Source organism: Nelumbo nucifera, chromosome 1 (genome assembly GCF_055504915.1).
Source record: "Nelumbo nucifera cultivar China Antique chromosome 1, China Antique-T2T, whole genome shotgun sequence".
Taxonomy (NCBI): Eukaryota; Viridiplantae; Streptophyta; class Magnoliopsida; order Proteales; family Nelumbonaceae; genus Nelumbo; species Nelumbo nucifera.
The window spans coordinates 137216037-137360215 of NC_142649.1; the positions used below are offsets into that span (position 1 = coordinate 137216037).

The 144179-nt window shown below is 37.4% G+C and overlaps 4 protein-coding genes, 1 long non-coding RNA gene, 6 other non-coding genes and 1 pseudogene across 19 annotated transcripts; 11 read left to right on the plus strand and 1 right to left on the minus strand.

Moving 5' to 3' along the window:
• The first annotated feature begins 4399 nt into the window (after positions 1 to 4399).
• On the plus strand, positions 4400 to 5851 carry LOC104612272 (uncharacterized). Its single transcript, XM_010279633.3, has one exon. The coding sequence runs from the start codon at positions 4872 to 4874 to the stop codon at positions 5682 to 5684; it is 813 nt and encodes a 270-aa protein (XP_010277935.1). The 5' UTR covers positions 4400 to 4871; the 3' UTR covers positions 5685 to 5851.
• Positions 5852 to 29165: 23314 nt separating this feature from the next.
• MRE11 (DNA repair and meiosis protein (Mre11)) lies at positions 29166 to 59627 on the minus strand. 9 transcript variants are annotated; one of them, XM_088894443.1, is made up of 23 exons: positions 59499 to 59627; positions 59154 to 59211; positions 57985 to 58120; positions 57004 to 57161; positions 55583 to 55673; positions 50278 to 50397; positions 50070 to 50138; positions 49872 to 49963; positions 49627 to 49729; positions 49438 to 49545; positions 49259 to 49321; positions 49113 to 49184; positions 48909 to 48986; positions 38644 to 38706; positions 38444 to 38507; positions 37085 to 37167; positions 36188 to 36301; positions 35984 to 36061; positions 35821 to 35892; positions 35448 to 35692; positions 32539 to 32656; positions 32066 to 32269; positions 29166 to 29486 (listed from the first exon to the last, which is right to left on the minus strand). In XM_088894443.1, the coding sequence occupies exons 3-23, from the start codon at positions 58060 to 58062 to the stop codon at positions 29454 to 29456; spliced, it is 2106 nt and encodes a 701-aa protein (XP_088750569.1). In that variant the 5' UTR covers positions 58063 to 58120; positions 59154 to 59211; positions 59499 to 59627; the 3' UTR covers positions 29166 to 29453. The 9 variants fall into 9 exon arrangements, with proteins under 9 accessions (XP_088750569.1, XP_088750566.1, XP_010277931.1 ...); XM_088894440.1 differs by having other exon boundaries at positions 59056 to 59211; positions 59520 to 59621; XM_010279629.3 differs by having other exon boundaries at positions 49872 to 49945; positions 59056 to 59211; positions 59499 to 59617.
• Positions 59628 to 59802: 175 nt separating this feature from the next.
• Positions 59803 to 64767, plus strand: EMB1923 (embryo defective 1923). Its single transcript, XM_010279626.3, has 2 exons — positions 59803 to 60238; positions 63900 to 64767. The coding sequence occupies exons 1-2, from the start codon at positions 59860 to 59862 to the stop codon at positions 64592 to 64594; spliced, it is 1074 nt and encodes a 357-aa protein (XP_010277928.1). The 5' UTR covers positions 59803 to 59859; the 3' UTR covers positions 64595 to 64767.
• Positions 64768 to 75352: 10585 nt separating this feature from the next.
• Positions 75353 to 77905, plus strand: LOC148803875 (uncharacterized). The gene is made up of 2 exons (XR_016080238.1): positions 75353 to 76031; positions 77556 to 77905. It is a non-coding gene; the product is annotated as an uncharacterized LOC148803875 (long non-coding RNA).
• LOC148803876 (small nucleolar RNA snoR134) lies at positions 75736 to 75877 on the plus strand. Its single transcript, XR_016081780.1, has one exon. It is a non-coding gene; the product is annotated as a small nucleolar RNA snoR134 (small nucleolar RNA).
• Positions 76114 to 76199, plus strand: LOC148803877 (small nucleolar RNA U36a). The gene has a single exon (XR_016081800.1). It is a non-coding gene; the product is annotated as a small nucleolar RNA U36a (small nucleolar RNA).
• LOC148803878 (small nucleolar RNA Z223) lies at positions 76280 to 76372 on the plus strand. The gene has a single exon (XR_016081520.1). It is a non-coding gene; the product is annotated as a small nucleolar RNA Z223 (small nucleolar RNA).
• LOC148803879 (small nucleolar RNA Z278) lies at positions 76484 to 76600 on the plus strand. The gene has a single exon (XR_016081752.1). It is a non-coding gene; the product is annotated as a small nucleolar RNA Z278 (small nucleolar RNA).
• Positions 76714 to 76830, plus strand: LOC148803880 (small nucleolar RNA Z278). Its single transcript, XR_016081753.1, has one exon. It is a non-coding gene; the product is annotated as a small nucleolar RNA Z278 (small nucleolar RNA).
• LOC148803881 (small nucleolar RNA snoR97) lies at positions 77383 to 77488 on the plus strand. Its single transcript, XR_016081686.1, has one exon. It is a non-coding gene; the product is annotated as a small nucleolar RNA snoR97 (small nucleolar RNA).
• A 44225-nt stretch (positions 77906 to 122130) lies between the features above and the next one.
• Positions 122131 to 139812, plus strand: LOC104612268 (cyclic nucleotide-gated ion channel 4). The gene is made up of 7 exons (XM_019200241.2): positions 122131 to 122840; positions 123968 to 124183; positions 135375 to 135685; positions 135951 to 136059; positions 136696 to 136932; positions 138909 to 138995; positions 139152 to 139812. Exons 1-7 carry the CDS (start codon positions 122283 to 122285, stop codon positions 139692 to 139694), a joined length of 2061 nt encoding a protein of 686 aa, XP_019055786.2. The 5' UTR covers positions 122131 to 122282; the 3' UTR covers positions 139695 to 139812.
• On the plus strand, positions 132480 to 133279 carry LOC148803882 (putative N-acetyltransferase HLS1-like pseudogene; annotated as a pseudogene).
• Positions 139813 to 144179: the final 4367 nt, after the last annotated feature.

Consider the following 144179-nt stretch of genomic DNA (forward strand, 5'->3'; position numbering starts at 1 on the left):
TGTAAACTTACACATAGGCATCTAAATAATCAACACGATACAATACAACAAATGACATGGGACGGCTACAGACAACCGCATCTATGTCCAAAGGCCCTTTTCCTTTTATTTCATTTCCTGGTAGTGATACTAGTACCAAGTTCTTTTTACGTTAATTTACACTTTAAAACTTTACTTCTTTCATTATCGTTGAATGAGAGCAGGTACTTTCTTGCTTCAAAGCTAGTGGGAGAGGACCTTTGCAACAAATGCAGGAGAGAGAGAGAAACTGAGTTTACTTGTTTATTTCTATACTTTTATTAGTCCAATTATAGCATACCTGCATTCCCCATGCCATGCATAGGACTACTAATAGCTATGATTATAACCCTAGCAAGTGCACTAATTATCAAGTAGTATAAAAATATCGTTCCCACGAGAATTTAACAAAATAAGTATTAGAACTACAGCCTTCCTTAATTATTTGGACAACCGAAATTCAGATCCAATAATAAGAACTACTGAAAATTAAAAATAGAAAAAGAAAATAAAAGCAAGGGCAATCAATACTGAATATGCAACGATTAATTGAAATCACTAGGACCATTGGTCCACCTAACCATTCCAACGAATACTGATGGATGAGATTAACCAAGATAATTTGTCATTCCCATAAGCTAAAGTTTTTCCAAATTTATTTAATATTCTTTCCCAATACATATTAACCTACTTCTATCAAGTCACCCCTCGATCACTCGACTAGAGTTCTCAAGATAGAAATGCATTAAATACAAGAAAAACTTATACATTCAGATGAATCATGTGTATATATCCTTATATACCATTCAATTCACACCATGAATTATGTGGTCTAATATATGAATTCATCTCCCGATTCATTCATATAAACCTAATCAATTAAGATATGGCCACTCCTAATCGCATTAAGCAAATAACTCATAAACTATATGACAATCACGATCTTGGAAGAATTATATTAATAAAAATATATTCATTGCCATAGTTAAGCTTTCCACAGCCCTAGCTATAAATAAATCAGTTCATAATAAAAGAAATAAAGAAAACAAGAGGAAAGAAAGAACTCATGATTTTGCCCTTGGAGCTGAAATCTCCTCTTTTTCTTGCCGCCACTTCCTTCTTGTTGATCTCCTTCTTAAAGTTTTCTTGATGATCTTCTTGATTGCTTCAGGGAGAGCTTCAGTAATTGATTGATAGATGCCAAAAGCTAGTCCCCCCCCCCCCCCCACCCCTTTATATAGCTTTAGGAGGAGGGGCTGTCTCCAACTCCTCTTAGGAGATTATCCTCAAAATTATAAAGTCCTAATTGGTTTTGATCTAATCCTATCCTATCTCTTATCTAGTAATCTCAATCCTCTAATCCTTCTAGAATTACATTGAAATTTAAAACTGATAAGACTCTTCAATCTTGAATTCGAGTTGGGCTTCTTTAATAATTTGGGCTGCTACAAGGCGTTTCTGCGAATTGGGCTTCAGCTGTGAGTTGGGCTTTACTACAGATCCGTATCGTCTTTGGGCCCAATTTTGACTTTGGTGCAGGCCGAATCTGTCAAAACCCAAAATATGAAAGTTTTAGATTTCGCTCTTATCTTTCCAGTGCATCTTGAATCAGCCTAATCGGAGCCCGGATATGAGAGTTAGGCCCAGATTACTGAACAGTGCCGAAACTGTAAAAAACCATCTGATTAGCCTTGTTTTACTTCTTGCGACTTATTTCCTTGCCCTGAATCAAAATACAAGAGTAATGAGTCCAATTAAATATTAATTAAGTGTAAAAAGACTGAATATTTAGGGATACAAATATGATAATTTTTATTCTCATCAACTACATACCTAGGTTGAAATTTAATTAATTGTAATGGAGGCAATGAGGATGGAATGCTACACCAATATGTTAAATAGACTCTAATACCATCTCAATGAACCATTAAACCTAACCTTAAGCTGTTAGGTGCCTCCAACATAATTTGTCAAAAATACACTTATTAGAGGATAAAAACTTATTTAGGTATCTCACATAATAGTTTAAGCTTTTAGGTTGAATGATATGTTGAGAGGGTATCAGCCCATTTAATCAAATGGTCCAGTGTCCAAACCTCAATTGTTGCTTCATTATAATAATGGGTTTTTATAGATTATTCCACCTTATAAATTTTTACAAGTTTGTTCAACCAAAAACAATGACAAGGGAAAATTAATTCTATCATAATACAAGGGGATACTATAGCATGGATGGAGGTTTAGGACAATATATTCAAAAAACCAATAAAAATTTGAGTGAAAACAAACCATAAATTTTTCAATAATTTAATTAAAATTCAGCATAAGGTATGACATACTTATATTTGTTTTAGCTTCAAGCCCAATAAGATTTTACGTAAGAGAATGTATTAAAGAATAAAAACTTCTTCAAAAACCTCACCTGTTGAACTGTTCCTTGGGAATGCCTCTTTTATTGTTCTAGAGAGAGAGAAATATCTGTTCCACCCCATCAACCATACCAAGCCAAATCAGGCAAGGAATTGCAACCAGATACGAATCTGGTTGTAGAAAATCTTCTTAACTAATTAAAATTTCATGAAGGGTTTTACAAGGGCCATTACCTTTATGTAGGGCACATGCATGAGGATGGGCGATAATGGCAGCTCCGGCGACAACCATGGCCAATTGGTCATTCTTCTGGTTACAGCAACTCCACATGTCCACACAGATGAAGATGTTTGGTATCATAAGTCTCTTTCATGTGGGGTCACATGTATGCATCCCATCGATGGATAAGTAGGCCTCAAGCACATTTGATGGTTGGGGGACATCATGTCGACTATTTTGAGTCATGGGCTGGGCCTCCATTCATGACTTGTTTCGTTTTGTGTGGCTGCTGAGCTCTTTCGTCTTTTATTAATGATAATTTGTTTGATGATCAAACAGGTTGCCAACCCAAAACCTTGTCGATATATAATCATCATCCACATCATCTAAGCCCTTGTCCCAACTATATATCCTTAAACTATATATGAGATTGACTACACAAATCTTATTGTTTTGCTTGACGTTACAAAATGGTATTCAGGTTTGACGCAGCGTAGAAGTAATGGTCATCGGAGTTGGCTATGCAAGCACCGGGCGTTCGCTGATTCCTAGAGAATAACACCGATTTCTCTAGGAGAGAGAAAAGGTGGTGAAAATTCAAAGAAGAGAACTTGAAGAAATTCTGAAAATATGAAGTATGTATTAACTGGAAATAATCAATATTTATAGTACATCTTGGAAGTTGTAAAGTAACTAGGAAAGAAAACTGTAGTTGATCTAAACATCTCAATCTCATAGCTGGATCGACTCTTCTTGATCTTGGTCTTGATAGGATAGAACTCTTCTGGCTGGATCTTCACCGTTGGATCTTCTTGGATCTAATCCATGAATCTTGGGAGTCTTGGATTATCTTGAATTCTTGAATTCTTGCTTATCTTGAATTCTTGATGGATCTTGAATTCTAGATTATCTTGAATTCTTGAATTATCTCTAGCCCTTATCCTATGAGCTGCCGCCCCTAAGGTGATGTGGGCCTTGGGATGGGCCTCCATCAAGGTTCCATAATATCTTAATTCTAAAACTTAGTTTCTATTCATGAAAAAAATGAGAGAGAATGTTGAAGAAAGATCAGGATATGGTATTGAACAGAACGGAATAGAACGAAATTGTAAAATGAGATTCATGTAGACGATCATATAGTTGGAAGGGAAAGTTCTATCCAGAGTGAAAGTGAGCAAGCGAATCATGTCTGCTAATACATAAATTTGGATTTCTTGAATTTCAAAGTGGGAAAGTTGAAATTTAGGGTTGGAATATTAAATATGTTTCTAGAACCCAAAGAAACAAATTAGCTTCTTCAGTAGCTTTGAATCGGGATTGTTGATGCTTGGCAATCCCTTAATATTTACCCTTAAATTGCAGAAAAAAAAAGTGAGAAAGGAGAATAGGAGATGCACCAAAAAGTTTGGGGAAGAATGGTTGGATGAGAGAATTCGCCCGCAATTTGTTGTTTTGGCTCAATTTGGAAAGAATACAAATACAAATTTGTATAGTGCAAAACCTTATATTTAATATTATTTTGTATGTATTTGTATTGTATATTTGTATTTGTATTCCTTCCAAACTGAGCCTCTATAAAGTCAAAAAACCAAAATTTTTGGTAAAGCTCAATATGCCATTTTTCCCAATTCACTCCACAACAGTCATGTTATTTTACAAGTGTCCATTCTTTCACCACTCACCAGTGGAGTCATTGTAGTGGTTGACTGTCTCAGTCTCTCTCGTCCCTGAAGCTCGAGGGACTCGAAAGGAACAGACCGCAAACAGAGCCCATGGTCGGAGTCGGCCCACTTCATGGAATGGACCATTCAATTAGAATGTGGGACATCTAAGATGGGCCCAATCAAGATGTAGCCCAGTCCCTTCCAACACGTCGGGCAGGCTTCATCCTCCCAGCATAAAATTGTGATTTGTGAGATTATAATCGTTTGTGTTTTGTTCCGGATGGCATTTCCGTAGTTTGGAGTAAGATCATGGGCATTTACTGTAACCCTATTGGAAAGAGGGAAAGTGCATACACCCACCTAGATTGCTTTCCTCCATGCTTATTCGCCGATTCCCTGCCTTGCTCTTACGCACTCCTGGCGACCAAAATCCACAAGCGATTCTTCAAACTTCAAAACAATCCCCTCTCTCTCTCTCTCTCTCTCTCTGCTTTTAAAAATACATCTCTCTGCCTCTTTTTACCTTCACCTTCTCTGTTTGCAACCCGAAATTTGTCTAAAAAACTCCCCACTTGGTAGCTTTCTCGTCATCCCTTCTTCATGCAGAAGAAACGATTTGAAATGAGCTCCTTTGCCACAAAGGTTTTCTTTGAATCCATTGGGTTCTTCCAAGAAACATTGTCTTTGCTTTCTTTTCTCGATTCGGATCCTCTGTTCTCTATCTTAATAGCACTTTACGGTCTTATACTCCTTTATTTCCCGCGGATTTTCCTAGACCTTGTTTTCTCTCCTGTCTTGATCTCATCTGGGATTCTGATATCAACCCTGCTCCGATTAGGAGCAATTCAAAGTACTGAAGAAAGGAACGGTATTCCGACAGTTGAGAAAGAGAGTTCTACTTCCACAGGACCTGAAGAAATCGATTCAACAGCTGAAGATGACAAATGGGTCTCATGCAATACGAACACAGAGCCCAAAATTAAGTTTGATTTCGTTCCTAATCCGTTTTTCTTCACCTCGTTCTTGGAAACCAACCTGAAGGCGCCATTAGAAGTCATATACGAAGACTGCGAAGGAGAAGATGAGGAATCGAATGAAAAGGAAGAGACCCGTCAAGTGCGTATCAACAGATTGTTGTCACTTTACCACTCGGAATCCGACACAGACAGCTCGTCGGACGGAGAATTTCCGGAGATCGCAGGGTGGGATTCTCCCCAAAATATGTGCTTTACATGGGGCGAAGATGATAAAGAGGGATTAATCGAAATACCTCTGGATGGTAAGCGCAGTCCAATTTTTCACGTCGAAGAGGACAATCTGATCGAGATTGACATTTCTCTTATCGGAGCTCCGAAGCGAAATACTGATTTTTTATCCGGCCAGTGTCAATTTCAGTTAATGCAGGTTAATTAATTATAGAAAAAACATGTCTGTCCGTGATTGAAGACGGTGAGTCCGTGAGAGAGAAACAGAGATTTTCGGTTTCGGCCTTTGGGTTTTCAGTTATATTGCTCGTTGTATTATTATATCCATCTTTATCAGTTCATGTATACTAATCTAATCACTGTGGCCGGCTCCAATTAGAAAATGACTAATATACTCCTATTTACCATACAACACAAGGTTCAAAGTATCGACACGTATGGCCCATATGTAAAAGGTTAATATATTTCTAGTACGGGCTGATATGTATCATTCTGAGACCCCTCCAATATGCCCCTATAATGAATGTATCAGAGGTTTGACTGGTTCAGGAGGTGAAGGAGTTCTAAACCGATTTTCCTAAACCGATTTCAGAAAAAAAAATAAAAAACAGTATCGATTCGTCCAATACGCCTCTACCGACGTATCGAACATATCAATATTTTAAACCTTGATACAGGGATCAATTGAACTAAATCGCTATTTGAAAGGCTCTCAACATGTGAGGGGCATGTTTGTCTAGGGGAGGGCAAAGAAGGGTCACTTCTCCATCTCCAATTCATAGCATATTGTAGTAAGTGATACAGTGATGCTTGTTTGGTATTTCACTATAAACTAGCAAGTAAGCAAAACCCAGGTTCTAAAACTTTATGTTGTATTCCCAGAACTCTAGTAATCGATCTGAGATAACAATCATTGATGGAGATGAATTCAATTTCCACCTCAAAACCAAAGAAAGTACATACATACTCAAGGTTAATTGAATGGCTGGTGAACCTTTTGCTGTTCAGATGAAAAAAGTTTGGCTACAGCCGAGCCTTAGCACTGTTTACTGATGGATGAAGTTCATATAGGACATAATGTGGACAGCACAGGCTGTCGAACACGTAAACAGCCAAATATTTTTCCGAATTATGGTATATCTAAGATAGAAAGATTGCCATTGTTGATACTTGCATGATAGCATCGATATCATGGCAAACACCTGGGTTTATCTTTATCCTTCATCTGCTTTCTAATCACTCATCCACTCGCCCACCAGGCCCAAACATAAACAAAAGGTAGGAGAAGAAGATAAAAGTCATGGGATTTTAGGAAGGTACCATAATACCAGTAATTGAAAGAAAAGAAAGTAGCAAGTTGCTTAAGGCCGACCATTCTAGAGCTGCAATTGGAAACCATGCTACATAAAGTGGAACACACTGGAACTATCAGTTCAATTTTGCTACGACATAAGGCTAAAATAGAAAATCATGTCCTTGATCTACTACAGTGAATCAAAGGCTTTGATTTATTTGTTCCAGTGTAGGGCTACGACACTCTCGTAGCAAATGTGGGTAAATGGGTTGACTACAAAAAAAGGTTTGATACGCTTGTATTTTCGGAAAGTAGTTGAGGAGGAAGCATTTAAATATTAGAAATAGAAGTTCAAGACTTTTCTATATGGGATGTCTGTAATTTTTTGAAGAGTATAGACTATAGAGCTTGAAGCAAGAGTGGGGCGTTATGTGGGACACCTATTTCGTTTACAGAGTCAAGCTTTGATTTTGTGTAGCAATTTTCAATTTTACATGTACAATAAACATTCCATAACCAGATAAAATAATTTACTCTTTTTCCTGTTTTTTTCTTTTATTTTTCGGCTATTCTCATTACTAATATTAGAGATATATCAATTTTTTTTCTAATTTTTATTTATTTTATATTTTTATTGAATTTATGATATCATGAATCTACCATTTGACCTGTATAATTGAACTACTGAGTCACTATCCCACCACTTGGCCTGGACCGCACCAAGCCTGCACATAATGTCGGCTAGGCTTGGGCCAAGCAAACACTATGCCCAGCCTAGCAATGCATAAACTCGAATGCCTGGCCAAGGTTCAAAATATTGATATGCCCGATACATCGGTAGGGGGGGGTGTATTGGGTGAATCAATACTATTTTTTTTTTACTTTTTATTTTATTTTATTTTATTTTGAAACCGATTCAGAGGCGTTGGTTTAGGGTTCCTCCACCCCTGAACCAGTCAAACCCCCGATACACCCACTATATCGGCCGATACGTGTCTATACTTTGAACCTTGTGCCTGTCCCATCCATATATTATCAGGCAAGGGATGTAGGCCAAGTTGGGCTTGGGCAGCCCTCAACAGTGTCAATGCATTGTCAAAACCCATCTTGGGCCCAGCTCATGATCATCCTTATTTCCAAATCTATCTACATCTATAGTATATATAAAAGTGTAGATGCAGAGTAAAAGTTTTTTTTTTAAATTAAAATTACCTTCTATTTCTTTGGTTGAGAAAAGGTATAAAAGTCATTTTATTATAGTTTTAGTGCCAACTTTAATGGTTACTAAAATGCTCATATTTGTGTATTTAGCCGATCTCTAATTATGAGGGTTAAAAATTAAAAATGTAACTCCAATTATTACTTTTCACATCATTTAATCCCCTCTCACTAAGTCTTATACTTAAGGTATTAAATCTTATATTTAAGTTATTTTCACTAATAAATACTATTAGTTAGATTTATTGAAGGGATGAGAGATCCATCATATGGATAGCCAAACCCTGTAGGTAGGTTGGGCGAAATTTCAAAAATTTCTCTCTCCCATATGGAAATCACATTCCCTGTTTTAGAAAACTACATTTTCAATGATCATTCTTGAACCTAAACCGGACTAGATCTGAAACCAAAAGGTAGGAGAGGATTGTACCTCATACGGAGTAACAGTAACTCCCAACAAAGGTATTCACGCCCAAGGAAAACGCCAAAGACTGCTCCCATTGAAGATGACACAGCGTAGGGTGGAGCAGAATCAACAGGTGGTTCTTCAGCAAGAACCGAACTCTTCGGCAAGAATTCGATGGAGGGTGTGTGAGCATGACTTCAGATGGAGATTGAACTGGCAATGGCGGCAACAATAGGAGGAGGCAAGAGCAGAAGATGGCGTCAGTCCAACTGGAGTTGTCTTCTCTCTTGAATCTGTAATCTGATTGGGTGTAGTAGGGTTCTCCCTCCTCCTCTATTTATAGCCTTAAAGAGAGCTTTTCCTAATCCCATTAGGAGTTACCTAATCCAAATCTCATTTGAATCTGGACTCTCTTTAAGAGGTAAGGATAAACCCTTATCTTATCTACAGATAAAGATCAGCCCTCCTAATCTTATTAGGAGTTTTCTAATCCAAATCTTTGTGTCCAGTTTAAGGGTCTTACACAAAAACACACCATAATAACATGAATCAAATATGTACTTTATTCATTTACATTAAATGTCATAAGGTACATCATTCTGATTGGAGTTAAGGGCATACACTGTCTAACAGCTCCCACTTGCACTTAGGTCCAATCTGGTATAAGCCAGAGTCCCATACTTTTCACGTGTTTCTCAAGCATTTTCTGTGTCAGTGGCTTAGTCAATGGGTCTGCTACATTCTCCGTTGATGCTACCTTTTGAATCAGGACATCCCCTCTTCCAACTATCTCCCGCAGTACATGGTACTTCCTCTCGATGTGCTTCGATTACGAGTGGGCTCGTGGCTCCTTAGCCTAAACGATAGCTCCAGTGTTGTCATACAACAGTGGAATGGGTGATGTGCTGGATGGAACTACTCCCAATTCATAAATGAACGTCTTCATCCATACGGCTTCTTTGGCAGCTTCACTTGTGGCAATGTATTCGGCATCAGTCGTGGAATCGCCGTGGACCCCTGTTTGCTGCTTTTCCAGCAAACAACACACGATCCTATCGTGAAAATATACCCAAATGTAGACTTTCTATCGTTTGGATCTAACTGGAAGTCGGCATCAATATACCCTTGGATATGTAGTGAGCTACCATCGAATACCAGACAAAACTCTTTTGTCCTTCGAAGGTACTTAAGTATGTTTTTCACAGCATTCCAATGTTCCTGCCCTGCGTTGGCCTGGAATTTGCTTACCACACTCACTACCTGAGCGATGTCAGGATGAGTGCACAGCATGGCATACATGATGCTCCCTACGGCTAAGGCATAGGGAACGTCTTTCATGCCCTCAATCTCCTCGGGAGTCTTGGGAGACATACCCTTGGAGAGAGCGACTCCACGCTTGAAAGAAACATTTTCTTTCTTGGTCCATGCTGTATCTTTTGACTATCTTGTCAATATAAGCAGATTGGGATAATCCTATTATTCTCTTTGATCTATCTCTATAGAGTCGAAGACCCAGTATATAGGAGGCTTCTCCAAGATCTTTCATGGAGAATTGCTGTGAAAGCCACACTTTCACCGTAGTCAACATTCCTACATTATTCCCAATGAGTAGAATGTCATCTATATACAGAACTAGAAGCGTAATCTTATCACCACTAGATTTCCTATAAACACAGGACTCATCCGGGTTCTGCTCAAAGTCAAACTTTTTGACGGTAGAGTCAAATCGGATGTTCCAACTCCTAGAAGCTTGCTTAAGTCCATATATGGATCTATTTAATTTACATACCATGTGTTCCTGACATGCAGCTATGAAACCTTGCGGTTGCTGCATGTAGATATCTTCACTAAGATCTCTATTCAGGAACGCAGTTTTGACATCCATTTTCCAAATCTCATAATCATGGTATGTTGCAACAGCTAGCAGGATCCTAATGGATTTAATCATGGCCACCGGTGAAAAGGTTTCCTCATAATCGATTCCCTCTTTCTTAGTGTACCTTTTCGCCACAAGACAAGCCGTGTAGGTCTCAACCTTACCATCGGGGCCCTTCTTTCTCTTATAGATCCATTTGCAACCAATTGCTTTTACCCCAGGGGGCGGATCTACTAGAATCTAGACTCCATTGGTCTTCATCGAGTCCATCTTAGCTCTCATGGCATCTACCCACTTCAAGGAATCTATGTCCAATATAGCTTTCGTATAAGTCACGGGATCCTCCTCACTAGTCGTAGTTTCCACCAGGTAACTATCCTAGTCATAGCCGAAACGAACTGGAGGCTTGAAAACCCGGGTAGATCTTCTAGGTTGGTCATTACCTGGAACTAGTGGGACATCTCCCACTGACCTTGAGCTATCCTCATCAAGAACAAATTCTTGACGATGATTGTTCAGGATATAATTGTCCTCCAAGAAATGGGCATTTCGGCTATAGAACACCTTCTGTTCTCTTGGGTCATAGAATAGGTAACCCACATAGCCCTTGGGGGTATCCTACGAATAGGCAACAGCTGGTCTTGGATTCCAATTTGTTCGCACTCGTTCTTTTAACATGTGCCGAACAACCCCAAATCTTCAAGTGTCTCACCTTGGTTTCTTTCTGGTCCAAAGCTCATAAGGAGTCTTCGGAACTGATTTGGTTGGAACCCGGTTCAACACGTATATTGTAGTCTCCAATGCGTAACCCAAAAGGATGTAGGCAACTCTGAGTGTACGAGAAGTGATCGGACCATATCCAATAAAGTCCAGTTCCTCCTCTCTGACACACCATTCAGTTGTGGTGTAGCAGGAGGAGCTAGCTGTGATACTATCACATTGACCTTTAAGTAGTCCCTGAATTTTTCAAAGAGATACTCGCCACCTCGATCCGATCGAAGGGCCTTAATTTCTCTCCCTAACTGTTTCTCGACATCTTATCTGAACTCTTTGAACTTTCCAAATGATTCAGACTTGTGTCTCATTAGGTACACACAACCATACCGAGAGTAATCATCGATAAATGTTATAAAATAAACGTGCTGGTTACATGTCCTAACACTCATGGGACCACATACATCGGTATGTATAAGGTCAAGCGTGCCTGTACATCTTTCAGGCTTACCGTTAAATGGCCGTTTCTTCATCTTACCCTGAAGGCAAGGTTCACAAATTAGAAAATCTTCTACAGTTAGAAAATCCAAAGGACCATCGTTTACCAACCTTGTGATACGATTTGTGTTAATATGGCCAAGTCGGTAATGCCACAAGCACGTGGGATTAACTGTATCACGCATTCTTTTCTTGGGAATGCCATTTGACATAGTTTCGGCTATGTTAGTTTCTAGAGAAGGATGAAGAACATAGAGACCATTCTCAAGTTCTCCGTATGCGAGGAATTAATTATTTCTTTTAATAGTAATCGTATTACTAAAAATAATAGAATATCCATCCACACACAATTTTGAAACATAAATCAAATTTCTTCTCAAATTCTGTACATAAAGACAATCTTTCAGTACAATAGTTCATTCTCTAAAAATTAACTCTACAGTTCCTATAGTTATAGCTGCAACACTTGCAGAAGTCCCCAAGTAAAGAGTCACTTCTTCGTCACTCAGTCTTCTGCTTATCCTGAACCCCTACAGTGAGTTACACGCATGAGTCGAAGCCCTGGAATCAATAACCAGGAAACATAAGTTACCAACAAATTGGTTTCTATGACACAGGATTCAAAATTACCTTGTTTCTTGGATTCCATGTACTAAGGACAGTTCATCTTCCAATGGTCGGTCTGCTTGCAGAAGTGACAAGCATCTGATGCCCTGTCTTTCTTCTGCTTCTTAGACTTAGTAGTTTTCTTCTGAGGCTTTCTCTTTAACGTCCTCTTCTTCTTGCCCGATTTGCTGGCTTCAACAAGCATAGCAATGGGCTCATCCTTCTTTATCAGTTCTTTGGCCCTCTACAACATATTGCTGAGTTCCTGAATGCTAACATTTAGCTTATTCATGTTGTAGTTCAATATGAACTGATTGAAGGAAGGAGGCAAAGAGTTTAGGATGGCGTCCACCTTGGTGACATGGTTAAGCCCGTATCCAAGAGCCTCAAGTTCATTGATGTAACCCATCATCCGAAGACAATGGTCATGAACCTGTTGGTTCTTGGACATCTACGCGATCATAAACTGTTTCAAGACCTTCTGCCGAGTAGAACGATTCAGCTCTTCGTACATTGTCCTCAGGCTATCCAAGATATCCTTGGACAATTCAATCTGATCGAACTGTCGCTGTATCGGATTATCCAATGAAGCAATGATATAGCAGCGGGCCATGGAATTTTTCTCTTCCCATTCCAGGTATTCCCTCCTATGGGCCTCAGAAGCCCTATCACCCGGACGTTCCGAGGCAGGATTCTTAGCTACTTTGTCTAGTTTTTCAAAGGTTAGGACCAACATAAGATTACGGTATCAGTCAGCATAGTTTGGGCCCTTAAGTTTGTTGTCGTCCAACAGCTTAGCGAATTGTCTGTTTGCCATTTCTGATAAAAAGAAAACAGTAGTCCACAACCTAATTTGATTCATGTTATCCACATAGATATGGTTTTTAATCTATATTCCATTTCCATTTATTCATCTCCGAGATTTCCCTCCTATCTCAGTGACGAAGACTACGAATTATGTCTCTGGAAATGTGGGAAATCACATAGGGTGCATGGAACCAACTGTTTCAGCTGCATAACCCTACTACATTTTTGTGAAGGATCATATCCACTCATCGTATGAGCTTTCCCTTTGGTCTCTGTCAGACAAGGTTCATTGCCATTTTAGGTTAAACCTTTCTATCTAGTGAGTGCTCACCCATCATATTCGTGAACGCCAAGGTACCGTGAGAGAGTCTTCCATTTTAGGATAGGCCCCTCCCACATCGTCTATGACGCCCCTATCATCTTATGAAACATTCCAATAGATCCAACAGCAAATGGATAGCCCAATTTTATGGTGTGTTTCCTCATTACTGAATGACCCATCTTCATGCTAATGATGGAAGGCCTTTAGAGAGTTCATCATATGAATCTCCCTATCACATGCACTCATATTTCAGGAGGGAACAAAAATTATGCCCTAGTTTAATTTAGGTCAAACCAAAGTGGTTCCCACTAACTTTCATAAAGCCAGATTTCGGTGGGCCTTAAATGGCTAGGGTTCCGCACGGTTCCTCTTAGGGGAGGTGTGGGGCCCACCATGAAGGGAGGAACATCCAATGATCTTAAGGACACCATGGCAATGATGTGCATTCAGCCATGGTGTGCGTAAGAGCCACTATCGTATCAGCATGGGCCAAGTACTTATGGCCCAGGAACGTTGCACATCACACATCCATACATCACATGCAGGGATAAAATTGATCCAATCAATTAATATCTGAAAAACCTATTATTAAAGCCCATGATAATTCATAATATTATTGATTAATATTATCTAGGTATATGGGCTGAATAGCAAAGAGCAGTTCGGCCCATATAGCTTTTGTGCAGTTAATGGGCTTAAGCAGTTTTAACACATTAAAACGGGGCTTTACAGGTGTGGGCCGAATTAGGTCTTGCAATTAACTATCAATCCCTTGACCCAGGAGTAAAATTAGGGCTGAGAACAGCCCCCATCGAACCACAGATTCGGTCCAACTAGTTTGGTCTAATCTGGTTCGAATGGGTCTAGGGTTTAATTTTTAATTCAAGAATTAATTCAAGATTTGATCTAAAATCAAATTACTGATTAAAGACAATCAAGAATCAGTACTAGGGCTGTTCGCAGATCTGCTACTTGCAAAATAGGTGTTAGATTATAGTTTGCAGTTTCACAAACTGCAAATCACAGATAGCGAAACCCTAATCTGCAAAATCTCCTCCTTCTGCGCGATCAGCTTCGAACTTGATTGAAATAAAATAGAAAACCCTAATTTTCTATTACATCAAATCGAATTCCTATACATTCAGTCTAGAAAATTAAAAAAAAATTAATTACAAACCATAATGTAAAGAACTGCAAATCGCAGTTTTCCTACGCCATTAAAGAATGCGATCTCCATCGTACAAACAACCCATAAATCAAGATAAATACAAAGAAAAATTCTAAATATATATCATATTTTAAAAGATTTAATTTCATATCAATCGCTCTTAATCTGGGAACCAATTTCCCAGAAAATCCATTATCTATGCAAATTGGGTAGAACGCCTTCTACCCATTTGTGCAATTTCAGATCTGATCAATTTCCTAGCTCTGATACCACTGAAGGGATGAGAGATCCATCATATGGATAGCTGAACCCTGCAGGTAAGTTGGGCGAAATTTCAAAATTTTCTCTCTCTCCCATATGGGAATCACATTCACTGTTTTAGAAAACTACATTTTCAATGGGGTATCGACCTACTTGGGCCATTCCCGCCAGCAACAGGAGGAAGGAAGTTCCTAGTAGTGGCAGTAGACTACTTAACCAAGTGGGTTGAAGCTGAAACTCTCGTAACCACCACAGCTCGAAACGTCCAGAACTTCTTCTGGAAGAACATAGTGTGCCGCTTCGGGCTACCTCGGGTGCTGATCTCCGACAATGGCAAGCAGTTCGAGGACATCAAATTCCAAGGGTGGTGCCAAGACATGGGGATCTGGCAAAACTTCACGTTGGTTGCGCACCCACAAGCAAACGGTCAGGCAAAAGTCACGAACAGAGCTATCCTCCGCGGACTAAAAGCCAGGCTAAACCGGGCTAAAGGATTATGGGCAGACGAGCTGCCCAGCATCCTATGGGCGTACCGAACTACAGAGAAGACCGCCACCGGAGAAACTCCCTTCAACCTTACCTATGGCACGGAGGCAGTCATCCCAGCTGAAATCAAAATCCCCTCACTTCGGTTGGAAGCATACAACGACAATACTAATAGCAACAAGCTACATACCAACCTCGACCTACTTGACGAGGTGAGGGACCTCGCATACATCAGGACTGCAGCGTACCAGCAAAGGGTAGCTCGGTACTACAATGCCAGAGTTAAGAAACGAAACTTCCACGTCGGCGACCTGGTTCTCCGCAAGGTTATGGTACCTGAACCCGGCGTTGGAAAACTCGGGCCGAACTGGGAAGGACCCTACCGAGTAAAGAGAGCACTCGGGGGAGCATACAAGCTCGAGACCCTAGAGGGTAAACAGATACCTCGGGCATGGAACATCGTCAACAAGACGATATTACCTATAAATTATCAAACTAAGCAGGCCATGAGCCACTACCAGAGCCTAAGGGCCAGAATGCCGAGCTAACAAGGACCTCGACACCCTAAGGGCCAGAATGCCCAGCTAACAAGGACTTCGGCACCCTAAGGGCCAAAATGCTGAGCTAACAAGGACCTCGGCACCCTAAGGGCCAGAATGTCGAGCTAAAGATGACCTCGACACCTTATCAACGAAGCAAGCTGCACGAGTATGGATCCCGAGGTGCATAGCCCAGGGCCCAATTCTAAGCCTATGTTAACTAACCCGGGCAGAGAACAGATCGGGCATATAGCCTTACTATGTTAACTCGCCTCGGGGCCTAAGTCTAGCAGTTCGGCAACATAGTCAGCTCGGCAAAAAGAGAAAATGACTGCCCAACACTTAACCAAAAAAGGGGGACTATTCATTGCAAATAAATCTTGCTTACACTTCATTCCAAAAAAAAAAAACAAAAAACACAACAACAACGAGGTCGGAGGCTCGGAGGTACATCTTCCTTGCCTTCAGAAGGAACTTCGATAATACCCGAAGGTCCCGCTTCGTCTTCGGAATCCGTGTCATCATCAGCTGCGTCAGCCATTTCCTGAGTGATGCGCGAAGTGGTTATGGCACTAATGTTGAGCTCGGGGTACGTATTCCTTATCATCCATCGACTCAACTTGAAACCCCTTCTATACGAGCCTACCATCATGTCGTCAAAGCGCGACGAAGCGATGTAATCATTAACGACCTTCACCTTCGCCTCCTCGATGGCCTGAGAGAAGATCTCAGTCTTCTCCCTGATATCATTCTGAAGGTACTCGACTTGATGCTCCAGGTCCAGCTTCAGGTCCGCCATGTGTTTCACCACCAATCCCAAGGCCTCTTTATACCTCCGAGACCTCGTTAGCTCGACTCGCGCAGCACGGGAAGCCGCTTCGGCAGCTTGCGCTCGCTTCAAACCCCTCTCCACCTGGATTGTTAAGAGCATGGATAGAGGAGTTCACCTACCAAAACAAGAACAAATCAGCCCACCAAAAAAAAAAAAAACTACTTCGACTTACCACCATGGCGTGAGAAGCAGCACGTGCGCCTATGAGATTCGAAGGAAGATCGGCCCACGCCGCAACCTCCTCAGGGCAAGTAGCCTTCTTACTTTTTCGGAGAGCATAGCTCAGTGTCAGCACGCTCCCAATCTCATTCTGACTTCCCGAGCCTGAAGGCACAGCCCGGGTATAAGCAGTATCGGCATAGGGGACCCCTACCACTTCCTGAATTGGAGGGGCCACCTCGGGCTCCCCAGGAGACTCCATTCTCGGTGCCTCGGGCTCCGCAACCTGGGAAGGATCGGCACGGACCCGCTTAGCAGCTCACTTCCTCCTTTTCATACCATCGAACAAATTCGCACCTCGACTCTTCTCTGCCTCCATAACACCTGCAAAAAGGAGCTCGGCGTTAAAAGACGAGAATAAAAACAAAGCAAAAGCAAGCCTCTAAGCAAGAAACCTACCCGAACTCAGATCGGCCTGAATAAGCTTGGCCTCCGTCAGGTAGACTTGGCATTCGAGCCCAAGCCAGGCCCAGTCCTGGAGACCCTTCATCGTATCTTCATCTAACGTGGCACCGGGGTCAGGAACATCCAATCCCCACTCGGTAAGAAACGACCATCCCATAGCACTTCGAACCACAAAATAGTCCCGCTTCCATGACGGGACCTTATTCGGAAGATCGTGCAAAAGCTTGAACCTCAGACGAGGAGACAAGTAGTAGGCCCGCCTACGCCCGGGCAAGGGATCCACTTGCTTCTTGAGCATAAGAATGGCGGAAAAGATTTTCAGGTCCAATGGAAGGCAGTGTTCGCAACAAAGGGAGATGGTCCCAACAAGGTTACGAATGGAGTTCGGGTGGAGCTGACCGACAGTAACGCCGAAGTGATTCATGACCTCGATGATAAGGAGATGGAAAGGAAGGCGCAGCCCGGCAACGAGTTGCTCCCGGAATATCACGATCTCGTCCGGACCGTGCTCCCAAGGGAAGTCGCCCGAAGGTAAAATGTAAGTATACTCCCCGGGCAGGTTATACTGGGCAATAAGGGACCGAAGTCTCTCGGGCGTCATAGTGGAAGGCCCGAACTTATCTGGCATCCGACCTCGACGGGAGGTGGACGCCAAGCTATCCGAGGTGACTCAGCCTACGGGCTCAAACTCGAGCTCTTCCTCGAGCTCTACCTCGGGCCCCGCCTCAGACTCGCTAAGGCTGTCAGGGGCAGCAGCTCGATTCATGGACCCAGCATCTGACCCCCCTAGAAGACTATCTAAACTACCCGACCCCTTGGCTGCGCGACACGTGGAAGCAATCGAGAGTGACCTGGCAGGGGCGCCAGCTCGGCACGGCAGCGTACCTACGGCCCGAGCCCCGAGAAAAGGAGCCCGCGACTCGAGCTCCCCAAGGAGGAGCCCGAGCTCTCCCTTAGAGGCCCTGGGCCTCACAAGGAGCACAAAGGGCAAAAAACCCGAGCTGACCCACCTCGGGGCAGTTCGGGCCACACTTCTATCCGAACTCAAGACCACCTCGCACACCACTCCGGCACTTCGGCTCCAAGTCGCCTGACTGAACAACCGTACTTGACGCCAAGGAAGCTCGTACGCAGAGGCGACGCACCTGACTGATTAGGGGACCGACACCTGACAGTCGTCTTCCAACAGCCACCTGCCACCGCCATCTCAGACGTGGCAGAGACGGCCCTGACAAGGGAGACAGTGGAGGTTATGACACCCGATCTGGCATCTGGTAGAGGAAATGACACCCAATCTGGCATCTAGCAGAGGAAATGACACCCGATCTGACATCTGGCAGAGGAAATGACACCCGATTTGGCGGAGGTGATGATACCCGAACTGGCAGAGGTATGGGAGTGAGTGTACAGGGTGATTATAAAAGGCCCCCATCTCCCAAAGAAGGAGGTATGTGATTCTTGTGCTTTCTGGTCTTGAAGTTCCTCATTCCCCTTGCCTTCTCAAGAGCACTAACTTGAGCTTCGGAGTGTTCCAACCGGGTTCCTCCCCGGAAGTCTCCAATTTCTTCCTTGTTTCAGGCACCTCCAATTCCATCAGAGGCGAGGTAACCGACAGCTAGGACCGACCGGATTGCGCATCATCAGGTATTAAATCTCATTTTCTCTTATTAAATACTATATTTAAGTTATTTTTCACTAATAAATGCTACTAATTATATCTATGTCAATATTTTTAACAATATAACAAAAACAAAACCATTCTTTATTCAATTGGGTGGCTAAGCAATTCAACCATCCGAATTAAATTTATCGACCTATGAAGTCATAGTTAGTAAATAAAAATCTTAAAATAGAAAATAAATATAGAAAATAACAAAAATTTAGAAAAATTAGACATGTATGATATATTTATTAATAAATTAAAAAATAAGTATAATAAACAAGAATTGTTTTTATTGATAATGAAAATGAAATACATAATTTAAAACTGACCAAAAGTGAAATATAAAAATTAATAGTAAATAGTTCAACTTTTGGGTTAAATGTGTTAACTTTAATGCCATAAATAAATAATAAAATATAAAAAACAAAAATAAAAAAATACATAGATATTGCAAAAAAAAACATTCGGGCACATTTATAATATCATATATTTATCATAGTAAACAAAAAGTGAATGTGACATATTAAAATTATTTTGCACAAAAAAATACAAAATAAAATTATAGAAAAAAATCAAACACATTTATAATTCTATATTTACACTATTATTAAAAATATGAATAAAATTGTTGAACTTTCTTTTGACTAAATTACTCCTTTTTGAATATATACCTTTTTTAATTGTAATGTTTAAATTGTAAAATGAACTATTACTTTTCACGTCTTTCAATTCTCTCTATTTAAATCTTACATTGTTTTGATAAATGGACAAAAGAAAAAAGATATATTAGAGAGATAAAACATTACAAAAAGATGTGTAGCCAAAAAGGTAGGCCTATCAATGATACTTGAAACTTCACAACTCCATTGGATTATCACAATTTTTTGACAAGTGAGCAAAAGAAAAAAGATACACCAAAAAGATAAACTTTGTAAAAAGAAGAGTCTAGCCAAGCAGGTAGGCTTTTCAATGATACTCGAAGCCTTATAACTCGATCCAATTATCACATATTTGGATGAGTTATTTATGTAATCAAATTCAGATTTTGCAATTTACATCTGATTAATAATAAAAAAATAGAAAAATAGAAAAAATACATAAAGTTTATAAAAATTTTGAATATATTATTACTATCATTACCATCATCTAGAATTTTCACGTACAAAGCATATATACACTTACTTGTCATTCTAAAAATATTAAAGATATAGATCATAGATCAAATTATTTTTAAAGCCTAAACCCTTTGCTAGTGATACACATACTTGTTAGTCCATTTATTTTCTCCTTTCAAGCCCCCACCTCTCTCTCTCTCTCTCACACACACACACACATGCATTTGCATATGCCATAGAACTTGTAAGGATATATGGTTGCAGCACTACAAATCTTAGTTGGGCGCAAAATCTATACCTGGTTCAGTTTTGTATTCTTTATTTGTACATAATTATGATTTGCATTCCTACATGATACAAAATTTCTACCCTTTTGTCTCTTTTGCACTCACTGGCAATATAAATTTTGCATCCAAAAAATTGATATAAAATTTGAACCATTTTCCTCTTACCTCAATTCTTTCTCATAGTGGAGATGTTATGGTCACACCATCCGGCAGCGCACTGCGGCGCAGTCATAGGCAGCAGCATGCACAGCAGGCCGCACAGCAGCAGGCACCGCCTGGCAGCGCCGCACAGCAGTAGGCACCGCCTGGCAGCGCTGCACAGCAGCACGCACCGCCTGGCAGCGCTGCACAGCAGCACGCACCGCCAGGCAGCACGCACCACGCACACGCCCGGCACCGCACGGCAGCGGCACCATGGTGCGCAGCATGCACCGCCAGGCAGCAGCGCGCACCGCACGCACTGCACGGCAGCACACACCGCGCACACGCCTGGCACCGCACGGCAACGGCACCATGAGGCGCGCACACGCACGGCAGCGGCACCATGAGGCGCGCGCACGCACCCGGCAGCAGCAGCAGAGCGGGGCCCACACGACAGCTCATAGGGGTGGGCCCATCCTTATCAGGACACATCAAGCCAACTCGCCGCCAGCTTACCTTATCCCTTATCTTTATCTAATCTCATCTTTATCTTATCTTAAGTAAGAGTGAGTTACCATTAGGAGTTGGTAATTAGGAGTTTGAGTTCAAGTTGGAGTTTAAGTTTAATTAGGAATTTGCTTCTGTAATCTCCTATTTAAGGAGCTACGAATTGAAATAAAGCATTCAGTTTTCCAACCAAGAAAAGAGTGAGGAGAGTTCGGGTGGTCTCTTGGACAAATCACCCATTCAGTTCCGCAATAGGGACTGCACGCAAGGGAAGACGCAAGGGAAGCAGGGCTTTCGCACCGTGGACTGACCCGTGACGGGATCCTACGCGCGGGACCATAGAATTGGTATCAGAGCCAAACGTCATGGGCGATATGGAGCAGCTATCTTCCAAAGTCCACGAACTGGAACACCAACTTGCAGAAACCAGCATGGAGGTTCGTGAAGTCAGTGAAGACGTCCGGGAGATGCGACGCCTGCTGGAAGCATTCCTCTCCAACAAAGAAATGAGTTCGGAGGGAATCGCCAACACCAGCAGACGCCGTCTGGACTGGGCAAAGGCATGCAGCAAACAACAGATCGCTGCCCCTACAGCCGCAGTTATTTCCAAGGATCAGCGCACGGAGGATGAAACTGTAAAGTCCCCTCCTTTGGCCGGGGACGAGGTCACAAACATAATAGTAGAACCTGCAGAATGCGCTCCTTTGACGAAGACAGGTGGGCTTGGCGATGTTGCTGGGGCTTTACCGAAGGCCTTGGCTCGGCATGGACATAAAGTTATGGTTGCGGCACCAAAGTATGGTAACTATACAGAAATCCAAGAAACAGGAGTGCGCAAGAAATGTAAGGTGGAGGGGAGGGATATAGAGGTAACTTTCTTCCAAGCTTATATTGATGGCATAGATTTTGTGTTCATGGACAGCCCTATGTTTCGTAATATTGAGGAAAATATATATGGGGAAGGCTGAGAGGATATTTTAAAACGCATGGTCCTCTTCGGTAAGGCAGCTCTTGAGGTCCTCTACTGTAAGCATACCCGGTGCATTCTTATGATCCACAACATAGCACACCGGGGTCGTGGTCCAGTACGTGATTTCTGTTATGTGGACCTTCCACAAAACTACTTCAAACTATATGACCCCGGAGGTAGGGAACACTTCAATGTCCTTGCGGCTGGCCTGAGTGCAGCAGAAAGTGTAGTCACTGTAAGCCATGGCTACGCTTGGGAGCGGGAAACAAAAGAAGGTGGCTGGGGTCTGCATCAAATAATCCAGCGTTATGCACTGAGAGACGGGGCAATCCCTGTTGTTCATACTATTGGTGGACTGAGAAATTGTGTGCAGCCGTTTGATCCATTCGCAGAATCCCAAGCCATGTATCCGGAACATGAGCTTGAGGACAAGCTCGTAGTCCGGGAGGGGTGTAATGTTATGGTCACACCATCCGGCAGCGCACTACGGCGCAGTCATAGGCAGTAGGCACCGCCTGGCAGCGCTGCATAGCAGCACGCACCGCCGATAGTGCAGCACGCACCGCCAGGCAGCAGCGCGCACCGCACGGCAGCACGCACCGCGCACACGCCCGGCACCGCACGGCAGCGGCACCATGGCGCGCAGCACGCACTGCACGGCAGCACGCACCGCGCACATGCCCGGCATCGCACGGCAACGGCACCATGAGGCGCGCACACGCACAGCAGCGGCACCATGAGGCACGCGCACGCACTGCGCGCACGCACCGCGCGACAACGGCACCATGAGCAGCGCGCACGCACCCGGCAGCAGCAGTAGAGCGGGGCCCACACAACAGCTCATAGGGGTGGGCCCATCCTTATCTGGACACATCAAGCCAACTCGCCGCCAGCTTACCTTATCCTTATCTTATCCCTTATCCCTTATCTTTATCTAATCTCATCTTTATCTTATCTTAAGTAAGAGTGAGTTACCATTAGGAGTTTGAGTTCAAGTTGGAGTTTGAGTTTAATTAGGAATTTCCTTATGCAATCTCCTATTTAAGGAACTACGAATTGAAATAAAACATTCAATTTTCCAGCCAAGAAAAGAGTGAGGAGAGTTCGGGTGGTCTCTTGGACAAATCACCCATTCAGTTCTGCAATAAGGACTGCACGCAAGGAAAGACGCAAGGGAAGCAGGGCTTTCACACCGTGGACCGACCCGTAACGGAATCCTACACGCGGGACCATAACAGGAGACCACATCATCTTACATCCTACCATACTCTTAAACAAATAACCCTCTTCTTACCTCCGTTCTCTTTCATTTAAAGTGGAGGTCACTTCATTTTACTATGGTCAAGGCTATGATGCAAGCTATGCCTATTTATACTATGGTTACAACACAATGTTGTTACCTAAGAAAACTAAGAATGAAATGGATAGAATCCAAAGGTTGTTTTAGTGGTCAGAGAGTAAAGCTGATAATCCCAGACACCCCATATCTGGGACAAGTTCTGTAAACCCAAGAATGCGGGTGGATTGGGTCTGATGAAGATGGAAGATATGAACAAGGCTGTTTTTGCTAAACAAGCATGGCGATTGCTAACTGAGCCAAATGCTTTGTGGGTTAGATTAATTTCTGACAAGTATTTAAATAACAAGTCAATCTTTTCTGCAAAAGCCACAACAACTTCCTCACTATGGTGGAAAAAAAGTTCTCCAGGCAGTGAAGGATTTGAAACCAAGCCTTGTTATTCTGTAGCCACAACAACTCCTGGCTGTTGCTGCTTCCAAAGAACCAAAGAATAAACAAAAATAAATAAATAAATATTAATTTGGGAGGATAATAAAATGTTGAGGCTTGGTTGTAAGAGATTTCTAAGGTTTTCGAGCCAGAGGAACCAGACACAGCCACAAACTCTGCTGCGTCTCTACCATGACAGGGTCGCCGATCACTGCAATAATCCCCATAACATCGGATCCTTGGATAAGGACGACCCTGCAGTCAGGATGAGACTTGTTGGTGCTCCTGCTTGCGGTGATGTCATGAAACTTCAATAAAGGTCGATGAAGAAACTGGGAAGATTGTTGATGCTTGAATGTGCATTTATTTATTTTGGCACTAAATGGTGGGGATGGAGTAGGTTGCACTGTGAAAATGCTTTCAGATTATATTACTAAATGGGTAATGGCGAAACAAAGGGAGGAAGTTCAGTTCCGCCATCGCTTCTTCTTCCGTAGCTACTGAGGGAAACAAATGAAATCTTAGCCATAAAAAAACACAGATTGCAAAGCATCTCTCACTTCCCCGATGAAATTACATTGCAGCATGCTTGCGGAGGATGCAATCAAGGCAGCTGTAAAAGCTAAGGAGCTAAGTTGGGGACAAATGTTGAGGCTGCAGCAGTTGAGAAGGTAGCTGATGCTTGATGAACGAAGAGAGAGAGAGGAAACTGAAGCAGAATCAGTGGAATATAACAAACGGTAAAAAATGGTAATTTATGAAAAGTGATGGTGAATTTTAGACAATTTCTTTTTTTAATATTATTTAATATTTAATGTTATTCATTTTTTCTCTAATAATTTCTATAAGGTCATCACTTCGAAAACTCACCATACCGTTAAAGTTCAATGACTAAACTGCCCCTGAACGGTGTCGAGCTAAATGCATGTTTCATGACTAAGCTGCCCCTGAATGGTGTCGAGCTCGTTTCTGACTTCGCTAAAATCATGTCTGCGCCATCGGCTTGTTTCACTATGAAGCCCTTTTGAACTCTAGCATTAATCCCTCGATCACACAATACGATCTTTCCGGTGACCTTCTCCGGTATTAAAGTACCAACCATGCAAAGATTCTCGTTTGTAATATTGGTCGCGTTACCAACGTAGACGAACTCCGTTAAGGAATCTGGAAACGGTTTTCCACTATAAAGCGTCACGCCGGAGAAGTTTTTCCCGTTTCCAAGGCTAACGTAAGCCGGGAAGTCATGGTCCAATGTGCCCACACCTACGGTAGTTATCCAAGGAGCTACATTCGACAAGCTGTAAGAATTCGGACCGGTGTTTCCGGCAGAGCAAGAGACAAGTACTCCTTGCTCCATAGCCGCAAATGCTCCGACAGCACACTCGCCTTTCCAACTACTGGGGACGATTAGTTTCCGGTTGCAATTGGACGTGTTAAAATTCTTACCAACCTCACACTCGCCTTTCCAACTATTGGGGACGGGTCTGAGTCCCTTGTCGTCGAAGTTGGGCTTCTACAATTATTCACTCTAAGAGATAAATCTGCCCGACTGAATGGTTGGTAGTGAGATTTCACCCTCATTGGAAACCTGAAGAATTTGCAAAGTATGTACGCCTCTTTTTGCAGACCTCATCGTGAAGCCCATACTTTAGGACCATCGAATCAGCTACTACACAAGTACGTAGCCTCGAGCTACATCATGCAATAACATGCAGTCACATCATATAACAGGATTTGCTGATTCGACCCACACTAATGGGATTGAGAGAGTACCGTCACCGTCACCGTCACCGGCGAGTTTGTGGGGAAGGGTTGAAATATTGGATCGTTGCAGAGTGAGAGGAGCTGCTTCGTGACGTGATAGTACGTTAGTGAGCAGGCCTTTCGTGATATATGCAGAAAGATGAGCAGAGTAAGAAGGAGGGTAGTTGACAATTGAGCGCATTCAATTAATGTATTGTTCTGGTTGATTTTCTTCTCTCTCGGGATGGAAGCAAGAGCAAATCCATTAGAAGAAAGATTTTAATCTGTTTCCTTCTTTTTATAGAGTTAAAAATTGGAGAAAAGGGACGAGAGAAATGATATCGGAGAAAAGGTTTTCTGTTTGTAACTCAAAAATTTTTGCCAGAATTCTTCTACTGATTTGCTTTAGATCCGAACTGTAACGTCCATACGTTTCTCTGGACCATTGGTATGAGTTAAATGAACAAGTTGATGGGTCACGGTGTATACAAAGAGATGTTTACCCTTTCTTTTTTTCTGGGTTTCACTTTGCGGTGACTGCAACTGCATTGGTTGGTTTACTAGGTTTCACTTTACTGGGTTGAGGTGACTGCAACTGCAACTACAACTGTAGTTAAATGAACATATAAGTTTCTATTTTTAGTAGTTTTTAAAAGCTAGAACCGTACCAGAAATTGGAATTTTGATGGCGTCGTGAGCCTTCTCGTCCTCGTTCTCTGCATCCCTCTCACTGCCTTCTCCCCCTTCCAACTGCCCAGAGAGTTTCCAGTAGGAACAAGCAAGGATCAGTATAGCAAAAGAGGTACGACATCCCTCTGCATCCCTTTCACCGCCTTCTCGTCCCTCTTCATCCCTCTCATCGCCAAAGAGGTACAGCATCCATTCCTCTCACCGCCAAGCCCCCAAAGAGGTATGGCACCAGAGAGTGCCATGGCGAGTGCTGGCCCAGTCCGGCCGCCGCCAACTTTGGTACTCACGCTGTCGTGGCTATGAATCCAGTGGCCACTCTGGTTGTGCCGAAGGTATCACCTGTGTCTAAAACTCCGACGATCACCTCACTGGCCGAGTCAGATTGGGGTAAAATGGACCGAATATAATGAAAGGTAAAATAGTAAATTAAAGATATCCATTAGTCAAGTTATCATTATCTCACTGATAATGATGATGGTGGGTTTTAAACAATTACCCTTTTTATAATTATTCCTAATAACTCCAATAATTACTGTCACTCTTTCAATAATTCTTATATTTAATGCTACATGTATTTTAATCAATATTCAAATTTGAATTTGAATTTAAAGAATGTCATTAAATACACTTTAAAGTCTTAAACTATATATTGAAACTACAAATAAAAAAATTCAAACCATGGTTAATAGCATGTGACAACCACAAATCCATCATTAAGTCACATTATACTTGCTTGTTATAAACATATGTATTTTTATTCTTAAGTAATTTTTTATTCTTAAGGGACTTTTGGCAATAAATATTAAAATTTATATACTAATTAATATTAACACAAATTATATCTATATATATACTCTTCAATGGTTACCAAATGTGTCCCGATATCTCACAATCTATATAAACCCTTGAATTACAGTTCTTTTGTTTAAATAATTCATTTGTAATTATATAAAATTTATATCTATTATTAATGATATATATATATATAAGATTCATTTGAGTTTACTGGTGTATTCATGTGTATTTTGATTTTTCGTCCATATCCATGCATATCTAAAGTGTACCATGTATATCTCTTAAAATTGCCTTATCATGTCTTGTGTTTCTGATAATTTGAACCTTGTACATATGCATAATTTTATTATATATGTACATAAAATGATAATTTTTAGGGTAAATTACAAAAGCCCCCCCGTACTATGACCATGAGATAAAGACCCCCTTCCGTTAAACAGCAGCGGTGGTAGCTGTTGCAGTGGTGGCGAACTTCCCTTAAAGTCCTCCCTCTCTCTCTCCCTCTCTTTCTCTCTCCCCCGATCTCTCTGTTTTCCGTTCCTTGCAGATGGAGAACAGACAGTAGAAGGATGGAGAACACAGTAATTTGGTGTTTGCTTACATCATTCCTCCATTTCTCTCTCTATCTCCCTCTTTCTCATCCTTACCAAAAGTACAGCTACTGCTACTCACTCTCTTCTCTTTGTCTTTCTCACCGCATTGGCTTGTTTTCTAATTAAAAGAGCTAAAAAATGTAAAGCCTTTCTCTGAAAATTGGTGCTGTAAACATCTACCATGAACAGCGGTTTGAACAGGGAGATTCCAGATACTTGGGTTGTGATGATTACAGAGAAGCAGATAATGAGAGTTGGGGGAAGGTAAGGGATACCAGGAAGAGAGAGGAGAGAGAAGGAGATGGGCCCTCCAAAGCCTGCAACAGAAATGAGTGGCGCTGCACCTAGAGTACTGTTTTTCCTTATCTGCTTGTTTTTACACTCTTTTATGGCTCTTCTCTCTATCTTAAGTAATAAATTCATGGATCTCTACTTTGCTCAAGACTCTTGGCTTTTTTAACTCTTTCGCTTTAATGGTTCTTCTGAGTTGGAATTCTTTTGTCCGCAAGACCCATTGATGCATCGAGCTTTAGCTTTGTTGGTTGTCTCAGAGAGAGATGATCATATGTGGTTTTGGGTTCCGGGGGCATAATCCATTTTCTATTTAATCAATCGTCAATAGCCAAGTATGGCAATAGGCAAGTAAGTAAAATGGCATAATCCATTTTCGATTTCTAGTTAGATTTCACGCTTCTCCTTCTCCTTCATCCATCCGCCACCCCATTTACATCCTGTTTGACCCAACCAAACTGAGAGTTGATCCTCCTTGCAAACGTGTCAACAAGTTGTGCTCCATTTTGTTGATTGATTTTGGGTTGAGTTGGGGCATTGAAGATGACTGAGAGACCTCTGCAAAATACTCCAACTGATTTATCAAATAGCTTGTGTTGCAAAGGAGATGCAAATGACATGCTTGAAGATTTTCCTTAGAGAAATCAGGGATGTGGTTTATAGAGCCACTTATACCATGGACGAGTTCATTTATGAATCTCACTGACAGTGCCTCAAGATAAGAGCACTCTAAACATTTCTAGGACCAGGTCGGGGAGAAAGGTATGCAAATATATCAACTTTTCTTTCAACAAGCAACAAATATTGCATAAATATGACCCAGAAAGTGAGTCAATTGTGTATAAACGATTAGAACTAGAAGATCTCATGAAACGCTGGCAAGTAAATCCTGTCTGTTCTCCATCCTTCTGTTGTCTATTCTCCATCTGCAAGAAACGGAAAACAGAGGAAATTGGAAAGAAGGGAAAGGCGAGAAAAGGGAAAGGGAAGAGAGATCAGGAAAGAGAGAGAGAGGGACTTCAACGGAAGTCCACTGCTGCTGCAACAACTACCACCACTGCTGTTCGTGTATCATGAGGTCAGAGAAGATGAACAGTGTTTTTCTCCCAATTAATAGTTATTATAAGGGTGGTATGGAAATTAAAAAATATTGCAACGGCAGATTTCAATGGAAAGCTAACGAAAGGGGGTTTTTGTCTCATGGACAGGGGGGAGAGGGTCTTTGTAATTTACCCTAGTTTTTAATTGCACTGGGATTTTAATCAGATTGGATGGCATTAAACCCACATCCAATCCAATTGTTAATCATATGCAAGATCTAACATCCAAATTCAGGAAAATCAGATTTACTGCTGAATCGTTACATATATGCATATATTAATTTTACGTAGATTTGAACTTATAACTTGGTAAACATATATTAATTTTACGTAGATATAAACATATATTACCCAGTCAGATCATATTGAATTGAATTGGGATAGATGCATATTTGATCCAATTAACAGATCGAATTTGGACAAAGGGATACCATTTATAGTGCTATAATTTGGAATGGCAAAGGCAAATACTGTACACACGGCATCCCTGCCAGGTGAACATTCAAATGAAGCTCTAAACTTAAAATGCAGATCAGTGTATTCTGTGAATTTTCTACCAACTGCAAAAAGAGTTTGGCTGCTTGATATATCGTTTGCCATGTTCTTAGGAATCTAGGAAACCTAAACAGATGGCTTCTTATAAGGTGATTCAGCCGTGACCAACCAGCATTCCAGGATGAACAAGAGAACTCTTTGATGTGATCATCTCCTTAGAGCACCATAATTCCGAGTTACCTGTAAATACAGGGACAATAGCAGTCTGTTTAATTCTAAAGTTCGGTGCCAAAAAAACACTTAATTTAAAACCAGTGAACGGTTCTAAACCATGAAGAACATGCAAACCTTGTGGGGTTCACTACAGTGGATCTTGGTGTAAGCATCAGTTCAATGATTCTTCTATTTATTTCTTTCCACCATCTCCCAAGAAATAGCAAATAAGGAAGACTTCCAACCAACAAACATGACCTTGCTTTCCAAAGGGGCCCCAATCCATTGAGCCCTCCCCCCCCCCCCCCCACACACACACACGCACCAAAAAAAACCGTAAAGAAACTTTAAATTTCCTAGCCACCTGACAATGGATGAAAAGGCATCCATCTATTTTCCATTATCCTTAAACATAATGACAATAGTTGGAGAAGCTGCTTAACCATGTGGAATTAATAAGAATGGAATATACAGCAAATCCTGATTGTCGTAAGAAGCTTGTACAGTAAACAGCTTGCATAGCTTTGCAATGGCTCATGCTTGCTTCTAATGTAGGGTTGCAAGGCAATCAGATTGAATTGGATATTTTATATCATGAACAAAATCACTTAAAAATAATTTTTATGAGACTTGAATTTACGACTCCTTGGTAAACGTACAACATTCAATAAATATTAATTTTTATGCAAATTTTAAACATTATCAGATTGGATTGAGGTAGATCCATATTCAATCTAATTATAAGAGAATCAGATTCAGATTAAATACAAATTCAGACAAATGAATACCATTTTTCAGTCCTAATCCAATGTCCAACTTGTACATCATTTTTTCTCAATACTCTTATCATTAATGTGCTATGTTGTCAGACACAAACCATACCTGACATTTGGACCACCAGAACCGACAACAAGAAAAGGCTGTTACCCAATGTTGGTTCCAGCTATATGGGGCCTTGGGACTTGGGAGGGATAGACTGGATATAATCCTAACCTTCAGCCTTTTTATTTTCACGTGAAGTGGCCACTATCAAACTCGAACCTGAGTTCTCATGCTTGCCGGAACTGAGAACAGCAGTTTTTTTTGGTTGCTTGGTTCTTAGAAATGTTGACTTGCTCAGGCTTACCCTATTTATATGTATAAATATGTTTTATACTTTCAAATCTTTACTATTTTAAGTTTATTTTGATGTAAAACAACTTTAAAAGATACTCTAGAACCATTTTCATTTCTTTTAAATTCTTTCACATTTTTTAGTTTTTGGTGGAGTTCAATTCTTTTCATATTTTTAAGGGAAATTTCCCGATTAGTACCCTGTACTTTGGGCCTAGTGACACTTTGGTCCCTGAACTTTAAAATGTGACAATTCAGTACCCGAACTTTCATAATGTGCCAATCCAGTACCTATTGTTAATCAATTTGTTAACCAGCCGTTAAGTGGCATTTTAAAAGACACGGATGCCCTTCGAGTGTCATCTAATTCTCTTTATCAACCATCCAAACATTGATAAAAAAATGAACAGTCATAAATCCTTGCCTCTTCTATTCAAGAAAGTTGGGATCACGTCTCAGTGGGCATTCTGGTGACCCCAACTTTCTTGAATAGAAGAGGAAAGGATTTGGGACTGTTCATTTTTTATTAACGTTTGGATGGTTGATAAAGAGAATTAGATGACACTTGAAGGGCATTTGTGTCTTTTCAATTTCCACTTAATGGCTTATTAATGGCAGGTACTGGATTGGCACATTATGAAAGTTTGGATACTGAATTGTCGCATTTTAAAGTTCGGGGACCAAAGTGTCACTAGGCCCAAAGTATAGGGTACTAATCAGGAATTTTCCCTATTTTTAACTTGAACAAGTCAAACATTTGAAAAATTCAACCAGTGACATTGTCACCAAAACAGTTCTTTGTCCAGTTGAGTCTAACAACATTGCAACTAACCATTAATTCTCTTTGAAACTATTTAGAGAATAGTGTTTTTGGAGCAGGCCATTACTATTTATCTTTTGTAAAAGGATCTTGTTTCAAATAAGAGCTTTGTTCTCTGATAGAGCAATAGGTCCCCACACATCTGTTACCAGAAGGCCAGAGTGCATGGTGAAAAACACTGTAATGAAAGATTTGGAGGACAAGGAGTCACCAGTGTTATATGAATAGTCATATCAAGATGATGCACACCTGCCCTACAAATGACATGTTAAATACAAGTACCATAAATAATACCAAAACCAATACTACCAACAATTGGGAAGAAACTCCTTGTAATATTTTGATGATGTTCCAAGTCAAGTTGGCACTTGGCACCCTTAAGGTGACTTGGGAAAAGACACACCCAACAGGGTGCCAATACTTCTGACTTTCCAATTTTGTTTATTTTAATTATTTTATTTACAATCATTAAGAAAAATATACTCAAAGTTGTTTCCTATGTCTTGATTTCTAGAGATTAACATGATAGATACTTGTGGAAACCTAAATACTTGATACCCACACCCATGCCATGTACAAAAGTTAGTAATACTGGCCTTAAACTTAAGGAAAGTTCATGCAATATACCATCAAGAGGATGTTAATGCCAAACCAATAAAGGAACACCACTCACCCGAGGTTGAGTCTTCTTCATCCTGTTTGCAATGTCATCATCATCATCATCATCATCATCGTCATCATCTTGGTTCATGAACATTTTGTGAATTGAAGAATTATCTGATTTCCTTCCCCGTTTCAATGATGAAGTAGAACCCCTAGCCCTTCCCCTTGAAGCAGCTCTTTTGCGACCTTTTCCTTGGACATTTTCTTCATTTTCCTTGAAAGAAAAAAATGGGCAAAAAGACAAGTTGAGAGAGCGATGACTTGCAAAAAGGAAATAGATTCATAAAAGACATTGAAAAGCAGAATTGAGAAACAACAAAAAGGGCCAAAAGTAACATGATTTACGAGCATAATGTTGATCAATCTCAACATATTGGTTAGCAGGGAATTTAACCTACAAACTTGGGACAAAGAAAGCCCACACCTGCTATGATCTACTTTTAGGAACCATCAAATGAAGCAGTTTAAGAAGAGAATACATACCGAACTCTTATCAACCTCATCTGCTTCATACTTCTCTTCAGCACTTGAAGAGGAATCCACATCATCTTCTTCAACAGCAATACTGTGAACTGCAACAGATGCAGCAACTGCTGAAGATCTGCAAAAGCAAGCTGCCTAAGTTTGAGAAGCTTCACAGAGAAGAATGCCAACACGAATAGAGAAAACATTGGACCTAACCATTTTCCATAAAAAAAAATGCGTTGCATACAACCTTTTCTATAGGTTATTTCATTAAAAAGACAAAAGAGAACAATCAGGTAAAAGAGAACAAATGAATAAATTAAATCATTAATGTTACTAATGTTAGTCATATGCCCTAAAACCAATCTGGTGATACTTTAAAAGGGCAATCTTGTACAATTCATACTTCAATACAAATTGGGCAGTTTTTATTCATGGATTTTGTATTTATAATTACATGAATAGTCCATAAAATCTTTGTCAAGTTGATATATTCTTAAGTGTATTAAGAATTTGAGATACATCCGTCATTGGTACAAGATCCTAAAATGGTTCTTAGTCATAGGATTATCAAAAGGCTTTGATAATCCAGATGGATTGACACATACTTTTTTTATCAGTATGGACTAACACATTATGCTTGTCTTATGGAGTGATGAATCTCAAGTCACTTGGATGGAGACACTAAAGCAAATATGTAGGTGCTTGCTAGAGAACAAGTTCACTGAACTTGATCCATTAGTAGAACAATTACATGGAATCCATTGTCAATAACTATTTCTATCATCACAGTCATGTATATGACCCTTACACCTGAAGCATCATTAATATCTTGTGTATGAGATGCTATGGTTTGATGGTGCAAACACTTATGCCCTAACCAAAGGATTTAAGCATGCACTTGTTGGATATAATGTCTTATGCATGGAGGTATATGAATGCACAAAATGGAATCTATCACTCTCCATGAGGGAGAATGCCCTACGCAGTTGAGATTGATGTAACTCAAGTAATCCTTGGCCAAGGCAGTATGGTTTATGGAAAGAGTTCCAAGTGTCACCCATACGAGTCATCATCAATTCAGTGGGACATATGGTTGAGCCAATAGGGTTTGGAATATTCACCACGGCCCTTTACTCTTTCGGGAAATTGTATGATAGAAGGATCTGACTGCATGATAATTGTAGATGGAAAGGTTCAATCTACCAAATTCAAACTATAGGGTGGTCATGACATGCTACTAGGTGTCGCTCATGATTTGTGGAACCCCTACGAGTAATGGTCAATTATCACATTCAAGGGAGAATTAGATGAGTTTTGTTTCAATTCAGATGGAAAGAGTTCAATCTGGGATGCCGAAGGAGTTTGGCATCATTTGCCACTGCCTATAGGAACCTAAAAGGTCAAACACATTAAAGGGGCAAAATGCAAACAAAATATGAAGGGTGTAATCACTAAGAGGGGCCTTAATGGGGGGACCTAATTGCAATTATGAAAAACTTGTGAGATAAGCTCTCCTAATTGAAATAGGAGCCTACCTCTATAAAAGGATTGCATGGAGAAGCCCTAGGGTTTTATGAGACACTTTTTCTGCCTAACTAGAACCCTAATCACTGATAGGATTGCTACTAGCACAGTTCCTGGAGCCACCCAACCCTTTCTCCCTCTTCCTTTTCTCTTGGATAGAATTCTACTAGGATAACTAAAGCTTTGATCTGTTGGCTTCATGTGGACAATCTCGGAGGCCAAACAATTGTGAGGCTGTCAGAGGGGGTTACTTCTTGGGTTCAAGCTCTTTTGGTTGGACTTCGAGCTGCTAGAGCTCTTCAGGGTGAGTCATTACAGGTGGAAGGAGATTCTAGAATCACCATTGGATGGGCCAAAAGAAAAGTGAAGGCCCCTGGAGGATTGCCCATTTCTTGCAAGAAATTTTTTATCTTTCTGAGTACCTCCGCTGTTGTTTCAGATGGATTCCTAGGAATCTCAATGTAATGGAAGATGCTTTAGTTAAAAGTGGGCTGGGAAGGAATTTGATGTATAGTGCAAATACGTTTCCTATTTCTTGAGTGGGCTTTAGGTGTGTTTCATTTTGTTTGTAGCCCTGATTTCTTGTCTACATCTCATGTACATCCTTCCCCTCTTTTTTGAATGAAAGCTACCTTTCCAAAAAAAAATGCGAGGCTGTATGAGAGAACCAAAGCAGATTTCTTGACAGTATACTGTGCAAATCGATTTTCACAAGGTATGCAGTTAATTTTTTTTAATAAGCTAGGGTTTTGTACACCACCATGGGTGTAATCTTTTTTTTTTTTTGTCAAGATTCTACATAGTTTTATTTTTCAATGCAAAATAATTAAAGAAACCACTAGAATCTTTCAACTAATGCCATAAATGCATATGGGCAAAGTGATTGCCATAGTGGATGAAACAGCCCTAGGAACAAGCCACCTGGAAAGGAGGAATATGAAATTATGAATTCAAAACAATACTCGTTAGGTGTTGGCAAAACCAGTTCTGTTTTACAATTCCCCTCTATCCAGAATGCACTGAGGGCAAAACAGTAATTCCTCTGTCCTAAAAAGAATGAAGCATAGATCTCATCCTTAAGATCAAACACTACTAATCCATGAAATTTATCTTTAAGAGTTAAAAAAGGAATAAGCAAGGGAAATTCTTTGAAGGTCTTAAATTTTATTATTTTTCCTGACATGTTTGAAGAAAATTCTTAGAAAATCTCTCTATAAGGTTGATTAACAAAAGTACTTTAATCCATAAAAACATCAAAATATCATGAAATGATAACTTTACAAGACTTTATTTATTCTACAGAAGAACAAGGTTGAGATTCTTAAGAATACCCACTTTATCTAAACAAATTAACTGTCTCAAATTACTTTGCAAGGGAAATTATCAGACCACAGGCTGACCTCACAGATGAGCGGATTCCCATAGTTGCATCAAGAGTTGTTTGTTTTAAGCTACCAGAACCTCTGCCTCTGCCCCTGCCCCTGCCTCTTGTAGAAGCTTTGCCCCTACCAGTTTCAGAAACTGCAGATGATTGTTTTTTACCTCTGACAGCAGAGTGAGAGATTGAGGGCATCTGTGTAGCATCTTCATCATCACTAAATGCAACTTGACTTCCAAATCCTGCTTTACTTTTACCCCTGAAACCCTATATGGAAAATGAATATAGAAGATAAGAGTGCATATGTTGCATATACATTGGACAACCAAAAAAAGAATAAAAGATACTTCATACAAACTTCTGTAAAAAACTCAAACCAAAATTAGTAAGATAACCTCTAATGACTGCGAAATTGATGTGGACCGTGTGCCTTCTTGAGAGCGAGCTGACCTTTCCTTTACACGTTCCTGCACCCAAAAAATTGCTTGGTGACCATTAAGGGAGCTGTATCTTATCTAAAACATGAAATAACAAGATGTGATAAGATAAACTCCCTGCCTGCATGTACTCTCCAACTTTAACAATCAAATCTTCATCCTCAGACTTCAGAGTATCTGACTCCCGAGAGATTTTGTTCTATAAAAGCAAGAAAAAGAAACCATAGTCAGAATTTGAGAAAACAAGAGAGAACTTGTTTATCTCCAAACAAGCCAAGACTATCTTTAATGCTTCTAGAGAAATTTGAGCACAAAAGAATGTTACACGAGTTTCTTCAAGATTGTATTGCACGCAAGTGTAAAAAGCCATTTTGTCATCCTTGTTAACAAAATCATGCAATGCCACATCCAAATCGTTAACTGGAAGGATCTCCATTTTCTGCAAAAAAGTCGGACATAATGGGTCCCATTATAAAATAGGAAAGAAACAGGGCCATAACTACAAAACAAGAAAAAAGCACTTCAAACTCTGAAAAGTAAGGTTTTTCACTGTATCAAATCAGCTTATAACTACAATCTATAAGAAACTGTTTGGACATTCTCCATTAAATCCAGTAATTGAAAAGGGAAATCACAATAGTAAATTCAAATGCATGCAGAGATTTCCTTCATCTGATTTAATCATCTCTAGAGAACACAAATAAAAAATGAGACAAGTAATCAACAATTGCATGTGGTAAAAAAAATTAACAACATGCAGCAATATAAAACCAACATTACTTCTATGCTAAGAGAAACAAGGTTTTAAGTTAGAAGTTATATCCGGCTTGTATACAGAATAGGCTTTAATATACTTTGTCCAGATTGTAGTTGTACCACAGAGAGATAGGAAAGGGTTCTCTGCTTTAGTAGCTACTAATTTGAAGGCCAATCAAACAATTGCATTCTCAACTTGAAAGCCCCCACCAAAGAACCAAATATAGTTATGTTCATTAGTTCATAGCACAAGTAACATAAGGCCTTGTTGAAGATTATTTTGGTATGAAAATTCCACGTATTCTTGAATAACTTACCAGTAGAAACCATTTAACTCAAAAATATATCAAACAAAAGTTTGTTGCAAGATAAAAGCTTCACTGTATAAGTGTATAGGCATACAAAAAGTGAAAAACATAACAGCACTACACTTATAACAGGAAGGTTAAAATTGAACATAAAGTACCAAATTACTTTCAGCAACTAAGGCCTCTATATTTTGTTGGTTCAGTTCTTCTGGGCGAAGCCTTTCAGAATCGTCGATCTTCTCTACAGTCCAACAAAGAAACTAAGGTTATCGGTTATCCCATCATATCAAAGTCAAACATGCAACAAATGCACATACACCAAATGAGAAATTGAGGAGGATGCTGCCCATAGAATTAGAACAAGATGGGAAATTTGGAGAGGTGCATCCAAAGTCTTATGTGATAAGTGAATACCACTTTGGCTAAAGGAAAACTCTATAAAACAGTCAAGGCCAGCTCTGTTTTATAGAGCAGAGTGTTGGGCAGTTAAGAAACAGCATGTCCAAAAAAATGTAGCAGAAATGTAATATGCTTAGATGGATGAGTGATAAAACTAGAAAGGGCAGAGTTAGAAATGAAGTCATACGAAGGAACCTAGGAGTATCTCCAATAAATGATAAAACGAAAGAAAGTAGATTGAGATGGTTTGGTTAGGGGTGCTGCAAATGGATTGGATCATGATCCAAAGTCTGATCCTATAATGTCGGATTTGGATATCCCTATTTCAGAATTTCAGGTTGGATCGAATCGCCATATTTGGGTTGCCCCTTTCCGATCCAAAAAAAGGATCCAATCCAATATATGTTATTTATTTATTTATTTATTTATTTATAATATATATGCACGTGTTATTTATATTGCATTTTTGTAATTTTTTTGTAATTCTTTATTTAAACTGTTATATTTTCTTTTCGTTTTAATAATTTATTATTTAAAAATAAATAAATTGGATGGATCAGATTCAGATATCTGACATCCTGACCGAATTCGAATTCAAATCGGTATTTATGATATCCAATCGGATCGGATTGGATCTACAATGTATCGGATCGGATTCGAATCCAACCTCCGTTTGCATCCTAGGTTTGGTCAAAGCATAGAAGACCTTTCACAGCACTTAGAAAAAGGTGATGTTTTACAAGTTGAAGGGGATAGAAGAGTTAGGTACAGACCAAAAAGGATTTGCGTGAAAGTATTAAGAAATGATTTAGGTGCCCAGAATTTAACAATGGATATGGCACTAAACAGAACAAATTGGTGAAACAGGGATCATGTAGCTGACCCCAAATAGTTAGGAAAAGGCTTAGGCAATGATAATGATTAAAAAAAAGGAATGTTAAGGATCATGCAATCACTTCAGATTATTTTGTTAGTTAATGAAAGTTAAATATTCACAATATAAAAGCAAAGTTCTGTTTATGAACATAGTCATACAAGATATAGCATTTAATACAATCATAGTCAAGGATTCAAACAGTAGACTGAATGACTGATCACCAGCAGCTACTGGACTCTACCTCCAAGAGGTTGATTCTTTTTGGTGGTCTTTGAGAAGATAAGAATGTCTTGTGGATTTGCAACCTGCATAATCCAAGAACAATCAAAAAACATATGGTGAAAGATATTCCAGAAACAACAATGGATTTAATAGAAATATGGTGATACTCAAGAAACAGATGTATGAATTCCCATTTGGTGAAAGATGAAATGGAGGTACCTTCCCCACATATTTTTGCCCAAACCTTTGAGGGTTTATTGTCATAAATCCCGAGTAATCCACCTGCCAAGTTACACAGAGAAGCTATGTGAGGGACCTCTGGAGAGGGTTCCAAAATCTGCCAGACTTTGGGTTGCCTCCTGGTGGAGACCCAAATACCTGATTGGCCATTACTTCACAGAATAATTCATGATTAAGGTATGGCTTTCTACCTCTGTTCTCATGTTGATACCAACAATACAGCACTTGTCAGACTGATTTTCAGATTAGATATATTTCCAAAGCATTTTTTTAAGATCTCTAAGTTCTTTACTCTTCCCTCCCCTCTATCTTCATAAAAGGAATCATGTCATCCCTAGATTGTAAATGTGTAACTACTGTCTAGTATCTACTTTCTTAACCTATCTATAGAGAATCATTCCTACACCACCCAAGAAAATTGCATTCTTGAATATGTTTTCTTCTTAACTATATATAACTACGTGCAGCTCACCATTTTGAGTGAGACTAGAAAAGGTTTTTGCATCAAGAGCTCAAAGTACATGCACATGCGCAAGCATGGACAAGAGAAACATTATCTAGACATTGCCTACGACAAAGTGCTCTATTAACACCTAGCTGTGCCATGCCTAGGTGTTTGGAGCCCAAGATACACACTTTTGTTTCTTGGTGGTAACCTAGGTGTTAAGTGAGAATATAGAGTATCAGTTTATATGCAAAAGACAATACCACATATAAAACAAAAGAAAGGAGAACTTTTATTATTAGGGATCGAAAAGAAGAACAAAACGGTCAGTGGCATTTGAAGAATGAAGAAGAAAATGCAATAGCAGTCTAAAAGGTCTGTATTAATTTATACCTGACCTGATCTTTTTCTTCATCCTCATTCTTTGTCTTTCAGACAAAGACCCCCACTCCACCCCAAGTATCTGTGCATATGCTTGTGTACAGAAAACATATTCCTCATTTCCCATTGTTCTCTTAATAGAACCCCCAATTCTGATGGGAGAAGTTTGGAGAAGAAGAAAGAATGTTCTTTTTTATTCTAATGCTGGTTTATATGTTTTCAAGTTAGAAGTTTGAACAGCAACATATTTCCACATAATATCAATGTGACAAGGTGATGACTAGTCATTTTGGCCACCTTGGTTGATGTCCTGACAAGTGATGCCTGGGCAATAATGGCACAACAACAAAAAAGAGAGATGTTCTAAATATAAGATATTGATGCAATCTCATTTTTAAGTTGATATAAACTGCAACTATTCAATAAAAGGAGGATTTTATTTCAAATGTTCACAAGTGGTGGGCTGAAGTTCAGTTTCAGTAGTCTGCAAATTTTGTGTCGAGAAAGAAGCTACAATGGCACCTATCAAAAAAAAAGAAGCTACAATGGCTGAAGGCTAAGATAAAGATGTCGCAAGTAGAGCAAGCTAAAAAGGCCAATGGTCACAAGTCAGAATGTCCAAAAGAAAAGCAGGGATTGATAATCAGGAGGAAAAGAGAGAGTAGGATGAGTCTTGTAGGAAGAGGAGAATTTTGGCCAAGAATGATTACGATTTCTTAGCCTACCAAGATGAACTAAAATGGAGGCAGAAAGCCAAGATGAAGTGGTTAAAGGCTGGGGACAGTGACACTTCTTTCTTCCACAAGGGTGACAATGCAAGAAGAACCAATATAATTCAGAAGTTAGAAATCAATGGTAGATTTGTGCAGAGCAAGAGAGAAGAGGTAAGGAAGGCATTGGTTGGGTAATAAGGGATGAAAATGGAAATATGTTAGCCATGTTCTCAGGTCCTATTCAGCATGGGGATGTGGTGAGTTCAGAAATGAAGGCAGCAGTATATGGTGTTGAAAAAGCTAAAGAAATGGAGGGTTGATTATTGAAGGGGACTCAAAAATTGTGGTAAACTGGCTGAAGAAAGGGGAAGGAATAATTTGGCAGTTAAGAAATGAACTCAGGCGTTTCAAGCAAGCTTCTAAAGACATGGTGATTCAAATAAGGTGGATTAGAAGGTCAGCTAATAGCATGGCTGATGGTCTAGCTAAGCAAGGATTTCAAAGACCATCTATGTTTTGGGCTTTGTTGTAGTTAGTGGATTTCTTTTGGGTTACCTTTGGGGCTGTGATGTAATTAGTGGGATATTTTGGACTTATTGTCCGCCCACAGATTCTTGTTGTACATCAATTTTTAATTAATGAATCTTTTCTGTGTTTCTGATAAAAAAAGGGCATTGGAAGAGATGGATAGTGAGAAATCCCTGGGGCCAGATGGCTTTACCATACTTTTTCTTCAAGAGGTTCTGAGATATTTTAAAATTGAATATGATGAAGTTTCTAGAGGAATTCCATGAGAAAGCAACCTTGGATCGGAGTCTAAATGCCACACTCATTTCTTTGAGTCCAAAGAAAGGAACACCAGAATTGAAGGACTTCCAGCCTATTAGTTTGATTGGTATGTGTACAAAATTTTAGCCAAGTTGCTTGCTTCAAGGTTGGAGAAGGTAATAGACACCACCATTCCATACACCAAGGAGATTTTGTGCACAAGAAACGGTAGGAAAGTCTTGGCATGCAAAGTTGACTTGGAAAAGGCATACAACCATATTAATCGGGGGCCTTCTTGGGTATTGGGCAGAATACATAAATGGTCCAGAGAGGTAACTTTAACGGTTCAAGGGGATTGAGGCAAGGTCATCCCTTGTCTCCACTCTTGTTCCTCGTAGTGTTGGAAGGCCTACGCAGATCGACAACAAGAGCCACTGAGGAAGGTTGCCTTGAAGGCTTTGAAGTAACAATGGTACTGCGATTACTTCAATTTGCTGATGATACACTGTTCTTTTCTGATGCTAAAATGGAGCAGGCAATGAACCTTTGCTGGATTAAATCAGGTCTGTTTTCAGTTAAATCCTTTATCTCGCATTGATGGGTGGGTCATATCAATCTTTTCCAGCTCAGGCCATTTGGAGCACAGAAGCACCATCAAAGGTGAAATTTTTTGTGTGCATAGCAGCTTGGAAGAAATGTCCAAGGAGATGCTTGTAAGAAAAGGAGTAGGCCTATCTGATCATTATGCCCACTGTGCAACTGGGAGACTGAACTCTAAATCACCTTTTCTGTTTTGCAAGTTCTCTTATAGGATTTGGCTCCACTTTTTCAAAGCAGTTCCAGTGTATTGGTGCTGCCCAGATTCAGTGAAGAGTCTCTTGGCAGGGTGGAAAATACAAGGTGTGACAAAGACAGGAAGGAAATGTTGGGCAACAGTGCCTCTTGCAGTCTTATGGGCTATTTGGCAGGAGAGGAATGACAGGACTTTTTATGACAAAGTAAACCCTGAAAGGTGATCATCAATATGTCAGTAGAAATGCTGAAATGCTGGATTTCCGACCTAAATGGCTTCAAAGGGGAGGAATTTTCTTCATCTTTTATGAATCCATTGAAATCGGATTTCATATATATGCACAAAAATCGGGAAATTTCCTGTTTTGATATAGTTCCCATATTTTGAGCATAACTTTCTGCCTACAACTCGGATTGAGGTGATTCAAACGGCTAATTAAAGCTAAGAGATAAGGATACAATTCTTGTGTTTATCACTTAACCTAACTCCGCCGCCAACCAAGTGCAATTCGAGCTACAAGTTTCGGGTCTGGCAGTTGGCAGTGCAGAAGAGATAGGAATTCAACTGAAATAAAGACTAAGAGACCTAATTTGTGTTGAATTAGGAGTCTGCATTGAGAAGCAATTGAAGGGAGGCTGCACTATAAAAATGACCATAGACTCAAGGCAAGGGAGCACATCCTTAAAGAGAATTCAGCAGAGAAGAGAAGAGGAAGCAGTCTCAGCACATTAGAAGAGAAGAGGAAGCAATTTCAGCACGCTAGAGAAGGAGAGGAAGAATCTGAATTCAAGAGGGAGAAAGGCTTAGTTGCTTCACTTGTCTTCTACCTTCAAAGGCTAAAGTTTTCTTGTTACTCTATTCATTCTTTAATGTGTTCTTGCTGTGTTTCCCCTTTAGATTTCTTGAGTATGTTGAATTTAATGATATCTAGCTAAATTCTCTTAGCTAGGGTTTAGATGGATTTTGATCTTAAGATTATATAGTTATTTGTTTAATTCAATTCAAGACCTTTATTATTTGCACGAGGAATTTTTATTGCTATGCTTAATGCTTTAAAATAATTGGCCAATCATTTAATGATTTGATGATTCATGCATGACTGACCAAAGGATTGTTATGAATTAGATCCCTAGGCAATAAAAATCGCATTATAGACTATGATATCGAAAGATGATTAGCACATGTGTGGGAATCAATGAAGGTTAGTGAGTCAAATCCCCTTCTACGATTAGAGGTTTCCAAAGAAATTAATGCTTATTTTTTCCTTTTGACACAACAACTTAGAAATTTGATGGTAGAATTGGATTAATAAAGGATTAATATGACTTGAGAAAGCTTATTAATTAATTTAGGGAAATCCACCATCACATGCAAATAACTTTAATATACCTTAGGGTAATTCCGGTCTTGAGTTCGATTAAATAGGTAATTATGTGACATTGATTTAATGAAATCTAAACCCCAGTTGCATTCATCCATCAATTCAGTTTTTATTAAGTTCTGGCCGAGTCATACAAATATATAAATTGACTAATAACGCTTACTGCATAGGAAATATCTGGCCGAGTCATGCAAAGATATAACAACTTCCCAAGCAGTCTCTGAAACACCCCCTTATCAAATAAAAGCTCACCATCTTTAACAGAAAGCTTATGATTAGGATCAATAGGAGTGGAGATTGGTTTAGCTCAAAGTTTACCAGTCTCGGCAAGGAGGTCAATGACATATTTACGCTGAGAAATGAAGATACCATCCTTAGATCTAGCAACTTCAATATGCCCAAAAAATACCGAAGATCTCCCGAATCCTTGATCTCAAATTCAGAGTTGAGAAATCTTTTTAGTTTACTAGCCTCTTGAGTGTCATTACCCGTGACCACAATATCATCAACATAAACTATCAAGGTCACCAAAGAGCCATTTCTCTTCAAGAACAGGGTATGATCAGATTGAGTTTGTGTGTAACCAAAGGAGACAAGAGCAGCCCTGAACCTCTCAAACCAAGCCTGAGGAGACTGTTTGAGACCATAAATAGATTTCTGCAGTTTACACACCGTGCCTTGCATTTCCTTCCCATACACCCCTAGAGGCAAAGACATATAGACCTCGTCATGTAGGTCTTCATTCAAGAAGGCATTTTTAACATCAAATTGGTGTAGGGGCCAATCAAAAGTAGCGGCTAGAGATAACAAAACCCTGACTGAGATCATCTTAGCTACAAGAGCAAATGTCTCAAAATAGTCAATACCATACATCTGAGTGTAGCCCTTAGCAACCAGCCTAGCCTTAAACCTCTCAATAGATCCATCAAAGTGATATTTAATGGTAAACACCCATTTACAACCCATTGGTTCCTTCCCTTCAAGCAAGTCAACAATATCCCAGGTATGGTTCTTATGCAAAACATCCAGTTCAGCCATCATAGCATCCCTCCATTCAGGTTTAGATAAGGCTTCCAGTACGGACCTGGGTATCACATAGGAAGAAACAGAACCAAGAAAAGAGTAGTAGGAAGGAGAGAGAAGGTTGTAAGACAGGTGTTTGGAGATACAATGGGTTGTACACTTCTGCTTGCCCTTGCGGAGAGCAATAGGAAGGTCAAGGTCTGGGAAAGATGTAGATGGGTCGGAAGAAGGCTGACTTGTTACCTCAGTAATGATGGGAGGAGCAAGAGGCTCTTCTGTAGGAGTGGAAACAACCTGCCCATGTCTGAATCTGTGCCTTTGGTACCACCTTTGGAGAACAGGATGAGGAGGAATTATAGGAGAATGAGGTGGAGGAGGAGGAATAGGAATATCAGAGGTAGGTCCAGTGGGAGAAGTAGACACCTCATGATAGGACTCGAGAGGAATGGGAAGAGGAACAGCTGGAGACATAGCAAAGGGCTCTTCAAATTTCTCTCCCTCAGGAGAAATGCTAAAGAAAAGAGTCAACTCAGCAAATGTGACATCCCGATATACAAAGCAGGTGCCACTAACTGGATCAAAACAACAATATCCCTTTTGTGTGGAAGCATATCCCAAAAAAACACATTTACGAGCCTTAGGTTCAAACTTGTGCCTTTGATGACTGTGAATATGCACATAGCAAGTGCACCCAAAAACACGAAGAGGAAGAGAAAAAAATATCCTCATCCGGGAAGAGAAGGCTAAAGGGGGTTTTGAAGTTAAGGACCCAGGAGGGCATACGGTTGATCAAAAAAGTAGCAATAAGAACAGCATCTCCCCAAAATTTTATAGGAACATGCAATGCAAACAAGAGGGATCTGGCAACTTCAACCACATGTCTGTTCTTCCTTTCTGCCACCCCGTTCTGTTGTGAAGTGTAGGAACAAGAACTTTGATGAATAACCCCAAAAGTTTCAAGATAAGCGGAGAGGGTTTTCTCAAAATACTCCTTAGCATTATCAGAACGGAATATTTTGACCCGAGTGTTAAACTGGGTGAGGATGAGTTCATGAAATTTTTGCACAATAGCTGGTACTTCATCCCTAGATTTCATGAGATAAATCCAAGTGTAACGAGAGTAGTCATCAATAAAAAGGATAAAGTACCTGTAACCCCCCATAGTTGGCAAATGATATGTCCCCCACACGTCAGAGTGAACAATATGAAAAGGAGAAAAAGATCTTTTATTGCTTACTAAATAAGAATGTCTACAATGCTTTGCCAGTTCACACGACTCACAATGAAGACTCGATAAAGACACTCCCTTAAACATATCTGGAAACAAATGACTCAAAGTAGAAAAAGACAAATGACCAAACCGAAAGTGACATAACAAGACTTTATTAACAGACTCTGACAAAACTGACTCTAAGGCAACTCCATGAGGTGATCCAAAAGCTCTATCCGGTGTGTCCAGCAAGTATATTCCGTTTGCCTCATGGCCACTCCCAATCATCCTCTAAGATTGTAGGTCCTAAAAAACACAATGAGTGGGAAAAAAGGTTATGCTACAATTCATGGATTTAGTTAAGCTGCTAACAGATAAAAGGTTTGTGTTAAGTTTAAGGACATGAAGGACAGAGGATAAATAAAGGGTGTCGGAGGTCTTTATATCTCCTTTATCAGAGATGGGAGCAAGAGACCCATCAGCAAGGGATATTTTCTCTTTGCCAGAGAGAAGGTGGTATAAGCAGAAGAGATTAGACAAGCTGGTCATATGGTCTGATGCACCGGAATCAATAATCCAAGGGATTTTATGATTACCTGAAACTGAAGCATGATTTGAAGAAGCACGAATACCTGAGTGAGCAAATGCGGATGAAGATGATGTGTTGTTGTTGGAAGAGTGAGATGAAGAAACAGTAGCTTCCAAGTGATTTAGTAGCCTCCCATACTTTTCAAAATCCGCCTTCATTGCTGCCAACTGCTCAATGGTTGATTTTTCTTCACTCTCCTTATTTCCTCCTTCAGGTACTGTAGCAACATTAGTTATCTTAGGCTTTCCTACCTGACTGCCCTTCTTAGAGTTGTTGTTATTCTTAAACCTATCAAGAAGAAGCTCAAGATGAAGCTTCCAGCAAGTGTCCTTTGTATGCCTCGGTTTCTTGCAATATTCACATATCTGCTCCTTTTTCTCAGTAGGACCCTTTGGCTTTATTCCAGCATGTGCAAAGTGTTCTGTAGGTGGACTCTGCAACTGAACCTACCGCCTACTCTCCTCACTGCTTATCATAGCGTATGCCTAGGAAAGAGTAACCTCATCTCTGGCCAGGATATTTTTCCTAATGATGTCAAACTCAGGGTCGAATCCAGTGAGAAATTCAAACACCCTATTTCTCTCCACCAACTTCCTATACATTTCAGCATCATTCTTACTCTCCCATACAACTATCTCCATAACATCAATTTCTTGCCATAGGGATTTCAATATAGAGTAGTAGATTGCTACACTCTTCTCCCCTTGTCTTAGGTTCTTCACATCACTTTTCAACTTATAGACTATGGCTACATTTAACTTCTGTGAATAGGTCTCAGTAACACTATCCCATATCTCCTTAGCCGAAGACATCCAGAGATAATGCTGACTTATATGAGGTTGCATAGAATTGACCAACCATTCTATGATAGTATAGTTCTCTTGCATCCATCTCTCAAATTCAGGGTCTGTCTCTTCGGGTTTCACTTTACTACCTGTGAGATACCCGAGTTTTCCTCTACTACAGACATAAATTCTTATAGACTGTGCCCAAGCAAAATAATTTGTCCCATCTAGTTTGATTGTGGTCACACCAGTCAAAACGGAATCTACCAAGCCAAGACTGGAAACCGGCACTTGCTTGAACTCACTTTCTTATGGCTCCATTAATCAAACGAAAATCAAAGAACCAGAAATTTTGTCTATATAAACTTACTTGAAGTCAAACCAGAACCCAGATGCTTGAAAACTAGGGTTTTACTCCGTCCAGCTATTGAGAAGGAAGAGAGAAGATGCAACCACTCCTACCAGAGCTTCCCAATCTCTTCCAAACCCAAACCGCCCTCCTTTAGGAGTCAAAAGACACCTCTCAAGCACAGAGCGCCACACCCAAAGCTTCACCTTTACCTGTACCTTCGAAAATCTCTAATCGGCTAGGATTTTGGGCAGCAACAGAACAGCACCACTTCTTGGCAATATCCAGCCAGATTTAAACTCTCCAAACCCTCTACCAACTAGGCCAGAGATCCTCTGAACTATAGAGAACCTATCTCTCCGTACACTCTCTTAATCTAAGGGTGTATGGGAAAAGAGGAAGAAGAAAAAAGGAAGAAATAGACCTGATCTGATACCAATATGTAAATCAGTCCTCAAATATTAGGTGTAAATTTGAAGATTAGTGGGAAAAAAAGGAAGAAGAGAAGTAAGAGCAATAGTACAAGAGAAGAAGATGGCGAAAAGAGAAGGAAGAAGAAGAAGAAGATTTGAATTATCTTCCCTTTCTCCTCTAATCCTTTTTTATTAAGAATTAATGTTAGAATAATGACAAATATGCCCTTAAGTGGGCGGCCAGCTAGGCAGTAACATAAAGAGATTAAACAAAAAGAAATAACAGGCCCATTAAGAGAGGCCCATTAACCAACAAGAAAAGAAAAGATATTACAACAGAAGATACTAGGACCCATTCGGCCCAGTCTCTTTACACTGTTCAGTCCGAGCAACCTTTTTGAAGATTGCAACCCAGAAGTAATAAAAGGAAAGAAACGAAAGTCACCAACCTCTAGAAGAAGCTTCAATCAACCATCCACAGATTTCTGGAATTGCCTTCTTTTAGATTTTAGTCGAGTTCTGAGAGGAGAGGGGCCGAAGTGCTCTCAGAGCTGGGACGAGTTTGTTCCTGGTACTGTTCCTTCTCAGGGCTGGGTCGAAGTGTTCTCAGATGTGCTACGACCAGAGAATGGATTTAGAGAGTATCATCCCGCTCTGATACCATGTTTTTGGCTAGGAGAAGAAGAGAAGAAGAAGATGAAGGAGAAGAAGAGACGAAGGATATGAGAATCCGAGAAGATGAGCCTACGGCTCCAGCTCTATTATATTAAATAGTAGGGCGACTAAACAAAATAAAACAAAAGAAACAGATAAAAATGCCCCTCTACGGCGTATAATACAAATTACATCAATACTAAATCTAAAGACCTTGATAATTTAGAAATTTTATTAGTACAACTAGCTTCCCAAAGCTTCCTCTATAAAGAAGAGCCATAAATGAGTTTGTTTTCAGGAAGAAAAAAGAATTTGAAGGGTAGAATAACCAAAAATCCAATCAAATAACTAATTTTCATCCAAAAGAAAATGCAGTTGATCAAAACTCTATCATTGAGGATGCGACATATTGCATGCTCAAATGAGGAGATTTTCATTTTGCTTATATTTATCGATTTGGCAATTCACATAAGAACTTCTTCCATCTATCTCAATACAGTGATTTCCACAGAATTGGTTCCATCCAAGATTTGGATAGAACAATTGAACTGTAAGATTGCTCCACCTATTTTCGATAATTGTAAGTTAGAATCATATGGATTTTTCACTTTTAAGTACTACCAAGTTGAACAAAAGAGAGTCGTTTCAAAAGTTAGTTTTGAAAATAAGAATAAGATTAGCATATTATGGAATATCCAACAACATGGTCAACTTAAAACTCCAAAAAGAAATCATATTACCTTTATTCGGATTAATGGTAGCTTGATCTCTGGTCTGCTGGCAGCCTTTTCATTAGACTTGTCTATTAGGTTTCTAACCTAAAAGGATTTAACCTTATAAATATAACAATAATATGTTTTCACCAAGAAAAAATGTCAAAGAAGAGCTAAAAACAGAGTCCACAATCTCTTCTAAATGTATGAAATTAGGTATTTAGCGCTTACCACTTTGTCCAAATGTTCAAGAATGGATGTTTGGTCATTGGGATCAATGTCACTTACATCCTTTAATACAACCTATGTCATGGATATCCAACAGTTAAGAGATTTTCCTTACACAACTAAACAAAGTAGACTATTAAGTTACTTACTTCAGTATATTCAAAAGGTCTAACTGACTTTAGTGGTATCTTAGTGGGGCGATATTGATTTCCCTATGTAAGAAAAACTTCATTGAGTGTAAAAGACAACATGGTAAGAGGAACTAAGAAAAGAGGAACTCATACTTGTAAATAGGAATATATGAAGTAGAAACTTCCAACAAAACAACCTTAATTTCCAAAAGAAGTGCATGCTTAGGCTTTGCTTCCCCATCAATTAGTGAAGTTGCAACAGAGGAACCTGGTTGAGTAATGTGGAAGCCCATCCCTGAAACTTCCTGTTGAAATCAGAATCAGAAACTACCTTCAATAAAATACTATAACAGAGGTTAAATCATGAAAGCTAAATTTGGTGGCACCTTGGGATCAATAAGGCATTCATGTTCATGACCCCACACTATGAAGTCCAGGAATCGTGGCAGGAAATGCTCATTTATCGCATTTTTGGGATTTGCCTTTACCCTACAGACCACATGAGTATATAATGAAATACGGACATGATTGAATAAGACCACAGATCAGGTAGTTAAGAAATGGATGGACCTAGCGCATTCCAGTCCGGCATACGATCTAAGGTAGTCTAAACAATGAATAACCTAATAACCTGTTTTGATGAAGTACTAGGATGTTGAACCAATCTGAATCTTGGCACCCTTCTTGAGTTTCAGGTCGCATCCACTGTACAGCATGTGGTGTCTGAGGCATTAAATAACAGCAACAACAACAATAAAAACTCCAACAAATGCTCATTAGCTACAAACATATAAAGAGAAAGTGGTCCAGATGTCAAAATGGAAAATACCTGAAACATTCTATTAAGTCGTTCATCTCTAATGTTTCCTAGTCCATACAAAGCCACAGCTGTTGAACCCTGATCAGAGAGGAAAAATCCTATTATTTTCTATAAAGAAGTAAAAAGATAATCACACCATTAAAAACTATGACAAGTTTACATCATTCTGTAAAGAAGTAAATATTGCTCCTAGCAGTCAAGTCTTAGTGTGACAAACCTTCTTGATAAGTATAGGATAGATAGTGATCTGACCAACACCAGAGCCTCCGAGGACCATTTTCCCAAAATAGTTCACAAGATTGCATGCAGAAAGGATATCAATTGCAGAAAGGTTGTCCTGTTGCCCACATAAGAAAACGAGGTCATTGTAGTAGAAAATGAACAAGAATGTCAACTTTTAAAGATCAACAAATACCATTAATGGATTAACTGCATTCAAGTAGCCCAAAGAGAAGCTCAACAAATAGGTTAAAAAAGTTAACATATATTGATCATTAAATCCCCTCCCCTCAATAAAAAATGTATGAACATCAGATTTATTCTTCTAAGGTGGTAAAACATGTACAAGTATTTCCTGCACTTGGCTCATTACTAGCAGCTTAACAATGTGGATGCCTAGACAACTGCTATTTACATACTGCTTGCCTGGAACCTAACTAAGCAAAATGGTTGTCTAAACAATGTTTTGCTATCAAGCAGACTAAAAAGCCAGAAAATCCCCTATGCTAAAAAATGCATTTGACAAGGTAGGCATTTACTCTATTACAATATTATAATCCTCCATAAAGAAAGATACTCTATTGCAAAACTAGCCAAAAGGAAAACTAAAAAAAACATAAGACCAATCAATCTCTCACATAGTTGTCAAGGCTCCTGATTTCAGCAAGGAAGAAAGATCTCGATCAAGAGAAGAGAGGAGGAGAGAAGAAGAGAGGAGAGAATGAAGAGGCGAGAAGATTGAGACCAAAAACACAAGCTGGCGGTGCCAGAATTTGTATTTATATGTTAGGGCGACTAAATAAAATATAAAAGGTAAAAATGACAAAAGTGCCCCTGTGGCACATAACTAAAATTACATCAGTCCCCCTCAAGTTGGGGGGTAGATATCAATCATCCCCAACTTGTCACAAAGATTATAGTGCCACATGGAATTTACTCCTTTAGTAAGGTTGTTTGCAAGTTATTCCTCAGAGCTGATGTAGGGAGTGCAAACTTATCCTTTTTCCAATTTTTCCCTAATGAAGTGTTTGTCAACCTCTATATGTTTAGTTCTATCATGAAGAACAGGGTTGGTTGCAATGTTAATAGCAGCCTTATTGTCACAGTATAATGACATAGGATCACTGAGAGGAAAGCCCAATTCACCCAAGAGATTCTTTATCCATTGAAGTTCTGCCACACCATAAGACATGGCTCTATATTCAGCTTTTGCATGCATAAACTGACTAAGGACTCCCACTGCATACCCAATGTGGTCTTGTCATAGATAGGTAGAGAAGTCTGCCCACCAATCTTTGATACTACTTTATGTTTGTTATGGGCTCATCACAACAATCCCCGAGCCTGTGGTTTACATCTATAGGAGTGTCTGCAGGTTTTGCCCAAAGATTTCCCGTATCTTTCAGGATATCAAGAACATATTTCCTCTGGGAGATGAAGATACCCTGATTAGAGTGAACCACTTCAATTCCAAGGAAATAGCGTAAAGGCCCCAAATCCTCTACTTCAAATTGAGTGGCCAAGAATCTCTTCAATCTCTGTATCTCTGAGTCCCAATCACCGATGATAATAATGTCATCGACATACACAATTAAAGTTGCCATTCTTCCTTGCTCTCTCTTCACAAAAGCTCTGTTTGGTTTGTGGGATGGGAAAGATAAAAAGGGAATATTCCAAAAATATTCCTTTTTCTTTCATTTGTTTTGAGGGAAATAAAGGGATGGGATGAGAAAAATGTGGGATGTCAGATCCCAAAATCATGGATTTGGGGTTGCACCAAAACCGTGCGATCCTGGTGGAAAATTTTGAGAAATCACTGTTACCATCAACGACGAACAAAGAAGGGAGAGAACCAATGCCTTCCTCGTTACCATCGGCAATCTGCTACCTCCCCTTCGCCGTTCGAACCTAGAAACAGAGCAACGGTAGCGGCTTCTCTTTCTTCTTCTTCTGCTATCTCCCCTTTCGAACCCAGATCTGCTACCTTCCCCATTCAAAGCCAAAAGCAGAGCAGCGGCTTCTCTTTCTTCTTCTCCTACCTCCCCTTTCAAACCCAAATCTGCTACCTTCCCCATTCGAATCCAGAAGCAGAGCAGCGGCGGCAGCTTCTCTTTCTTCTTCTTCTGCTACATCCCCTTTCGAACCCAGATCTACTACTACCTTCCTCGTTCGAACCCAGAAGCAGAGCAGCGGCGGTGGCTTCTCTTTCTTCTTCTTCTACTACCTCCCCTTTCGAACCCAGATCTGCTACCTTCCCCATTCGAACCTAGAAGCAAAGCAACGGCGACGGCTTCTCTTTCTTCTTTTGCTACCTCCCCTTTCGAACCCAGATCTGCTACCTCCCCTTCCTCCCTCTCTTCTTCTCTTTCTTCTTCCATCTTTTGTTTTTCACCCAAAAAAAGCACTATTCATCGTCTTCTCGACAATGAACACAGGAAATACCAGCGGCACCGTTCATCATCTTCGCTTTCAGCCGGCGAACTACTATTCGTCTTCCTCTTGGTGAAATAGAGCACCCCACAGCGGCTTCCTCTTCGCCACAGTGCTTTTCCCATTATTTTCCCATATCTAAAACCAAACAACGGAAGTGTAAATAATAATATCATCTGCAAACTAGATCCTTAAGATTTCCCACTCTTCTTGGCTTGCTTCCCTCACAAAAAATAATAATATCATCTGCAAACTAGAGATGAGTTATAGAGACATTATTCCTTCCGATCTTCCAACCACCTATTACCCCCTCCCTATCTGCTTTTGATATTAATCTACCCAACACATCTGCCACCAAAGTAAAAAGAAAAGGAGAAAGAGGATCACCCTGTCTCAACCCTTTGCAAGCTGGAAATAAGTCCTTTACCACTCCATTCACTAGCATAGAGTAATGAACCGAAGTGAGGCAACCAATCATCCATAAACGCCATCTCTCCCCAAACCCACAAGTCCTAAGTATCTCCAAGAGGAAACTCCAGCCCACCATATCATATGCTTTCTCAAGGTCCAACTTGCAAGCAAAGCCTAAACCCCCCTGATTTCCTCATATCCTCTACACACTCATTTGCTATTAGGATTTGATTGGTTATCTGCCTATCTTGTATGAAGGCTCCTTGAGCATGGTAAGACCACTTTGATCCTTAAGAATAGCACATTTTCCAAGATTTTATAGATGCTCGTCACCAAGCTAATGGGCCTGTAGTCTTTTGGGTGTTTAGCATCAATCTTTTTCGGAATGAAGGCTAAAAAAGTGGCATTTATTCCAAGGCTAATCACATGTCTCTCTTCAAACTCCTTGAAAACCTCAACCAGATCCTCCTTAATTATTCTCTAACAATCTTGGTAAAAGGCCATGGTGAAACCATCTAGGCCTGGTGCCTTTGATCTATCCATAGAGAACACCGCTTGTTTGATTTCTTCTTCTTCAAAGTTCCTTTCTAGCCAACCTGAAATGCTCTCGTCTAGCCTTGGCCACTCTAATCCTTCCAGCCTCTCTCTAATGTTTAGAGGTCCTCTCATCCTTGATTTGAAGTGATCCACAAAAATCCTTTCTATCTCTTCTTGAGAGGAGAAGATTTCTCCATCAATTTCTAATTTGGTCATAGAATTTCTTCTCCGTCTCCCATTGGCCAAAGCATGAAAATATTTGGTATTCCCATCACCTTCCTTGATCCATTTGTGCCTTGCTTTTGCCTTCATGAGATTTCCTCTCCATAGAACACTTCTTCCAATTCTTTTTTTAGTTTCCATCTTAACTCTCCTGTTCATTCATTGTTCTTTGGGCTTCTTTCTCATCCAAAACCTCAATGCTTGAAAGTAAATTAGATTTGTGCTCCTCTATTCTCCCAAACTGATCTCCACTCCACTCTTTTATTTTGGCCCTCAACATTTTCAGTTTTTTGTGGAACCACACTCCTTTCCATTTTACACCCCTCAATTCCTCACTCCATTATTCCCCAACCTTCTTTACAAAATCTGGGTGTGTCAACCACATGTTCTCAAATCTAAAAAGCCTAAGCCCACCACCTAACCGCTCCTATCCTAACATAATAGGGCAGTGATCAAAAGTGACTCTAGGTAAGGCTTTTGTCACCAAACCCCTCCAAAGATTTTCCCACGCCGCATTAAAAAGAAAACGGTCCAGCTTTAAGCAGGTTGGGTTTTCCTGGAAGCTAGTCCAAGTAAAGATGGCTTGAAGTAATGGGAATTCCTTTAGCTCACAAAATTAATAGCTTGGAAATGCTACAGAATTGAAAACCCAATTTATGTCTCTCATTTACTAATTTCCTGTTTTTTTGTTGCAGATACATGGAATTGGTTTTTTTCTTTGTTTGGGTGCAGGTAGTCCATAGTCCTTACAGCGGAGGCTAATTTGTTGTTTGATCCTTCTAGGTTTACTTGGCCAAAAAAGAGGGGAAGGACAATGTGGAGGTGTGTCAAAGCAGCCTTAGTTTGGACTATTTGGGAAGAGAGGAATATGAGAATCTTCTCTGAGAAGGAGAGAAGCAAGGAACAAATAAGGGACTATGTGATGATTAGAGTGATTCATTGGATCAAATCTATGGATCTGTTTTCTCAAGTTTCTCCTAATGACCTGTGGAGAAATTGGGAAGGAGTGGCAAGAAGTTCTTCCAGAAGGGAAAGGATAAATGCTGTATGGCTACCCCCACCTGAAAACTATGTGAAGCTGAATTTTGACGGGAGAAGCAGGGGGAATCCAAGACCTGCTGGTATAGGAGGGGTTGTGAGAGACATGGATGGCAAACTGTTAGCCTTGTTCTTTGGCCCAGTGGGGATTGGGGGCTCTCTCAAGGAAGAATTACCTGCTGCCTTACAAGGAGCACAAATTGTTAAATGCTAATGAATTGAATATAACCAATTTGGTGATAGAAGGGAACTCAAAACTGGTGGTGGATTGGTTAAACGATCCAGATTCTATAATATGGTGTTATAGGGATGAGATAAAAAAGTTTTCATGGATCACCAAGGATATAAGCTTGAGGATAGAATGGGTGAGGAGATCGGTGAATGGGTTAGCTGATACCCTTGCCAAACAAGGGGTGAATAGACAATCTTTGTTTTGGGCTCACCTGTAATAGTTTATGTTCTGTTTTTGTTTATAGAGAGGTAGCATCTCGTGCCTCTCTAAGGGATGCTTGTAATGCCTATACCTTCAGAATTAATAAAATCTATTCTCATTTATCAAAAAAAAGATATGAAAACATTCTACAAACATGACATAAAGAGCATGTGTGCATGAAATCAATTATATTAAGTATATGAAATAATATCAATATTGTAATTTTACCTACCACTCCAGCAGGATCATCATGATTTCCATGAATGCTAAACACTGGTAAACCAACATTGAAGTTGGGATCTTCATAATTGACATGCCCAAATCTGGATGAACAAATCAATGTTATTACAGTTGAAAGACTGCTCATAAAAAAGTTGCTACATGAATTATTTAAAAAGATAAGAACTTATTTACATTTCAGGCATTATAAGTTTAGTTTCCCTGGTTGCTATATGCCATAATCCATAGCAACAGGAATATGAATATCCATGCACATCTATCTAAATAGTATGAAGAGAAGAGGAGAAAAAAGCAAGTCTAACGCTTATGAAGAAAGCCAATTCACCAAAGGCAATGACACATTGCCACTTAACTGGAAACTTGAGTAAGCTTAGGACGGAGAATCTATAGCATTATCCCATGCTAGTCTGACAAGAAAATCCTATCTTTCTTTGATTTCAAGTACTTTGAAGAACAGAATGCAAAAAATCACCTACAAAAATTGGAAAGTTCCCAATCTTTTTTTTTTTTTTGATAAATGAATGGCAATTTTATTAATAAGAGAAGAAAGTGTACAATCACCCTAAGAGGAAGCACGAGATGTTACCCACCCACCCCTAGAAATGAGAACATAACCACACCCTTAACAGAATACAATCATTATGCAGCCCATAACAGTTCAACCCTAGGAGCCCCTTGTTTAGCCAAAGAATCAGACATGGCATTTGCTTATCTGCTAACCCATGAAATCTGACTGACATATTCCTTATAAGCCAATTAGCTTTCTTGAGAAGATCCCTGTAGCCCCAAAAAACTGTTTCTGGATCTGACAACCAACCCACTACCACCTTAGAGTCTCCCTCAACTATCAAGTTCTCCACTCCAAGTTGGTTGAAAACAAGGATAGAGCGTTGCTATTCTTATCTCTCAAAATCCCTCCTATACCCGAAGGTCCTGGATTACCTTGACTACTCTTGTCAAAATTCAGCTTTACAACACCCTAAGGATGGTGTCTCCATTCTGCTTGTAATCTATTCTTTTTGGAGGCTGTGGAGGCCACTCTACCCAACTTTTCAAAAAATCACCATAAGAATAACTCATAAAGAGGTCCGAGGTTTTCAGCCAAAGAATTGACCTTGTCAATATGCACATAATTAAATAGGAGCTGGCTTCTTTGGGAGGAAAGGAAAGAAGCCAGTTCCTAATCATTATTGAAATTTCAATGAACATAATTAAATAAAAGTAGAATTGGGGGCTCTGCAACAGAGAAAAAGGTTTCACAAAAAGATGTGTTTAAGAACCCAACTAGTCCTTGGTAAATGAACTCTTAATGAACCCCATGCCATGACATGGACTGTTAGCAGAGCACTAGGTCCAATATCTGACCCATGACATACACAAGATCTACAAGAACAGATGCATGTAAAATAGTACATGTTTGCAAAATTAACTGTCTGATCGCTGACAACTTGGAATTGCACTGGTCGATCATTGAGGCAATAACGGCGAAGGATCTCTATGGTCTTCACCAAAGTCGACCTTGAGGGCTTGTTCTCATGGAAGAGATCACCACCAAGAAGTAAGAAATCTACCTGAAACCAACATTGAGGTGTTTATAATACTAGCAACAATTTTCCAAGATTAATTACATGCCCATGCCCATGTATCATGTATGACGACATGTATGCATACTGCATGTGCAATTTCTGTTTATATATATATATATATATATATATATATATCTTTCTGATTGGGAGTTTCAATTACCATGCTTGTAATCTTATTTCTAATACGATGAATGTTATATATCATGTGAGGCAAATATACTTAATAAATACACATATGTATGTATTTGTGTATGCATTTATGTATATTTTATATATATATATATATAATTTGTATGCACAAATACAATATGCATATTTATGTTTGATAAATGTTTCTATATAAGTAAACTGATAGCCAGTATTAGCAACAACAAGAATAGCAGAATTGTTCAGTCTCCAGTTGGCTAAATCTATGAATTTTAAGAACATCTTGATTAAAGGGGATTCACTTGTGGTTGTAGGTTGGCTAAAGAAGAACAATGCAGGATGACATGGAGATATAGATACACAATGAGAGAAATCATGGTTTTGGCAGCACAGCTAGGAACAAATTACAGATGGGATCCTAGATCAGAAAACTCTGACTGATGAGCTAGATAAACAAAGGGCAAATCAGAGAGACTTGTCTTGTGAAATGATAGATCAGGGGTGAAGATTGTTCGCGTATAGTGAATGTAAGAAGGCTAGCCATCATAGTGGATGTAAAGAAAATCATGTTGTAAATGTTTACTTCATTATTAAATTAGTTGTTACTCATCAAAAGAATAAGTATTAGCAACAAACAAGTTGAAAGTGGAGTAACTGTTACCTGCTTTTGCTCTGCAATTGAGCATATCTCCTCAAATGCCTGAAAAGAATCATGCCGGCGGATTTCATCCTTCTCCATATAGCCCAGATGGCAATCAGTTGCAACAAGCACTCGAAGTGTGTTGCTTGTATCCTCCCTAAAATTGCCAGCATTATGTAAGCACATAAAATAACTAGTTGAAAGGAGAAATATCTAATCCCCTGTAGATAATAGAATAGCTCAAATCATAAAAAATAAAAAAAAGCATGCTTAGCCCAAAAAAAAATATATATCTACACTTTCAGCAAGTTAAAACATGCAAGCATACAAGCAAAAAGGAACACAGAAATGTGAAGTAGAATTATGTGATGCAATTGCATCACACTTTAGTGTCTTTTTTTCTTTTTTCCTTTCTTGAGGCTCTTTGTGGCTCTTGGAAGATAAGTGTGTTTGTCTTCCACTTGTAAATTTTCTACTGATGATTTAATGAAAGTGTTATTGATCAAAAAAAAAAATTTATGTGATGCAATTGTAGAATTACATGAGTAGGAAAAACATAGGGTAGAGACCCTTGAATCTAAATACCCGCCTGAAAGATATCTAAACCCAACATACTAGACAAAAAGTAAGCCTAAACCATACCAGAAAAAAGGGAGAAACTTATAAACCACTGCATGCTTTTCATGACTGCCCATTAAGGTACAAAACATCAGATATTCAGGACTATATGATATAAATAATCTAGAGACAACAAAAATCTCATAATGTCCCCCAGATTGAAGGTACTAAAGAAGAATCGGCAGAGCAAAAATAGTAAAGACTTCATGGTTAATTTTTTTATTTCAACATATTCCACGTATTATAATGGTAGTATCGTATCACTACAGCATTCTCGTATTAATAATTTCGAATATTTTCTAGAGCCTCCAATATTTGGGGACAAAGGCACTTTATTAGCATCTTTATATATTTCATTAGGTCAGAGAATATTTTAATAAGGCATGCCACAAAAAAGCAGAACTGTTGGAAGAAGTGCATCATATTAGTCACTAGAAACAACCATTCTAGAAAATTGAGAAAACAGGTTCTTACATTGAAGAGTCACCCATGTTGTAGCAGCTATACTTCACACCCTACAAAGGGAGAAATACTGTTATCATAAAATCATAGGTGAGTAGAACAGACCAAACCTGAACTGGGCTACTTCATGTTTCTTATCCAGAAAAAGTAAAATGAGCCTCCAGAGTCCTGTTTCAAGCACCAAAATTTTAGCATTAAGTTAATATTCTAAATTAAAGTTGGAATCAAAATAAACTGCTTAACAAATACGTAAAGTTTTAATGGAAGTTAAACAATACTAAACAGAAAACCATAGAAAAGCAAAAATCAGATAACAACAAAGAAGATGAATTTGTGAACTTTCGGATTTAGGATAAATGAAGTACTCTTGACACGCAGAACACGAGAAGTGCAAAAAAGAAAACCCTAATTGCTGTACAAAAGAGTCCTACAGAAACAGAAACGGAGAACGTGACCTAATAGAAAGTGTAGCTTGCCTGCTGCTTGTTCAATAAGCTTCTCTGCAACTGCACGACAAGGAGAAAGAAAGGAGAGGATCCAAATGGTGGCGGGGAATTTTAAAATGAAAGTAGATGAAAAATATGTGAAGCCATATATCTATAACGCGAAATTGGCCCATGTGTTTCCTATATTGACAGTGATGTCCTTCATACTCTAGTCTTAACAGAAGGACACAACTCGTAATTATTGAAAAGGAAATGGCCATTTTTTAAGCTAAACCCTCTCCACCTCGGTGTCGTCTGTCGATATAAACCCCAATTTCTTCTCCGCGGAGCTTCAGGAAAATGGTGGAAGCTCTTGAATAATCTATATGCCATGTCAATGGCGACTTCTATTATCTGCTCTCCGAATTTAACTCTGAAATTCCCACTCCTTCCTCATAGAAACACTCCACAGACTCGTTTCTTCTCTCAGCATTCTGACCACATATTTAAGCTTCGTAGTTCTCTGAGTAGAACTCAGCCGATAAAGCCCAACTCAACTTTTAAGTTTTTAAGGTTTCCTTTGAAGCCTTCTGGTTTTCCGTCACGTGGAAATTTAGGGTTCTCTGCTGCTGCAAAAGATGGGGAACGAGAGGCTGTGCCCGTTGTCGACGAAGCTGAAGAGGCTCGAGGACAGAGTACAATGCCTTCGCGGTTCAGGTATTTGACCAAGGAAGCTCCAGATCGTCCTGTAAGGTGGCCATGGTTGATAGGTAAAGAATCTAATCGAATTTTGATCTTTTTATTGGTTAGGGTTTATCTCTTCGTTAAGCTTGGTGTTGTTTTAGATGGTACTTGGTATTAAACAATGCAAACCACTCTAATAAAAGAGCATTTATGGTACAAACCAATGATTGTAAACATATCTGGTATTTGAAATATGTATAAGAGTAGGATTAACAGATTCAGAGTTCGTGACCTAAAATTTCCTTGTATAAATTGATTTTCCATTCATTGCTTGGAGGTGGAAGAATGGACAGATTACAATTTTGTAAGGAATATGACAACGTTAATAATGTGACAGTCTCAACATCGTGTCTAAGGAAGATGTCAGAAATACTGAAGTAAATTAACTCATATACCTAGCCCACATGATCAGGTTCTTCTATATACCCAGCATTGTCACACAGAGTCACAGACCTATTTTTCTGCTATCACTTTCCTCCACGAGACCATGAATCATCAGGTTCTGCTACAAATCTCCAAAACCATCTTCCCAGAAGGGCTGTATTAAATTCTCTTGAAGCTCAAGAGAATTTAGATGAACTGATTATTGAGGCATCCACACATTTTAGTATTAAGAGTGAACTAAACAATATAGGCATTATCAATGTAACTTCTAAGTAATATAGTCCCCTAGCACAGTTATCAAGGTGAAACGCCAACACTTAGGCCACAAGGTATTTTCTCACCTTTATTATCACATCTTTTATGCATGCGTTCTTGGGACCTTCGTAGACAGAGGGAAAGGCAAGGCAAGCACAGAATCACAGACAGAAACCATATCATATGTGACATACTATGTTTTATTGTATTTCTGATATATGATACATATGGTCATATAGTATATTTATTAGTATGTTGTTCATTATTTATTTGCTTGAATTCTTTTTGCAATACGCCCTTGCTCAAAGTCAATGTGTTGTGATATTTATATGCTTGGATTCGTTGTGCCATTTAGTTGTGTCTTTCCTTATTTGGATTCTTGTTATATGAAAATTCATAATTATAGACATGCCTTTCCACTTTGCTAAATGGGATTGATGATATTTTATATGTAACATTGAAATTATTATCAAAAATGATATTGCCTGGTGAAATTGATGATGTAATGTGCCGTTATATGCAAATTACAAAATTAATTTTTATTAGCATTTTTTAACAACAAAATAATAAGAAGTTGAAATGTCGAAGATGTTGACATAGATTATGTCCAACAAATTATAGGTCTTCTTCCTTGATACCTAAGTTCTTTAGGTGAAAAGGAGGTACCCTGTTACCTATGCCTTGCTTCCTTGATACCTATCATGACACCGCTAAGATTCAGAAATACTTCTTTGCACTATCAAAGTAGCCCATTGGTTATGGAAGAGGAATTTAGAGACAAGTCTATTCACATTGTGGTTAGAGGATGGTGTATTATTGTAAACTCGTCAATCCACGAGCATGTTGGATAGATACTCCCTATTGGTTGCATTCAGATGTTAGATACTCCCTATTGGGTCGTGGAGACTGAGTCATTTTCTGACAGAGGCAAGGGATTTATTGGCTGCTTTAAATGCACATCTGTTCTGAATTCCAAGAGAACTTAATGCTCTTGCAGATGGGTTAGCAAAATTAGGTGCTCTTTTAGAAGATTTGTACTGTGAATTTGTGATAAGATCCCTCCTGTGTAAGTTGTAGGGGTCTGATCCCTGTTCTGTATTTGCTTTGTACACCTAGTGTACCCCTCTCTTATCTTATTGAACTCAGTTAACTTTTCTCAAAAAAAAAAAAAAAAAATGTTAGAGCGAGTTCATCATGCTACGCTCTGGTCTGGATCCATTGGATCTAAGGATTCAACTGTGACAGAGATCCTGTTAATACTTCAGACACTCAAGTTGATACTTGATACACCTAGGGATTTGACCAATTTGAGGTGAAGGAAGATTAGCAGGTGGTTATTGGTTAGATCATTTTTTTCTTTCAATCAATGTGGTTATTAATTGGATTAATAAGGGTACTGTGGGCACCTGGCTCCTATATCATCTCATCATAGAGGCTAGGGGGTTGTTTGATAACAGCCAAAATGGCTGATTGAATGACTTAATGTTTTTATTTTTTTTATAATTCTTACTGTTGTTTTTCTTTTGTGGCTAATTAGTCATGTAGGATATAGAAATTAGAGGTGCTCATGATTCGGTTAACTGAAACATGGGCCTAAATTCCAAACCGAACCAGTAATACCAGTTTTTGGAAAACCGGTAACCAAAACCGAACCGAAGCCGATCGGTTTGTTTAACCGCCAGTCCTATCACGTGAGCGATTTCAAATCTCCGTGTGAGTTTTTTTTTCTTTGTTTTTTCTCCCCGGTAAATTCATGAATCGTGATCCTGAATTAATAAATCCCGTGCATCGCACGAGTCCCCGCTAAAAATTAGAAATACATAAAAGATATACATATAAATATATATACCGGTCAGTTCGGTTAGCCACCAATTTTTTATATTGGTTAACCAAAACTGAACTGATACCTTTGGTTTTTCGAAAATACTGAACTGACCGGTTCGATTAACTGGAATTTTCAGTTCGGTCTCATCGGTTCAGTTCAGTTTGTTGGTTTTTCAGTTTTTCTTGCTCACCCCTAATAGAAATCAACTCAACATGCTACCCATCCAGCCCTTTCTTTCTGTTTTTTTTTTTTTTTTGATAAATGGTGATTTTATTAAAGGATGGAATCAAAGAAGTTACTCATTTCAGCCATGTCAGCTGTTACCAAATAGCCCCTATGTCTTTGGCATCCAAATTGAAAATCACATTTAGATGGATTCATCCAGTTCATTGGCAGACAGCTTGCTTAGGGGAGAGGTTGTGAGGGGTAAGTTTTACTGGGTATCTGTCCTTTGAAATGGTTTCCACATGATTCTTCTGCTACAATTACATGGATGTATTTCTTTGGTGTGGAAGGAATGCAAGTAACAAGGGATTGGGTTAGGTGGCTGAAGCCAGCCTAAACTTCTTGTGGTGTTTGACATACTTGTAATATTCTAAAACAATACTAATTTAACTATTTTCAACTATCTTGTTTTTTTCTAATACTGTGTCAATGTTGTCAAACGCATACTGGACACAAAATTGTTTTGGTCACTTGTTCTAGGTTCAATAGTCTGAACATCCAGTTCTACCATTTGACTCAAATAAAAAAATGCAAAAAAGAAAAATTTTAAAAATTGCAAATTCTTTTGTATCAAAATAGGTTTATAGCAATAAAAATTATACATTATAATAGATGTTGACACATGTATTTGAGGTACACTTCACCAAGTCAACATTTCTTAAAATTGAGCAGCCTAAACACTGTTTTGCTTATGAGTTCCTATTTCAAATGGTCCAACCATCTAGCCTGGTCCAAGTCTGGCAACACTGCTGTCTATACTAAATTCAAGTAACTTTTCTTTCCGTACTTGCTTTGCCAAAGTTTTCTGATAGTGTTTACTTGCATATCCTAGTACTGCCAGAGACCAGTATAAATATTTCATTTTTTTCCCTACATTTGTTTCAGATGTGATTCGTTCTTCTGGGAGATTTGATAGGGAAAGTAACACTAAAATGAAAAATTGAAAATTATATGGCTTGCTGAAATCTTTTGTTTTTTTATCTGTAAACATTTTGCAGCTCTGCCTTTTCTCGTTTATGCATGGAGAGCAGTTTTGTGGGAACTATCTAACTGGAAAAAGGTTGTTCTGGTTATTGTCCAGTTTGTGAGTTACCTCTTGAAATTTGTCATGGCCTTTATTTTCCATTTTATTGGTGATCCAATCACTGGGATGATCAGATGTATTGAGACTGTGCTCTATACCATTCGGTCCATCTATTCGGGTATAGTGGCAGCCACTCCTGTTCCGGAATTGACAGTGGTCATCATGCTGACTTCAGTAGTACTTGCCATTGCAGAAGCCACAATCCCAGACTCTATAAACAACCAGATGCATTTTCTCACAATGGCTGGCATAATTGGTTTTGCAGCTGTTAGGGGAATCATACCTGAGCTGCCCTTTTGGTTACTTCTCTTGGGGTTATTCAGTTTCTCAAAGTTTATTAAGAAAAGAAATGATGTTTCATCTGCATTACCTGTTGCTGCTGTGCTGGCTGCTGTTGGGGAGCCTTGGGTGAGAGTGCTGGCAATATTTTCATATCTAGGTCTTGCCATCTATCATCATTCAAAGATCTCCAAAGGGCACATGGAGACTGAAGAGGCAGTGATAGTTAGGAGGCTCCCTTTGCCACTGTTGAGTGCAGCCTTGGCCATTGGAATTCATCTTGCTGCAAAATGGCTCCGGTACAGGCATTTGACATGGATGATAGCATGACTTTTGATGCATTCTTTATGTAAAAAAGGACCCACTGCCCTTTAGATTGTAAATATGTCGTTGCTCTAAGAACTGGTAACTGATACCTTGCATTAAGGTGGCAATGCCTTCTTTTCTTTCTTATGTTGTTTGTTATGAAGTGTGATCTTTAATCAAACTGTTTTTTAAGATAAGGTGGTCTGATTGCAATTCAGTAATACTTTTTCTAACAGTGAAAAGGTCCTTCAGATATACTTGGAAATATATAGAATAGACAAATCACATGTACAACTGTGACCAAGTACAATGAGAGACTATATACACCATTAAAATTGGAACAGCATAACTATCTGGAATATCACAGCTCATAAGTGACCAAGATAGTATGGAAGTCAACAAATCATTCTCTCCTTAAATAGGCTTTCTATGCTGTATTTCGGCTCTTATTTGGGGCTGTGTCAGTGGACCAGATATTGGTCCAATCCAATCCCATAAATATTTTGGACTGGACTGGTCCAATTCAATGTCTTATTTGACTGTCCAACATGTTTAAATTGGCTTTAAGTCAGATTGCATCCAACCCAAACCTGGTCCATTGACACCCCTACTATCTTCTGTCACTGGACTGGATATTACTTCAATCTCACCCAGTCCAATATAAATCCATTACAGATGGACCAGGTGCAATTCAATTCAATAAATATTCTGGACCATTAAGTCTGAATTGGTCCAATTTAATGTCATATTGGACCGTCCAACCCATTCAAATTGGTTTTGATTCGAATTAGGGGTGAGCATTCGGTTTATTTGGTTAAAAACTGAATTGAACAAACTGAAATTTTTAAAACTGAAATTTTTAAAACTGAAATAAAATAAAAACCAAAACTAAAATCGAATTATAATAAAATCGAAATAATCGAACTGAAATTTTCAGTTCTGTTTTTGGTTATTTTGGTTAAAAAACGAATTTAATTAATATATATAATATTATATATTATATAATGAATTTTAATTAATTCGGTTTTTTTGGTTAATCGAATTTCTAAATTTGAAAACTGAAACCAAAAACCGAAATTGCTAAAAACTGAATTAACCAAACCAAATTACCCAAAAACTGAAAAAAAAAAATCAAAACTGAAAATTTTGGTTCGGTAATTTGATTTTAACCGAATAATGATCACCGCTAATTGGAATAGGATCCAACCCAAACTAAGTCCATTCACACCCCTATTATTATTGTAATTGTAGAGTATTTGACACAACCCAAACAGTTGTGCATCCAAAAGGTGTTTTTTTTCTAGCTAACTTGCACTAGGATCTAATAAATGACACCATTGTAACTTGCACTAGGATCTAATAAATGACACTATTCTAACTTGCACTAGGTCCATTCTATGACACTATTTCTCAAAGCTCACATCTAGAGTGTGCACAATTTTAGATGATGATAATAGTAATAATAATGTATCTAAAATTATTTTATAGAATGTATGTTTTTTTGTTTATATATATATATATATACTAGCAGGGACCCATGCAGTGCACAGGATTTATTAAGAGAAAGTTAAATAATAAAAGGGTCATACACTGATACCCCTTATACTTTCATGGATTTACTAAAATCTACCTTATAGTTAGCATTTTACTAAAACACCACTTATAATTTGCAATGGATTTAATCAATCTTCCATTAGGTGACAATGGAAAATGACAGTGTTGACTTAATGTTCATTTAAACAAATTTAATCAAAAGAAAATAAAAATAAAGTTACCATTTTGCCCTTAATAAGACATGGGCAACCACTCTATTGGCTACATTTGTTCAATTTTATTTTTTATACAAACACTCCTTAATGAAATCATGGGCCTAAGGCCTTGACCTCGATTCTAAAATCAACCCCCATCCCCGATCCCTGATGGAGTGACGAGAATGGGTTCCCCGTGGGGACCCGAATCCCCAAAATATTTTCCGATAATAGTATTTTTTAAAATAAATAAAAATTATAAATTATAAATAATGTTTTAAATATATTTTGATATATATAATATAAATAATATAATAGTATATTTAATATAAATAACATTTAATACACACACACACACACACACACACACACACATATATATATATAATCGAGGTCTGGGTGGGGCATGGACCTCAATCCCCATCCCCGACCCCGATCTCGATTGGGGATTCCTATTAATCCTCATCCCGGCAAAACATTCCCCATCCCCAACCCCATTGGGTCGGGGAAGTTAGGTCCCCATCGGGGATGGGGAAAATTGCCATCCCCAAACGTGTGTTCTAATAAATGACCCTAATAGAAACACATAAGAGTATATAATTGTTTTATATTTTCAACTTTTTAAATAATTAATAACTATTCATATTTTATATACTACTTTTAATAAAATTTTAATAATACAAAAATAACAATAATTAATTTTAGTTAGATTTATTTATCAAACTGATGAAACCAACCAACCCAATTAACTCGACCTGAGTTGGTCGGTTTTCTAGTATTTTAGGTTGGCTTTGGTTCAAAAATTTTCCAATTCGATCAAGTTGGATTAGTTCCACTTTGGCCATTTGTAAACCGACCAAAATCAAACGACCAAACCATGAATATATATTAATATTTTATATTTTAAATATAATTTTTAATATGAAAAAGTGGAAATTTTTCCATATTTCTATCTAAAATGTTTTATATCATAAATCTAATTTTTAAATTTATTATTTAATAATCACACTATAATTTTTAAAATTAAATTAAAATTTTAAGTTTAAATCTTTTGAATAGACTGACCAAACCAAAAAATCGACCCAAAACAATACAACTTGAGTGGGTCAGTTTTCACAAAAGTTTAGTTGGTTTCAGCTGACTAACTCCCTAACCTGACTAGGTCAATTTGGTTGGCCAAATAGCCTACAACTGCACCAAACCAACTCATGAACACTTATAATTTTAGCTAAATTAATAGTCTTATCTCTAATAAATAACAATAGTTTAATCTCCCATAATTATTGAAAATTTATAGAAAAATACACACTTATTGAAAATATATTGATAATGAAAACTACAATAATTATAGAAAATTACAAAAATACAATAAGTACTAAAAACATATTAATTTAGTCAATAAATAGTATAATCTCAAATAATAGTTGAATTTATACTAAATATTAATCAATAACTTATAACAAAAACACAATAAATACAATAAGTACAATAAATTAATTTTAAATTTTCAATAATAGTAATGTAATCTCCAATAATTATTGAAAGTTTTCTATTAAATAACTTAACAAAATAAATTTATACATACTTATTGAAAATACATTTATCACAAAAGACAATAAATATTAATTTTAGTATATATAATTATATAATAAATATAGATTAAGAGTTTAAAATTATTATTAATAAGTATTATTTTTTTGAAAGTAATTTTCTCGAATTATTACTTGACATAAGTGAAATTAATTATTTATAATATTATGTAAAAATATTAAATTATTATTAATTTCAATATTATGTTATAACTATTTTTCTACTTTTTAGATTTTTTTTAATTTATTACATAACTTATTTATTTTAACTATTTAAAATCTAGTTATGTTAAATATTTAGTTATTTAAATATTTAAATAATCTATAAAATATTTAATTTTTTTTATTTTAATTTTATTTATTTAAATCTATTACATATTATTAAATGTTTAAAAAACATTTAAATTGATAATCCATAAAAAAAACATAATTTAAATTGTTAGTACATAATTTCATGATATATTTTGTAAAAATATAAAATTATTTTTTGTGTTTTTAATAAATATTTTAGTTATTTTATAATTTTCTTAGAATATTTAAATAATTCTTAAATTTTTTAATCCATGGTTTCTTTAGATGGATATAGATAAAATGTATGTGAGAGGATAAATAGGAATTAGAGATAATTTTGGAGAAGTGGGGGAGGTAGTTTATGAGTAATTTTAGGAGAAGAGATAATTAAGTTATTGGGAAAGTGCATCTCATTGGTTCTCTCAAAGGAGATACATGCTGACATGGCAGTTTTAATATATATATATATATATATATATATATATTATTTAATTATGGCATCATGGGTTGATCCATTTGGTTTGTATGGTTGAATTTCTTGCTTGGCATATGGGCAAGAGAAGGTTTTGTTTTTGGGTCCTTTTTTAAAATATGAGTTTTATATTATTGAAAGTATTGGATATAGATCTAATTAATATAATTTATTTATGAGAAAATTACCTTAAATAGAGAGAGAAAGAGAGTAAGGTTTAATATCTACACCATTTTTAAAATATTAAAAGAAATGCCCATTGAATATTTCGAAAAATTAATGGATAATGAATATATAGAATCATGATATTAATGCCAATAGTGACATAGTTGTATATAACATGTTAAACTTTCCATCTTTGTCACATCACACTGTTTTTATATTATACTTGATTGGGGGGGGGGGGTGGATTATGAATTTCAAGAATGGTACTTTTGGATTTTGTATTTATAGTAGCTTTTTAAATTTGTTGTAGATGCAATTGATAAAGTAAGTTTGGTTAAAGAGCCAATTGAGGCAGAGCTTATAATAGATTATAAAGCTTTGTCATTTTCTAATGAAGAAGTGATGGTGGAGGCATTGAATGGCAATGAACCATCGATATATTCGTGTTTAAGTAGTTACATAAATAAAATTAGGAAGATTACCAAAAAGCTTTCTTTTGTTAATTTTGTTTACAACTCTCGACCTTTTGCTAAACTTTCTCATTTTATACCCTAGAAGGTTAAACTTTTGAATGAATGTTGTATATGAGAGAGCCCCTACTATGACTACAAATGAATTAGACTCGGATCGTATTAAACAAAATCCGAATTCGGTCTAATTATTGAAAACTTGCATTCAAATTTGATCCGACTATTGAAAACTTGCATTTGAAATCGAAATCCAATTGAATTTGGTTTTAATCTAACCTTGCATTCATTTATAAAATAAAAAATAAATAGTTCATTACTTTTCAACTTTTATATATAATAAATTAATATAAATATAACATATTAAATTTATTATATGTAAATTTATATATAATATATATTATAAAAATATATTTTTTATAATTTTAAATATAGTTATATATTAAAACTAATAAATATTACAATATAATGAAATTTAGATTTTAATTTGGGATTGGACAGAGTAAAATCTGAATTCGATTCAATTATTAATCACCTGTAGATTGCAAAAATCTTAATTAAAAATGTGTTCATTTTTTTATATAATTTTTTATATTTTTTGTGTGTAAAAATAATTTTGATATGTTACATTTATTTACTTTTTTGTTTAATATGATAAATATATGATATTATACAAGTGCCCACATTTTTTTTGCACAATATATGTATTTTTTGTGTTTTTATTATTTAATTGTGACAAGATCAACACATTTGATCCAAAAGTATAACTATTAATCTCCACCAAACAAGAAAATAATTTCATTTTTGGTTAGTTTTAGATTAGGTATTTCATTTTTATTGTTGATAAAAATATTTTTTGTTTGTTACCCTTATTTTTAATTTGATTAATAAAAATATCATAAATATGTTACAATTTTTTACATTTTTTTGTAATTTTTTTATATTCATCTCTATTTTAAAAAATTATTATTTAACTATGGTTTCGTGGGTTAACCAATTTGATTATTATGGTTGAATTGTTCACTACTTGGAGGAAGGAATGATTTTGTTTATGAGTCTCTTATAAAATATATGGATTTATATTGTTAAAAGTATTAAAAAAATATATAATTAATAGTATATATTAGTGAAAAAATAACTTAAATATAGGATTAAATAAGAGAAGATGAGAGTTAATACCTTAATATAAGACTTAGTTAGAGGGGATTAAGTAAAGTGAAAAGTAATAGTTGAAATTATGTTTTCAACCTCACAATTAGTGATGGACTAAATTCACAAAAATGGGTATTTTAGTCAAGAAAAGTTTCACACCCTCATTCATACTTTTAAAAATAGTACAAATGATTAGTGCAATTTCAACCATCTTAGTTAAAGTTTTATCAAAACATAAATTTACCCCTTAGATAACTCAAGTTGAAGGGGCAAATTTTGTCAAATAAAATTTTCAAAAAATGACACCAATTTTACACTTTTACAATTAGTATAGATGTAAGTTCCAATAATGTGCCATGCCCTTGCCCATGATGTCTTCGGAGCATTCATAGGGTTTTCTATTTCAAGAAATCCCATCTTATACTGGACCATTGGAGTTAGGGGAGGGACTATCCCTCCATTGAGAACATGCAATTCGCTTTGTGGGTGTTCTATAGTGTATTTGTTGATCATGTTATGTAATAATTTTGCACTTGAAAATGCATGATTTCATGTTATGGATTCACTAATAATGTCAATATTGCATCAACAAATACTTGTTCTCGATAAAAAACACGAGATAGTTCATCATTCAAAATTATGGAGAAATTTGTGTTTTTATTTTTATATTATTTTTGTTGGTAAAAAGAACTTGCTATTAAGAATGGTGGTATATAAAACTTACGTCCAACAACAATACCATAATGCAGTCCCTTAGCCACTACCAAATGGTTTATTTGTGCTCTTCGGGTTTGTCTCCAAACATGGTTAAGGTGCATCTTTTTGCGTGAAAATGAGTTGAAAAAAAAGGCAAAAAGTTCCATTTAGAGCTTCCAAAAATAGTTTGAAATGGACTTCCCACATCTTTTCGAGGCTGCGGGCTTTCGATGACTAGATCTTTTCCCAACCAAATGGGAAAAGGCCAAAACGCGAGCTATCAGGCTTCTAAAAAACTTACAGCCCAATGAATAAAAAAAAAAGAACTTACAGCCTACACAAAAAATATACGTCAAGCAGGGTCCTAGTAAAGCTAGAAGACATTGTGCTTCATAGTTCATGGCTTCAACTTTGATGGAGCTGCATCCATTTCAAAAAATCAATTTACTCCCTTAATTAAGTGCCCATTTGGGAGGGCTGAAATTGTAGTGGCTTGGGGCTTTTGGAGGTAAGAGGTGGATTTGAGCCAAGCTGAACTAAATATTTTGTCATTGGAGTTTAGCTTGGAAAAAAAATAAAGAGGCTCAAGTTCAAGTTCAAGCTCAATTTTTGCCTATAAACATGAGCTCGATTGGCTCGATTCTGAACTTTATATGTTTGAACTAGTTCAACAATGAGCCAAGCTTCCTAAAAATAAAATAAAAAAGCATATTATATTATATTATATATATATATATGTATGTATGTATGTATGTATGTATGTATGTATAATTTAAAAATAGCATATAAAATATAAGCTCGATTATGCTCACAAGTTTCATGAGTCAATCTTCATTGGCTCAAAGCTTGGTTTAGACTGAACCAAATCGAGCTTTTCTATAAGTCAAGCTCATATAACTCGTGAAAAAAAAAAAACTCGATGCATGCCCACCCTATCATAAGCTATGTTTGGTGAAAAAATCTAAAGATCCAAGGGAATGGGGCATATGGTGAAAATTTTGACGATCCCAAATCGAATGTTAGTAAGTCATTTTTGGGTTGTTCATCCATAGGAATGGCAACAGGGTAGGGTGGGAATGGGGAGCCACTCCTTGTTCCTGTCCTTGTCCCTGTTGGTGGGGACAAGGTCATCCCCATCCCCACGGAGATCCACACTACCCGTGTTTTTTATTGTGCCAATCATTTTGTTTTTATTTTTATTTTATTTAAAAAACTAAAATAAAATAGTTAAATTTTACAAATCCAATTAAAAAATATAGAAATATATTCAAACGTATTATTAAAAAATATTAATATACATAGATACATGCATATGTACGTCCATATATAAGTGGGGATCCCTATGAGGGTGGGGCGGGGAATACTCTCCCTGTCGCCATTGGGGATGACAATTTTCCCATCCTTGTCCCCATTGGGGGGAAAATCATCCCATCATTGAAAGGGGGGGGGGGTATGTGGGGATCGAAGAAATGGGGAAAATTGCCATCTCTATTTGTCCACTTCAACCTCTAGAATAGCTGGTTCAAAATACCTCAAAGTAGGGGTGCAAATGGATCAAATTATGATTCAATTCAAATTCAAATCTAGTCCTCTTTTATCGGATTAAGATATCCCTAGCCGGATTTTTTGTTTGACCAGATTGGATCACAATGTATGGACGAATTTGAATCACTCCTATCAGGTCATACACATACATACATACATTTATAAATGTATTTATATTGCATATATTGAATCAACTCAAATCCTTAGCAGATATCCAGTAAAATGATATGCATTCAATTCGGATTATATGGAATTTCTATTGGATTAGATTCAGATATACCCCAATTCAAATCCAATCTTGTTCGTTTACTTCTCTACCTCAAAGCAACTAGAGTAACTTAAAAGTCACAGATGCAACATTGATGAATTTCCAACATGCCAAGGTAGAGGATCTCATATTTCTCACAATGTATGCCAAGGTAGACCTCTTGCATACATTGCATCCAGCTACACATTAGGAATATCTCTTGTACATGTTTGTTGAATTTATGGGGAGATGTTCCTAACGCGTGCCTAGATTTTCATGCTTATAGAGTGTGTGCGAAGTCTTTGTTTACAAGGAACCCCTCACAAGAAATAATTCAAATATGCTACAACCATGTAGAACATTTCTATGAATGGCAACTGAGATTAGGGATGGCAATTTTCCCCATCCCCAACAAGGACCTGACTTCCCTGACCCGATGGGATCGGGGATGGAGATTATTTTGGTGGGGCGGGGATGGGGATTAATAAGAATCCTCGATTGGGGTTAGGGTCGGGGATGGGTATTGAGGTCCCCCGCCCTGCCTCGACCTCGATTATATATATACATATATATATATATTAAATGTTATCTATATTAAATATAAATTATTATATTATTTCTATATATCAAAACATATTTAAAACATTATTTATAATTTAAGTTTTTTTATTTATTTTAAGTATTTTTTTCAAAAGAAATACTGTTATCTACAAATATTTTGGAGATTCAGGTCCTCGCAAGGAACCCATTCCCATCAGGGGTCAAGGATGGAGGATACATTTTATCCCTGACAACGGGGACGAGGATGGGGGTTAATTTCAGAATCGGGGGGTTGGGGACAATGAATATGATCCCCGCCCTGTTGTCATTCCTAAGTGAGATGTTTTGAATGTACGGTTGCCCATGAATTTAACATAAATGTACATGAAATATTTATAATGGGCAGCTAATGTTATGTGAGCAGAATGTTTGTTTGTAGTAAATTTAGGCTCTCTAGTGGGCATAATTTTAAAAGGTGTTGAGGTGAGGCATTGAGGTGCACTAGGGATGCAAATGGATCGGATCATGAATTGATCTGATTCGAGATTCGATCATATTTGGTTGAATTCGAACGACTCCTGTTTGGATCGAATTGGATAATAGGATTCAATTAGAAATCGGATTGGGTTTGGATCACCTTTATCCGATTTAATATAAATATATATTATATATAATACATATATATGTTATTTATTTATTTATAAGTATATAAAAATAAATGTTTTTTTTGTTTTTTACTTTAATTTTCTTGTAATAATTTATTAAATTTTAAAGAAACAAATCGAATTGTACCAGACCCAAAGATTTGACTTACCAATAGGATTCAAATTCAAATTGGGTCATATTAGACCCGATTGGATCTTCATATCATATTAGATTTGATATGAACAGTATCGGATTGAATTTAAATATACCCTGATTCGAATCTAATCCAATCCGTATATGCATCACTAAGGTGCACACCTCGATGCGAGGTGGAGCTGAAATGCATGGCTTCAAGCGCTTTGCCCCTTTGTTAAGAGGCTGATGCCTCTATTTTTGAGAGGCCTATGCATCAACGCCTTGTGCCTCAAATTGGTGAAGCATAAGCATCATACAAATAAGCATTAAAAGTTTATAACTGAAAAAAATATAAATTAGTTATAATACTTATTAAAATTTAAGAAATTAATTATTTAATTTTATAAATAAAATATATTAATTTATACCATTTTTTTCATAAAGTTATTTTTATTTAGTAAAAAAGTGTTATTAAATGTAAAATAAAATTTTAAAAAGTATCACATTAAAAAGAACACAATTTAATAAAAGATATTGTATATAAATTAACTATGTAATAATAATGTATTTGAAATGATATATATATATATATATATATATATATGTATGTATGTTTCTACGTGTGTGAATAAACAATGGAATATGCAAATTAAATAAATAGATACTTTTATTTAGATGAATTATTACCATCAAACATATGATTAATTTTAAACATAAAATAATATAATATGTAAATATAAATATAAATAAAATAAAAAATAAACATTTAAAAACATAAGGCCCATATTAATAAATATATAAGTAATGGAAAGGAAATATGTATAAAAATAAAATAAATTACATGTTTATATACATGCATAGGTATATACATTATATTTATATATAAAAATTAAATATATAAATATATAATTTATCAAGGCAAACCTATACCCACCCGCCCCCTCGTCCCTTGATCGAGATTGGCTTCTATCAGGGCAAACTTATATCCACACCGTTTTAACAACCTTTCTCAACTTTGCATTGAGAATGTCTTCTCATGAAATAAAGCACACAATATGGAGATATTAGCTCAGTCTTTTTAAAACCTTGGTTGTGGGTAGATTTATGTTAGTTGTGATTCTTGTGAATAGCACATGGGTTGGATTTGTCCCGGACCCAAAATCAAGAGTTGTTCAGATGTTGGACTGCAATTGCCCTCGATCCAGCCCATTCCATCCGACTTACGCGGTTACCCACTTATGACTTACACTGGCACACCGAGAACCTAGGGTTTTAGCTTTCTAGGGTTTTATTAGAGATGTTCTCTGCTTCTCTATATAAGCCGAACCCCTTGAAGGCCTCTTCAGTTTCTCATAGGAGTCGTTCTTTGCCGCTATGGTGTTAGGGTTTTCATTTCGCTAGAGATCTGCAGAAGCAAAACGAGTTCATTGCATCTCGGCTCTTTACAGATTCTCGTTATCTTCGAGGGTATTTCTGCACGGTGCACCCCGGGCTTCTCTGAAAGCTTAGATGACGGTGAAAGCCCCATTGCACGTGCTAAAGTGAGCCGTTTAGTGTTGCAGTTTAGCTCTGATCTCTTGACCGGCTAATCTGTGTCAAAGCAATGGCCACATCTCTAAATCCTTCATCTCTTGCCTCTCCTCACCTTTAGCTCTTTCCCGATTACACTCGGAAATAGCTCTGTCATGGAGGCAGATAATTAAATCGGCGGTTTTAACGTGGGGGTTTCACCCTTTCAATGGTCTTGCCTCTAAAAATTCTCGCCATAGGTGAGATGAATGTTAGATCTTCGTAGCTTTAGCGTTGTTTTTTCTCAAAATTCCCTTTGCAAATCCTAGTGTAAATTGGCGTTGGCTATGATTATATATTATCCGCGCTTCTGAGAGAAATCCATGAAGCATACAAGGAAAAATGGTTGAATTTCTTGATATGAGCTGACGTTGTTTTATAGGATTTTATATCTTTTGATAATTCCAATTTACCGTTTTTACATATTATTGCTTAAATTATATAAGTGGATGGGCAGTGATGATAAATTTACAGCTTTAAATGCCAGTTCTGCTTCAGAAAATTCTTGATTGATAGAGCTGATACATGTTCTGAGCCAAGTTCCAGTAGATTGACGAGTTATCCGAATGAAGGATTTGAACAACCTATTATTATTAGCTAAGGAATGATTCCCTTGTTTCTTTTTCATTTTTTCCCTTTCGTTTGATCAACTGCCGGTGATGAGTTATCCATGTTTTTGAGGTGTAGTTGGTTCCAAGTCCCTGTTTGCAGGGAGAACCTACTTGGAGCTGCTACATTTTTGTACGAAATTACTGGATATTTCTGAGGCTTTAATGCATATTTTGGCTTTTGTAGTCCTAATTATTTTTGTTCCTCAAGCACTCGAGTGTATTTCTTTTGCTTACAACCTTGGGCATAGTAGAACCAAGCCCTGCTGGGTTTTCCGGTGATGATTATATCCATATAATTTGAGGTGTAGTAGAACCAAGCCCCTGTTTACAGGGAGAACCTACTTGGGAAAACTGCATTTCATATGAAATTAATGGATATTGCTGAGGTCTTGCCTTGTTATCCCACGTCTACGTAGAAACGCTATTAATAAAAGTTGAGGTCATATCATTTTCCCTTGGTCTTCTATGATGGCACAGATCAAGGATCCATGAGACCCCTAACCAGATTTAATGTCCCAGCATGTCAACCGTTGAGCCACTCCATTACAAGACCTAATTACATCATTTTAACTGATAGTAGAAAACAAACTAGCTGTAGTTTGAATATCTTAAAAAATAAACCAGATGTCTGAGGTTATAGCAATTGTACGTAATCAAGTTATTTCCCTTCCATGTAGATGTGCTTTTTACAATTTGAATGCCAGGGCATATATGCTAACATGGTTTGTAAAATTTTAATGTTAGATATAGAAATAAAAAACAAACTTCATGAGCATAACTTAACGAGAGTCTTTTCCATGTATAGAAATATTTATGTAACTTAATACCTCTAATATATGACCATTATGTGGGATTCATTGTATGGTTAAATATGCAGTGGAGAGTGTGATTTATTGATAGAATGTATTTAAATTGAGTTTAAACTATCCTCTTATCCTGTTCTAGATGGTGGATATGGAGGCTGATAAACTCATAAAACATGTGTTGTCATCAGCTTCATCTCTTGTATCTTCACGAGATTGGAGTTAAATAACAGCACAATATTTCCGTCATTTTAATCACTAAATTATTTTTGAAGGTATTTTTTTGTGTGCTCTTTTCCTTCTTTTGCAGGTTAGTTGTGGAGACGGACCATCCCATAGAATGTGTATGGAAGTAGTGAAAGAATATTTAGTTTTGCGGTTGCATCGTATGCAATCTTTAGAATGTATTGATGGCGATTTGGTTTACAGGGAGGGCTACCCCTCTTGTGTAGCCCATTTCTCTGCCAGGAGAAAATAACTAAAGTGGTTTAATGTGGTTAATCTGAGAATTTTACTTGTAAAGAACTAAAGGGCTTCCCCCGATCATCAGTTCTTGATCGGGGGCTCTACAGAGATTTTGAAAAATCTTTGTAAGTTTAAGAAAAGTAGTTTAAACTTTTATAATATTTTTTTGTTTATACCATGAAATGTGGAAATTGTCGTGCTTGTGTTATGTTAATATGTTTGCAACTCTTATTTAGGTTCTGTGCCTACAGGGCCAGTCCATGCCCAGTCCCGCATAAAGCCTGGAAAATTCTCGGTTGGGCTTGGGCCCCAACATTTGTATATATTATAATATGCTTATTTTATTATATGTGGTATATATACATAAGTATATTATATACACAAATATATTAAATGTTTATTATTTTATACACAAGTATATTATATGGTATATATACACATTTATATAATTAAATGTTTATTATTTTATTATAATTAAATGGTTATTATTTATTTTAAAATATAAAATAAATATTTGTAAATTATCACTTGTGTCAACACTTGAGTCATTGCAAGTATGGGAATAGAAACACATGTAAATTAGCACGTTCTTTGGTCAACGTCTGATTGTTTGGTCTGATCATTTGCTCTGCTCCAGTTTTCTGATTAGTTTTTGGTTGGCCCTCTTGAAGAGAATATATGTTATGTATTCATCAGATAGAATATTCGAAGAAAGGTATTTGAGTGCTAGTATTTGGAAAGGAAAAACATATTAGGGTGAGAGGCACCATTAACACATAGTGATGTGGAAGTAATCTCATGGACTTGACGCATGGTGGTGTGCTTATCATCTCCTTGGTGATTTCTTTGTGGTGATCTCCTTGATTATTTGCCTCTACTAACTAAAACAAAATTACGAAAATATCTCTGCTGTTTTGAATTGAGAAGTCTGATCTCTTAATTTGAGACCATATCTGAGAGAATTTTGGCGGCCCTATGGATAGGAATGGCCATAGGTACATCTCGGCTGCTGGGGTTGTGAACCACTGGACCATATGCTGATCTTCTTCCTCCTATCTGTTTCTGCATCAATGGTTCAGATTTGTATTTTGGTTCATAAAGGGCCAAAGCCCATATACAAAAGCGAGGATATGGACATCTATTGTTATAGCCATCCTTGGGAAACTTGCTTTCTTCCGTTATGAGGTTAGAGAGGTGCATTTTGCAATCCCAGCTGTTGATAGATGGATCCTACAAGACCTCAATTTGGTGATGGATGGCTTTCCTAGCAGAACAACTCTTTCCATAGGCATTTTAATAGTCGACATCCTCATTGCTTTGCTCAGGAGGCATAATGGTGTCAATCCTCGTTACTTTGCAGCACCATTAAATTTCCCTAGCAAACTTGATTGGGCAGCGACCCATCCAACCATCTGGGTCAAAGAAGGTTGCAAACATTGTATTTGAATGGTGAAACCTTGTGCGACTAGCTTCTTCATAACAGCAATTCACCATGGGGTCCTTGTCAATCATGCATTATAAAAATGGGAATCCTTTATAGCATGATTGCGACACTGTAATTCCCCTCTCTCTGACATCAAAAGTTGTGTTCTTTACAAAAATCAACCTAAAATTGACTCTGAACACTTAACCCAAATAAATCCTAAAGTGCAGAGGGTGATATGCTATGTGAATTCACAGCAAGGGAAGAAAGGGGATTTTAAGGAATAGAAGCAGATGTGTTTGCTTATTTCCTTGTATTAAAAAAGCAAAAAATAATCCCCTATAGTGAAAAATTCCCTCAGAAAAGAGCTTTTGCCCTTTTAAGAGGCCCTCTCTAATGCACAAACAGATCTTGCTGATAAAAAATAGCCCAAAAAAACCTCTGCTTTGGTGTTTCCTCTCTTTCTCTCTCTTGCTTGCTTTAAATTGGACAGTTTGCTCTAATCTGTTCTGTGCAACTTGACTTGTTTGAAATTTGTGAAACGTGAATCCCTAATTAGTAGCAACATGCGTCTAGAACAATCATGTAATTATTTATTAATGATGTCAATGTAAGGTCCATGCTGAATAAAGACAGAGCTGTGTAGCTTACTTCACTTGTTTGTGAATAGGAAGCCTTCCAAGAATGGCAGGGGAAAAATGTAAAGAAACTAAAACAGTGATGTCAAATTGTAGTCAATTAAATTTCTTCTTCTTAATGTATTGTGGTATCAAATAAAAGATCTAGTCAGTTTTTATGCTATTTCTTTTTCTTTTCCAGCCTATTTGAGTCAGAAAGACATCAGTGATATTTTAATGATGCAGACGGACAAATATGGGACTAATAGTTGAAAAAGTAACATCTGCATGAGGTACACTAGGTGGAGATCTATTTAAAGCATAAGAAGAAGAAAAACACTGTAGACATGTTGAAGGATTCCAACAAGAATGATGGATGGAAAATATCCATTGAACTGGATGTTGAAGCACTGAAGTCAAGTTCTGTCTCAAGTGTATTCACAGATGAAAAATATTCCAGCTGCTTCTCATGTTTTGAGATGGAAAATATCCAAAGCTTCCCATGTTTTGAGAACTCTGTAAAAAGACATGGTCAACAACAATTTTTTTACTGTTTATACTGAATTTTAAAGCTTCCCATGTTTTGAGAATACTGTAAAAAGAAATGGTCAACAACATATTTTTTTAACTGTTTATACTAGATGCCTATACTTGAGACCATGTCCATATATTTTTCTGTGGAAATTGTAGAGATAGCGAAATCTAGCCATAGGGCTATTTTTGTATTTTTATTTTTCTTTGCTGTATATCTATTCTTTCTATTATCTCTCTCCTGTACATTAAAGGTATATTTGTCCTTTTACAATTTAATATAAATATATCTTTTAGGGTGTCAATTGACACATGGTGTCACACCCACTATTTGGCTGTACTCTCTTATCTCTCTCTTTCTCTCTCTTTTATGACTTTCGATTGACATGGTATTAGAGCAAGTCCCGACCTGAACTTCACACAACACCTCTGCTACTACTAATTCAAGGACTCTCTAACAGTATTTGGAAGTTCTTGAGTGTCTTCTTTATTTATCTTCCTGGATTGACTATAGATTTGAACTTTACAGATTTGTTTTCTGTATTACTGTGCCATTGGGTTCACCTTTCTTCCCATATCTCCCTATAGAGACATCGGATCAGCCTGAAATTTTAGATCTGGTGTCACCCAGAGCAAATCTATTGAACCTCCTTGGTTTGGTTTGGATCGATTTTATCTTTGAGGGGTTTTGGTCCACTTTTCAGTTCAACAGAACTCTATAGTTGCCTTTTTGGGCATCAACAGAAAGATACTCTTCTTTTTCTTCTCTGGTTCGAATTTCTCTTGGATTTTTGAAGTGTGTGTTGTTTTCCTTTTGCCTTTCAATGTCATCAGAAAATGATGGATGTTCTTCCTATTAAGTTTAACGGTATGAACAATGCACTATGGAAGTTCAACTTTTAGTTCCATGTCGAAGCTAAGGGTCTTTGGGGATACCTAGATGGTTCTATGTCTAAACCTGATGACTCTAACGTTAAGGGATTTAATCAGTGGAAGATCGACAACATAAAAATTGTGTCATTGATTCTAGGCTCAGTCGAAACTGATATTGCTATCTCTATGAGAGGATACAAGACAACCTATGAGATGTATTAATATCTTGAGAAAGTTTATCAGCAATCAAATACCTCTAGATAGTATCTGATAGAGGTTGACATTTTTTCTTATTATCAGGGAGATAGAAAGGGCCAGGAATAATATGCCGAGTTCATTAACCTTTGGACATAATATGAGTTAGTTCACATGGGAGATGATCTTTCAGACATTTGTGTTACATGAAGGAACACTTTGACAGGAGAAAAATTATGCATTTCCTAATGCATCTAAGGCTAGAATTTGAATTTGTCCGATCTAATATCCTAAGTCGAGAAACACTTCCTGACTTAGATACTATTCTTGGGGAGATTTTGAGGGCAGAAACCAGATTGATTACTTAGATTGCATTGGATGGAATGAAGGATTTCAACATTGATGCTGTCTTCTTGACAATTAAACCCAAGGGGAAGAAGAATTTCTCTAAGATATAGTGTTATGAATGTAAGGAGTATGGGCATGTTGTCTCCCATTGTAAGAAGAACACATGCACCTATTGCAAGTAGGTCGGCCACATTATCACTGAATGTCCTACCCGGCCTCAGAAAGGTAGTGGTCCAAATTAGAAGAAAGGGAACTATAAAGCCAATCAGACTACTGTAGATGGTTCAAATGCCTCCTCCTCTATCACTTACTTCTGTAGTTGGCCAAAATGACACATCCAATGGCATGTCTGAAGAAAGGATTCAACAGCTCATGTCCTCGGTCATCTCCTCAGCATTCTCTGCTATCAGTTTGTTTATTAAGTCATTGACCTATTGCCCTTCACCGAACCACCTTTGGTATATTGACTCAAGAGCCTCTAACCACATGACAGGGGTTACTCTTGGTTAGTATCCCAAACCCCATCTTCCCAATAGACATATTATTACTACAAACGGTGAGAAACTTGACATACTTGGTTGTGATGATTTGTATTTATCTACCTCTAAACCATCTCTATTTCATTTATCCAAAACTTTATTTGTACCTAAACTCACCACCAATTTGATTTTTGTTGGCCAATTTGTAGAGGAAGGTAATAATGTCTCATTTACTTTTGATGGTTGTTTGATACATGACCGACAAACTGGGAGGTGAAGGGGAATGGGCATAGGTTGGGGGGACTTTTTGCCTTGAAGTTTAAGAAGAATAAGACTACTTCTGCTTCTACTTCTACTTCTTTTTTGCTTTCTACTACTAGTTCCAGATCTTTTAAATGTAATAATGATTGGCATTTGTGGCATAAACGCCTTGGCCATCCTTTTTCTAAGAAACTTGATCAGCTATTTACTTCTAGTAGTTTATCTGTTTTTGCTATTTTTCTTTTAAGAATGTAAATAAAGGTTGCATTACTTGTGGTTTATGTAAGAGCCATATTTTACCATTTCCTTCTTATTCTGAGCATGCAACCGTTCATTTTCATTTAATACATAGTGATGTCTGGTTGTCTTCAGTTGTTTCACGGCTGGGATATAAGCACTTTGTAACCTTTATTGATGATTGCACTCGTTTCACTTGGGCTTATTTTTTTTTCAAAGAAATCTGAAGTATACACTATTTTTAAACATTTTCACACCTATGTAATTACCCAATTTGATGCTCGAATCTGTGTGCTTAGATCGGATTTAGGGGGAGAGTATTGATGGGGATTTCCAAAATTACTTGAAACAACATGGATTTCAGCCTCACAAATTCTGTCCGAGCACCCCACAACAAAACGGGGTAGTAGAAAGGAAGAATGAACACATCTTGAGTGTAGAGAATGCTTTTACAGGATTCCCATGTACCCTCTTGGTTTTGGGTGGAGGTGGCCAACACTGCCGTGTATCTCATAAATCGTCTTCCATCATTTGTTTTGAATAACTTCTTCCCTTTTCAATCTCTCTTTCACAAACCCCTAGACCTATTCATGCTTAGGGTTTTTGGTTTTGCTTGTTTTGTTCACCTTCTACCCCATGAACGCACAAAGTTAACTACACAAGTAGCTTTGTGTGCCTTAATGGGATACAGTTCTGAACATAAGGGGTTCCTTTGCTATGATCCTTTGGTTAGTCACTTTAGAATCTCTCGTAATGTAGTCTTTCTTGAAAGTGTTTCATTTTTTGAATATATTGTGAAATTCCCAGCTCCTATTTCCTTGTTGCACAGTTTTGATTCTATAGGTACCTCAGATATTCCATTTGTCGCCTCTACAGTAGCTTCAGATGTACTTCAGGAAGCAACTGCCTTCTTTAATCTCCATCCCCCCTCTGCTCCGCCTCTAGTTGCTGATTCGGTCACTCCAGCTCCCTCAGTAAATGTACCTAACCTTCCTCCTGAACCCACTTTACGTTGTTCCACTATAATCTCTCGTCCACCTAACCGCTATGGTTATTCACCAGACCATAGCTCCTTTTCTGCTGTTTTATCTACCACAAACATTCATAGATCTTACCAGTAGGTCGTAGCAGAACCACACTGCAAAGATGCCATGGATTTTGAGATTCGTGCCCTTCTTGAGAATGACACCTAGGACCGGGTTCAACCTCCACCTGAAACATCTCTCATAGGAAGTCGAATGGTCTATTTTGTGAAACTGAAATCTGATGGGAACCTAGACAGATATAAAGTCAGACTTTTTGCACAGGGCTACAAACAGAAATATGGGATAGACTATGAGGAGACTTTTGCTCCTGTAGCTAAAATGACCACTGTACCTTTTCTGATGACTATATCTGTAGCCAAACAGTAGACAATCTATCAGATGGATGTCAAGAATGCTTTTCTTCATGGTGAGTTGAAAGAGATAGTCTATATGAAACCCCCTCCGGGATATTATACAGACCTGCAGTTTGTTTTTCGTCTGAAGAAGTCACTTTATGGCTTGAAGCAAGCTCCTAGGGCTTGGTTTGAGAAGTTCAGATCCGTCATCACTGATGTTGGCTTTACCCAGAGTCCTTTTGATTATTCCTTATTCATCTTAAGGAGGAAGCAGGGAATAGCGATGATACTCCTTTATGTTGATGATATACTCATTACAGGGGATGACATAGAAGGAATTTGTAGGCTACAACAGTTACTTAGTGAGTCCTTTAAGATGGAAGCCTTGGGGCCCTTGACATATTTCTTGAGACTTGAAGTGAGCGGAAATTCTCGAAGCTACTTTGTTGTTTAACAGAAGTATGTGATTGATCTTGTTAAACTGGCAAATCTTAGTGACTTTAAGATTGTGGACACTCTACTAGAACTGAACCTGAAACTCAGCAAAAATGATGGTTCTCCTCTTGAAGATCCTACCCTTTATTATCAGCTAGTGGGCAGTTTAATCTATCTCACCATGACTCGACTAGACATATCTTATGTAGTTCAGATAGTAAGACAGTTTGTGTCTTCTCCGAGATAACCACATTTATTTGCTGTTCTTTGGATTATAAGATATGTGCGAGGCACACTGTCACATGGGATATTCTTCTCATCATCATCTCCTATTCATCTTATGGCCTATGTTGATGCTGATTGGGCTGGATGCCCTGATACCTGACGATCCACTACTGGCTGGTGTGTTCCTAGGCAACTCCCTTATTTCATGGAAGTGCAAGAAACAAGCTACTGTGTTCAAATCTTCCACTGAAGCTGAATGTAGGGCTATGTCTTCCGTGTGTAGTGATGAGATCATATGGCGTCAAGCTCTTCTATTTGAAATACTAAATGAACCATCATTGTCTGTCCCTCTCTATGCAAACAATATCGATGCAATAAAAATTGCATCCAACCCCGTCTTCCATAAGCGCACCAAACACATAGAAGTTGATTGCCACTTCATTCGCGATCTCCTTCTTGAGGGTACCATATCTCTTCCACATGTCTCTTCTGAGCTCTAACTAGCAGACTTGTTGACTAAAGCAATGACACAAGCTCGACATCTATTTCTCATGGACAAACTAATGCTTATTCTTAGGCATCAATTTGAGGGGGAGTGTAGAGATAGTGAAATCTAACCGTAGGGTTATTTTTGTACTTTTACTTTTCTTTATTGTATATCTATTCTTTGTATTATCTCTCTCCTGTACATTAAGGGCAGATCTGTCATCTTACAACTTAATATAAGTATATCTTTTAGGGTGTCGACTGACACAAGGTGTCACACCCACCATTCAGCTATACTCTCTTATCTCTCTCTTTCTCTCTCTTTTTTTGACATTCGAATTGACTCTGACAGAAATAAGAGTATGAGACAAAGTCTACTGGTTGAACCATTTCATTGTTGATCCTCTGAAATACAATGAAGAGAAAAATATGTCCCCTATACAAGTAAATACGTGATTTAAGGAGAAGTTTTTTCCTAGAGGCTTATCCATATTGTATAATATGTTTTCCCCAAAACCTTAGAGATAGAGCTCACCACAAATCAGAATTTACCAAATCTCTTTTGAGTTTTTCTTCACAAATTTCCCAAGAAAATGAGACCTTAAAAGGATACCAACTGGTTTTGTGAAAATGCCTAAATTAATAGTGAAATAATCATATTTGCAATTATTTTCACTCTAATTCCTAAAATTCCCAAATTAATAAAAAAAAATAATGAGAAATAGTGACAATTTGAAGGGTATCAAAGTTGATCAATAAAGAGAAATGCCATTAATATCTTTTTCTCTTTGGTTTATTTCTTTTTTTTTTTCCCTTGAATTATGTTTTTAGGGGTGTTGCATTTAGAACCTAGTTTAGGTATATTGGAATTGGCATGCGTCAAGAATGAATGAGGCCTATTGGAATTGGGGTTATCCCATAGAAGTTGATACTATATATAAAAGTGTGAATGTAATGTGAAACCTTTTTTTAGACTAAAATTACTTTCTATTTCTTTGTTTGAGAAAGACTATAAAAGTCATTTTATTATAGTTTTAATGGCAGCTTTAATGGCTACTATAATGGCCATATTTGTGTATTTAATCTATCTCTAATTATTGTAAGGGTTGAAAGTATAATTTCAATTATTACTTTCTACATCATTTAATCCCCTCTCATTAAGTCTTATACTTAAGGTATTAAATCCAATTTTCTCTTATTAAATCCTATATTTTTAAGTTATTTTTCACTAATAAATGTTACTAATTAGATCTATGCCAATATTTTTAACAATATAAACCCATATATTTTTATACTAACTCAAAAAAAGATCACTCTTTATCCAAGTGATGGCTAAGCAATTCAACCATTCACATCAAATTGATCAACCGATGAAATCATAATTAGGTAATAAATGTTTTAAAATAGAAATAAATATAGAAATTAAAAAAAATGTAAAAAATAATCACATTTATGATATTTTTATTAATCAAATTAAAAAATCAGTGTAATAAACAAGATTTTTTTTATTGATAATGAAAATAAAATGCATAATTTTGAACTAACCAAAAATGAAATATAAAAATTAATAAAAATAGTTCAACTTTTGGGTTAAATGTGTTAATCTTTAATGTCATAAATAAATAATAAAATTTAATAAAATATAAAAATACAAAAACGAAGAAAACATAAATTTTGCAAAAGAAGCATTCAGGCACATGCATATTATCATGTATTTATCATATTAAACAAAAACTAAGTGTGACATATCAAAATTATTTTTATACAAAATATAAAAAAATTATAGAAAAAATTGAACACATCTATAATTATATATTTATACTACTATTAAAAATATGAATAATATTGTGAAACTTTCTTTTGACTAAAATTAAGGTTTTAACAATCGATCCATAAATGAAACCGCTTTGGCTTTCGGTTTTCGAATCAACGATTCAACTATCAAGATTGAACAAGTCAAATTGATAAGATGTAAAATATAATGTAACTTTTTATTTTGATTGTTAGATTAGGATTAGGTTAAAAGTCCACCATATATATACATTATTATGAGAGGGGAGTGTGAGACTTCGAGAAAGAGGCGTCTGGTTAAAGCTGAGAAGAAGAAGAAGAAGAAGAAGAAGAAGAAAGAACTGCCACCAATGGCGATCCCCATGTTCATCATCACCACCGTTACAATACCATTTGCCCTCTTCTTACATCTCTCTTATATTTCTAAATCTCTCATATCCAAGATCGCTTGCTTCATTGGTGTATCTTAGATTTTAATATAAGATCGGTGTTTAATCTCTCATCTCTTGCATCGATTTTTTGATTTTTATTGGAGTTGCATTTTTTTTGCTGTTATAACTTAAAAAGAATAACAGAAATGAGAAAACTCAAAATCAAAATGGAAAAACTAAAAATCCTAACTAATTTTGACAATCGGGAATAATCAAACAAGTTTATGAGATATGAAAGTTTTATTTTCAATTTTTTATTTTCTAATTTTTATTTTAAAATAAATAAAAATTTTAGAAATAGTTTGAAAACAACCCAAGAATGTTAATCAAGTCGAACATTTTAACGGTTAAACCATTCGGGTTAGCAATTCTTTGATCATTTCAACATTTTTTTTTGTAGGGCCAAAATGGAATTGTTGACCTGACTGGTTTCCAATCCAAACGGTTTGATCGTTTGATCTAGTTCAATTTTTAAAAAAGTAGCTAATATACTCATTATTTAATCTAGTCCCTATTTAATTGTAATGTTTAAATTGTAAATTGAATTACTACTTTTCACCTCATTCAATTCCCTCGATTTAAATCTTACATTTTTTGATAAATGAATAAAAGAAAAAAGATACACCAAAAAGATAAAACACTACAAAAAGAAGAGTTTAGCCAAGTAGGTAGGCCTATCAATGATACTTAAAACTTCACAATTTGATTCGATTATCACATATTTGGATGAGGTGTTTATGTAATCAGATTTGAATTTTGCAATTTGCAATTTGCATCTAATTAATAATAAAAAACAAAAAAAGTAATAACAAAAAAATACATAAAGTTTGTAGAAAATTTTGGATATATTATTACTATAATTATCATCATCTAGAATTGTCACATGCAAACGCTTTACTTCTTTGTTTGAGAAAGGATATAAAAGTCATTTTGTTATAGCTTTAATGTCAGGTTTAATGGTTACTAAAATGTCTATACTTTTGTATTTAATCCATTTCTAATCGTAAGGGTTGAAAATGTAACTTCAATTATTACTTAAGGTATTAAATCCCATTTTCTCTTATTACATCTTATATTTTTAAGTTATTTTTCACTAATAAATGCTACTAATTAGATCTATGTCAATATTTTTAACAATATAAACCCATATATTTTAAAATTGATTCAAACAAAACCATCTTTTATCCTAAGTGGTTACTTAGAAATTCAATAATCTGAAAATTGATCAACTTACGAAGTCATAGTTAGGTAATATTTTTTTCTAAAATATAAATAAATATAGAAATTACAAAAAATTGGAGATATTTATGATATTTTTATTAATTAAATTAAAAAATAAGTATAATAAACAAGAATTATTTTTATTGATAATGAAAATGAAATACTTAATTTAGGACTAACCAAAAATAAAATATAAAAATTAATAATAAATAGTTCAACTTTTGGGTTAAATGTGTTAACCTTTAATGTCATAAATAAATAATAAAAATTAATAAAATATGAAAATATAAAAATACATAAATTTTGCAAAAAAAAAGCATTTAGGCACATGTATAATATCATATATTTATCGTATTAAATAAAAAGTAAGTGTGATATATTAGAATTATTTTTACATAAAAAATAAAAACATTTTAGAAAAATTAAACGCACCTATAATTCAATATTTACACTACTATTAAAAATATGAATACAATTGTGGAACTTTCTTTTGACTAAAATACTTATTTTTGAATTTAGTCCTTAGTTAATTGTAAGGTTTAAATTTTAAATTGAACTACTATTTTTCTCCTCATTCAATTCCCTCTATTTAAATCTTACATTTTTTTTGATAAATGAACAAATACACCAAAAAGAAAAAAACACTACAAAAATAAGTGTCTAGCAAAGAAGGTAGGTCTGTCAATGATACTTGAAACTTCACAACTCGATTCGATTATCACATATTTGGACGAGGTGTTTATGTAATTAGATTGGAGTTTGCAATCTGCATTTAATTAATAATAAAAAATAAGAAATATACAAATATAAAAATGAAAAATAAAAAATACATAAAATTTACAAAAAATTAATTGCCACATGCAAAACACATGCTTACTAGTAAAGGAAAAAAATGGATTTACCTATTTCCCTAGAATACATTTCAAGATTCATGTACTGACTGTTTATTTGATCAACGTGTTTTGAGTTGGGCCCTGTTCTTAATGTATCTTGGATCTATGGACCTAAACTAGATTTGATAAAGAGTAGGTTCTGAAATGATAAGATCCACAATTTATGGACCTGGATCCTACTAATTGGGACTGGGTATGTTGGGTATTGAACCCATCTTATGCATAATAAATAAGAGATTTGTTCTCATAATTAATAAAATTCTCAATAGTTAGTAATTAGGTGTTAGGAAAATGGATAATGCACTAAATCAAATGGATTGGTGAAATATGGTTCATGTAGACCTCATATAGTTGTGACAAGGCTTAGATGCTGATAAAGAACAATTAGCGATAAATAAGGGAAGAATAAAGCAGAAAGAGAATAGAGGAAATGAAAGAAACATGGATAATATGGGTGGAGCAGAAACATTACCTAACCCACCTAGTGAAATGGAGTCATCTACTAAGAAGAACCTCTCTCCTACTTTTTGAAGAAAGCAATTGTAAGGTCATGACTGATCACTTGCAAGAAATTGAACAGGTTTTGGAAAATACAAGGAATTAGGGATATTATGAGGAAAGTCAGTAGAGTTCGGATCTGCTCACAACAGGCCTTCCAACAAGCCTCCCAACATGCCAGATTGGGGACATGTCCCTTGTCATTCATGGGGAGATGTTCCTAATGTGTGGCTGTAGTGTTGTTGGGAAGCTTGTTGGAAGCGTTTATTGATAGCACTAATCCATTTTTGAATCAGTAAGCTGGTTGAAGAGCTACATATTGTTCATAAGTGGATTCCAAGATATGCGAACTTCTTGGTAGATGAGCTGACTAACTAAACATGGAGCAACAAGAAGCCAGTTGCATTGGGGTTTGATACCCCCAAGATGAGATTATGTAAATTGTGTACAGGAGGAGCTAGCTAAGGCTATAAAGGGGGTAGTGGACAGACAATTATTGTAATACATTCTTCTATTTCAATAAAACATCTTGATTGTTAACTTGTTATTGATAAAAAATATCTTTCTCCTTACTAAAAGTGTAATCCATGACTGTCAATCTTTTCATTGACTTGGAAAAGGGAAAATGAAGCTTCTCTTTATGGGTAGGTCTATAAAGCAAAAATACATCATGTTTTGAGAATGTTCCAATATAATATTCCATTTTATATTTTTGTATTGTTCCAATCCATCTACAAGAGTTAGGCCATGTTTGGAAGTGCTTATCCGGATAAACATTTATTTGCATGTCACCCAACTTTTTTAAGTGCTTATTTTTTTTTAAATAGACACTTATTTTATATTGGGTGTTTGGTGGTCTTTTTTTTTTCTAATAAACACTTAAAATAACCAATTGAATGAATAAAGTACTTTGGTAGAAGTGTTTTTATAAAAGTACTTTTAAAAAAGTGCTTTCATAAAAGTACTTTGATAAAAGTATTTCCACAAAAAATACTTTTATAAAAGTGATTTTGTAAAAGTGCTTTTACAAAAGTACTTTTAAAAAGTGTTTTTGTAAAAGTACTTTTATAAGTGTTTTTTGTAAAAGTGCTTTTATAAAAGTACTTTAATAAGTGCTTTTGTTAAAGTATTTTTCATAAAAGTGCTTTTACAAAAGTACATTTATAAAAGTGCTTTCATCAAAGTACATTCATAATAGTGCTTCCGTAAAGTACTTTTATAAAAGTGCTTTCGTTAAAGTACTTTCATAAGAAGTACTTTTATAAAAGTACTTTCATAAACGTGCTTTCGTAAATGTGCTTTCATGTAAAAGTACATTCCTAAAAGTACTTTATTTTTAAAATAAGCACTTATTTCCTAAATACCAATAAGTGTTTAATGGTGTGGTCCCTGCTCAAATAGACACTCATTTTCAAGCACTCCCAAACATAGCCTTAACTCTGCAAGCATGTAAAAGCATGGTCAGCACTTAGGGAAGTTTTATTGTTGGGCCTACAGATGTATTTGAGGCCTATGGGTTATGATTAATTATGTGTTTAGTTTCACCATCCCTATTTAGTTTAGTTTTTTTTTTTCTCATATTTTCTTTTCTTTTGATTCTTTTATGTGTCTATGTGTGTATCGCCCAAAAAATACATGGCACCTGGATACTTTTATATGCCTAGAATACTAGTTTTGGATTCGATACATATTGTTTTCTGGTAAATGATTTGATACATACCCAATACAACACATAATACTACATAGACACTTCTACTATACTTTATAGCATTATGATTTTTTAAAATATGTAAAATGGTATATTTTAACAAGTTATACTATAACGAAAACTGTATGTGTTTCTAACAAATAATTTAAATTTGGCAAGAATTGACAACAACTCTTTACAAATGACACTACTTAAAATTTGGATAATAGCATGATATAAGAATATTTAAATGAGATTCCATACCCATATTCGAATATTTTTTCTTTCTTTTATTTGATAGATAAATAAATCCATATAAAGGGGGCTACACCAATAACTATATACAAGAGAATCACACAATAGGTTCTAACCTTATACTCCAAATATACCTACCCCCCAACTAAGGATTAAAAATATCCACCCAATTTTTATAAATGTCAAGAAGGGAATTGAGGGTGGGCCTTTGCGTAGTAGTGGGTTGCTCCATTGTGACTTGGATAACTAGAATTCTGATTTTGAAAATAGTCTCTCTGTATGTGAAGGGATAAGGCTGCGTACATCTATCCCTCCCCAGATCCTTCTTTGGAAGGAGCCCCGTGCACTGGGCTGCCCTGTTTTTTAAAGAAAAGGCAATTGAAATAATTCAATATGAACTCAAGTGAAGATTTTCATTCAATTACGCCAATCAGCCTTTGAGTCAGGGATCTTAAAAGTGGAGAGTTGCATTTTAGTTTCTTATATCCGTGTTAGGTTGGTGCTCATATCTAGGCATCATAGTAAAAATATAATTGGGCTTGGCATAATGTTTGAGTTAGTAGGGTTAAGGCCATTCCTCTATGATTTGCCTTAAATTGTTCCAGACAAAACCTGGTCTAGGGTAGGGCAAAGAGAGGAAGGGAGGAAGGGGGAGAGAGAATAAGAAAAACTCTCAACCAGAAATAGCAAAAATATTACTGTTACACTGCAGACACAAAATGTATAGGAAGAAATGCATTTTTTGATATCTCCTTAGTATACAGAGAATCCCTTAGAAGTTGTTATGACCATAGAACTAAGGTATATATTAGAGAATTTTAGTTATGATCCATAGGACTAAGCTCATGTTAACTTCGACTGTAAGAGTTATTTGCATATAAAATATTTAAGGATAAGGGTCCTAAGACATTTGTCCACACTGTAAGCCTGTTGAAAATGGTTATGTTTGTTCTGGTTACTTGGTGACAATATGTATAGGTGGACAAACTTTGCTAGGATTCATTTTACCATTTACAAGCTCGTTGATTTTCTTTGGTACTCATCTGTTTTTTGTGCCATTTTACCTAAGGATGACTATTATGGACTGGTGAAAAAGAAAAAAGGATAACTTGTATCACATGGTTCTTCTTATATAACTTTTTCATTTAAGGTGCAAGCATTTGGGCTTTCAAGTACCTTAGTATAATATTTCTTTATAGTTTAGTCCCCGTTGGCTCTGTTATTCTATGCCAGCAATTACTCATTAGAGCATGCAGAGTTTATTACTTGCTCATTGGTGGGTATATACGCTTATTGCTCTGTCAGTCCGGATGTTGGTAAATAGTGATTGTTTCTCACTGTTTTAGTATGTGTTTGGTTCTTTGGCATTTATTGATGGGGGTATTTCTTAGGCAAATGCTTATTTGAAAAACATAACTTCAAACATTTATTGATGGGGTGTTTCTTAGATAAACGTTTATTTGAAAAATATTATTTTAAAATGTTTATTGCTTTTTGTTGTTTGGTTGGGCGTTTTATGGGCATTTCAAGTAACATCCCATCAAGTTAAAAGTGTGTTACATAAGCATTTCGTTTCAATAAATGCTCAGACGTTTGGGAAAACAAGAATTTAAAGTTTCCACTAATGCCTTGTGCACATAAATCAACGCATTCATGTTTTTTAGTGTTTATTTGATAAACATTGAAACCAAACAGTGGTTTCATGCACAATAAATGCCAACACCTATGTGGTGCTGACGTGGCATCGATTTTTCAATAAACACCCACAGAACCAAACATAGCCTTAATCATTCAACATGATCAATGCCAGATTTTGTTTATAATATGAGTAAACGTGTGCGTGTTGCACGTGGTAGTTTCAAATGATGATGACAATAATAATATTTTAGTGTTTTTATTAGAATTCATGAAACAAAGAAAAGTGATCATAGCATGGTGTACCGGTGGATATGTTGTCTTTTAAATCAAAGACCTAACTTCAAATGTTCTAATAGTTTCTATCAATGTTTTCAACATAAAGGTGAGCATTATTAGGTTAAAACTGAAAAATCAAACAAAAAAAAAAATTGGGTTTTGGTTTTTTGGTTTGGTTATTTTGATATTTGGCTAATCCAGTTCGGTTATTTCAATTTTCAAATATTTCAGTTTTGGTTATGGTTTTTATAATTAAAAATTCGCTTAACTGAAAAGACCAAATTAAATGAACTTTGCTATATCACAAGTAATATATAACATATAATACTTAATATATAATATATTTACATATTAGTATATAATATAATAAAATTTGATTTCATAATATATATTATAATATATAATATACATATTAATGTAAAAATATATAATATTTTAATATAGTATATACTATTGAAATTCAGTTTTAACCGAAAATTTGAGTTTTAGTTATTTTGGCCTTTCTATAATTCAGTTTTAAATTTTGCATTTCATTTATATCATTGAAAAAATAATTATTGTTTTTCATACTTATTTTTGTTTATATGATTAATATATAATATTATAGATGTGCCCAAAATTGTTTCATATTTATTTTGTATTATTCTATTTTAAAAATTTTATTTTTAATTATATATAATGGGTTAATCCATTTGACTTGAAAAGTTGAAACATTAACCGAAACCCTAAATAGGAAAATGGTTTCATTTTTCATCGGTTTAAAGTTGGATATTCCAAGTTCATCATTAACAAAAGGGCAAATTTCTTAAAGTACCCCTATGATTTAGGAAATTAACTAACTCTATTCAAATGTGACATTGCGTGATTGATATATTTTCAAAACCCTCATTGTCCTTAACTTTTCACCACACTTTGTTCACATGTAACATCACGTGATTGATATATTTTCAAAAATACCTAAAATAGCCTTTTATGTTACGAGGGATTCGTCCAATTCCGCGTGGGCAAGGGTTTTGTCAAATTCCACAGGATGAAGAGGGTTCATGAATGAACGAAAAGAAATCGTGAACTATGAACTCTGGCATACAACTTAGGCGTTATTCTTGAAACCGCTGGTACTTCTCTTCATCTAGCTCCGATGCTATGAACTCTGGCATCCCCAACACCGATTGCATTGTGCGGCTCCTTCCAACTCAGTTGTTAAGCTTTCCAAGCACAAATTGAATAACCAACGGTCGGTGAGATGGGGAGAAGGAAGCGATGGGGAGAAGGAAGCAACTGCTTCTGCCACACCGCAACATTCAGCCTCAATCAGATCCCCGCTGGTTTCTCGGATTACAAATTGGACAAGATCTTGCAAAATGGAAGCTAGCTTACCTCTTTCTAGAGGTTGGTTTTCACAGAGTCAATCATCGTGTCCAATTTGATAGAGAGAAACCTGATTGGGGGTGGTGGGTCGGGGAAAGTTTATCGAGTCTCCATCTGGTAGTCTAGTAGCAAGGTTGTTGCAATCAAAAGGATTTGGAATAATGACAAATTGGATGAGAAGTTGCAGAAAGAATTTTAGGATATTGGGGACAATCCGGCACTCCATTATTGTGAAGTTAATGTGCTGTATTTCTGGTGAGAAATTGACGCAGCGTGGAAGCAATGAAAACCAAGCTGGCTATGCAAGCACTGGGCGAATGCAAGCTTCGCAGTGAAGCTGGACGTGAATCTCTTGAGGAGAGAGAAAAGTTGGCGAAAAACTAATGTGTTTATTAGCTTGGAATTAACAATATTTATAATACATCTGGAAAATGTAGAGTAACTAGGAAAGAAAAACTGTGATAGATCTTAAACATCTAATCTTCTAGCTAGGATCAAACTCTTCTTGGATGTTGCCTTGATCTCCACCGTCCGATCTCCCTGGGTCTATCTCCTTGGAATTACCTTGGATCTTGAACTTCCTTGAACCTTGGGCTTATCTTGAATCTGGAATTCTTGATTTATCTTGAATTATCTTAGATTCTTGATTTATCTTGAATTCTTGAATTATCTTGGACTCTTATCTCATGCATTGCCGCCTATATGAGGGGATGGGCCTTGAGATGGGCCTCCATCATTCTCCCCCACTTGGAAAGAACTCGACCCCGAGTCGTGACTAGGATATGCAAGTGTCGTCTCGGGCAGGTATCAGTGAAGGTCAGCAACATTGAATGTCTTAGAAATACCCATGTGATCTGGCAAGTCCACGACATATGCATTGTCGTTGATGTTCTTCATGATCTTGTATGGATCATACTTCCGAGGCTGTACCTTGTTATACTTCCCCACGGGAATCCGTTCTTTTCTCAAGAACACCATAACTTCATCACCGACGTCAAATACTTGATGCCGGCAATGCTTGTCTGCCACCATCTTGTATTTTGCGTTGGTTTGCTCTAGTTTCTGCCTTACGGTGTCTTGGACGGACTAGATCTGCTCTGCCAGCTGTTCTGCCGAGGCACTGGGTACTCTGGGTAGCTTCACTAAGTCTAGTGCATGATTAGGAACCTTCATATAGACAATGGAGAATGGAGATCTACTTGTAGAGCTGTGGACTGCATTATTGTAGGCGAACTCGGCTTGTGCTATGGCGAAATCTCACTGCTTCGATCTCTCCCTACAGATACTGCGAATCAAGTTACCAAGGGTCTGATTCACCAATTCTGTCTGTCCGTCCGTCTACGGGTGGGCTGTACTGCTGAAATTCAATGATGAGTCAAATAGCATCCACAGGGTCATCCAAAAATGACTTAGGAACCTTGTGTCTCGATATGATGTGATGGTCTTAGGTACCCCATGTAAATGGACAATTTCTCTGAAAAATAACTTGGCTGTCGCTGTTGCATCTGCTGTCTTCTTGCATGGAAGGAAATGAGCCATTTTTGAGAACCGATCAACCACTACGAAGACGGAGTCCATATTTCTAGGAGTTTTGGGCAACCCTAGCACGAAATCCATGGACAAGTCTTCCCAAATCGTGGTAGGAACAAGTAGAGGCATGTAGAGGCCGGTATTCTGGGTCTATCCCTTGGCTGTCTGACAGATATAGCATCTACTCACAATAGTAGTCACATCCCTTCTCAATTTCGGCCAATAGTAATGCCCCTTGATTGCTTCAATTGTTTTGTCTCTCCCAAGGTGGCCTGCCAATCCTCCCCCATGCAAATCCCTGATGATCTTTTTGTGGAGGAAGGTACAAGGGATGCACAGCTATTCCCCTTTCATAAGGAACCCATCATGAAGGTAAAAATCACCCGCTGGCTGTCGATTTATACATTTTTCCCATGCCTGTTAGAAGTCCTCATCTTGGGCGTAGAGGTTTTTCAAGCATTCAAAGCCCACAATTTCAATACCGAGAGTCTTGATGAGGGCGACACGTCTACTAAGAGCATCGGCCACTGTATTTTGCTGCTCGGCCTTATACATAATTTTGTATGGGAATTTATCAAGGAAAGCAGACCATTTTGCATGCAGATCACTCCTCAAATGCTTATGCTTACTGAGATACTTAAGAGCTTGGTGGTCGGTGTAAAGAACAAATTCTTTGGCAATTAAATAATGTTCCCATGTTTTCAAGCTCTAACTACAACATAGATTTCCTTGTCATAGGTGGACCACTTCTTCCTGGCTTGACATAACTTTTTGCTAAATAAGGCAATGGGTTTCTTCTCTTGGGATAATAGAACCCCTATGCCAACTGAGATACTTCAAACAGTTTATCAAAACTTGGCAAGGAAAGGACAGGAGCAATACATAATTTTTATTTTATAAGGGCAAAACTCTGCTCTTGTTCTTCTCCCCACTGAAACTTTCCCTTTTTCAAACACTCATTGATGGGAGCTACAATACTACTAAAGTGTTTGATAAATCGCCTGTAGAAAATTGCTAACCCATGGAAACACCTTACATCCGCGACGTTTGATGGGGTCAGCCACTCCCTAATGGCTTTTACCTTCCCTTCATCCACCTTAATTCCATCATTTCTTATAATGAATCCGAAGACAACAAATTATCGCTCATGAAAGTGCACTTTTTTAAATTAGCATATAATTTGTTTTCCCTTAATGTTTTTAATACCTCCTTGATATGTCCCATGTGCTCAGTGATAGATTTGCTGTAAATTAAAATATCATCAAAATATACCACAACAAATTTACCAATAAAGGGACGCAGTACCTGATTCATTAGCCTCATGAAGGTGCTGGGTGCGTTGGTTAGTCCAAACGACATGACTAACCATTCGAACAGTCCATCTCTAGTCTTGAAGGCTGTATTCCATTCGTCTCCGGGACGGATTCTGAGATGATGGTACCCACTCTTGAGATCGATTTTAGAGAATACTACGACTCCATCAAGCTGATCTAGCATGTCGTCCAGCCTGGGAATGGGGAATTTGTAGCCAATAGTAATTTTATTAATAGCCCTGTTGTCGACACACATCCTCAAACTTCCGTCCTTCTTTGGTGTTAACAATGCTGGTACTGCGCAAGGGCTCATACTGACTTGAATATGCCCATTTTTCAACAATTCTTCTACCTTCTCCCGTAAAATTTCATTTTCTTTAGGACTCATCCTGTAATGTGGGAGGTTAGGGAGACTAGCACCAGGAACAAAATCAATGTGATGCTGTATATCTTGCATGGGCGGGAGTTCATTTGGTAACTCATCTGGAACTACATCATGAAACTCATCAAGTAGTCCCTACACTTCCATTGGAATTTTATTTTCCTCCAGTGTCTCATTCATACTTTCTCCCTTTACTACCAACAAGTGTACCTCGCGGGTATCCTTACACTCTTTTACAAATTCAGCATGGTGATGTGTAATAGTAAGAAAATTTTTCTCATCTGTTTTTGGGGCATTTGGGGAATTCTTTTCAGCCATGGGTAATAAAGTGTAGCGTATACCCTCTTTTTCAAGTTGGTAGGTATTCTTCCTACCCATGTGTCTTGCATCTGTATCAAACTGCCAAGGCCTTCCTAACAAAATATGGCAAGCATCCATGTCTACAATATCACAATACACTTCATCATTGTACTTACCAATGGAGAATGGGACCTTACAGCATTCCTCTACCCGTACGCCGCCGCCCTCTTTGATCCACCCAATTGTGTATGGGTTTGGATGCTTTTCAGGGAGTAGTTGTAATCTTTGTACCACATCTCTGCAAATAATATTTTCTTGACTGCCACTATCAATAATTAAATCAAATAATTTACCCTTTATAGTACATCTAGTGCGGAACAGTCGGTGTCGTTGAGAGGTATCTTTGTTTCTTTGGGACAGCATTAATTTTCTCACAACACATGTATATTTTTCATGTTCGTATGGACCTTCTTCATCTTCCCCATTAGGTCCACAATATACTTCTTCTTCAACATCTTCTTCCTCCCCCCTCTCTATAATATTAACTGCCTTCCTTTTGGGACAGTCACTGGTCCTATGCCCAACTTCATTGCATTTAAAGCATTTAAAAGGAGCAGGTTTTGCATAGGGATTACTGGGTTTAGGAGGGTTGGAAGGGTTACCTCGAGTATTTCCTCCCGTGATGGCCTTACTGGCGTTAGCTGTACTCACCGGGTGAGAAGGCTGTACTCCTGGGACCGATTTGTTCCTATCGACTGTTGCAGGTCTGTTGTTGCTCCCACTGTACCGTCGGTAATTATCACATCGGGTCTTCTCTTGGAACATTAATTCAGCCTTCAAGGCTAAGTTCCTTGCTTCTTGTACACTAAGAACCATCTAGACGCCAATTTTGTCTCTGATAGCCGGTCTCAAACCGCTCAGATAACGGGCTGCCTGCTGGTTATCACTTTCAGATAGCTGATTTCATTCAGCCAATCTTAGAAATTCAGATGTATATTCATTGACACTCCTTAAACCCTGCGCACACCGTTGATATGATTCAAACATATATTGTTCATAATCTGGGGGTAAAAATCTACCTCTTATAAGCTGTTTCATGCACCTCCAGGTTCGAACAGGACCTCTTCCTTCTCTGATCCAGGTCTCTCTCATTCATTCCCACCAGACAGATGCGTCTCCCTTCAGTCGAAAGGCTACCAGTTTCACCCTTCGTTCTTCCGGGATCTCCATATATTCGAAGAAATGGTCGACCTTTGCAATCCAATCTAGAAGGCCCTCTATATACAGATCCCCACTAAAAGTAGGAATATCTACATTGAGTTTAAATTCATCATTATTCCGACGGGGGTTGAAATTACCTGGGTTGCGCCAATTTCTACCATTCCTGCCGCCGCCAGGATTAACTGGAGCAACACCGAGTTCTAGCTCATCATCACTGTCATCATTAAGAATAGGATGCCGGGGTGCAGGATTGACGAGGGGTCTACCATGGTCGTCCCCTTCGATTGGATACAGGTTCTCCCGGTTCCGTGGAACATCCTCCCGTAACAAGGTCCGCAGTTGTCCAACAATCTCTGCTAACTGTTGTTCGATGTTACGTGTGGCTGTGCGCTACTCTTCGATTGCTCTCCAAACCGCTTTTAACCCTTGATCTCCATCACGGGGTGGGTTGCGACTGCTACCGTCTTGGTTGGCCATTTGACTGGGCGAACTCCCTACTCTGATACCACCTGACGTAGCGTGGAAGCAATGAAAATTGGGCTGGCTATGCAAGCACCGGGCGAACGCAAGTTTCGTTGCGAAGCCGGACGTGAATCTCGTGAGGAGAGAGAAAAGTTGGCGAAAAACTGAATGCGTTTATTAGCTTGGAATTAATAGTATTTATAATACATCTACAAATTGTAGAGTAACTAGGAAAGAAAAATTGTGGTAGATCTTAAACATCTAATCTTCTAGCTAGGATCGAACTCTTCTTGGATGTTGCCTTGATCTCCACCGTCCGATCTCCCTGGGTCTAACTCCTTGGAATTACCTTGGATCTTGAACTTCCTTGAATATGGAATTCTTGATTTATCTTGAATTCTTGAATTATCTTGGATTCTTGATTTATCTTGAATTCTTGAATTATCTTGGACTCTTATCTCATGCATTGCTGCTTATATGAGGGGATGGGCCTCCATCAGAAATCAAGACTCTTGGTTTATGAGTTCATGGGGAATCGAAGCTTGGATTGGTGGCTTCACGGGAAGAAGAGGGGATAGCCAGTACTGGACTCTCCTACAATATCCACCATGTTTGTTGTCCCCCCATCATTCATCATGTTGTGAAGTAAAGCAACATCCTCTTAGAATCAGACTTCAATGGTGAGATGGGGAGAAGGAAACAGCTGATTCTGCCACACTGCGGCATCCAGCCTCAATCAGATCTCCGTTGGTTTCACGGATTACAAAGCCATGCATATGCCTCATTACTAGAACCAACACAAAAAACTCAATCAGTGTTCCCCTTGACCCAACCATGCTCGACTGCCTCCATCCTTCCACTGAACAAGGAAAACAAAAATCCGCCATTCATTTCTCAAGCCACTGATTCCCTCCACTTTTCAAGAACTAAAATTGAGTGTAATGCTTCTCTGCACCCTATGCTATGCAAGTCTAGATCATCCCGACAAGGACATTGAGCCGTGGAAGTGGATCCGACGGGACAATACGACCATTATAGTGAATTGCAGTGCAGGCACACGGTGAAGAAAGTGCTTGGGGCAGGATAGTGATTAGCTTCTCTACAACCGGTTAACTTCTTGAACAATCCTCTACAACCGATTAGCTTCTCTATTCATGCCTGGCGTAGAACAACGTGGGTTTGCAAATGAACTCTAATAGCATCAACCAAAATCAAGGCACAACCACTCAATCGTGCATCAATCGAGACCTTGCTACAGAAATCCATGTGTCTTCTGATCTGAAAAGAGAGAGGGAGGGAGGGTTGCAAATACCTTCTCATATGAAAATATACAGGCGAAGTGGGTTCACGACAAGTGTTTCCCTTTCTCCTTTTCATGCAGAACAGAGAAAATTCACTTGTTGCAAATAGTAACGATTTGGGTTCATCAGATTCTGCACAGTTATTCATCGAAGACGGTGATGCGTGAAGGTTGAGAGCGGGTTTTGTTTTGAAAATTTGAGAAATAATGGAGGATAAATTTGACATTTTCCTTTTCTCTGTCAATAATTAAGAGCGATGACAATTGTTAGAAAATTTGGGGGTACTTTTTTTTTTTTCAATATGACAAATATATAATGATAGAAATGTGCCCATTTTTTTTCAAAATTTTTTTATTTTCTATACTTTTTATATTTCTAAAATTGTATTATTTATTTATGACATCATGGAATTATCCATTTGACATTATGTAATTCTAATATATTGTTTGAATATTGGATTTTAATATTGTGGTCAAATCAATTGATTATATTGATCAATCCACCACCCAATATAATTCATGATTGTAGGTCCACGCTACCACCAAATGTGCATGCTGTGACTTAGTTAACTAAATCATTGAAACCATTTAACATGGTTAGTGGGATCATGTGTTAAACATAAATTCTCTTTATTTTTTCCTCCTAATTTTTATCCCATTTCTATCATTAATGAAAATAATGCTCATTTATTACACTTTTTTTATATAATAAATATATAATATTATAGAATGTGCTTAAATTTATCTATAAATTTCTTCATTTTCTAGAACTTCATGTATTTTATTATTTAATTATAACATCCTGTATTGATCCATTTGATGTGGATAGTTGAATAACTAACTCACCATTTGGATGAAAAAATTATTTTGTTTTTTTTTTGTTGATTTTAAATCTTATATTCCATTTTCATCATTAATCAATTTTATTTTTGTTTAATATGATGAATATATAACATTAGAAATGTATCAAAATGCTTTATACAAAGCTTATATTTTTCTTTGAGTTTTAATATACATATATGTATTTTAATATTTATTACTTAGCTATGATAGATAGTTGATTTTTTTTAGGTTGGTTTTAAATTTTACATTTCATTTATATCATTGATAAAAAAAATTATTTTTATCGTACTTATTTTTATTTATATGCTTAATATATAATATTATAGATGTGAACAAAATTGTTTCATATATTTTTTGTATTATTCTATTTTAAAAATTTTATTTTTAATTATATATCATGAGTAAACCCATTTGACCTTAAAGGTTGAAACATTAACCCACCCCCTTGATAGGAAAATGGTTTAATGTTCCATCTGTTTAAAGTTGTATATTCCAGGTATCACTGATAAAATTATGTCTAATTTATCATACTTATTTTTTTAGTATGACAAATACATAATAATAGAAATGTGTACATTTGTTTCTAAAATTTCTTTATTTTCTATTTTTTTTTGCATTTTTTATATTTCTAAATTTTTATTACTTATTTATCCATTTGACATCATGCAATTCCAATATATTGTTCGAATATTGGTTTTTAATATTGTGATCAAATCAATTGATTAGATCGATCGATTAACCACCCAATTCATGATTGTAGGTCCATTTACCACCAAACCACTTGCCTACGATAACTTACTAACTAAATCATTGAACCATTTGACATGGTTAGTGGGGTCATGTGTTAGATGTAAATGCTTTTTATTTTTTTCTCCTAATTTTTATCCCATTTCCATCATTAATGAAAATAATTCTCATCTATCACACTTTTTTTATAAGGTGAATATATAATATTATAGAATGTGCCCAAATTTATTTACATATTTCTACATTTTCTAGAGCATTATATATTTTATTATTTAATTTTAACATCACGTGTTGACCCATTTGACATGGAAAGTTGAACCACTAACCCATCACTTGGATGGAAAAATCATTTTGCTTTTTTACATGATTTTAAATCCTGTGTTCCCTTTTCATCTTTAGTAAAAGTAATTATCATTTTCAAATTTAGTTTTGTTTAATATGATGAATATATAGCAGTAGAAATGAATTAAAATGCTTTAGATAAATATTATATTTTTCTTTGAGTTTTATGTATACTTTTAATATTTATTACTTATGACATTATAGATTGACCCATTTGATCGGGAATGTTAGATCATTGACCTACCATCTAAATATAAAAATGGTTTTATTTTTAGACTAATTTTAAATTTTAAATTTCATTTATATCATTGATAAAATAAATATTGTCTATCATACATATTTTTGTTCATATGATTAATATATAATATTATAGATGTGCCCAAAATTGTTTCATTTTTTGTACGATTTTATTTTAAAAATTTTATTTTTAATTATACATAATAGGGTTAACCCATTTAACCTGAAAGGTTGAAACATTAACCCACCCCTAGATAGGAAAACGGTTTCATTTTCCACCGGTTTAAAGTTGTATATATATTTGAAGTCCATCACTAATATAATTATGTCTATTTTATCATACTTATTTTTTTAGTATGACAAATACATAATAATAGAAATGTGTTAATTTGTTTTAGAATTTCTTTATTTTTTATTTTTTGCATTTTTTATATTTCTAGTTTTTATTACTTATTTATGACATCATGGAATTATCCATTTGACATCATGCAATTCCAATATATTGTTCGAATATTGGTTTTTAATATTGTGATCAAATCAATTGATTAGATCGACCGATTAACCACCCAATTCATGATTGTAGGTCCATTTACCACCAAACCACTTGCCTACGATAACTTACTAACTAAATCATTGAACCATTTGACATGGTTAGTGGGGTCATGTGTTAGATGTAAATGCTTTTTATTTTTTTCTCCTAATTTTTATCCCATTTCCATCATTAATGAAAATAATTCTCATCTATCACACTTTTTTTATAAGGTGAATATATAATATTATAGAATGTGCCCAAATTTATTTACATATTTCTACATTTTCTAGAGCATTATGTATTTTATTATTTAATTTTAACATCACGTGTTGACCCATTTGACATGGAAAGTTGAACCACTAACCCATCACTTGGATGGAAAAATCATTTTGCTTTTTTACATGATTTTAAATCCTGTGTTCCCTTTTCATCTTTAGTAAAAGTAATTATCATTTTCAAATTTAGTTTTGTTTAATATGATGAATATATAGCAGTAGAAATGAATTAAAATGCTTTAGATAAATATTATATTTTTCTTTGAGTTTTATGTATACTTTTAATATTTATTACTTATGACATTATAGATTGACCCATTTGATCGGGAATGTTAGATCATTGACCTACCATCTAAATATAAAAATGGTTTTATTTTTAGACTAATTTTAAATTTTAAATTTCATTTATATCATTGATAAAATAAATATTGTCTATCATACATATTTTTGTTCATATGATTAATATATAATATTATAGATGTGCCCAAAATTGTTTCATTTTTTGTACGATTTTATTTTAAAAATTTTATTTTTAATTATACATAATAGGGTTAACCCATTTAACCTGAAAGGTTGAAACATTAACCCACCCCTAGATAGGAAAACGGTTTCATTTTCCACCGGTTTAAAGTTGTATATATATTTGAAGTCCATCACTAATATAATTATGTCTATTTTATCATACTTATTTTTTTAGTATGACAAATACATAATAATAGAAATGTGTTAATTTGTTTTAGAATTTCTTTATTTTTTATTTTTTGCATTTTTTATATTTCTAGTTTTTATTACTTATTTATGACATCATGGAATTATCCATTTGACATCATGCAATTCCAATATATTGTTCGAATATTAGTTTTTAATATTATGGTCAAATCAATTGATTAGATCAATCAATTAACCACCCAATTCATGATTGTAGGTCCATTTACCACCAAACCACTTGCCTACGATAACTTACTAACTAAATCATTGAACCATTTGACATGGTTAGTGGGGTCATGTGTTAGATATAAATGCTTTTTATTTTTTTCTCCTAATTCTTATCCCTTTTCTATCATTAATTAAAATAATTATCATCTACCACACTTTTTTTATAAGGTGAATATATAATATTATAGAATGTGCCCAAATTTATTTACATATTTCTACATTTTCTAGAGCTTTATGTATTTTAATATTTAATTTTAACATCACGTGTTGACCCATTTGACATGGAAAGTTGAACTACTAACCCATCACTTGGATGGAAAAACCATTTTTCTTTTTTACATGATTTTAAATCTTGTGTTCCCTTTTCATCTTTAGTAAAAGTAATTATCATTTTCAAATTTAGTTTTATTTAATATGATGAATATGTAACAGTAGAAATGAATTAAAATGCTTTAGATAAAGATTATATTTTTCTTTGAGTTTTATGTATAATTTTAATATTTACTTATGACATTATAGATTGAGCCATTTGATCGGAAAGGTTAGATCATTGACCTACCATCTAAATATAAAAATGGTTTTATTTTTAGACTAATTTTAAATTTTAAATTTCATTTATATCATTGGTAAAATAATTATTGTTTATCATACTTAATTTTGTTCATATGATTAATATATAATATTATAGATGTGGCCAAAATTGTTTCATTTTTTGTATGATTTTATTTTTAATTATACATAATAGGGTTAACCCATTTAACCTGAAAGGTTGAAACATTAACCCACCCCTAGATAGGAAAACGGTTTCATTTTCCACCGGTTTAAAGTTGTATATATATTTGAAGTCCTTCACTAATATAATTATGTCTATTTTATCATACTTATTTTTTTAGTATGACAAATACATAATAATAGAAATGTGTTCATTTGTTTTAGAATTTCTTTATTTTCTATATTTTTTGCATTTTTTATATTTCTAATTTTTATTACTTATTTATGACATCATGGAATTATCCATTTAACATCATGCAATTCCAATATATTGTTTGAATATTAGTTTTTAATATTTTGGTCAAATCAATTGATTAGATCAATCAATTCACCACCCAATTCATGATTGTAGGTCCATTTATCAGCAAACCACTTGCCTACGATAACTTACTAACTAAATCATTGAACCATTTGACATGGTTGGTGGGGTCATGTGTTAGATATAAATGCTTTTTATTTTTTTTCTCTTAATTTTTATCCCATTTCCATCATTAATAAAAACAATTCTTATCTATCACACCTTTTTATATAATGAATATATAATATTATAGAATGTGCCCAAATTTATTTACATATTTCTACCTTTTTTAGAAATTTATCTATTTTATTATTTAATTATAACACCATGTGTTGAACCACTAACCCATCGCTTAGATGGAAAAAACCATTTTGCTTTTTATGGTTGATTTTAAATCTTGTGTTCCATTTCCCATCGGTTTAAAGTTGTATATTCCAAGTCCATCATTTATAAAATATGTCTATTTTATCATACTTACTTTTTTTAATATGACAAATATATAATAATAGAAATATGTCTAATTTTTTCTTCTTTATTTTCTATATCTCTTTGTATTTTTATATTATAAAATTTGTATTATTTATTCATGACATTATGCAATCATCCATTTGACATAAATGGTTAAAATATTTACCCACCACCTAGATGGAAAATATGATTTTATTTCTATATTAATTTTAAAAATATAAAATTATATGCCTTAAATGTAAGACTTAATGAGAGGTAATTGAATATACTTAATAGTATTATTTTAATTACATTTTTTGCCCTCTCAATGAAGAAGAACCAAATTCAAAATGAGAAATATTTTAATAAATTCCAAAAGTCCAATACTTTATTTTATTTTATAAGTCTTGAGTTGTAATATATAATTTGCTTTGGTACTGTAGCATTTCTGTCCTTGAATGAACCTCACTTATGTGATCCTTCATTTTTCTATTTTCTATTCATTTAGTACAATCTTGTGAACATTGTCTCCATATTTTGAGCAGTATTTTGTCTAGATAAGGGAAATATCTATATTGGTGAGGTAGTGCATGTCATGTAGTCAATGATAGAATCTCTCAGCTGTAAATCCTTAGGGATGAATCATGAAGCTGGGTTTATGAAGATCATTGTACAGGTTTTGGAACGTTATCCAACGGCATTATGGGCTAAGATAAGTGAGGTTTATGAAGATCATTGTACAGGGTCAGTCTGTGACTATAACTACTTAACTAATTGACTTGGGTTCTTGTAACTCTACCAATGGAATTCACATCAGCACCCCCACAGCACATCCTAATCATGTATTAGAAACATCTCCCAATGATGAATATAAAAGATGTTCCTAATGCATGCTGGAATGTGCATGTGGGGCGCTGATGTGATCTACTATCAATGGCTGGTCTTAGATTTGAGCTCCTCTTCAAATAATATTCTATGTATGGTGAACGCATGATCATTCATCATTCTCAAGAAATAAATTTAAAATATACATACATCAGTTCAAGGCGGAAATCAAATGACAAAAGAGAAATGATTATGGTAAAATATTTAGGTTGTACACATTTGGATGCGATGTAAATCAAGAACTGATGTAAAATTTACATTGGTTTAGTTTTGTAGGCATTTGGAAAGGGTATAATTTTTATTGAAATAAAACTCTACTTCAGTTCCGTTTTGCATGTGTTTGGATGTAGTGGAGTTTTACGTCGATAATCGATGTAAAATCTCATAAGCTCTAAAATTTTACATTGATAATCGATGTAAGAACTAGATCGATTTTATCGATGTAAAACTTTACACTCTTTTATCCATCACTATTTTCAAAAAGTAATAGTCACTTTTATGGTTCAGTGTAAAACATCATTGATATATTAACATAACTCCTTCACCCATCACTGTTTTCACTTTACACCGATGACATTTACACTGATTCCAAACGCAGCCTAAAGAATGTTGTTTACTTTGATTCATGTAGGCAGTGTCATCAAACTTGGGTTTGATGCATGGGACAAATGAGCTTTCTGTTCTGCTCGACTTCTCCTGTGTTTTTATTTTTATTTATTTATGGGTTGAGTGGTTAAACAAATGAAACCCCGTTCTGACTGTAACATTAATGCTTGAAGTTTGGAACCCACTATGTATTGCATTAACATAATTCTAAATCTTTAAACTCTTTGGATTGTATTTGTGTCCTGAACTCTTTTGGCTGTAACATATTTTTTTAAAGACCAGCAGTAGGTATTGCTTGGCCCAATGATAGAATCTTGGGCCGACAATGGCGAGAACCGGGTTCCAGTATGATAGCCGTTACCAACTTTGGGTAAAGGCCCTTAGAGAGCTAAAGAGACTTTTTCTTTATTTCTTTTTTTTTTTGGGAATTATAGCCCATAAGGGTATCTTTTCGGTGCTAATAATAATAAAAATAACATTATTTATATAATAACCAAGATTAAGCAATTTTATGAAAAAATAACAATAAAAAAATATAGAAAAGTACGAATAGGTTCAATGCAGATTTCTGAATTCTATTACAGACTTATAATTCAAAATGTCAAATACCCCTACTCTATACATTAATGCTCGCCCGTAAAATAGCATCAATTCTGAACTGGCACCTATTCCAATTGTACTTTGGGCTTGAAAATTCTGACCTTGGATTGAACTGTCATTCTCCCTTTAAAATGAGTCGAGTAGCAACTCATTTAATAACATGTATGGATATTTGGAAGGGTGTTGTTAGTAATAGGTCAACACTAAATTTATTTAAAAAGTCGCAAAATCATTAAGATTATGTTTAATTTGAAGGAAAAGGTAGGAAAAGGAAGGAAAAGGTAAAGAAACAAAGCTTGTATAGGTTACTTTATCTTTTCCTTCATTTCCCTACTTTTTCCTTCAAACCAAACACATCGTAAGTGAGAACAATAAGACTAAAATAGAGTGAAAAATTTTCAAAGGGATGATCGTTAGAATTCACAATGAAAATTTCTTAGTACCGGTGTAAATTTATAAGACACTGTATCAAGTGTCTTATATCTGTGCTGACTTTTCCTTTAGCCATCTTGGGTTGTTCTATTCTGTGTCTGTACTAAACAGAAGAGAGACAACTTTACTCGGTGGGAAAGAAACTTTATGGAGAGAGGAGAGGTGAGGAGATGAGTTTGGTTTTGTTTTCTTTTTATATACACGGCACACAGAGCCAATGCTACCCTTTGTCAAAAGGCTTTTTGGTGAATTTCATTTTTTCAAGTACTGAGAAGAAGCTCCAAGCAACAGATAAAAGAGAAACCCAGCTTTAATTTCTCCTTTACTAACTATCCAAACAAGACTCCAGAAATGTTTGTTTTGTTTTGCCAACCAGGAATCTAATGGCAGCCCTTTCTTTATTGTCCTTTTCGTAACCCATTTGTCACAACTTCATTGCGATCTGCTCTCTCTCTCTGTATAAATTACAAAAGGGAAATGAAATTGACCTCTCTCTCTCCCTTCCATTTCAACTTCTTCAGTTACATGATATGAATTTCTTATTCTTTGATCGTAAAGGTGACTGCAGTCAGGGTAATACGCCTTGACCAGCACACTAATTGACTAACCACCAACCAAGGTACTAAAGTTGTTTGGCTGTCTATGTCTGAATACCACGTGAAACTAAAGTTGTTTGGCTTCAACTTTCCTTAACATTTGGGCCTGGGCCCACAATGTGTATTCTTGAAAATGGATCATTTCCATATATTTTGCTTGGCAGTCAACCGGAAATGGCTCCTTTTTTGGGTGTGGGTAGGGTACTCGGGAGTCGGGACCCGTACATGGTGGGTCTGGGCCCTCTTTAATAGTTTAATTACTTGCCATGACCGGCCCCTTTCTTATAGATGTATGTAATAAGTACTAACTTACTAACTACCCATTCTGTGTGTGTGTTTGATTGGTCCATGGGAATTTTTCGGGTCAAAAAAAGCTGTGGGCATATGTTTAGAAGTCAATTTTTGAGGACCCACACCCACAACAACATCAATTGGTATGTGTGTTATTCTGAGAAGCTACAAATTAGTAAGGTTTAAAGTATTGAAAATGTAAATTCTATTGGAAAGATGATTTTAAGAGACGTATTAGAATACATTTTGAATATGTATAGATATGGACACAAAATTAAGATACGTATAAATATGTTAAAAATGTAAATTAATCCTAAAAAATATATTAATAACAATAAATAAGTTATTTAAAAGTAAAAAACTGTAATTTAATGGTTTATATAAAATTCGAGATATCAAGAGACACTTAATAACTATTGACAAATGATGGAATAACTAAAACGTGAAAAAACACAAAAAAAAAACTAAATTGTATATTGATATACATTAGTTTTAAAATAATCAATATAGTTTATCTTAATATTTATTAATACATAAATTTTAATAATTAATTTTAACATTTATTGATAAGCATATACTAAGAAAATGAGAAAATTTACTTACAAGTAAAAATTCATAAACTTATAGCAAGCAAATGGGCGTGACTTAGTGGTGATTGGTTTACTTCTAGTTCTTATAGTTTAACGGTTAGTGTTGGAATCTTGCTATTGCTAATCTGTAGTTTTATACTAACAAAATGAATTAAATGAGAAAGAGGGTTATTTATTAATAAAATTAATGAGAAGAGAATTCTAATTAGGCGCTAAAATTGAAATTCAAATTTAAAATTATGCATTAATTACAGGAATAATTAACTAATTAATGAGAGAGAAATTCATTTAAATATAGGAGTAAATATAAAATTAATGAGAGATAATTTGGCTTCAAATATAATTTAATGAAAATAATGAGAGAGAAGGGAACTTGTACAGGTTGTATCTCAGAACCGTATCGGCCAATACAGACCCGAAACAGGGTCCAAAACGATCCGATACAGACCAATACATACGAAAAGAAACGCTACAGATAATTTCTATGCATTCCATGTATCGGGCTTATACCGAGACAATACATATCGTCCGATATGTTGTGAAATTTTAAACCTTGCAAATCCGAGATTAGGTAATATGTCTGACACTTGCAATATTTGAAATTTGAAATGACAACACTTGTAATATTTCATCATATCATATGGACCCAAAAATGGTTGGAATTTTCGAAATTTAAAACCTTAACTGACTGACCTAATTGGAAAATTTCCCACTTTCCCAGTTTAGTGAAACTTCCAAGGTTCTTCCTGAATCCTCCAGGGTTGTGTAAATGGAACCAAAGAACTCGTTAGTTGGACTGGTTTATTGATATCCTCAACCTCAAGGCGATAGTTAATGTGTGCAGTATCAAAAAGAGGACTGAAGAGAGAGAACCTATTTTACATCAAGGAAGTTCCATCCCTATCAATCGGTTTTGGGAGTTGGATTATATTAATTTGCCTAGGTGATATGTGGGCCGGGCGACCCTTGCCTTAGAGTGCTGTAATCTATTCTTTGCTTCTTCCATGTTCCATTCTTGTAAAAATACATAAAAAATTTAAGAGTCTGAATTGTTTGGGAATCAAAATGAATAAAATTCAGAGGCAAGAGATTTATTGTCCAAGTTGGATATAGTGGACATCAATAAAATCTTTTATAAAATGTGGAAGCAGTAAAGCCATAAGTTTGAATCTCATTTATAAAATCTTTTTATAATGATTTGATTTTGAAATGTCAGGAGAAATAAAATCATTGAATCCTTCGATGCCCTTAAATTGCTTTGGTAGTTTTAGGTTCAGCTTTTAAAACAGGGAGTGGATAAAACTATAGGATGGAATTCTGCCTGCACTTGGGTTGATGGATGAATGACCCTTGATTGTGTAGCCTTTATAGGATAGGTTTTAGTATGTGTGCAAAACTATAGAGGTGTTATATTAAATGATCGAAAAAAAAAAGTATTTTGGTCCCTTTTATTGTGAAAATTTTGTTTTCACTGCAGTCCAAGGCAGGGTAGAATCAAGGGGGCCGAGTGGGGGCGATGGACCCCAAAAATTTGTAAAAGTTGATATAGACAATAGATTCTTATATTAAATTGATAAAATAAATATTGCTCTTCAAATTTTATTAAAACCACATATATGGATTAAGTTCAAAAAGTCCTTGATATGGCTCGATCCAAGTGGCCTGTGGCCTAATTAGTTTTGAATAAGGTAATGTAAATGGCTTCAAATATGTATAGGAAAGGCAATTTTTTTTTTATTGGGATCTGTCCCAAATGGCACAGGGATGAAGATAGAGAAATTTTCATCTCAATTAGTAAGGATAGGATGAGAATAAGAATATTTGAATATTTTCTAATATGATTATAATTTTTAATTATTTTATTTTTATTTCTTTAATAAAATAAAAAAATAAAAACAAAATAATTGATATTTTAAAAATGATTGGGAGTGAAAATCCCCATAGAAAACAGGGATAAAAATAACTTGCCCTCGTTAGCAGATACAAGGTCGGGAACGGGGATGAATATTTTCACAGGTCAAGGCACTTTAACCAGCGCAAGAAACCCACGAGAAAAGCATGGAAATTGGAAAGCAGAGGACCCAAGCCAAGGAGAAGAGTACTGCTATATTTTAAAGGCAATAATTACAATTAGAACATGTATAACTAGTTTTGATACAGGTTAATCAAACGAAACGTGCGTTTGAGAAATTAGCTAGAACAGCCGTACAGGGTGCAGCCGACATGTTTGACAAGCTTTCTTTGATTGAATTCCTGTACCCAAAAGTACCTACAGACGAGGCCGGTGCGGGTCACCGGATGATCAAATCACATGTATACAAATTAAATCAGTTCCAAAAACTTTGAATTAAGTGATAAATTGGCGATGATGTTACGTTGTTAGTCTCGATCGGCATTGTATTTGATCATGCGCGATCCGGATACTCCTACATAGGAGATGATTTGGACCCTAGTCGTACGATGAGCTGGACCACGATGCAAAATAAAGGATTAAAAATACTGGAGTGTCTAATTCGGCGAGGCGCTTCGATGACTAATTCAGTACTGTATTGTAGATGCCAGTTGAATACTTGAATGGTAGAGTGCTATTGAGTAAATAATCACACTTACGTGTACCCTGGAGGGATCGATGCCCTTATATAGCTGAGCTATCATGAATTTCCTGAAACAATTTTGGGATCTGCGGCCTGAGTGAATGAGATCCATTTCCGTTTTAGTCAGGGAGTAGCGTATTAGTCAATGAAGTTTATTGTCGCTGCCCGATCTGGCCAGGGAGAGGATAAGGCCTACCGTTACGCGGGGTGGTTCCGTGATGTTCGGAGTCTGCTGGGAAGCTTTTGGAATCATTTATGTATCACTTTGGTTCCTGGGCCCCGAACTTGATTAGGCGTTGGGGTGACTTTATGTTGAAGTGGCGTTATGCCGAGGTGGTGTTATGCCGAAGTGGCATAATGCCGAGGTGACCTTATGCCGAAGTAGCGGAAGATCCGACCTCCATAAACTGCTGACTAGGTTCCCCTTGCTAAGTTGTCATTCTACGGGCAAATCGCGTCCACATGACCTTTACTTACTACGTCGCGCCAAATTACCCCTCATCAATTGCCCCCCACTCCTTGTGCCAAGGGTCCTGACCCAACACAAGGAGTTCATGACGAGCTTAGGTGGATTTGGCACGAAGTTTAGGTGATGTGGAGGGTGAATCGTTGGTCGGACCTATTTGACCATTCGGCTCAACCAGGAAGTGACCCAGATCGCCAAATTACCCCTCATCAAAATGCACGCTAAACTGATTTCAACCTCGGGAAGCGTGCAATCGATTTTCTTAGGAGCAGTTGGATCGTGTTGATCTTGACCGTTGATTCCCGGATATACTGGTTATAAATAGGGGCCAAAGGGCCCATTTTCCTCGCCACAAATCTGTGAATCCAAAATCCTTGAGATCGCGTTCAAGTATCCCAGCTCGGTGTAAGCTTTTTCTAGGTCTGAGGTCGTCTCGCTCTCTTTGGTCTTTACAACCATGTCGTCAACATAACACTCCATTTTATTACCAATTAAAGGTTCAAATTTTTTGTTTACAAGTCACTGGAAAGTTGCTCTAGTGTTTTTCAAACCAAAGGGCATAACTTTACAACATTATAGCCCAAGCTCGGCTACAAAAGCAGTTTTGTCTTGTTTAGTTGTGTCCATCCTAATTTGATTATAGTCGGACTAGGTGTCCATGAAACTCAACAACTCATGCCCTGAGGTCACGTCTATCAGGCGGTCAATTCTCGGTAGAGGAAGCAATCCTTTAGGCAGGCTCTGTTCAGGTTGGTGTAATTGACGCACATGCACGACTTGCCATTGGCTTTCTTCATGAGCACTGGGTTTGCGACCCAACTCGGGTAGTGGACCTCCCTGATGAAGTCTGCGGTGAGGAGCTTCCCGACCTCCTCATCAACTACCCTCCACTGCTTTGGGGCGAGGTTACGATTTTATTTGTCTGACTGGCCTAACTAGAGGGTCGACATTAAGTTTGTGATTATGACGCTATGGTCAATTCCAGGCATTTCCATTGTGAACCAGGCGAAAACATCTAAATTGTTAAGTAAAAAACTTACTAGTTATGTTCGGAACGGTTCACTTACTAGTGCATCGATCTGGAGAGTCCTATTCGGTTCGGTCTCAGACACCGGTACGTGGACCGTCTCTTCCATCGGGGAAGCTCACTCCTCACTGTAGTCTGCTGGTCACTCCAGTTCAACGTCTTCTGCCAATTTTGCCTTTCCTTTGAGGGCAGCCACGTAACACCTCCGGGACTCGAGCTGGCCGCCTCACACTATCCCCACTCCGTAATCCGTTGGGAACTTCATCGCAAGATAGTAAGTTAACACTATTGCACCCAGAACATGTGTAATGGGCTGACCTATGATTGCATTGTAGGGGGATGGAGTCGTGACCACCAAGGATGTGTGCTCTAATCGGACAATATTTGGCCACGTGCCCGCCTCCACTGGTACTATAACGCAACCTATAGGCGTGACTTCTTCTCTGCTGAACCCGCCTAGTGGGGCATCTGCAGGTTTTAGATCGTTTTGCTGTAGTTGCAACTTGTCAAATGTTCCTTTGAAGAGGATATCGGCTGAATTGCCTGAGTCCACCTGAAAGAATGGTAGGATCCATCGTATGGACGCCAAAAAGGTTGTGGAATGGGTGGGCGGATTTCAAAAATTTCCTACCTTTCTGCCAACTGGGAATCGTATTCCCTGATTTTAGAATCAAAATTCAAGGATCCTACTTGAACCAAATCAGACCAGATCTGAACCAAAGATCAAGGGAAGGGTTATACCTGATACGGAGAATCAAAATCTCCCAACGTCGGTGTTCACGCCCAAAGAAAGATCCAAGATTTGCTCCTGCTGAAGATGACACAACGATGGTGGGGCAGAACCAACAGTGTACGTCTCACGTACCGAACTCATCACAAGAACTCGTTGGAGGCTTAGAGCACCGAACCAAATCAGCCTTTCAGCAAAGACTGATATCAAGAACAGATTTCTTGATTTTCCCTTTAATGGAGTTCGAACTATGCAGCAAGGTGGCGGCGGCTGGAGGACATCCGTAAGACTGAAAGTGGCGTGAATGCAGTTTTCAGCTTAGGAAAGATGATATCCTATCTCATATTGCAAAGAATCTTTTCTCCAAAACCCTAGGTCGAATTCTTGTGATTCTTGATTAGGGTTTTCTTCTTTCTTAGTGATTAAGAAACCTCCTAATCCTATTAGGAGTTATCCCAATCCAAATCTGTATTTGGATAGGGGATAATCTTAATCCTATCTGCAGATTAGATCAGCCCATTCCTGATCTCATCAGGAGGCTAATCTTAATCTTATTTGCAGATTTGCCCCTTTAAGTGGGTGATCATATCAGCCCAGTTCGAAATGGGCTTTTAGGCCCAATAAGTAATTAGTGCTCAATAAGTTTCCAAACTGCTGCCCAGTAGGGCTTCTTTGTATGGCGTGGGACCCAAGCATTGATCTCCACATCAGCCACATGGGTTCGGCCCAGCCTTTGTTACAAGGCTTAGCTGAATTCACTAGAAAGCCCAGTGAACCCGCTGAGCCCATCACATGGACCCTATGAGCCCAACACTTACACTAAGTGGTCTCTAGGCCAAGCCATCTTTTAAAAACCCAGGGACTATGGGTAGATGCAAGATTAGCCCATTAGGCATTATCCTAAATGGCCTTACACTTAACCTCTTAGCCCATAATGATCAAGCACTGCCCGACAAGAGATGATCTCTCCCTCGGCTGCAAGGAACAGTGTTGCACTCTCTACTCACATGGATCCCGAGAATTAAAACCATTTGCAAACATTTTGAAACCGTACATAAATATATATCATATATATAAATTTTTCAAAACAAAATTCCAACGATTGAAATCAACTGCCGACAGTTTGGTTTCCATCAGAGAGAGTGCATCCCCGATCATTACCTTTGTCCGACAAATGGGCTGATCCCTTCACTATGATCACCCACTCAGATGAATTCTCAGATTGTCCTAACATACCCAGGTTTTGATGCCCGCTAAGGATCTCACTGATTGACATATCAAAGATAACCCAATCCGACACCTAGTGCAATATCATAATCGAGTCTAGGGGTCAGGTGTAACTTTCCAGTTTTGCCCATCAATCTCCAAGGTCCAGGGCAATACTGGAAATCTGGTCCGGTTTAAGGATTCAAGTAATCCTACACTGCATGTGCCTTGGGTGTCACCCTGGTGACTGAGACAAGCCACCTCAACACTTGGCAACACACCAGTGTCAGCCTTGGCGGGATAAATCTCCCCAGACTTATCCAACGGTTGTGAACATTTAAAACTAACACAAGTCTCAATAAGTGTCCAGTTTTAGCGTCTTACATAGAAGCATACCACACAACATGAATCAAACATGTACTTTATTTATTTACACTAAATATCAAAAGTACATCAAAACTGATTGAAGCTAAGGGCATACAAAACTGTCTAACACACCAAGATTCGCTTTACTTTAAAGTCATTGATGATCATCTTCACGACCAGGGCACCGCCCTGAGGATATTGAATCCCACGGGCATCGTCCTCGGTAAAGTAGACTGGTTCTTCGATTTGAGGCCGCTTGGATGGGTTCTCTGCTTCATGCTTTAGATCTCAGACTAATGTTTTCTCGGCTGCTAGTGTGCACCCCGCTACAATAGATCCTTCGGTGATCATATTAATCACCCCGCGGATCTATCTTTCTTTTGGCAGCGGGCGAGGTGGCTACTCGTTTTGTTTACTGCTCTCTAGGGCGTCGTTTTTTTTTTATCTCCCTATCGGCTCTCCTATTCTTTTTCTTTACACAAAATGTACTTCTTCAAGTACACATGGCGGATTAGCTCTTCGATCTCATTGCGGAGGTTTCTACAGTTTTCTTTGCTGTGACCATGGTCCTGATGAAAGTGACAATAGACGTTTGGGTTCCTGGTTGTTGGGTCTCCATGAAGCCTGGGTGTCCATCTGACGATAGAGGAGTCTTTGGTGACCATTAGGTTCTCTCCTTGCTTCACATTCAAGGGAGTATAGTTCGTTCTCTCTAATGGCGGGGTCCTGGAACGCTGACCCGACCTATAAATTCGCGAGGGGGACTTACTCCTCGAGCTTGGGGACTTGCTTTTTTTTCTTTTCTTATTGCTCGTTCATTCTTCCTCTCTCTTCCTCTTTTCTCCTGGATGGTTGTCGGTTTTCTGGTTTATCTCTTCTTCTGTGCTTATAAACTGATCGGCCAACTTGAGGAACTCGGTGATGTTCTTTGGCTTGTTGGCCACGACGTGCCACTTGAACTCTTTGTGGGTGATTCCTTTGCATGCTGTGGTGAGACGTACTGCTAGGTCAAGGTCCGATATCTGTAGACATGTCTTATTGAAGTGCTTGATGTAGCTCCGAATCGACTCTCCTTCCCTCTGCACCACGTTCAGAAGGCTCTCCTGTGACTTTAGGCACTTCTTACTAATGATAAAGTGGGTCGTAAACATATCCGCGAGCTGCGCCCAACTTCTGATGGAACCCGACACGAGGTTTCGGTACTGGGTCTAAACTACTCCTCTGAATGTGGTGGAGAAAGCCATACACATACAAGCCTCGTCGGCCCCGACGAGATGCATCTGGGATTGGAATGCGTCTATGTGATCGTTGGGATCAAAGGACTCATCGTACTTGTCTAGAGGCGACACCTTGAAATCTTTCGACATCGAGGCCGCTAGGAGCTCGGGTGATAGGGGGAAGGTTGGCTCAAAAGAGCAGGCGTTGTTCCTGTGGCCACCGCTGGTGGTTCATTCCTTCCCGATGAACGACGAGTCTTGCGACGTCGCTGCTGCTGCTTCTTTGGTGGAGCGACATTTGTACTGCTGACATCTGTGTTGTCAGGTGCTTCAATCCTACTCCGAATAGTAGACCGAGGTGGTTCAGAGATTCTCCTCGCCGCTTCCTCTTCACTGCGCGCTCGGTGTTGGCTGTTGTGCGAAACTGAGGGATCTCTTCTCGAGCCCATGCCTCGGGCCCCGAGCTGACGATCTTCATGAGAAATTTGCTGGTTGCGCCTATCGGGCTGGTTGGGTTCGGGCCTATCCCTTGAGTTCTCTCTTCGGGAAGCTGCGGGAGTACGTCAGTCGCCTATTGTACCCTATGGTGGGGTCCTTCCCGAGGGAGGGACCGGTACCTGTGAAGTTCTTTCCCTGTGGGGGAGAGACCGGCGGACGTTCTGGCGAGCCTGGTGCTAATTTTTTGTCGGCTGGCTTGATTGCAGTGGTGAGAACTGCTATTGATATTGTTGATAAAAATAATATTACTGAAACTGGTAGAACTAATGGATCTACTGCATTTGGATCTGCACCGTTCGAATGTGCTAGACGAGGTTGTTGAATTGGGAGTGCTTGATCCTAGGGGGAATCACGGTAGGCTCCGAGAACATGGCGTTCACTTGGGGGAGCGAGGCACTCACCTGTTGGGTAGTGTGTGACACATACAGTGATGGAACCCCAGAGGCGGTTAGAGGAATGGTGAACTGGTCGATAGTCACCGAGGATCCTTGGGGAGCGACTATCTGTTGCTCTTGCCCCCAATAATGTTCATGTTATTCTTTCTGTTGTGGCTGGTTGATGCCATTGAGGTACTGTAAATAGGATTGGGATAACCTTTCGATCATTTCCCAGAGATGATGCCAATTGATCGTGTGCGATCTGGATACTCCTAGTTGGAAGACTGGACCCTAGTTGCGCGGCAAGTTAGACCAAGATGCAAAATAAAGGATCAGAGAACCTGGGGTGGATAACCCGGCGAGGCCGCTCCGATGCCTAAGTCAGTACTATATTGTGGATGCGAGCTGAATATTTGAGTGATAGAGTACTAGTGAGCAAATAATCACGCATACGTGTACCATGGAGGGATCGATTCCCTTATATAGCTGAGTTATCATGGATTTCTTGAAACGGTTCCGGGATCTGCGGCCTGAGTGGATGAGATCCGTTTCCGCTTTAGTCGGGGAGTAACGTATCAATCAATGAAGTTTATCATCGCTGCCCGATCCAGACGGGTAGAGGATAAGGCCTACCGTTACACAGGGTGATCCCATGATGTTCGGAGTCTGCTGGGAAGCTTCTGTAATCGATTACGTGTCACTTCGGTTCCTAGGCCCCGAATTCATTTAGGCGCTGGGGTGACTTTATGTCGAAGTGGCGTTATGCCGAGGTGGTGTTATGCCAAAGTGGCATAATGCCGAGGTGGCGGAAGATCCAAACTTCATAAACTGCTGACTATGCTCCCCTTGCTGAGTTGTCATTCTATGAGCAGTTCGTGTCCATGTGACCTTTACTTACTAGGTCGCGCCAAATTATCCCTCATCAACATTGTCAACATTTCAAAGCGTTTGGTGCAAGAGTGCAAGGTAGGGGTGTCCACGATTCGGTTAACCGAACCATGGCACTTTTTTGTAAACAGAACTGGTGGTACTGGTTTTTCCAATTCTCCAAATCGAAATCGAACCGGTACCACTGATTAATCGGTCCGTTGGTTTCGGTTTTTGATCGATTTGATTCTTCGATTCATCGGGTTTTTATATTTATAATATATATTATACAAATATATATATAATATCATATAATAAATAATAAATGATATATAATATATTATAAATATTTAAAAAATATATAATATATATAATGTATTTATAAATTGATCATTATAAATATAATATAAGTATATATTTATATATATAATGAATATATATTTATGTATAATACAAAAAAATTGTGACATATATTAAAAATATAGATAAAATATAGATATATATATCGGTGGATTTGGTTAATCGTCGTTGGGTTCGATTTTTTATGGACACCCCTAGTGCAAGGCTTATGCTTATCCACATATCCACATAGAAGTTCGTTCCTGTGCTGTAGCACATTGCACAACCTTTAGGTCGATCTGTTAATTAACCTGGACAAATAGCAGCCAAAGCTCATCTCTCCGGCCTGCAAAACCTACTTCCTTGGACCACAACAGCCCTGTCATGCGACATTTGGAGAGCTTTTTCCGAGAAGGAGACCAGCCCCTGGTTCCGGTCCCCAAGGTCTGCACTCTGCAATGTGTACTACTCGGCGAATTTTCTGCTTTTCCTCAAGGATGAATGTCCTGTTTCACAGGGCAGTGCATCACCGGTTCTTACTGAATTACATGTTGAAAGCGACAAATTGCACTCAGAGAGAGAGAGAGGGAGATGGATAATTAAAGTGGCCAACTCTAGACATCACCTTTTTAGGCGTTATAATTGATGGACAAGCAAACAAAAACATGGGAAGCTGCATCGAAGCCTCAGTTATTCGACTCCATGTATAATGACCATTTAGACATGTACATCGTTTTTGAACCTTCCTGCTATGTTCTCCATGGGAATTCTTTCTCTCTCTCATTTAAATTTCAATAATATCCCTAAAATTAGCAAAGTGTGGCATATATATATATATATATTATAATTTATACCTACGTCCAACTTTGTGCCCATTGGGCAATATATGTACATAGCTCTCGTCTGTAGGACCCAGATATATATGAAGTTAGTTGGCCCAGTTACGCATTCAGGGTATGCCAACTAGACAAGGAGGGCAATGGTGGGTATTGCGTATTGCGTATTGCCATGGCAGGGCTAGACCAAGCAGATATCCTTATCTGCAAAAGATGATGCACTTTTGAGAGAGAGAGAGAGCAAAAATTGGAATCAATTGCTTTCTATGGCTTTTTCATAGCACAGTAGTTACACGAGGGGCCACAATTTAATTAAAGGGGAATTTAGTACTCACGAGATTGCCATTTTCCTACCCCCCCGCCCCCCTCTATCTTTCATTCAACTTGTATTCTACATCGTCTCCAAGTGTTAGTGTCCATCTTGAACATTTTTCAGCTTTTATGTCCAGTCCGATTTGTCCCAACCTCTTACTTGTACTCACACAGAATAATAAAAATCCCACCACAAGGCCGTCGAAGCACCTTTCTCTCTTTTACTCTGTCTCTGATACACACTTATAAATTATGATGATGATCAGCCCTCAGTCATCTCTTCCCTCTCTCCGGATGAGTCCGAAAATAGCTAATGAGGAAGAAGCCTCTTACCATTCTCATGGCATCGACGAAGATGAGGAAAAAGAGAAGACTAGCATAGATTGGTGTAATCGGGTGTATGGCAAATGCCGCAGAGCTCGGGGCGGAGGTTGGCTTCTAGGAAGAGTGTTGGACCCTCGATCCATGTGGATTCAGGAATGGAACCGGGTATTTCTGCTTGTGTCTACAACGTCTCTCTTCGTGGATCCTCTCTTCTTCTATGCCCTCTTAATCAGCGAGACATGCATGTGCCTCTTCATCGATGGCTGGTTCGCCATCACCGTGACTGCACTACGGTGCATGACCGACGCCCTGCATGTATGGAACATGTGGTTGCAGTTCAAAATGGCTCAGCGCTCCCAAGCCGTCGTGATGGTGGAAGATAGTGCCAAGCTTCAGAACACCAGTGCTCGCTCCACAGCCCTCCGCTACCTCAAGGCCAAGAAGGGTTTCTTCTTAGACCTCTTCATCCTCCTCCCAGTGCCCCAGGTAACAACGCTAACTCCTCCATTCCCTTCCTTACACCCTTACTCATCCTCATCGTTTCCGTCGTCGCCATCATCATCATCATCATCATCATCATCAAATTTACATAAATATTCCAAGAATAAGTGATGCCACATGGCGACCAGATTTTGTAAGCTAGCGCTGTAGGTCATGACAACTGCACGTCATGAGCTGATGGCTTTAGCTTCATTCATGCTCTCTGCAAGCTTGCACCTTGCAATGCAAAACATGTGATCTTCCATATGGCTTTGCCTTCCACTCCATTTACCGATCAAACCTCCAAAGCATATATATTCTGAACGTTAATTTAGACTGAAAAGTTTGTGCCAAGTGCAAATTTTGTCGACCTTTTGTTAAATTTTGAAAGCTTTTCGTTTTAATTTAAAGTTAAAGCAAAATTATAAAACTAAGCAGGCTTCTGAATTTGAATACAACCCTACCTAGCCCCATATATATATATATATATATATATATATATATGTTTGCTACGTGAAGACAATATATAGATAAGATAATCTCTAACCACCCAAACAAAACAAACAAATTAAGTAATTGAATCTTGCATTTATTACATGCATATAAATATGCTAATATATAGATAGATATCCAAGACCAAGAATATTTCAGTGAGGAAGATTTTGGCAAAATGCAACATTCAATTGAGCTGTAGTGCTACTTCAATTAGCTAATGATAATTTGGAGCAAAACATACCATAGAGCTGGGTTTGCTCCTGTTGAAAATGGAGATGGATCGAAAAATTACTGTCATCGATCGTGTTACCCAAAGTTTTTACCACCAATCCTGCATCAAATGCATTTGACAATTGACCCCTCCTGCTCTCATGCATTTATTTATACAGTTATTAATAATAATCCTTTGTTTGATTCCTAATTTCGATCTATTAATTTAAAGTTGAGCATCAACGTAACGGTGACAATTAAAGAACCATCTTCCCTTAAACATATATATGCTATCTCTCTGGCCTCTGCATTCAGCAGGTAGAGCCTTTTTTAAATTAATGATCAAATTAAGTTAATTTCTAAAGCGCTTTAATTTGTTGATGAATTATTTATTTAAAGCAGAGATTAATGCAATTAATTCGATGCAGATAATGCTATGGGTAGCAATTCCATCTCTACTGGAAAGAGGATCGTCAGCAGTCGTAATGACAGTGTTCTTGATCACGTTCCTCTTCCAATATTTCCCCAAAATTTGCTACTCCGTCTGCCTCTTACGTCGAATGCAAAACCAATCAGGCTACATATTTGGCACCGTTTGGTGGGGAATCGCACTCAACTTGATCTCTTTCTTTGTTGCCTCACATGTAAGTATATATCCGTCTCCTCAATATATATATATATATATATTAATTGCACACCTCTTAATTAACTCTGCATAAATCAAAGCTGATGATCAATAAGCGGAAACTAATCTCTTAGCAAATTTCAGGAGGCTTCCTTTTATTTTTAGGCACACTGCCAGTGCCAAACATGAAAGCCTTTGATTGCTTTGTTTGATTACTCGTTTTTGTTGGTTCATGAATATAATCGAGGTTAGCTAGGTACCTACTGTTGAACAATACCAACCCATATCACAATTAATTAAGGAGTTCGAATCCTCTACGGTTACCCGTTATACTGGGCCAATCACGATATACCAAGCAGCATAATTAGGATCCTGTGTAGTTCCGGTACTTAGGGGTCAGGTTGGTCTGGTTCTGCCACTCTCAGCAGGATTCCAATTTTGACAAAATGCCAAGAATGACTAGTAATTTTCAATATATATATATATATATATATATTGAAAAAAGAGAGCAAGAGAATGAGTAGTTTTATTGGCAAAATGCCAAGTTAAAAGTCTTGTTAACTGTAGTAACACATGTAAGATGGTCTGTAATATCAATTAGGCCGGGTAAATCTGTGATAGCTGAAGTGTATGATACCGAAGAGCTAACTTTAATTGACTAATCAACGGCCCCCCACCCGATTGGTTATCACTTCTTTTGGTATCTTAGTCGAACACCTAAAATTATCATTTTACAGGAGTATATAGATATTTTGATCAGAGAGAGAGAAAGAAAATTAACATGTCTATATATTGTCAAATTACCAATTAAGCTAGCTAATTATTTTTCAATTAAAATCAGGTAGGCCTGACTAATAATAGAGTAGGCTGGGCTGTATTTGGCTTGGCATAGAGTATGGTGTAAAAGAATATTATAACAAGTGTATATTTTTAGTGTTTAGTTTCTAGCTAGTAAATACAAAGGTAATAGGCAAATTAATATGTCTAGAATCAAAATGTGGCAAAATGGCTTGTACCTAGGGATGGCAATTTTGTGGGAATTTTTGGGTATCCGATTCATTCTGACCCTAATAGGATCCATTTATCAAAACCCTATAGGGTTTGGCTTTAAGTTTAGGGTATCCGATACCTGATACCCGAGATGCATAAATATGAACCTATTATATATATCATATACAAATTTATAAATTTTAAGTATTAAGATAATTATTCTATTATTAATATTTTATTTGTATAAATTTTTTGAGATTAAAATCATCAATTGATGTAAATTTGGATTTGATAGATTGTTTATTTCATTTAGTTATAAAATGCTAATTTTAAATATTATTTCTTTTAATTTTTAGTTGGAATTGTTAATCATATACATGTATTGATTATTTTGATGAACACAAAAGTTAATACAATCTATTTTATTTCATTAAATAACACAAAATGTGAGATGACTTAGTGGCACAAAGTAGTGTTAAGAGATTTGGTGCTATCTTTAATTGATCTAGGTTTAATTCACATTATAATCATTAAGAAATACTTTTTTAGTAGAAAACCTTTGATCAAGGGGTTTAAAGGGTGGGATGGGTTTAACAGGTTTGGGACGGGACAGTTTGGGAATTTGAGAGGAAAAGTTAGATGGGTTTGGGACGGGTTTGGAATCAGGGATACATAGGCAAGATTCCTACTTGTACCCTTTCCGAAGGTAAGTTATTTTACTTAGAGTATTGATTTGGACTGTGGGTTTACACTTACTTTTATGCCCTATTCGCTTTTCGGTAAGTCACTCACCCAGGTAAATGCACTTACCTTGATAAGTGTTTCCCATGAAAGACTTATCGGGGTAAGTGCATTTACCCATGTTCTTTTATTTCCCATGTAAATAAGGCAATGGCCATCTTAGCCATAAAAATTTCATTATTTAAAGGGACACTTTTGTCAAACTTAATTTAACCACCTAGGAGATGGATATCACTTATCCAAGTAAGTGATACCAAGGAAAATAAACTTTCACTGATCCCCACATAAATTTAAAAAATGAACATGGGTTTTTTGGTCAATGAGAATAAAATCCCATTGACCAACTTTCCTCTCTCTCAAAATCCAAAAAAAGAACGCCCCCTTTAAGGCCCATCTAGATGATTGTTTCTATAAAGCACTCACATGGAAGAAAATTTTGATTGTATTAACTTCTTTCCACGTATCCTAAAATCTAGTGGTTCTTCAGCTTATGGTCTCATTTTCCAAGCTTGTTTCCACCTTCCAATCAGATGTTGGAAAGATTAAACGAAAAAAAAAAACGACACTTTACAAAAAAAATATTTTTCTATAATAGATATTTTGCATGCCAAAATATTTTCTGTGGTCCAAACACAGATTTACTCAAAGTTTCATTGAATATGATATTTCCTATTTTATCTTCTAACATGCCATGATTAATATCTTTCTTTAAGAAAATGGAATTCAATGATTATGTACGGATACTTGTGATAATTTGCAATAGGAATCATCATTTGTTTATTTACTTAGATGATATAGCCATTATTCCATCATTTATAAAAAAAGGGTAAATTACAAAGACCCCCAGTACTATGATGTCTTTGATAAAGACCCCCCTGTACTATCACCATGAGACAAAGATCCCTTTCCGTTAGTCTTTTGTTAAAAAATGCAGTTACAATATTTTTTTAATCACCATACTACCCTTCTAATAACTAGACAAGAAAAATACTGTTCATCTTCCCCAACCTTCCGATACTACCCTTTCATTCCTTCACATTTCTCTCTCTCTCTCCCCTCTTTCCTCCAATCTCTCTTCTTGCCCTTCTCCTTAACAGTGTCGGGATTGAACCCATTTAATTCAATCCCGACCTCTCTCTCCATTACTGCTTTCTTCAGATCCCGATCTCTCTCTCTCTCTCTCTCTCTCTCTCTCTCTCTCTCCATTTGCAATGCGTATCTCACGGGAGGTCAAGGTTGTTGACGCAGCATGGAAGCAACAAACCGGGCTGGCTATGCAAGCACCGGGCGAACCAAGCTTCTAGCGAAGCAAGAAAGAAAGAAAACTCGAGAGGAGAGAGAAAAGGTGGCGAAGATTGATGAATAATTCTGAAGTATGTATCAACTGGAAAATAGCAATATTTATAATACATCTGGAAATTGTAAAAAAACTATGAAAGAACAACTAGGATAGATCCAAACATCTAACCTGATATGGTCGAACTCTTCTTGGTTTGATCTCCACCGTCCGATCTCCCTTGATGCATGAATCTTGGGAACCTTGGATTATCTTGAATTCTTGGAAATCTTGATGGGTCTTGAATTCTTGAATTCTTGAATTCTTTGTGGATCTTGAATTCTTGCTGAGTCTTGAACTCTTGAATTCTTGATGAGTCTTTTCTTGAATGATCCTATCCTTATCCTTATCCTATGGGCTGCCGCCCTATGGTGAGATGGGCCTTGGGATGGGCCTCCATCATTCTCCCCCACTTGGAAAGAACTCGGCCCCGAGTCATGACTAGGATAGGCAAGTGTCATCTCTGGCAGGTAGCGATGAAGGTCTGCAACATTAAAAGTCTTAGAGATACCTATATGGTCTGGTAGGTCCACGACATAGGCATTGTTGTTGATTTTCTTCATGATCTTGTATGGACCGTACTTCCGAGGCTGCAACTTGTTGTATTTTCCCACGGGAATCCTTTCCTTCCTCAAGAATACCATAACTTCATCACTGACGTCAAATACTTGGGGCCGATGATGCTTGTTTGCTGCCAACTTGTACTTGGCGTTGGTTTGCTCTAGTCTTTGCTTCACGGCTTCTTGGACGGATTGGATCTGGTCCACCATCTGTTCTGTGGAGGCACTGACACCGGGTACTCTGGGTAATTTTACTAGGTCCAGTGCATGATTTGGAACCTTCATGTAGACAATGGAGAATGTGGATCTACCTGTAGAACTGTGCACTGCATTATTATAGTCGAACTCGGCTTGTGCAATGGCGAAGTCCCATTGTTTTGGTCTCTCCTGAGATATGCTATGAATTAGGTTACCAAGGGTCCGGTTTACCACCTCAGTTTGTCTGTCTGTCTACGGATGGGCTGTGCTGCTGAAATTTAGTGACGAATCGAATAACCTCCATAGGGTCATCCAAAAGTGACTGAGGAACCTTGTGTCTCGATCTGATGTGATAGTCTAGGGCACCCCATGTAGGCGGACAATCTCCCTGAAAAATAATTTGGCTGTCGCTGATGCATCTGCTGTTTTCTTGCATGGGAGGAAGTGAGCCATTTTAGAGAACCTGTCAACTACTACGAAGACGGAGTCCATATTTCTTTGTGTTTTTGGCAGGCCTAGCACAAAATCCATGGAAAAGTCTTCCCAAATCGCAGTAGGAACCGGTAGGGGCATGTAGAGACCAGTATTCTGGGTCTGTCCCTTAGTTGTCTGACAAATATAACATCTACTCACAATAGTGGATACATCCCTTCTTAACTTCGGCCAGTAGTAACGCCCTTTAACTGCTTCAATGGTCTTATCCCTTCCCAGATGTCGAGCTAATCCACCCCCATGCAGATCTCTGATGATCTTCTCACGGAGGGAAGTGCAAGGGATGCACAGCTGTTCCCCTTTCATAAGGAACCCATCATGAATGTAGAAATCATCTACTGGCTGTCGATTCGTACGTTTCTCCCACACCTGTTGGAAATTTTCATCCTAGGCGTATAGATCTCTTAGGCACTCAAAACCCACAATCTCAATACTGAGGGTCTTGATGAGGGCTACTCTTCTGCTAAGGGCATCGGCCACTTTGTTTTGTTGTCCATCCTTGTACACAATTTTGTATGAGAATTTGTCAAGGAAAGCAGACCATCTAACATGCAAACCACTCCTTAATTGTTTTTGCCCACTGAGATATTTTAGGGCCTGGTGGTCAGTGTAAAGAACAAATTCCTTTGCAATTAAATAATGTTCCCATGTTTTCAAGGCTCTTACCACAATATAGAACTCTTTGTCATAGGTGGACCACTTTCTCTTGGCTTCACATAGTTTTTCACTAAAGAAAGCAATGGGTCTTTTTTCTTGGGACAATACAGCCCTTATGCCAACTCCACTAGCATCACACTCAACTTCAAACAGTTTATCAAAATTTGGTAAAGCAAGGACAGGAGCTGTACATAATTTTTCTTTTATGAGAGCAAAAACTTTGCTCTTGTTCTTCTCCCCATTAAAATTTCCCCTTTTTCAATCATTCAGTAATGTGAGCCATAATACTGCTAAAATGCTTAATAAATCGCCTGTAGAAAGTTGCCAACCCCTGGAAGCGTCTCACATTTGTGATATTTGATGGGGTCGGCCACTCCCTAATGGCTTTCACTTTCTCTTCATCTACTTTAATACCATCCTTGCTCACAATAAATCCCAGGAATAATAAATTATCACTCATGAAAGTGCATTTCTTTAAATTAGCATATAATTTATTTTCCCTCAATGTTTTTAGGACCTCCCTAATATGTCCAATGTGCTCAGTGACAGATTTGCTGTAAATTAAAATATCATCAAAATATACTACCACAAATTTTCCAGTAAAGGGACGCAGTACCTGGTTCATCAGCCTCATGAATGTGCTGGGTGCGTTGGTTAGTCCAAAGGGCATGACTAACCATTCGAACAAACCATCTCTAGTCTTGAAGACTGTCTTCCATTCATCTCTGGGGCGGATTCTGATGTGATGGTATCCACTCCTGAGATCGAATTTTGAGAAAACCACAACCCCATTAAGTTGATCTAGCATGTCGTCCAACTTGGGAATAGGGAATTTATATCCAATAGTAATTTTGTTGATAGCCCTGCTGTCGACACACATTCTCCAACTGCCGTCCTTCTTGGGTGTTTGCAAAGCTGGTTCTGCACAAGGACTCATACTGACTTGAATGTGTCCCTTTTTCAACAATTCTTCTATCTTCTCCTATAAAATTTCATTCTCCCTGGGACTCATCCTGTAATGTGGGAGGTTAGGCAAACTAGCACTTGGAACAAAATCAATATGATGTTGTATATTTCTCATGGGAGGGAGTTCATTTGGTAATTCATTTGGAACTACATCATGGAATTCATCCAGTAGTCCCTGCACTTCCACTGGAATTTTATTTTCATCATTCATATTTTCTCCCTTTACTACTAACAAATGTACCTCACGAATATCCTTACATTCTTTTACAAATTCAGCATGATGATGGGTAATAGTAAGGAAATTTTTCTCATTTGCTTTTGGGGCCTTAGGAACATTCTTTTCAGCCTTGGGTAACAAAGTATAACATATACTTTCTTTTTCAAGTTGATAGGTATTCTTCCTACCCATGTGCCTTGCATCTGTATCAAATTTCCAAGGCCTACCTAACAAAATATGGCAAGCATTCATGTCTACAATATCACAATAGACTTCATCATGATACTTACCAATAGAAAAGGGTACCTTGCAGCGTTCCTCCACCCGTACGCCGTCTCCTTCCTTGATCCACCTAGTTGTGTATGGGTTGGGATGTTTTTCAAGAAGTAGTTGTAGATTTTGTATCACATCCCTGCAAATAATATTTTCTTGACTGCCACTATCAATAATTAAATTAAATAATTTACCCTTGACAGTACATCTAGTACGGAACAATTTGTGTTGATTTTTCTGGGACAGCATTAATTTTCTCACAATGCAAGTATACTCTTCATGTTCGTATGGACCCTCTTTATCTTTCCCATCAGGTCCACAGTATACTTCCTCCTCCACATCCTCTTCCTCCCCCCTTTCTACCATATTAACTGCCTTCCTCTTGGGACAGTCACTGGATCTATGTCCAATCTCATTACATTTAAAGCATTTAATAGGAGCAGACTGCATAGGGATTACTGGGTTTAGGAGGGTTGGAAGGGTTACCTCGAGTATGTCCTCCTGTAGTAACCTTACCGGCGTTAGCTGTACTTGCCGGGTGAGAAGGCTGAACTGCCGGGACTGATTTGTTCCTGTCGACAGTTGCCGGTCTGTTGTCGTTCTCGTTGTACCGGCGATATTTATCACTGCGTGCCTTGTCTTGGAACATCAATTCTACTTTCAAGGCTAGCTTCCTTGCTTCCTGCACACTAAAAACCATCTGTACCCCAATCTTATCTTTGATGGACGGTCTCAAACCGCTCAGATAACGGGCCGCTTGCTGGTTATCACTCTCAGATAATTGATTTCTTTCAGCTAATCTCAGAAATTTAGATGTGTATTCATTAACACTACGAGAACCCTGCGCACACCGTTGGTAAGATTCAAACATGTACCGTTCATAATCTGGGGGCAAAAATCTACCTCTTATAAGCTGTTTCATGCGCCTCCAGGTTCGAACAGGGTCCCTCCCTTCTCTGATCCGGGTCTCTCTCAGGCATTCCCACCAAACAGATGCGCCTCCCTTTAACCGGAAAGCTACCAGTTTTACCCTTCGTTCTTCTGGTATCTCCATGTATTCAAAGAATCGATCGACTTTTGTGGTCCAATCTAGAAGTCCCTCTATGCCAAGATCTCCACTAAAAGTAGGAATATCTACCTTGAGTTTAAATTCATCATTATTCCTACGGGGGTTGAAATTACCTTGATTGTGCCAATTTCTGCCGTTTCTGTCGTTGCCGAGAAGAACTGGAGCACCACCAAATTCTAGATCATCATCACTGTCGTCGTCAAGAACTAGACGTCGGAACGCAGTATTGACGGGTGGTCTATCGTGGTTGTCTCCTTCGATCTGATGTGGATTTTCCCGGTTCCGTGGAACAACCTCCCGTAACAAGGTTCGTAGTTGTTTAGTCACCTCTGCCAACTGCTGTTCGATGTTACGTGTGGCCGTGCATTGCTCTTCGATTGCTCTCCAAACAGCTGGGAACCCCTGATCTCCGTCATGGGGTGGATTGCGACTGCTACCATCTTGGTTGGCCATCTGACTGGGCGAATTCCCTACTCTCATACCTCCTAACGCAGCGTGGAAGCAATAAACCGGGATGGCTATGCAAGCACCGGACGAACCAAGCTTCTAGCGAAGCAAGAAAGAAAGAAAACTCGAGAGGAGAGAGAAAAGGTGGCGAAGATTGATGAATAATTCTGAAGTGTGTATTAACTGGAAAATAGCAGTATTTATAATACATCTGGAAATTGTAAAAGAACTAGGAAAGAACAACTAGGATAGATCCAAACATCTAATCTAATAGGATCGAACTCTTCTTGGTTTGATCTCCACCGTCCGATCTCCCTTGATGCATGAATCTTGGGAACCTTGGATTATCTTGAATTCTTGGAAATCTTGATGGGTCTTGAATTCTTGATGGATCTTGAATTCTTGATGAGTCTTGAACTCTTGAATTCTTGATGAGTTTTTTCTTGAATGATCCTATCCTTATCCTTATCCTATGGGCTGCCGCCCTCATGGTGAGATGGGCCTTGGAATGGGCCTCCATCAGTTGTGAGGCTTAAGATAGAAAAAGCTGAGTACCTGTGCAGAAGATTTATGGACTCCATTTAGTTCTTTCCTCATGACATAGACCAAATCCTGAGGAACAAACTGAGCTTGGGTACGTTGGTCGCTTACCCGCGAGGCAAGTCGTGGGATGAGTTGAGATCAGTTGGGCTTGTCCCTTCTAGCTGGGCCATGGTTAGTGTATGTAACAATGGAGGCATATTCAAGCTAAGGGTAGGCAAAGTACCTCTTTCTTGCCATATCTATTCGAAGAGCTCGAGAATGATGGATCAAATCTTCCCCTGCTTGTGGATACCGGCCCTGCCAGATGTCTTCCACCCCTTTGGCTTCTATTTCATGTATGGCATGCATGGAGAAGGTCGAAGGTCTGGCGAGTTGGTTCCTGCACTATGACGGTTTGTACATAACATGGCTATTGAATGTAAGGATTGTAAAGTAATCATAACGGAGGTAGGGGTTGCGACGCAGTGAGACTTGAAGAAATCCCACATTGAAAATTTTTATCCTGCCCTGAAGATTTGTGGTGCATAAAAGCGTTGAGAAAGGAATGTTAACATATTGTAATGAGATGGACAAAAACCCCAACCACAACTACAAGAGGACTCTTCGTCAACCCTAGAGAAGTTTGATTTTTGATGATTATTGAATCGAAAGGGCAAAGGGGCTCTACAACTACTACAACCCAACCCCCACTTAGATGTAAAATCTATGTGCCTGCAGTCCATCTCCATCCCAGACTTTCCTTATGGGATGCCTTGCTCTTGTTCCTTTCAGTTCCACGACATAGAATCACAAGAGATCTCTCTCTCTCCATTACTGCGAACATGAAACGGGCTAGGCCAAAGCGTTATAGGTACACACAAAGATGGCTTGAGCATGCCGATAGGAAGGTAGCAGGAGACTATTCTGAGTTCTGTATCTGGGCCAAGGTAGAGGAGCTCTACCTTGCTACTACTGGAGGAGAACCTCCTCAAGAAGTGAAACCCATGGTAGTGGAATTGGAGAAATTAGTTTCAGTTGGGAGAGAGAAAGAATGAGAGACCTGTTCATGGGCCGGGTGGCCCGACGGGTCGGCCCGGCCCAGCCCGACCCCCGGACGGGCTTGAACAGGTATATAGGCCCATGGGCTTAACCTCGGGCCAAAAATCCCAGCCCGCAATAAATTCGAGCCGGGCTTGGGATTTGTCAAAATAGCCCGGCCCGAGCCCGAGCCGGCCCGACCTATAACTAAACCTAAAAACCCTAGTTGAATACCCCTTTTTTTTCACCTCTTTCCCTTCTTTTTCCAACCGAATTCTTCTTCTCCACATCCTCTTTCCCTTCTTTATATTCTTTTTTTAATATAAATAAATTTTGAATTTATATATATTTTTAATGTAAATAAATTCTGATTTATATTGATTATTGAATAGGGAAAATTTCTAATTTTTTTTATTAGGTCGGGCTTCGGGCTCGGGCTCGGGCCCAAGTTGTAGGCCTGTTGGTCGGGCCGGGCTCGGGATCGGGCCTAACATATTTCTATCAATGAAGAGTAAAAGCCCGGCCCGGCCCGGCCCATGAACAGGTCTAGAGGAGGGTGAGGGAGGGGAAAAGAAGAGGAGAAAGGGAAAACAAGGTTAAATAGGTTTTAAAAGAAAAAGGGCAAAAATAGAAAATAGAAAAAGTTTAGTACGGTATTTTGGTAATTTAACGCATTTCATCATCTGGCTTAACGGTTAAGGGGGGTTTTTGTCTCATAGTCATAGTATAAGGGGGTCTTTGTCGCAAAATAAAGTACAGGGGGGTCTTTGTAATTTATCCAAAAAAAATTATACAATCAATAACGCCATGTTTGGTTTGAAAGAAAAAGTAGGGAAAGGAAAGGAAAGGTGTAAAGGTTTCCCTACCTTCTCCTTCAAACCAAACATAACCTAAATGATAAATTAAGATTTTCTGATCAAAATCCAGCAGAAATCTAGAAATAAGAAAATATTTCCTTGTAGAACTTTTGAAACGTAACTGTTAGGTTTCAATGTAGAAGAGGGTGGAAAAGTTATAATTTCAGCCTGAAATTAATATTTTAGAACCTTTTACAGTAAAATCTTGGTTTCTGCCCTTTTGCATCAAAAGTTCAAAACAAAACAATCTTAGGCTGCATTTGACTCGTCTCCTTTTTACAGTTAAATTGCCCCTATGATTACTGAGTTTTTAACTGTAAAAAGGAGATAAGTCCTTTTTAAATGCATGGGGGTGCATTTAAAAATGTACATGCACTTCTTTTAATTTTGTCTCTAGGCTGTCTTTGGTTGCAGTACAATTTTATTTGCACTATTACAAATGCATAGGGGTGCAAATGAATAGAACGCAAATTCTGGCTTAATTTTGTTTTGGGTTTTACTTTATTCTATTTCAGGTCTTATTTTACTTCATTTGTATTGTAATTAAACAACATAAGTTAAAATATGAAACAAACACAAATCAGAATTTGCCTCTAAATCATTTACACCACCATAGTTTTGTATCAGTGCAAATAAATTTGCACTGCAATGAAACACAGTCTCATAAGACTCAGTTTGAAAAGAGTACAAATACATAAAAAATATAAGGTTTTGCATTCAACATATTTATATTTATACTCCTTCCAAACTGAGTCTAAAGAAATTTAACTCTTAGTTGGTAATAATATAATCTCATAGTCGTAGGTAGCTCTCAGACTGAGACAATGGCATGGTGAATTGGCAACAGGCGGCAGGTGCATGTTGGTACTTGCTAGGTCTTCAAAGAGCTACAAAGTGCCTGGGAGAACAATGTAGAGCCACAAAAGGCTGTAGGCTCAGCACATTAGCATGTGAAGATCCTATTTACTATGGGACAAGGATGGTAATTGATAGAGAAAGATTGGCTTGGGCAGAGAACAAACATGCAAGATCAATGTGCATAGAAAGCGCTGACAATTATGAGTATGGCCTCTATGAATGGACTATCTACTTGGTTGCAAATGCAAGTCGTGTCGAGAAGATACTTCTTCCTATCTTCTGGGGTCTAATGAATCTATGGTATGTATGTATATATGTATGTATGCTTTCATTTTTTTCTTGTTTTTTCACATTTTTATCTAATTCTATTTTGAGGTTTCAACAAGTAAAACAAAGTCAGGATATATCTCATCAACTGTTGTATGCTTAATTTAACCACTAATTAATTGTATAAAGTCCAGCGGTTGGGTTACCACTTGGGACAACGTTTGGGTTTAATTTAGAAAGTAGTAGGGTTGAAATGAATTTCTTGTATAATTCAGTTATTTCTGTGTTCCTTGATCAGTACGTTCGGGAACCTCCAATGCTCAACAGAATGGCTGGAGACAGTTTTCAACATCATCGTTATAGCCTGCGGCCTCCTTCTCGTAACCATGTTGATTGGAAATATCAAGGTATATACTTGATACTAGCAAATTAAAGGTTCTCTATATATTAAATATTAATGAAGTGTGTTGATTATGATCAAGATATCGATCATCAAATTAATTAAACTAGGATTTGATAAGAGGGTAGATTATTCATCACTAGTTAGTTAAGCATGTCCAAACAGAACTGTATTGATGTATTCAACAGGTCCAAGGGTTGTATGCAATGTTTTAAACTAACTAGGGTTCTGTTTTAAAATAAACAGAAATGTTCTGGCCACTGGTTTTTAGGTTGATGGTTCAATCGTCTGGTTCTAATGGATGGCATGTTTTGAAAAAAATAAAATTAAAATAATTAAAATAAAAAAGCAGCCAAAACTATTGAATGGGTCAATGATTCCACCGTTTGAGTCAATGGATCATTGACCAATTCAATGGTTTTTGGCCAAAGACCGAATTTGGGGTAAAATAGAATCGATTACCTGAGTGGTTCTTAGGCCAAACGGTCCCACTATCTGGGTCAACTGCGGTGGTTGTATGTAGAGGATTAACTGAACAATTGCATATATAATTTGCTTGTGTATGCGAGTATGCATATGAGTATGTAGTCTCTCTCTATACACTGTTGTAACATAAATTTGGATGCAATGGAAAATAAAACAGGTTTTCTTGCATTCAATTACATCAAAGAAACAAGCAATGCAATTAAAGATGAGGAATGTGGAATGGTGGATGAGGAGGAGAAACTTGCCTCAGGGGTTCAGGCAAAGAGTACGTAAGTATGAGAGGCAACGGTGGGCAGCTATGAGAGGGGTGGATGAATGTCAGATAATTCGATACCTACCCGAGGGCCTCAGGAGGGACATCAAATATCATCTCTGTCTTGATCTTGTGAGACAGGTATGTAATTAATTAACAACTTTATATATATTTTCAAAACACTTTCTTGTTACATTTCTTGGTTCATGTCATGAGTTTAATTTGCTTTTGCTGTGATGAGACAAGCGTTATCAATCCAACACATTAATTGCTTCATCCAAACTCCCTTCCTTACTGGAATCCGACCTTGAATTCTTTCATTTAAAGATCATATAATAAATCATCTAATATATATATTAGGCAGTTTAAAATTCTTAAGCGAAGCTTGTCCAAGATTCACTAATTTAAAATTCTAGGATGTTAACTGAATTAGGCTGTTTACAAGTCAATAAATTCATTAATTTGGGTTAGTTTTATAATTGCCACATCAGAAAAAAAAACACCTTCTTGAAAATTTTTTTGGGTTAGTTTTATTCCGAAAAGCAATTTATGTTTTTGAAAAAAAAAATAAAAACAATATTTGTAGTATGAAACATGTTTTTTTTTTAAACATATTGGAAACAAAGAACACATATACAACTAAGGACACATTTTCTGTACTTTTATTTTATTTTAAGAACCAATTTGTTTTCAAATCAGATGGTTTTGACCTCTTTTGAACTCACAATAAGAAAAACAATTCACATTGTAAAACACCCCTTAGGCTCACGTTTTATTATAACCAAGTGAATAATGCCATATGATACATAAAATATGCTTAAACACCCCGAAGTAATTTTTACATTTCAAACTTTCAAAAACATTCAAATTGAAGGGAAAATTCATTTCAAAGGAAAGGCTCTTTGAGTTCTCATACTCCTAGGAGCAAGGAAAACTGAACTACTAAGGGGGTGTTTGGAAATCTTATGAAGTCATAGGGCTTGCCAACAAAACTTAATAAAGGAAATATTAAGGCTCAAGTCGTGCATCAGCAAAAATCATGCATAGGAATGCACAGGCCCAATGTAGATAGGGCTGTCAAAGGGTCGGAACCAGGTAGAACCGGTCCCAGAACTGATAGGGGAACTCGTGGACCTGGAACCGACCCAGACCCTACAGGGTCTGTAATTCTGGACCCAGAATCGAATCAATCGGTTATTGGGACAATCAGGTCTAAATCGATGGACCCGATTTTGATATGTATGCTAATAATACCCTGCTAAAAGATGCATAAAAAACCCTGTAAAAATCTAAAATGCAATGAAAACCCTGCTAAAAATAATAAAAAAATCTGTTGAAAAGGAAACTGATAAAAAACAATAATAACTGTATTGATGTATACAGTATATATTTAATGGTCGGGTCGGGTCCAAATCGGCTTGGGACAAAGTGGACCCGGTTCCAACTCGATAATAATTGGAAAATTTTTTCGAAAACCGGAACCGACCCATCGGGACAAGTTCTGGAACCAGAACTGCCCCAATCGACCCAGTTCCATCGGGTCTATCGGGCCTCACAACCTCAGACTACAAAATTTTGATTGAGTCCATCATTACTATTAAAGCCATTAGGAATATTGAACATCACAACTCCAACAGCCAAAATACTGATAAAAGATTACATCCAGGTCCAAGTACATATCAAAGACACAACTATTTTAATCCCGAAAGCAAATTATTAGTTTATGTTTATGTAAATATATTAGAAAAAGCTCTGTGTGCTTTCAAGGCCCATTTTAGAGCAGCTGGTTGGTTGGCTATGCTTTCAAGGCCCATTCAGGTCCCAACTGCAACTGGACGAGGCCGTGTTGGACCGCTCAGTTGTGGGTTGTCGATCTCTATCCGCTGGATGAGACCCATCAAGGGATCTATCTTTGTCATATTCCATGAGTCTTGTGCTTGTAGCACTGCATTCAGCCTGAGAAGGCGCGAGCAGAGTTCCCTCCTTAAAATTAAGAGAGAGAGAGAGAGAGAGAGAGAGAGAAGAAAAGAAGAGGATGATATTATCTTCATTAATTCCATGCAACTATATATTCTCTTTTCTTCAATATAATCATAGAAAGAAGTATTTTGTGTCAGGTACCACTGTTTCAACATATGGATGATTTGGTCCTTGAAAACATATGCGACCGTGTGAAGTCCCTCATCTTCCCAAAGGGAGAGACGGTAAGCTCCAATGTTGATGAACACTAATTACACAGACTCCTCTCCTCTCACGAATCTCACGTAGGACTGCAACTCGATCGGCCTAATCAATCTGCAGTGATCACCCCATTCGAGTAACACTAATACTAATACACACAGTGTGTGTGCTGAGTGCAGATCACTAAAGAAGGTGACCCAGTAAGAAGAATGTTATTCATTGTACGGGGCCACCTTCAGAGCTGCCAAGTACTAAGAGACGGTGTACAGAGTTGCTGCATGTTGGGACCCGGCAACTTCAGTGGAGATGAGCTGCTGTCATGGTGCCTGAAACGGCCATTTGTTGAACGACTGCCACCATCATCGTCTACACTGATAACACTGGAGACCACGGAAGCGTTTGCACTGGAAGCGGAGGATGTGAGGTACGTGACCCAGCATTTCCGCTACACTTTCATCAACGAGAAAGTGAAGAGGAGTGCACGGTATTATTCGCCTGGGTGGAGAACCGGGGCGGCAGTGGCGATTCAACTAGCTTGGAGGAGGTATAAGCATCGGTTAACGCTGGCTTCCTTGTCGTTTTTACGGCCCCGAAGACCATTGTCGCGTTCTTCTTCTTTGGGAGAAGACAGACTCCGGCTGTATACTGCTATCTTAACGGCACCAAAGCCCGATCAGGATGCTTTCTCCTTCGATTCTGATTCTATTGCAAACTGTCTCTAATTCTAGCTTAACGCTGCCCTTATCTGTTCTTTTGGCCCCGGCCCCAGTTTCATAAATCTATACATATATATATATATATATATATAGAAAAAGGAGAAAGCCCATTGGGCATTGACATTGATTGGCGTTCCATCCATGGGTCCTTAATTTGAATAACTAATATGTAGTCCAAGCCAAATCATATATAAGATCGATGAGATTTCAGTGGGCTGAGTTGGGCTCATGTTCAGCAGAAACATGGGCCATACTCGTGGAAAACGTCATGACTAACGACCATTTAAGTAATCTGATTTGTAATGGTTCAAATTAAAACCTTGAAACTAAAATGTATAGATAAAAAAAAAAATCTAATAAAAAGTCAACCCAATTTACATGGGCCGCATAGCCCACGTTATATCTTTCTACACAAAAACGATGGAACTCCTACGGTGGATAACAGAGCCACGGCACCCGTGATTGAGGGAACCTTAAACCGCAAAAGTGAATTGGACTAGTAACCCAGAAAGGATATATTAATTACATTTGATGATACATACATACAAAATTATAATTGTATTCTGCTATAACACATTATTTTATTTTATTTTTAGCTTTTCTGATATACAAAAATTAGATTTGATGCCAAAAGAGGCATTTTTTTTGGCAAAATGGTGGGGCAAGCCAGAATGAAACCTTGTCATCACATAGATTACAGAATGAAACCTTGTCATCACATAGATTACAAAAAGTTATTATTGAATGAAAAGAAATATAGTAATTCAAATTACATTTTGGGCCCTCATAATTATAGAGGGATCAAATTCAAAAATAGAGGTATTATAGTTAATAATATGATTCAATGAATGTTAATAGAAGTTAATGCCTTAAATATAAGACTTAATGAGAAGGATTTAAGTGAGGAAAGAAGTGGTTGTTCAAATCACATATTTGTCCTTATAATTAGAGAGCAACCAAATTCAAACAAAAGTTCCATCATCATTCACACTTTTAATAGTAGTATATATAAAAAGAGAGATATCTACAACATGAATTGGGACAACTATTGTGCTCCAAAAGAAGAGGGCAGCCTCGGGTTCAGACCTCTCAAGGATTGGAATCTGATCTTTTGGTAAAGAACGTATGGCATTTGATCAATGATAAAAAATCTCTAGTTTGAAGGAAGATATTTATAGAGGCACTCCCTTTGGACCCTTCCCATTCCAGCTTGTTGTTCTTGGGCAGTTCGTAGCTTGCTCTAATCCAGAGTCCATGCTCAACATCATGTTAGGTATTTCATTGGGAATGGTAGAAGTGCATTATTATGGCTGGACCCTTGGCATGACAAAGGGAATTTAGGAATCATTCAGGCCTCGAGGATGGCTATGGTAAGTTGTATGTATGGTCCAGGATCCTTGCTTCAATCCTTTTGGGATGAATCCCTAGCGAATTGAGGACCCACTTCTTCACTCCTAGCGAATCTTGGCATGCATGGACTCCTCCCCTAATTGAGGTTATTTGCATTTAGAATTTTCTTTTGACACCTGTCCCTTAAAATAACCTTAGCTTATTCTTGAAATGGATTAATAACCACTTTTGGCAATTGTCAAAATATTTATCAAGTGCTCATTTAATGTGCTTATTTTGTTGTGTCTACTAGATTTAGTTCGCTTTGAGTGAGTCTCAGAGAGTGGGTTTGGTTATATTTTACAGCACCATCTTGGTCTCCTATTTGTGCTTTGGCGGTGGAAACAAATGTTGCTCCTATTTTGGTTCAGAAAGTCAAAGATATCCATAAAGGAGTTCAAATCAGCCACCCACAAGACTGCCCCCCATCCCACAGCACAACCCCGTCATGTATTGGGAACATCCCCGGGAGATGTTACCAATTCATGGTGAGGATGTGCTCCATAGAGTCATTATTGAAGCTTCCAGTCGCAATATAAAGAAACCCCTGGTTCAATCTGTTTCCCTCGCTCTATAAATTGCCTTAATAGGGTCTCTTCGGCTCCTTGGAAGATTTGGTGGCATATTGCAAAAATTTGGGCATTAAGGCCTCTTTTTGTTGTATTTCTTTTGTTCATGTAATTAGAGAGTCCAATAGTCTTGGTAGCGGATCCGCTTTTCCCGCTATTTTTCTTTCAAACCAAATACATCCTTAAAGACAATCTTATCTTTTTTATACATGTTGGTTGTGTTGGGCATTTATCATATAAACATTTGTTAATAAACACCACTTAAAATGTTTTCTCTTTTCGTTATTTGGTTGGGCTAATTTGCTGGCGTTTAAAGGCACTTGCCAACTCAGCGATGAGAAACGTTTCCTATCTTGTGCTGTTTGGAAGGACATTTGACATTTCAAGAAGTGGGCCATATGGGTGATTCGGTGTGGCACCTCTCCTTGATTATTAAGTGCCATATTTTGAAATCTAATGGTCCAAATTACTCTTTGTGCATATTTTGTAATCAAACGGATGATTTTGGATGACAATCATATCCAACGGCCCAGGTATGGGCCGATGGTTGAAAATACCCTTTGTGTGCGTCGAATGTATATATATACATCCTAATAACAAATTTCGGAGTCAATTTACTTGTTCTCTAATGCATTTTACTTGCCATATGAATTCAATGAATAACAAGCTTCCAGAATTTATCATTCACACGTTAGAATTGGATAGAGTTCCACAAATTGGCATACACTTGACATGCCCAAGATATGGAAATTTCTTCCATCGGGCTTCGCCTACGTACGTGTATCCGTTAATCATTTGGTTTGGTACAGATTCACCAAAGTAGTTTCAGCATAAATTCAAAGGAGTAGTTAGTTGTAGCCCATGTCCCTTTCAATGCTCATGTCCTAGCTTTACTACTTGTTTTTGTACCCAAAGCCTAGAAATGAAGAAGAAAGAAGATGATTGAAGCAAAGGAAAGTTTACCGGATGATCGACTTTCAGAGGAAGGGATAGGCATGATATACCGTTTAGATCGGGAAATAAACAACAATGAAGCACCTTCCCAATGCATGCAACAGCAACACCTCGCCGGATTAGGGCTGCCATACCAAAAAAAAAAATTACGACTGGCATTGAGGAGAGGGATTTTGTAGCGGTCGACGACAACTTACGTGCGGCACACCCTCTCTGGTCAATGTGAGAAGCAAACCTCTCTACGACTATCCTTGCGAAAAGTCCCTCTTGCATAGTGGTAAGGGTTTGGGGCATGGGAGTTTCTTCGCAATTTCAATGATCCACGAAGCACCACATATCTCTTCCTCAATCGCAACATCACCATCCACATATGTGCCACGTCAAATGCATGTTTCGTGAAACACAAGGCCGTTGGGGGAAGCGAGAATTTTTCACTTCCCCTAACGGCTCATTGCATGAAAGTCCACTCATTTCCGTTTATCGGTGTTTTTTTTGATAAACGGTCGCACCAAACAATCAATTAACCTCTAATAAATGTTTATCACGTCAAACGCCTATGTGCACCTACGTGGCAGCGTTTATTGCGAAAACGCCCACTATTCCAAACACTGCCTTAGTTGGTAAGCCATCCTTAGAATTTATTAGGCCAAGCCAAACTTTCTAATTTGACTTCTTCAGTCCACTTAGGGAGGGAGTATTGACTAGGGGCGAGCAAAATAAATCGAAAAACTGACAGAAATCAAACCGAAAAATTGGTTAACTCGGTTCTGTTTCAGTTAACCAATTTAAAAAATCGAAGGTTAATCGGACCAATTGGTATACATGTTTTTCTATATATTTATGTATATTATATATTTTAAATTAATAATAAATACACATTATATATAACTATATATGTATATATAATATAATATTATTTATTATTTAAAATATAATATTTTATATTTTTATAAATTTTTATAATAAATATTATAAAGTCAAAAAAACTAAAAAACCAATGAATCGAAACGTCTATTAATCGAACCAATCAACCGATTAACCGACCGGTTTTAGTTCGATTCCGATTACCAGTTTATCAAAAACCGATACTACCGTTCGGTTCACAAAAAAGGCCCACGGTTCGGGTAACCGTGAGCACCCCTATTACTATTGACCAATACATCTAATTTTACAGATATAACAACTCTTATTACTTTGAAAAAACAAAATCATATTCCATGAGCAGGTCCGGATAAGCTGAAAAAGAAAAGCATGTATAAGGGGCTACGAAACCAATCCAAAGCACTCAGTATTCCAAACGGCCCACACTATTTTATGTATAAAGAAGACTGATTTATCAACTCTTGATTGGTTCTGTAGCGTATTGTACACGTCTTTGTTTGTGATCCATCCGACTTTTGACAAACACCCCAAGATGATCCTTGTATCTATTTTATTTTTGCTTTGTTCTTTGTAAAAGACTCATTCCATCTCCATGATTTATTATAAGTTTAGCAAGATGGGCTACACTACAATATTTATATATACTTGCCAAAAGATCAAAAATAAATAAATAAAATAAAAAGATAGGCTACATTTA

Coding starts and splice junctions, on each gene's coding strand:
- LOC104612272 (XM_010279633.3), top strand. CDS start 4,872: ATGCAGAAGAAACGATTTGAAATGAGCTCCTTTGCCACAAAGGTTTTC.
- MRE11 (XM_088894440.1), bottom strand. Junction 38,707..48,908: donor TACCATTAATCCGAATAAAG/GTAATATGATTT, acceptor GTAACTTGGCAG/GTGGATTACTCGGGATTTAT. Junction 32,270..32,538: donor ATGAGGTTGATAAGAGTTCG/GTATGTATTCTC, acceptor TTTTCTTTCAAG/GAAAATGAAGAAAATGTCCA.
- EMB1923 (XM_010279626.3), top strand. CDS start 59,860: ATGTCAATGGCGACTTCTATTATCTGCTCTCCGAATTTAACTCTGAAA. Junction 60,239..63,899: donor AAGGTGGCCATGGTTGATAG/GTAAAGAATCTA, acceptor AACATTTTGCAG/CTCTGCCTTTTCTCGTTTAT.
- LOC104612268 (XM_019200241.2), top strand. CDS start 122,283: ATGATGATGATCAGCCCTCAGTCATCTCTTCCCTCTCTCCGGATGAGT. Junction 124,184..135,374: donor CTTTCTTTGTTGCCTCACAT/GTAAGTATATAT, acceptor AATTGGCAACAG/GCGGCAGGTGCATGTTGGTA. Junction 138,996..139,151: donor TCTTCCCAAAGGGAGAGACG/GTAAGCTCCAAT, acceptor TGCTGAGTGCAG/ATCACTAAAGAAGGTGACCC.